This window comes from Pan paniscus, chromosome 16, assembly GCF_029289425.2.
Source record: "Pan paniscus chromosome 16, NHGRI_mPanPan1-v2.0_pri, whole genome shotgun sequence".
NCBI classification, from domain to species: Eukaryota; Metazoa; Chordata; class Mammalia; order Primates; family Hominidae; genus Pan; species Pan paniscus.
In genome coordinates, this window is record NC_073265.2 from 9,851,399 (window position 1) to 9,995,577 (window position 144,179).

Below are 144,179 nucleotides of genomic sequence, written 5' to 3' on the forward strand. Positions count from 1 at the left end.
CCTGAACCCTAGAGTGGGAGGTGAACATGCCCAGAGAGGAGGGCCCTGAATGCTACAAACTACAATCACTGCCCACAGTCAGAGAGCTTTATCCCTGTCCCCAGGAAGAACCACAATTGGTTTTCTTGTAATCTTTCTACAGATGTTTGTCTTTCTTTTCACTACTGTAGTTGTAATCCTTGCTTCTCCTTCCCGCCATTGTTTATTGATAGCTCTGCCACAGTGGGGTCCAAAGAATATCTGCATTAAAGTCTCCTTTGGGTGCTTATTAAAAATGCAGTTTCCTGGTCTCTACTTCAAGCCTATTAATCCAAGCTCTCTAAGTGGAGCCAGGGAAACTGAATGTTAACAAACTATCCAGGAGAGTCATATAGATATTAACAATTCAAAATTGTCATTAGTCCTTACTGTTATTTTTGCCCTTTAGCAGCCCTATTAAGGGAGTTGGAGAACTCCTAAAGTAGGACTAAACTTAAACTGTATGACTTAAACAAGATTTTAATGTATTACTGATACCATTGATTTATGCTATGCCTAGGCCCCATTAATATAAATAAGCAGGGATGAGTCTAGTGTACTTCTTGCAAGGGGCCAAATGACTTCAATAATCTTAAATTAAAAAAAAAGTCTTAAATCCCACTAGTCCTCATCACATGCCGTCTTAGCAAACACGTATTGATAGAAAAATAAGGAAAGTCCCTCTTCACATGTGCCCACTTCCCCTTTGACCTTTGTCATGTTTGAAACAGCACAAAAGCCCTCACCAGAAGCTGAGCAGATGTCAGTGCCTTGCTTCCTATACAGGCTGCAGAACCTTGAGTTAAATAGACCTTTCTCTATAAATTACCCAGTCTCAGGTATTTGTAGCAACACAAAATGGACTAAGATAGAAAGTGTGGATTATTTTGTGTTGATGAATCATACTGTCTAGTGAAAGAATATGGCCAATCAAACGCTATCAAAGGTTATAAAACTGAACTGTAATAAGGAAGCTTAGAGTACTAGGAAGCTGTTTCTGTGGCAGAAGAGTCCTTTGTTCATGATCCAGAAAGCAGCAGCTTATATTCATTTCAAGAATTTTTCCAGCAGCATTATTCATTATATTCAAAAATAGGAGAAAACTGAAACGCCCATCAGCAGTAGAAAGAATACGTTATAGTATATTAGCATTATATAGCAATGAGAATAAACTCACTGTAGCTCCATGCTACAACATGGATACATCTCAAAAACAATTTTGATGAAAGAAGGTGGACACAAAAGAATACATGCTATATGACTCCTTTTACATAATGTTCAAAAAACAAGAAAAACTAAACCATAGTGTTTAGCAATTCAAACTTAGATGGCAAAAGTATAAAGAAATGTAGGGAAATTATTTTCGTAAATGTCTCCTCTAGGGAAAAGAGAGGATTAAGTCAAGCTCATCCATCACTCCATACTGGCCCTTCCTCGCCAGTGATCTCACATGTTTATTCCAACAAGAGAGCTGGAGAAACTGTGTTTGTGCTATATCAACAATTCTCAGTGAATGTCTTGTTGACTGGGAAAGCAATGTGGGTCCCACTTTTCTTTCTTTCATTTTGTAAAACCATTTCTGATGAGCATGAATGAGTCCTCCATTTCTTAAGTAACTGACAGCACAGGTTTGATGTCAGCAATCAAAGATCTGCCAGGCCTTGTTTATCATGCCTCACCTCTGTTGCCACATTTCCCAGGGATCGATTGAATGTGACTATGAGTAGCTCTCCATGTACACCATCTAGTGTCACTTCTGGGACTTGGGGGTTTCTGATTTACAGTCCTCTTCCCTATCATTTATTTACATATTCAGTAAATAATCATGAACACCTACCTTATGCCAGACAGTGTTCTGGGTGCTAAATATATAGTAGTAGAAAAGATAAAGTTTATGTTTTCATAGAACTTTCAATTCAGTACATGAGATGGAAAGGTGGACGGTGCCTGTAGTCCCAGCTACCCGGGAGGCTGAAGTGAGAGGACTGCTTGAGCCCAGGAATTTGAGACCAGCCTGGACAACGTAGTGAGACCCTGTCTCTATTAAAGTTTTTTTAAATTACTGATATAATTTAAGGTAGTGGTGAGTACTGGAAAAAATGTACCAGGGGAAAAAAACAGAAGCAAAAGCACATGTGGCCAATACTATTTTGATATGTAGAGGCCAGGAAAAGCTTCTCTGAAGAGGTAAACACAAAGTTGAAGGATGTACCATCACAGAGAGATGGAAGTTTTCCATAATTTCCTTGCATATACTATGGTGTGACTTCATTTTTTCACCCACATCTGTTAGGCTGCTCAGATAAACTGCTTTTTTTTTTTAAACGAGATCTAAAGACCACGTACATTCTTCATAGTCCCTGAATTAAGTATTACCCAAACCATAGCTCATGGGCCACCTACCTGTTAATTTAATGTCTATGTATGCCTTCACTCTACAATGGCAGGCTTAAGTAGCTGGGACAGAGACCACATAACCCAGAAAGCCTAAAACTTTTATTCTCTAGCCCTTTACAGCAGCAGTCCCTAAACTTTTCGGCACCAGGGACTGGTTTCCCAGAAGACAATTTTTCCTCCTACTGGGGGTGAGGGATGGTTTCAGGATGATTCAAGTGCATTACTCTTACTGTGCACTTTATTTCTATTATTATTACATTGTAACATATAAGGAAATAATTATACAGTTCACCATAATGTAGAATCAGTGGGAGCCATGAGCTTGTTTTCCTGAAACTAGACAGTCCCATCTGGGGGTGATGGGAGACGTGACAGATCATCAGGCATTAGATTCTCATAAGGAGTGTGCAACCTAGATCCCTTGCATGTGCAGTTCACAATAGGGTTCGTGCTCCTATGAGAATCTAATGCTGCCACTGATCTGACAGGAGGTGGAGCTCAGTAATGTGAGTGATGGGCAGCAGCTGTAAATACAGATGAAACTTCCTTGACTTCCCTGCCCTCACCTCCTGCTGTGCAGCAATTTCCAACAGGCCACGACAGGGGTTGGGGACCCCTGCTTTACAGGAAATAATGTGCTGGTCCCTGGTTTAGATAATTGATTTTGAAATTTGATTCTATTTAAAACTATTAGTTTTCCTGTAAGCACTTCTTTAGCTGCATTTAACTGGTTTTAATATGATATACTGCATTATCATTCGATTCAAACTATTTTCTAAGATTCGAAGATTTGCTGTAACTTATCCTTTTACCAATGGGTTATTTAGAAGTGTGCTGCTTAATTGCTAAGCTATTGGAAATTTGTCTACTTACCTTTCTGTTCTTAATTGTCAGTTTAAATTCACTGTGATGTGGTCAGAGAACACAACCTAAATGTTATCAATCATTTGAAAAAATTTTAGGACTTAAATTAGGGGCCAGCATACAGTATACTTTGGTAACTGTTCCCTGTGTAAATAAAAAGAAAATCTGATCTAGAACTGTTAACTGTGGTATCTTACATAGTCAACTTGATTAATTTAATGAATCATGTTGTTCAAATATTTTATATTCCTGTTGATGCTTTGACAGCTGTTCTAATACTGAGAGGTGTGTGTGAAAATCTCCAACTATTATTATATGATTTTGATGTTTCCTCATCTAATTCTGTTACACTTTGAAATATAAATTTTGAAGCTATTAGATGCATATAGGTGAAATATTACATACAGAATATTTTATGATTTTTCTGTTTGACAGTTTTACTATTACAAAATGTTCTTCTGTTCTTCTAGTGATTTTTCTTGCTTTAAAGTCTATTAACCTGATATTATATAATAATCAACTTTCTTATAGCTATTGTTTGCATGTTATAACGTCTATCCTTTTACTCTCCATTTCACTGTGTTCTTATATTTAAACTGCCTTTCTTATCAATAGCACATACTTGAGTCTTGTTTTTGTATCCAGTGTGACAATCTGTCTTTAATTGAAATGTTTAGTTATACATATACAATATAACAAATAAAATAGATGGATTTATATCTGCAGTCTTGCTATTTATTTTCTATTAACTCCATCTATTTTTATTTCATATTTTTTCTCTTCTGCCTTCTTTTGAATATTCAGCTTTTTTGCTATTCTATTATTCTCCTCTATTAGCTATTCTTGAATATTTTAATAATTAGCTAGAGATTCAATACAAACTCCTTATGTTCTACAGTCTACCTTAAGCTAGTTTTTACCACCTCCTGAGGGTGCAAGAACTTTACAACACATGTAATCAATTCACTGTCCTCAGTCTTTGTGCTATTGCTGGCATATATTTTTACTTCTCCATGTTATATATTTCACAATACATCATAATTATTTTTAACAGTTATTTGTTTATATTTTTCAGATATATTTACCCAATCCAGTGCTCTTTATTTCTCTTTCTTGCAGTTTTATGCTTTCATCTGGGATAACTTTCTTTCAGCCTGAAGAGTCTATTTTAAAATTTTTTCTAGAAAAAAATCTGCTGGCCATGACTATTTTCAACTTATTTTTGTCTAAAACATTTTTATTTTACATTTATTTATGAAGAATATTTTCTCTGAGTATAAAATGTTAGGTTGGCTGCTTTTTTTTATTTCAGGTTTCAGAGATGCCTTTCTATTTTCTCCTGGCACCTATAATTTCTGATAAAAAGTCAGCTGTTACATTTTATTGTTGTTCCTTTAAAGGTTATGTGTCTCATTTCTCTGACCATATTTAGGGTCATCTCATTCTCTTTGGTTTTCAGCAGTCTGACTGTGGTGTGCTTCAGTGGGGTTTTCTTTTACTCTACGTAAGATTCACCAATCTGCAGTCTGTGAGTTGATAGCCATTCAACAAAAGAAAAGAACAGCAGCTACCATTGAAATCTCCACCTGATTAGACTTACAATAATCCACACTGTCATTCTCTAATATCCATCTGATTTTTTGCGCAAGCCAAACAACCAAGTTAAGTGGGAGAGGTAGTAGAAAGCAACACCCCTATGTCTTCCCAATTTTAGGTGGTGGCACTAAATCACTAATATTCTTCTTGAGGCATGGTATTGCTTTTGTTTTATTTTTTTCAAATAGAGGACTACGTTCATAGGTTTATATCATGAGAGTCCCTCATTCTATGGGTCAGTGGAACAACTGAGAATCTTGTCAGATAACAAGTATGTCTATTACAACTCACATTCAGTATCTGAAGAATTAACAGGATGGCTCATGGACCTACTGGACCCATTGAGAAATGATGTCAACTGATGTTCACAAGCCCTCATCAGGCTTGAAGGACCAGAGTGTCTTTATGGTCGCCAGGAATTATTACATGTTAGCTCAGTGACAGTGCCCCCAAATCCCTGAAAGATCTGGATATTTCCTTTCCCTTGGTGAACAGTTATTCTGCTAAACGATTGCGTAGCTCCTTCAGGAGGGCTAGAAGGAAAATATACAGCATGAACTTATTGGGTTATCCTCAGCTGTACCCAGACTCACCTTCACTCACATGACTCTGTGTCTATGAACTGACTGAGGTTTGGGATTTGGCAAGGGGCTGTGAATCTCTATTGAGGTGGCTTAAGTCAAGCTTTGGTTTACTCAGAACTAGAATTGTACTCATCATTTACTGGTGAATCAGTAAACTGATTACCTATTTCAGTCCTTGGGACTTCATGACCAATTCACCTGTCAAAGATCCCTGTAGGCTAAACTATTCAGATTGCTACTCTAGCTCTTTTGTGCAAAATTTACCTCCTAAATTAGACTGCACATGGCCTGCTTAATGACTTGAACCACAATCTCTTAAATCAAAGTCTTTCCTTCAAAAGCTACTTTAGTCCAGCTGACTACAAAAGATCATTTAACTGTTTGGTCACTGTGTGCCATGGACCACTGTCCCACTGCCAGCACTACTTAGATACTTACTGTTTTCAAATCCATTTCAGACACTAGTCCCAGATTTCTATTTCTTTAAGGATCTTTTGTCATCAATTCTGTGTCAATAATACTTGTTGGTTGGAGACAACAGAATCCATAGTAACTAGTCTAGGCAGGCATGTCAGATGATCCTAGATGACCCTTATGCTCAAGTATTTGCCGGAAGGACTCACAGGACTCAGAAAAGCTCTTACACTCATGGTTATAGTTCATTACAGCAAATGGATACAGATTAAAATCAGCAAAGGGAAAAGGTACATGGGATGAAATCCAGGAGAAACTAGGTCCAGGCTTCCAGATATCTTCTCTGCTGGAGTCACATGGAGATACACTTAATTGTCTCTGCAATAATGTGTAACACATATGAAGTAGCTTCCTGGTTGGCAAGACTTCATAAATTTTGCCATTATATGAAGATAACCCACACCTTGGTGTCCAGGGTTTTCACAGGTATTAGTGGTCAGTCACATAGGCATATAGTACCTGTATGACTTCTATTCCAGCCACTGCAAACTTCTCCTCTCCCTGCTGGCTCCTGAGCCAAAAACAGGCATTTACCATAAATCACTTTGTTAGGATGAACTTATCTGGCCAAACTGATACAGCATGACCCACAGCCTCAGGTATATAAAACACTCTCATCAGGCAGAATATTTCAGCGTCTCAGAGGTTAGTCAGGGGCTAGTCAAGGACCAATCCTGAAGGCAGGCCTTTTTTTTTTTTTTTTTTTTTTGAGACGGGGTCTTGCTCTGTCGCCCAGGCTGGAGTGCAGTGGCATGATCTCAGCTCACTGCAAGCTCCGCCTCCCAGGTTCACGCCATTCTCCTGCCTCAGCCTCCTGAGTAGCTGGGACTACAGGCGCCCGCCACCACGCCCAGCTAATTTTTTGTATTTTTAGTAGAGACTGGGTTTCACCGTGTTAGCCAGGATGGTCTCGATCTCCTGACCTGGTGTTCCGCCTGCCTCAGCCTCCCAAAGTGCTGGGATTACAGGCGTGAGCCACCATGCCCAGCCAAGGCAGGCCTTTTTTTGGAACCTACAGGGTTTGACCAACCCAGGACTGCTGAGTTAACCCTTTCCTGTGCAGCAAGAAAAGATTTATTTTTAAAAAAATGGAAAATCACAGTTTAATCAGAAGGGATGAAAAGACAGCTTCTAGCTTCTATTTCTGAGAACATTTCCCAGAACCATATCATAAAACTGGCCTGCTAAGGAAGATGTCTCTGCTAACCCAGAACAAGGTTAAATTGCATGTGGTTTATGGTTATATATGGGAATGCCCTGGTTCTTATGGAAAACATGCAGGGATAAAGTGTTACAAAGTCTGTAACTTATGACAAATGGGTCCATAGCTGGAGATAACAGATAAATGGATAGATAGAACAAATATGGCCAGATATAAACTACCAGGACATCTAGCTAAAGAAAATATGGTTATTGATTATACTATGCTCTGAACTTTTCTTTAGATTTAAAAAATGACCAAGAAATAAGGAAGTACAAAAAACTATGGCATGTTTCATATGAGAAGTGTTTGACATAAAAGGGAAATTGGGAGGCTGGGTGTGGGGCTCATGCCTGTAATCTTAGCACTTTGGGAGGCTGAAGTGGGAGGATCGCTTGAGCCCAGGAGTTCAAGACCAGTCTGGGTAACATAGTGAAACCTAATCTCTACTTAAATACACACACACACACACACACACACACACACACACACACACACACACACATATATATAATAAATTGAAAAAAGAGAGAAATAGGAGAAAAGCTACTGAGAGCTAGATAGTAGGTTTAGTAGGTTTGAAAGTCATGAAGAAGTTCACACTGAAGGACTTCTAGATGTGAGGAGATTACAATCAGGTAATAAAATATAGTACAGTTGACACTTGGCACACATAGTGAGAAATACCACAGAAATATGGAAAAAAAGGAAAATATGATTGCCTTTGGGTGTTAACCTGTTGGCTTATTCACATATGGACCAAAGCAGAGTTTGTTATAAGTCACTTAAAAAAAAGAGAAATGGCTTCCAGGCATGCAAGATATAATGGAAGCCTGACATTTCTAAAGAAAAGGGCTAGTCATCAATGAAAACACTGGATAAAATCAGACTAGGAAATGCTGGCTGTAACTTCCTAGGGGATATTTGCCCAAAAGCTTCAACATACTCTCATTCCCGTCAATGATGCTTCACGGAAGTTGAATGTATCAGGTATCAATTGTCCAGTTCTTTCAGTTCCTGTTCTGTCACTTCCCTTTGTCTAGATTTCAAGCTTCCTAAGAAGCTTCTGTTATGTGGGGACCCTGTGTGTCTTCTTACAGGGAAAAAATGCTCTGGTCACCTGCATACCAGTCCTTTCCAGCATTCCAGTCCCTCTGATGGGTACTTTTCAATTTAAATCAATAAACTGGCATTCCGATTTTATAATTCCATCTCTTGAGTTTGTTAAATGTGAATTTGATTGGTGGGCTGGCTTAAATCAGTTTCTAACCCTGCAATCATGAGGGCCAGACCTGAACTCTAGTCAACTCACCAAGTTTGGCTCGTTTGTTCATTTGTGTGGCAAATGCGATTGGTGCCCTGGATCTTCCTACTGTATTGTATGCCAGTCCTAGTTTCAATTGCCAGCTCCTGCATTTCTTGCTTGGGGCTCTCTCTGACCAGCTGGAGCTGCTGTGTCCCAACCACAGCAAGCCAGCCAGATGAGGATAACAACATTATACACTCACAGGATAATTGTGAAGTGTGTGTTCTACACTGGCTCCCAGAGTTCTTCAACATAAGCAAATTCCAGTTGCCCAAAGTGGACACTTGATTGATAATACACCCTTTTTGGTTTCCTCCCTTCCGTAACTCACTTACTTTCTTACCAGTGTTTCTAGGGATCACCTCCCAAATAAATTACTTGCACGGAAATCATTGTCTCAAGGTCTGTTTTCGTGAGAAACACAAACTAAGACAACTTCATCCATTCATTCATCATTTATTGAGCTTAATCAATTATTAATAAGTCCTTAAGGCACAAAATAAGTCCTTAGCAACATGTTATCTCTTTTCTCATCACAATATTATCCCCTTTACAAATGAAGAAATCGAGGTTGAAATAAATTAAGTAGCTGACTCAGTATCACATAATCAGGACAGAGTGCTGGAAAGGACTGATGGCAGATGAAGATGGCTGAGACTCCCAGATGCCCAGTCTTGAATGGACACCATAAAAAATGAGTTTTCTGCTGGGGTAATAATTTGAGAATATTATAAGATTGCTACGAAGCAATGAAAAAAGGGATTATTGAATGAGGAAACATTTCAATGAAATATATTTTTGAAATTTTTGTTTTCTAGGAAAGCAACATGCTACAATAAGAGCGCACACACATACACCTGTGGGTTTAAATCCTAGCACTACTAGTTTTTAGCTGTAAGACATGGGCAAGTTGCTTACTTACTCTAAGCTCAATTTTCTAATCCATAAAGTATATAATATCCAAGAATGTTGTATGAATTAATGAGATTTATTTAAACAACTGGCACCTAATGAGTGTACAAATTTAATTTGCAGAAATGTACTGTCCTTTCAGGAACTTTGTGGTAAGTACTGAAATATGGATGCAATCAGTACTATGCTTAGCAGTAACTTAAAAAAAGAAGCAATATAAAATTTGTATGTCATAAATGATATCTATATTACTATCTTTAAAAATCTTGGTCTTTCCATATGTAGTATGCTAATTTAATGTTACAAAATAAAAGTAAAATCAATAATTTTAAAAAGTCAGACTTTAAGTATAAAATTTTGTTTGAAGCAATGCCAAAGAATCCACATAGTAACATTTATCATTTTGATAACAGAATTTTGTGTTCTGTATGTGGGCCTCAAGCAGTACTAAAACAAAATAGTGTATCAATTATAAATGATACTCATGATTCTTCCCTAGTCAGATGTTTTTTTCAGTTGAGAGATTCTGAAGAAAAACAATAAGTGTAGAATGTGTGTACCATCTTTAATACTAAGATTTAATTGAATCAATGCATTTCCTTAGATTTAAAAATCATTTTGTTAGAGTCTGTGTTAGAATCAGTATGATACGTATTTAAAATGGAATCAGAGATATGGACTGTAGTAGGAATGACTTCAAATAACTCAAATGATGCGCATGTCAGAAAGAAACAATTTCTAAGGGCTGCTTCATTGATTCAAGTGGAACTGTTTTATTCAGAACAGCTCAGATTAGCAGCAGCAGCAGCTGGTGTTCAATGAAATGCTTCCCTTTTCCACCTACTCTCCAGCTGGGTTAAGACAGGCACAAAGAGATTGGGATGACCAAGGTCAAAGCATGATTTGATAGACTTCCAGGTTTTTGCTCCAGTAACTTCTTGTGTAGTCTTGGCTATAGAGGCAATTCGTGAAATTGGTGGTTGAAAAAGTCATAGCTTTAGAAGGACTTCATAGATCATCTTGTTCAATATCTTAATTTTATACTTCATATACCACGGTTCTAATTAAAATACTTTATTGTTGCATATTTATTGGAATTGACAAGAAGTTAAGATTTCTTACATTTATTTCATTTGCCTGATTTTTCTGTTCCCACTGAATTGTATAAGCAGGCACTACTGCACTTTGTATCTCTACTTGACATAGCTGAAAAATGAAACATTCAAAGATACACTACTTTATTACATGTTAGCTCAGTAAAGGGGCCCTCTATTAGACATGCTGGTCTCAGTTCTTAACTTTTACACTCACAAAGCCCGATTCACTCATTCAAACCTTTTTTGAGGAGTTACCAGGTTTTAGCCATTGAGATAGATACTGGGAACACAAGAAGTCAAGGGTGCTCTCCTCTCTCAAGAAGCTTAAGAGAAGACAGAAGTGCTAAGCACATACATCGAGTATGCGGAGGGCACACAGAGGTATAAGCAATGACCCTCCTTGAGTAGATCTGAAAGGCTTCTCAGAGGAGGAGCTTGAACTTGTCTAAAAGGTAGAATAAACTGCATGCAAAAGAGCTCCAAATGACTCTCAAGCTTAAGTATTGCCTAAGCAATACATTCATGTGGGAAGTGGGAGATGGGGCTGGAATGGAGGCAGAGGCCACATCCAATGGGCCGTTTTTGGAGTTTAGACATTATTCAGAAGGCCATGGTGAGCCACTGATAGAGTTAAGAGAGGCAGCAAGGTGATAACACGTTTCTTAAGAAAACATACTGTGATGAGGACATTTGGCAGGAAAGTAGTATAATATGAACCAGCATTCTCTGAATGTTGGGGTTAAAATAGTGACTGAGGTAATATGATCTTACCCTTCTGGAACTTACAGTCTAGTTCAGAAACACAACGGGTCTAAACACTAAGGGTCTAAATTAAGGTAGTAGCAGTGGAAATATACAGAAGGAAATGGATGTTATGATAATGATGATGATGATATTGCTTATTACCATTTATTGAACACCTCCCATGTGTCAGGCACTAAACACCTCATATGCACTATCTTTGTCCATTCTCCACACAGTAGCTAGAGTTATTCTATAGATCTTGTCATAACTCTCTCAAACCCTTCCAGAGGCTTCCCACCTCATTCAGCACAGATACCTAAGTTCTTAGGAAAAGCTACAAAGTCCTCCAGGCTGTGACCCACTGTGACTTCTCTGAGCTCATCTTCAACTCCTCCTTTCTCTCTCTAGCCACAACGCCTTGCTACTGTTCCTAGATGACTCTAGGCACCTTTCTGCTTCAGGGCCCCCTCTGTCTAGAAGGTTCTTTCCTTTGTATTTCCACAGTTCATTCCTCACTTCTGTCAAGCCTTGATTAAACGAATTCTTTTCAATAAGATCTTCCCTGGCCACTCGGCATGACGGAACTCCTGTAGCACTCCCTATTCCCTTTGCCTTGCTTTGTATTTCTCCTTAACATATCATATTCTGACATAACACATATGTGTTGGTTTTCTTCCTCCATGGATCACAAAATCCATGAAGGTAGACTGTTTTTGTTCATTGCTGTATTCTCAGCACTGATAACAGTGCTCACACATATCCATTCAATAAATATGTACTGAATAGATGAATGAAGGATTACAATGGTCCTATGAGGATGGTACTATTATTTTTTCCCACTTTCCTAAAGAGGAAACAGACACCAATTGAGGTACTCAAGGTTGTATTTCTGGTAACTGGCAGAACTGGGATTTGCATGGGGCGGGGGGAAGCCTGCCTTTGTTGAGTTGTACTATGTGCCCAGCATTATTCTAAGAACTTTATGTACATTAACACTTAATCCCTACACCTCCATTTTATAGATGAGGAAACTAAATCAGAAAGGGGTTTACAATCTTGCCTGGTATCTGTGCACTTGCCAGTAAGTTGGGGGCCTGTGCTCTCAGCCACTTTGCTACACTAATTCTAAAGCCAATTCTTTAGAGAGATACAACTTTGCCTCTTAATTGCCAGGAGAGTGAGGGAAAGGAAGAAATCCAGGATTGCTACCTTTATTATGACTGTGGACCGCCATAGATGGTAGAGTCACCAATCAAGTCAAAGAATGTAAGATGAGTTGGTTTCATTCTCCTCTTACTCTAGACTTCCACATCCAACTGCCTCCTGATATCTTTGCTTGGATATTAAGACACAAGGTCAGCTGCAGTTAAAGGGATTTAGAATAACCATGGCAGATCATAGAAGTTAGTAGATGTCTTACATCAGAGTTGACCTGGTACACAGGACCTGCCCAGTGAAGTCCTCAGGGCCCCAACTTGTTGCTCTGCAATCCCTAGAATGTTTCCCAGTGTCTTAGTCTGTTTATGCTGCTGTAACAAAATACCTGAAACTGGAAAATTTGTGAAGAACAGAAATATACTTTTTCACAGTTCTAAAGGCTGGGAAGTACAAGCTCAAGACCCCCAGCAGGTTTAGTGTCTGGTGAGGGCTGCAGTTTGCAAGGTGGGAACTTACTGCTATATCCTCTGGAGGGGGTGAATGCTGTGTCCTCGTGTGGCTAAAGGGATGGAAGGGCAAAAGAAGGCCTAAGCTAGTTCCCTCCAGTCCTTTTACAAGGTATTAATCCATCCATGAGGCAGGGCCCTCATGATTTCATCAGCTGTTAGTATCATCACAATGGGGATTAAGTTTCAACATGAATTTTGAAGGGGACACCATCATTGAAACCACAGCATCTTTCAACATGGTTTACTACCCCAACTATTTAATACATACATTCATCAGAAAAGGACAAAAGAAAGGGCAAGTGACACCCAATTTCTTTTAGAAAATGATCTGGAAGTTGCATACATAATTTCTGCTCACATCCTACTGGCCAGAACTTAAGAGATATGGCCACACTTAAGAGTGTATTATAGGCAACCATGTGTCTGGCTAGATGTTCTATTATCATGGATAAAGAGCAGAATGCATAAGAGTCAGCTAGGAAGCAGTTTGTACAACAGATATCCAACAGGTATCTCAAATTTAACATTACCAAAACTAAATTCCTGCTTGTTCTCCCAAAACCTGCTCCTTTGCACTGTTATCACATCTCAGTCCATGGTGGAAGACAGAACAAACTCAGGGGTTTGATGTTAAACATGTTGAACTTGAGGTGCCTGTAGAACACCCAGTACAGGTTTCCAATAAGGGGTTGAAGATACTGTGTCTGATGCTTCTGACTGAGATCTGTGTTCAAGATTCAGACTTGATTCCTGACTGAAATAAGTGATAGAAGAGTTTACGTAAATGGTACTGTCAAAGATTATAACATGGTAGGCAGAGAACCAAGAATGGGGAGGGAGGATTCTGCACAGGAGACCTGAGAAAGAGTGGCCTAAGACAAGGCAGAAGAGCAGAGAATGTAAGGTGACAGAACCAAGGGAGCAGTTTCCAGGAGGCAGTGGTCAGCAGTGTGGAAGGCTGCAGAGAGATCAGATGTTATGAAAACTGAGAAGCAACCTTTCAATTTGGCCATTATGCCACAGTGAAATTGATACAAGCAATGTATACAGTAAAATGGAGGGAGCTGCTAAATTTCTGTAGTTGAAGAGGAATTTGGAAGGTAATAGCAATCTAAGTATAGACAGCTTTTCTAAATAGAAGGGACAAAGTAGAGGGAGAATTTATGAACAGGAGCGGGAATATTTAAGGGAGTAAGAGTCTTGAGTCAATCTCTCTTCCCTCAAGAAATAAAAATTACCTGTAGAAAGGACAGAAGGATGGCTTCTACCTTAAGACTCGAGGTCAGAAAGAATGCAAATTTAGACAGGTCTGTAGGCATAAGGGTGGGGGTATGTAGGAGTTCATGCCTGATGTGTGCAGTACTAAACAATGATACATATACTACTACTACTACTACTACTAAGCACTAACATTTACTGAGCACTTATCATATGCCAGTGTTCTTCATGGAGCTAAGTTTGCTTAACAGTATTTCTTAAATAATGGGAGCTATTCATATATTGAAAGCTTAGTGTTTTTCAGAAGTTGAGTGTGTAACATTTGGATGTGGCCTAAAAATAGCAACCGTGACTTCTATCCCACCATATCTGAATTTTGTCTCTTCCATGCTCTTGACTTATTTCTGATCCTGGGGCATGCTGAGTAGTAAAAAAAGTTGTTCTTGCATTTTGATTCATCTGTTATGACTGGCATCAATAAGAAATCTTCAGCAATAAAACAGCTCTGTCAAAAAACAACTTCACCAGCAATTTAGGGCAAAATGTTTCCTTTAAAAAAAAGTTTGTTGGCTGGGCATGGTGGATCATGCCTGTAATCCCAGCACTTTGGGAGGCCGAGGTGGGCGGATCACGAGGTCAGGAGATCGAGCCCATCCTGGCTAACACGGTGAAACCCCATCTCTACTAAAAATACAAAAAATTAGCCAGGCTTGGTGGCAGGCACCTGTGGTCCCAGCTACTTGGGAGGCTGAGGCAGGAGAATGGCATGAACCTGGGAGGTGGAGCTTGCAATGAGCCGAGATTGCGCCACTGCACTCCGGCATGGGTGACAGAGCAAGACTCCGTCTCAAAAAAATAATAATAATAATAAAATAAAAAGTTTGTTAGTATTAGCAGATACATATTAGTAGGTACCCCCCATGCTCAATGAAGTGTTGGGTTACTCTGAAAAAGTGTCCAATCTTACAGGTGTGACTTCCTTTGGAACTGCAAGTTCTTGAGGGCAGGGATAGAGATTGTTCATCTTTTATTGTTTCCCAAGGTCTGGCACATAAATAGTAGTTCAAGTAGTCCAACATATGACACATAAATAGTTCTGGGTAAACATTAGCTCAAAGTTTGCTCAAGGCATTGATGCAGATGCTTATAAAATTAAATTGCTCTTTTTACTGTATACCTGAAATGAGAAAATTATTAGAAACTACTGGGTCTCATTTGGACTAGAAAAGTCTGAAGAAATCACTGTTCACTTAGTAGATACAAAGTTGTTTTTCTGGGAAAAACACACCTAAAAAAAAAAAAACACATGGGTCTGATATGGGAGAATTTTTTTTTTTTCATATAAACAGATGTATAGGGAAGTGGAACACTGCTAGTATCTTAAGGATTCCTGAAAGTATTTATGTTGGTAAGTTTGATAAGCAAACATTTCTAAATTTGAAAATGGATAAAGCAAAAAGCACAGTGAGATCTTGAAAGAAGTCTAATACTAATGTCACACATAAGAATACAGATTTAAAATTAATGAACTAAAACGGATATACGTAATTTCTCCTGGAGGAATTAAGATCCTCCTTGATGTCAGTAAAGCAATGAATAGTCATTCTGACATCTAGCTAAAAGCAGACTTATTTCCCTTCGGTCTTTAATCTTTTTGGAACTCAGGGATTTCCGCCACACTTTGATACACCAGGCCATTATAAAATTACACTTAATTTATTGTCAATTTCTACTTAAAAGGAAGAATACCTATAAGTATCTCCATATGCTAGATATAGTAGAAATGGTATGCTTTAATTAGTCCAACAATAAAGTCCTTAAAGATTTACATTCTTTGTTGCCTATTTTGAAAACTTATGAAGATAAATTTTTTTAAAGATTATAATTCTTACTAGTCCTTTCCATGAAATATAACAGCAAATAGTTTCCAAATGTGGATGTGTAATGAGAGGAAATGAAAAGTGAGTAAAGAGCTGAGTTAAAACATCTTAAAATCGAATATGGCTTAATACTATCATTATCATCAGTTGTCCTAGAATAACTTAAATTCTTCTAGCTTATTGTTGGTTTTTCAATGGTTGGTTATAGTTGTGAGGCGGATACACACACACACCCACACACTTGGCTATATAAAAAAGATGTTCCGAGACTGACAGTTAAAAATTACACTGCTGGCCGAGCACTGTGGCTCATGCCTGTAGTCCCAAAACTTTGGGAGGCCGAGGTGGGAGGATCACTTGAGGCCAGGAGCTCGAGACCAGCCTGGGCCTAACATAGCAAGACACCATTTCTAAGTTTAAAAATAAAAATAAATTAAAAAAAGATACACTGCTATGTACGACTGTTGATATAAAAAATCTGAATACTAGACAAGGGTACTCATCTAGTACTTCAAGGGCTTATCAACAAAGTTGCAAGTTGTAACACTATGAATTGTTAGTGATACTCTTTTGGCTTTGCTAGCAAGTGTTGTAAAGCTATACACACACACACCTTTTAAAATGGTGACCCTGGTACCAAATATGACTTTAAATGGATTTAATTTTAATGGCTTTATCTAGGTTCAGCTGTCATATGGATCAAAATTAGCCTCTATCCAGCTGGGGTCAACCAGGGAGCCACCTTTCTTAACCGACGACCTACTGAACGTCAACAACTGCAGGAGACGGGACTTTACCTTCGTCTCTGGTAAACTAGTTGACACATCCTGTGTTGGCAAGAGGCCTAAGTAGATGACCTTGGTCCTCTAAAATCTGGCCTGCACTCTCGGGGCACCCCTGCAACATCTACAAAGGCAGCTCCAGATAGAAAAGGGTTGGGGTCGAAAAGCTAATAACGGCAGGCACCTGCCCCGCCTCGGGGCTGGGGGGCTATTCCTGCGGCTTCAGCTAACTTTCAGAGCCATTCGTCTCCCAACAAAGTCGGAGGCGTTCCTCTGCTGGGTACACCAAGGGGCTCTGCAACCCTCCTGGGGGGGCGCCCAGCGGGCTTCCGGAAGTCCCAGGTTTATTCTTTCGGGTCACAGACAGCAGAAACTAAAAGGAGGGATTACCCTTTCTGTCCAGTCGCAAGATGGCGACCGAGCCTGGTGGGACTCCGAGGGGCCGCAGGCCACCTCCTCTTCCCAATGGCCCGTGCGCCGGCGGCGACGGCAAGCGGGAGGGAGGCGGGGCCGGCGAAGGAAGGAGGGGCGGAGCGCGGCGCCCTCCCGCGCGTCTTGGCCCCGCCCCACGTCCCCGCGTCCCGGCCTGGAGCCCTCGCCCGGCCGGGCGGCGCGCGCTGCCTGCCGGGATACTCGGCCCGCCCAGCCAGTCCTCCCGTCTTGCGCCGCGGCCGCGAGATCCGTGTGTCTCCCAAGATGGTGGCGCTGGGCTCGGGGTGACTACAGGAGACGACAGGGCCTTTTCCCTTCGCCAGGACCCGACACACCAGGCTTCGCTCGCTCGCGCACCCCTCCGCCGCGTAGCCATCCGCCAGCGCGGGCGCCCGCCATCCGCCGCCTACTTACGCTTCACCTCTGCCGACCCGGCGCGCTCGGCTGCGGGCGGCGGCGCCTCCTTCGGCTCCTCCTCGGAATAGCTCGCGGCCTGTAGCCCCTGGCAGGAGGGCCCCTCAGCCCCCCGGTGTGGACAGGCAGCGGCGGCTGGCGACGAACGCCGGGATTTCGGCGGCTCCGGCGCTCCCTTTCCCGGCCTCGTTTTCCGGATAAGGAAGCGCGGGTCCCGCATGAGCCCCGGCGGTGGCGGCAGCGAAAGAGAACGAGGCGGTGGCGGGCGGAGGCGGCGGGCGAGGGCGACTACGACCAGTGAGGCGGCCGCCGCAGCCCAGGCGCGGGGGCGACGACAGGTCAGTGTTGCCGCGGCCTGCGCCAGGCGGCGCTGGCTCCCCTCCGTCACTCGGCCGGCCTTCGGGGCCCGCTGTGGCGAGGTCGACACCCCCCTTCCCCGCCCCCCGCCGCCGAGGCGAGTGTTTGGGGGCGCGTGGTCCGAAGGGGCTGGTGCCAGAAGTAGGCCCCTGGTGGCCGCGGCTGCTGCAGCCGTAACTGTCAGTCCTGGCTGAGCGACGGCGGGAGGGTTTTGTCGCCCGAGGGGACGCGAGCGGGCCCGGGGCGGGGCGGGACGTGCGAGGCGTCGAGATTTGGGCCTCCTAGGAGCCAGGCTCTTCAAGCCAGCCGGGGCCCCAGACAGGGAAGGGCAGGCCCTTTCCTTCAAAGGGGAGCTCTTTCTCGGCGTTTTCAAGCTTTTTGGCTCTCTTGGGGAAGACATATTTAGCCGTGTGCTTGGTGGGTTGGGGTTTTGGGGGTGGATTGATGGGAAGGGAGGGCGGATGAAGTGGTATGTCAAGCCCAAGGGTTGTGCGCACAGGTTACTCTGTGTTACCGGCCACCAGGATTTCTGAAGTTGAACGTGAGTTATTGGCTTTGCCAGAGACTGCTGTGTTATATGCAGACCTGTATGCAAGCAGTTGGCCTTCCCCCCCCCCCCTTTTCAGTGTAGAAAATGAAAAGGATGCTTTCCTCATCTTGGTGGTAAAGGCTTTTGTTGGTAAAGGTAGACTTGAATGTACCAAATGCCTTAGTCCGTAAAATTTTAGAAATAATTTTAATACAGACACTGGTGAAGCTTGGCAACCTTGAAAGAGAATTTAGCGTCTACATTTTTTAAATGACTTTTTATGGATGTGCTAAATTAGTAACAGTACAAAATCTGTTTGAGATTATTAAGTGGCGAGGGTGCTGTTGAAAATGTAAACTAATAGCATATGGGGTTTACAGTGCACAGTTAACCTCAATCATGAAGAAATGTGGATATGACCCGTAATTTTGGATCATTTTACTGCCTGCAATATTGAGAGAAGCAGCAAATTATTACAGATTTTTTTGGGAGACGACCTAAAGTTTAAGAAATACAACTGTTGAAAGTTACCTGTCAGAGACACAAAGGTACCCAATCAATCTTGTTGAATAAATTGGACAAGTGGGATAAGGTGTTTGTCTCACACTTCTGATCAATAAGTACTCTTACTTAAGAAGTGATTTGGTAAATCATGTAAAATTTAGAATTTAGGAGAGATAAGAAAGTTTTAACTTGGTGTGTATAGTGGAAATAGCTTTGAAATTAGATCCTGTTTTTAAATCCAAGCTACTTACCACATTTTTAGTGAAATGAATACATTATTAATGATGCTACTGATAAGCCTTAAGGATGACCAGAAGCCCTTTTAAGAAACACTAATACAGTTGACCAAAAAATAAAAAAGGAAATAGCTTCAAGAAATAATTTTCAATCTTTGTGTATTTATAATATACACAGGAGAAATAAAAGAACAGAATATGAAGAGGTAACTTATAATCTTTACAAAATTAGAATGTAAACTATGCTAGTCTTACTGTGTCAATATTTATTAACCTGCATTAGTTTGCTAAGTAGTATGCTCACTATCCTCTGGACATTGCCCCTGTCCCTGAAGAGCTTAACTTTATACAGAGATACAAAATACTGTGTTTTGATTTCCTTTCAGAGGATTTATAAGCTACTTATGTTTTATCTGTCCTAAATTCTGCCCTTTTTTTTTTCCATGGCTGAAAAAATAACTTCCTAAGAAAGGTACATACTAGTCAGAGGTGTGGGGAAAACGTGTTCTCATCCCACTTGTGCAGTCCATTTAACAGGATTTATTGGGTACCTACAGTGTCTTTGACATGTGACATTTAATCAGTTGTATTTCTTAAACTTTAGATAATTTCTATTTCGATCATTTCTATTTCAATCTCCTCCCTCTCCCCTCCAAAAAAATTTACTGTGTAAACTGTGATAATACACTGTTTCTCTCAGTGTCAGTCAGTGGAATGATCCAGATTTATAGGTCATAGCAAAATTTTTCATCCCAAGCTCTTGAAATGATGTTTCCAAATGTCCGTTTTCTTAAATGACTGCTAGTTATGTTCTCCAATCATGTTACTCATATTTTGTTTAGACTTATAATTGTGTAGGTCTAAATGTAGAAACATTACATTATGTACATATGCAGCTGCTGAAAGAAAATTAGTTTTCTAATTTTTAGATCGGGGTGAAGACAAACTTTTAGAAGTGATCTTTCGGTAAAATACTGGATGAAGTCTTAGGTGCTCTTTTTATGTTGGTTCAGGACAAAAGTTTTTTGACTGCTTTTTGAGTTTTCCCCTCACTGCCAAATGTAAGGGAAAAATGTAGTAAAAGACATCTTGGTATGTATAGTGGTAATATCTTTGGAATTAGACCCTAATTTTAATTCTGGCCTTATAAATCTTGGTAAGCCACAGTTTTGTCATCTGTAAAATGGGTTGGTGAAACTTCCCCAGAGTTGTGAGGCTTAAAGTATGTAAAACGCCTAACACGTAGGCACTCAATAAGTATTACCTTAGAAATCTTCCTATCCAGTTTTTCTGAATGGTCTGGAAGCACCTTGTATGTAGTGGACTACAGCATGTTATCCTTTATGTTGTTTATTTCTTTTCTCATTAGCTATGAACTTTTTAAGGCCAGGAATTCCTAGTGTTTACCAGAGAATGTGTTACTAGATGTCTTAGTCTGTTCTGGCTGCTATTACAAAACACCACAGACAGCATGGCTTATAAACAACAGAAGTTTATTTCTCACGGTTCTGGGGGCTGAGAAGTCCAAGATCAAGGTACCAACAAATTTGACATCTTAGTGAGGGCCCTCTTCCCTTGTTCATAGATAGCTAGCTGTCTTTTCACCATTACCTCATGTAGTAGAAGAGTAGACGGGGCTCTATAGGGCCTCTTTTATAGAGGCATTAATTCCATTAATGATGGCAAAGCTTCCCAAAGGCCCCACCTCTTAATACTATCACCTTGGAGGTTAGGCTTTCAACATGAATTTTGGGGGGACACATTCAGACCACAGCACTAGAGCAGGCATGAATTAGTTATTGGTAAATCAGTAAATGATCAACTAAACATTTATTAGGTTCCTCCTGTGGCTTCTATGAGCTGAGCTAAGTACAGGACCCACAAAGACAAGAAAGATGTCTGTCTTTTTTGAATGCTTATAGTTGAGTGACTTTCTCACATTTGTGTGTGTGTGTGTGTGTGTGTGTGTGTGTAAAACCCTATCACATAATGAAACTTCATTTTCCCATGCCCTTCCAATCTAAGAGCAGTTCTGTGGACTCAATACCTCCTACCCACCAGCTGCTACTGTAAAGATTTACTTTTTTACTCCTTTTAAAAAGTTCAACCCTCTGGCACATGTATTACTTCATTCCTTGGTCCCAGCCCACCACCCCAGTATCTGGCATGTAGTGTATTAGTATTTGTGTGTGTGTGTGTGTGTGTGTATAGAATTTAAAATTTTTACTCCGGCAGTTGTCTTCAAATACTCTAATTTTGGGGGGCATGATTATCATTCTGTCTTCTGGCAGTACATGGATAGATGCTACCTGAGTAGGATTGTCTATGAGGTCAGCTGCTCCAGTCATTTTATACAAGAGGAAATTGGAGTGCAAAGCTTTAAAATGATTTTCTTAAAGTCACCCAGGTGTCAGAACCAGAACCAGAGTCCACGTCTCTAGTTCAGGACTCTGCACACATTGGCACATGTTCTGTCCTACCTTTTGGGATGAATAGTTATACTTGCTTTGTGATTACTCACCCACCTTTTTGGAGACATATGAGTGTTTTGTACACTATTAATAGAAGGCAGCCTTCACAAAATGCCATCTGCAGATCTGTTATTTCTTCTAATAAAGGAAATGATGTAAAATTACCTTAAATAGAAATAGTGTTAATTCTTCTAGAGACATATTCCATAATCCAAACATGAAATGTTTGAAATACTTAAAGATGCCATATAAATAAGTCCTTTGTAAAAAGATAATATTAAAAATTTTTGTTTTATAGAGATGGGGGTCTCACTGTGTTGCCCAGGCTGGTCTTGAACTCCTCGGCTTTTACTTTAGCTTCCCAGTGTGTTGGGATTACAGGCATGAGCCACAATACCTGGCCAAGTCCTTTTTTTTAATCAAATGACTTATTAATACACAGTTTCTTTGCCAGCTTTTGTTTTCATTTGCTATCAAAAATGTTGCTTAATAGTGCTTTGATCTGAGTTATCAATAACAGGTAAATGTCATTATGGATAATAATTCAAAAAGAAGCTTATTAATTATTAGGCCTATCTGAGAGTGAAGTAAAGTTAGCATTTTCTTTTTGTTTATTTTACTTATTGTTTATTTGTTTAGAGACAGGGTCTCGCTGTGTTGCCCAAGTTGGAGTGCAGTGGTGCTGTCATAACTCATTGCAGTCTCAGGCTTGAGTGATCCTCCCATCTCACCCTCCTGAGTAGGTGGGATTAGCATATGCCACCATGCCTGGCTAATTTTTTTATTTTTTAATTTTTTTGTGGAGATGGGGTCTTGCCGTGTTCAGGTTGGTTTCAAACTCCTGGTCTCAAGCGGCTTGGCCTCCCAAGGTGCTAGGATTACAGGTGTGAGCTACCATGCCCAGCTGAGCATTTTAAAAAAATACTGGTCTTTGTACATGAGTCGTTATTATTTGATTCTAAGCCTTATGACTGATATCCCTAAAAATTATTTATAAAATTTTAAGTGCGTCAGAGTCATTGAAATGGAATGAGCACTGTCTTTTGGTCTTGAGGTTGTTTTAACTAGCTTCGTAATGGTCATGAGCAGGTTATTTAGCTTTTGAAGCCTTCGTTCCTTCTTCTGTCAAATGAAAGTGATAGTTGCTTTGTTTTAAAAGAGTATGCTTTTCAAACGTGATCATTCTTGAAAATGTAGATTAAGAGCTTTTTAGAGGCCAAGTGCCGTGGCTCACGCCTGTCATCCCAGCACTTTGGGAAGCCGAGGCGGGCGGATCACGAGGTCAGGAGATCGAGACCATCCTGGCCAACACGGTGAAACCTCATCTCTACTAAAATACAAAAAAAAAATTAGCCGGACGTGGTGGCGCATGCCTGTAGTCCCAACTACTCAGGAGGCTGAGGCAGGGGAAACGCTTGAACCGGGGAGGCGGAGGTTGCAGTGAGCCAAGATCATGCTACTGCCTGGCGACAGAGTGAGACTGCCTCTCAAAAAAAAAAAAAAAAAAAAAAAACTTTTTAGAAACGTTGTTTTGGGGAATTTTTAGTGTGTGAATTCATTTTAAATATGTGAACTCCATTTGACATGGACAATGGATCTTAATAGTTGGTGATACATTATTCAGTGTATTAATCAAAAGTCAAATCTCTTTTGTAATTTGCTGTACCAGACCTGTTGTGTTAATCTGATCAATGGCAAGTGAATCATAAGATTGACCTGAAAGGAAAAGATATTTTTAGGGGACATAGAATCATATTGGATAAGATCATTCCTATAGTTCATTTTCAGGAAATCTGAACAGGAATCTCGTGTAAGGAATCACATGTGAATTATAGAAGAGAGTCTGATGTAAGACTATTTATTAAGGTCTGCATCTGTGTTTCAAGTAAGAGCATAGAGGTAGTATATGAGCCCTGAACACTCATACAAGTAGGATAAAATTTTTCTTAAAACTGTTGGCTGGACAGTGTAGAGTCTAATGCTGTGACTCTTAACAGTTTTGTGTGTTCCAAAAGTTCATCTCCTCAGGATCAATTGAGGTTAGTCTAGCACAGACTTTAGTTATAGAAACCAAACATGAGAAAAATTTTTTGACCCATGTCTTCGTAGCATGCAGGCTTGGTAGCTCTTTCCTAGTTCTGGATGTGTGCCCGTTGTATATACTTTCAGCAATTCAGGATGTTCCTTTTCATATTTAAGACAAGCACTCTTGCATACAAATTACATAGCTGTGGGCTGAATGAAGATGCTACCATTGCTGTACTTCCACACAGGTTCTTTTCATGTAATGAAATCAGAAGGGATGGCTTTTCCATTTCAAGCTTCTGTTAATAAGTAGTCTTAGAATTGCCTTTGTGTACTGTAGCCAACACCCCAACTCATATATTTTTATAATCTTTGTGATGCAGAAAAAATTCTGAAACTTTCCACCTCCTAATTAAATATAGAAATACTGAAAACAATAAAGCACCATGTATTCACTATGGACATATGTCACATTTTGTCACTTTCTTGCACTCTTGTAATCCCTCTCTAAAGCTCATGTTAAACTCATGTTCTTTATTTTCTTCTCAGATGATTCCTTTAGCACTGCACGTAACAGTACAGGAATTTCTTCCTTTCGTACTTCCAACAAATACTTTTTTGTCTTTTAACAGATGTGAACCATAATGCTGTTCTTTAGAAAGCAAAGGATGAAGTGCACAGCAGTGTTTTCTATATAAAGCTAATGGGTCATAAGGGGAAATATGGGTTATTTCCAGCTTGTTAATTGTCTTAATACATTTTTCCTAAGAATTCTATTGTGCCTCTGTGGTTATATGCACCAATATTGATAATCTTACAGCGTGCCATAAATAAGGATTTTTATATTATCTTTGCTAAATATTTTAAGTTTTTGTTTTGGGAATTGAAAAAATCTTTTGTGCATCTATGGTATGTGATACGTATACTAATGGATAAATCCTATTTCACACAAAGATTAATTGGGTAACATTTTTCTTTCCTAGTTTTCTGAAGTCAGTGGTCATGTTGTGTGTTGGTGATTGAAAATAGCTGTTTAGGCTGGGCACCTTGGCTCACTCCTGTAATCCCAGCACTTTGGGAGGCCGAGGCACACGGATCACCTGAGGTCAGGAGTTGGAGACCAGCCTGGCCAACATGGTGAAACCCTGTCTCTACTAAAAATACAAAAATTAGCTAGGCGTGGTGGCACACGTCTGTAATCCCAGCTACTTGGGAGGCTGAGGCACGAGAATCGCTTGAACCTGGGAGGCAGAGGTTGCAGTGAGCTGAGATCACACCATTGCACTCCAGCCTGGGCAAGCAAGATTTCATCTCAAAAAAGAAAAGAAAAGAAAAGAAAATATGCTGTTTAAGATCATCCAAATTCAGTTTCTAAGAAGTGTAAAGTTTTCCTAATTACTTAAGCTGCTTCATTCTCATTCCCTTTTGTAACACATTTTGCCATCTCTGTAACATGTTGAACATGTTTAAAGAACAGAGTGGGAGAATAGGAAGTTACGTGGATAAAGTTTGGTAATTAAGGTAGGAATACATCCTGCTTCACAGAATGGGAATATTTCTTAAAAGTTGACTGTAGTATTGAAGAACACTTAAATGTAGTGTATTAGACGAACTGAGCTAATTTTGGTCTTTTATACACATAAATCAAGATTTCTGCATTTCAAATCATGCATATTTCTTTAAATTTATTGCTCAGTGTACTGTATTTCAAATATTGTAAAAATGAAAAGATCTTGTGGTCTTATTTAACTCAGTATGGGATAAGTCCTTCCCACCTTCCCATTCTTATTCCCTCTTTTAGGCTGAATGAAAGGCTGGGGGAGTGAATTTAAAAATAGATGGATCTCAGCTGGAGAATGGTTGGTCACGTATCTCAACTGATATTAAATAATTTCTTAAATCCTGGATTGAAGATTATAAGAAAACAGTAAATGTTTGCTCTCAGTTCATTTCTTTGTTTTGTTTTTTCATGTACAGTTTTAGGCTTTTGTAACTGCTGGATGCATGAACTACTTTCTAGTTCTTTCAGACCTACTTTTAGATATCCGCTGTGGGGACAGTCCTCAACACTTAAAGTAATTTTAAATAGTGATAGGCAGAACTAGGGGTCAGTTTTACTGCCTATGCCTGTGCTGAATTTGACATGGCATTCCTAGGAGGGGAGGTGGAACGAGGGCGGTGCACACATTGTCCATATTGCTAGTCAGTGCCAGATTTTGAGAAATTGGGGCTAGTCTCTCTCTTAAATGGTCAAGATCTAATTCCCCAAAGTGCTGTTTCAGATAACCTAGTATTTGTCCAAAATTGCCCTGCTACAATAGTATTTATCTTATATATATGTATTATATATAATACATATATATAATCTTATATATATAATATATATAATACATGTATATAATACATATATATATATATATATGTAGTTTTTTTTTGTTTTTCCTCCTGAGATGTAGTCTCGCCCTGTTGCCCAGGCTGGTGTGCAATGGTGCAGTCTTAGCTCACTGCAGCCTCCGCCTCCTGGGTTCAAGTGATTCTCCTGCCTCAGCCTCCTGAGTAGCAGGGACTACAGGTGTGCACCACCATGCCCGGCTAATTTTTGTATTTTTAGTAGATACAGGGTTTCATCATGTTGGCCATGCTGGTTTCAAACTCCTAACCTCAGGTGATCTGCCCGCCTCAACCTCCGAAAGCACTGGGATTACAGGCATGAGCCACCACACCAATCCTATTACATTCTTAAAAAAATGTTTGTTTGTTTGTTTTTGTAGAGATGAAGTTTCACTATATTACCCAGCCTGGTCTTGACTCCTGGGCTCAAGTGGTCCTCCTGCCTTGGCGTCCCAAAGTGCTGGGATTATAGACATGAGCCACTGCGTCCAGCCTGTATCATATTTTTATTCTGATATCTTTTGTAATTTTTTTTTAGTGAAGTAGGGAGGTTTATATTAGATGATCTTCCAAGGTAATTATCAGCTTGGACGTTATATGCTAATATGTCTTTTGTTTGTTTTTAAAATAAGTGTATATGTTTTAATTGTAAAATTTTTAAAACATCCAGAAAATGACGTAGCAAGTGCCTATTTATCCACCACCTAGAAATATAAATTGTGTCCATTTTTATCCCTTGGGGGAAAGGATGCAGTTATATAATCACTTTTAACAACCCCAACTGTTCAAGTCCTGTTACCCGTCTCTACACAAAGTAACAACTGTCTTGAGATTCTTAAGTAAATTTCACATCCTTGTTTTATACTTTTACTATACATGTGTACATGTATCTGTAAGTGATATGTGGTGTTGGTTTTTGTATTAAATTTTTACAGATATGTATAATGCTGTCTTTCAATAGCTTGATTTTTTTAAACTCAGTATCAAGTTTTTGAGGTGTATATGTTGATGCATGTACATGTAGTTTATTCAGTTTCACTGCTGTATGGCACTTCATTTTATGCATAGATAAAATGTATGTATCCCACTATTGATGGATATTTTGAGTTGTTTTCTTTTTGTTATTATAAATAATGCTGCAGTGTTTATTTTTACATGAGTGTATGTGCAGGTGTTTTGGGAAAAACCGTAGAAGTGAAATTGCTGGTTACTAGATATTGGTAAATTCTTTTCCTAAATGGATATGCCCATGTATACTTTATCAGCATTATGTGGGCATTTCTAGCATCCTCACCCATACTTGGGATTGTCAGATTTTAAAATAGTTACTAATTTGAGGCATGTGAAATGTTATCTCATTTTAATTTACAGTTGCTTGATTATTCTGAATGGTAGGTAAAAGGATAGGAAATTTATTATTTTCATACAGTTTTAAATATCTCAAAAATAAATGTTTTTAAAGGAAAGGCACACTATCGTACAACATTTATGTTGAAAAGGACCATGAAGATCATTTCATCCAACCTTCTTACTTTACAGTGCAGCCAAAGAAAGTTACCAGAATAAGAGTAAAATATAAAATATTGCCCATTGTAGTATTCTCTGGTAGTATGAGCCTTAATTTTTGATGTAAAAATCATGTCTTTTTCTTTATGATTGTGCTTTTTGTTTAAGAAATCCTCTTTTTATATTGTCTGCTAATAGTTGAGGATTTTTTGTTACTCTTTGTTATTTGCATTTAGGTTCATCTGAAGGGAGTTAGGATTTTTTATTTTAAATATGAAAAGCTAGTTGTTCCAGCATTAAGTATTGAATTTTTAAAATTTTGTATTGAGGTTAAATATACATACATAATTTACCATCTTTTTTAAGTGTACAGTTCATTTTTAATGATTTTTTAAGTGTACAGTTTTTTAAGTGTACAGTTCAGCAATAATAAATACAATTATGTTCTTCTGCCTTTGTCCTCTCACTCCCCACTTCGGCTGCTAGTAACCACCAGTCTATGCTTATCTTCTTGAGATATACTTTTTTAGCCCATGTATGAGTGAGAACATGTGGTATTTGTCTTTCTGTGTTTGGCTTATTTCACTTAACATAATGGCTTCTTGTTCCATCCATGTTCCTGCAAATTACAGGGTTTTATTCTTATTTTTATAGCTGAGTAGTATTCCACTGTGTGTATAAACTACATTTTAAAGTCTATTCATCCTAATTATTGAATTCTCCCCACCCCACCCACCCACCTTTTTTTTTTTTTTTTTTTTGTCCAGGAGACAGGGTCTCCCTCTCTTCCCCAGGCTGGAGTGCAGTGCCATGATCATAGCTCCCTGCATCCTTGAACCCCCTGGCCTCAAGCGATAGTCTTGCCTCAGCCTCCCAAGTAGCTGGGACTGCAGGCAGGCACCTCCAGGCCCTGCTAAGTTTTGTGGGGTTTTTTTTTTTTTTTTTTGGTAGAGATGGGGTCTTCCTATGTTGCCCACTTTGGTTTGTTAGTTTTAGTAGTTTATAATTCCTTTGTATTATTGTGAACAAATAACAGTTATTTTGAAATAGAAGAGTGCTTTCTATTTAAAATTTTTCTTTGATAGGGTTCTGTCTACTTTCTGAGCCTTACCTTCCTGTGCATTCCCCTTTGGTCAGTACCATCTTACCACACAGGCTGCTTTTAGTTTCTTGAGTTATCCATCTTCCTTCTATCTTACAGGGCTCAACCTAAATATTACTCAGGGAAGCCTTCCTTGAGAGTCTTTCTTTTTGCACTCATTGGTTTGGGGCTTCTTTATATTTTACTGTTAATTGAATTCTGAGTCGTGTTTATCTAAACTGAGATTAGGTAATTTATTTTGAGAACAGTAAATGTTTATCATCTGTCATTCTTTTTTTCATGCCCACATTCAGTTATTTGTAAGTGCTGAATGTATAAGTGTTCATCTACAGATAAGGATCAGTTCTTTTTTCCCCAACTAGAAATGTTACTCCAGTTGATAATAACAGCTCAAACGGAAATATAAGGCAGAGGTGAGAGAGTCACTTGAGGCCACAAATTGGAGACCAGCCTGGGCAACAAAGTGAGACCTTATCCCTATGAAAAATAAAATTAGCCCAGCTTGGGAGGCTGAGGTGGGGGGATTGCTTGAACCCTGGAGTTCCAGGCTGCAGTGAGCTGTTATCACACCACTGCACTCCAGCCGCAGTGACAGACCCTGTCCCTTAAAAAAAAAAAAAAATTATAACCAGCCACATTGAAGTATTTTGTAAGACATCAATAGAAGACTAAATGTTCTCATATGTTTACTGTTTGTGTTAAGTACGTATGGTTTTTAGAACAACAGTTTTCTATCAAGTGTGGTCTGGTTCACTTAGAATTAGATGGGGTCGATTTTTTGAAAAGCGTTTTGAAGTTAAATTAGAAGCTAATGGTTTTTGGTCACTAAATCAAATTTTGTTTTATGCGTTTAAGTGCTACATTTATTTGATAGGCAGATGAATGTAACAGATTAAACTTGAAAATAATGTAGCTATGATTCCTTCAAGGAAAAACCCACCTACCTTTAGTTCTTTTAGTATATTGCATTATAAGTCTTTTGTGTGTGCATATATAGCAGGCATAAATTGGCATAATTCTAGGTTTAATTTTAGGCTAGGCGCTATGGAAGTTTGAACTCTAATTACAGTGTAAAAATAACCCAGAGGAAAATTTCAGAATAATAAATCATTGGGACTATATGGTACAGATGTCCCTGTTTTCAGATTGTAGAATTGTTGACCAGTAGGAATGCTTTATGATTAAAAGCCAGGAAATTAAAGTAATTCTGATGATTTGGTATTTCTAAAGATTTTCATAGATGACAGTTGAGAACTACTCTCAGATGAGATTCTTCCATTGCTGGTAAGTCATGTAATAAAACACTTAAGTAAATATTTTAATGAGGAATGATAACATTTTAATATTGGCACATTGTGAGTCTACCTTCTGTAGTTAGTAAGTAAATAAGAAATAAACATACCTTATTTAAAAAAAAAAATTTCAAAGAACCCAAGGGAGGGGAGAGCCAAGGTGCACATTAGGAGGAGATTACAGTACTCTTCCAGTGCACAGTGGATGTGTTGTGATTCCAGAGTTCTATGTATGTATGACTGTGTAGCCCAGATTTACCAGCATGGGCTCAGTTTTAAATGTTAGGTTAGGCTCATAAATCATGAAAAGTTCCTAGGAATTCTAACATTTTTACATTTCCAGAAGAGAGCCTCTTGTATTTTGTGGTAGTTGCCCCACCATCCCTCAGATATTGGTGTGTAGAATCTATTTTTGAGGATGAGGAAATACAGAAAAGAAAAGTAAAAAGCTATTTTTTTTTTAAGTAGAAGAAGAAATGAAAGGTTTCTCTTTGCTTCATAGCCAATTCTAAAACTTAACAGTTGTTAAGTGTGTTTAACTGTAGAGGGAAAAAAATGCCTGGAAGGAAATTACCAATCAAATATAAAATGTAAGATAGCTGTAAAAGTACTGATATACATACAGCTTTTTTCCTTTTGGGGAGGCAGTATTTAAAAAAAATCCTACCAAACATATTCTCTAACTTTCAAAACTGTTAATAGCTTTATTGAGATAATTCACATACTATAAAATTCACCCTTTTAAAGTTTTTAGTATATTCACAGTTCTGTAGCCATCACCACTATTGAATTTTAGAACATTTTCATCATCCCCAAAATAAATCCTAACCTGTTAGCAGCCATTCCCCATTCTTTCCTGGCCCCTGGAAACCACTAATCTGCTTTGTCTCTATGAATTTATTTATTCTGGATATTTCATATAAATGGGAATCATACAGTATGTGTCCTTTTGTGTGTGGGTTCTTTTACTTACCATGGTATTTTCAAGGTATGTTCATTGACATGTATGTCTGGTTTTTTTGGTAACACACACTCTTGATTACTGTAGCTTTGTAGTAAGTCTTGAAACCAGGAAATGTGAGTATTCTAACTTATTCTTTTTCAAAATTGTTTTGGGTCTCTGGGTTTCTCAAATTTCCATAGAATTCTAGGGTTAGCTTGCAAAAAAATGCAACTGGGATTTTAATAGGACTTGGATTTGTGTTGAATCTGTAGGTCTATTTGGGAAGTATTGCTACCTTAATACTGTCTTCTCATTCATGAGCATGGGATATCTTTCCATTTATTAAGGTGTTCTTTAATTTCTTTCATGTTTTGTAGTTTTCAGTATACAGGTCTTGTACTTATTACTTTAAAATTTTATTTCTAAGAATTTTATGTTTTGATGGTATTGCAAATTGAATTTTTTAAAATTTCATTTCAGGTTTTTAATTGCTTGTGCACAGATTTTTGTGTACTAAAACTTGTGTTTCATATAATTTTTTTTCCTCTTAACTGTGTTATAGGAATCTTTCAAATGGTTGGCTACATACACATCCATCTGATTCACTTAGTAAACATTTCTTGAACACCTACTGTGTAGTGGGCCTTTTTTTCTAGGTCCTGGTAGAGACAGCAGTGTATAAAACCCACTCAGTCTTTTGCTTTCATGGCACTTAAATCCTAAAAAGAGATCGTAAAGATAGGTAAAATATATGTTACATAGTGCTAAGGAGAAGAAACAAATAAGGGAAGTGTTTGCAGGTGAAAAGGATGATGGGAAATTTTAGATAGGGTAGGTAGAGAAAACTTCACTGAAATGGTAACTTGGGTGAAGAACTGAGGGAGATGAGAGAGCTAGCCATGTGGATATTTGGGGGAAGAGCATTTCAGGCAGAGTGTAGTGAATAGGGAAACCCCAAAGTGAGAGTGCCTGATGTGTTTGAAGAACTCGAGGTGTGGCCAGTGTAGCTTTAGAAAAGTAAATGATGGGAAATAGAGAGAATGGAGGGTACAGATATTTTGATCATAATAAGGTGTTTGATTTTTACCGGTAAGTGAGATGGGAAGCTATTGGAAGTCTTTGAGCAGAGTAGTGAAAAAGTATGACTTATGTTTAGCAAGGTCACTCTGGTTGCTGTGTTAAGCATAGACTGAAAAAGGGGACAAGGGCAGAAACAGACCAATTGGTAGACCATTAGTACAGATTAAGACGTGACTGAAATGGACAGAGTGGTCACAGTGAGGGTGGTGAGAAGTGGTTGAATTCTTGATACATGTTGAAATAGAGTCCATAGGATTTGGTAGTAGACCAGATGAAAGTGGGAAATAAAGGGAGGAGTAAAACATGATGCCAAAGTTTTTTGACCAGAGCAGCTGAGAGAATGGAGTTGGATAATTCTTATAAATTATTGCATTAAATCTGTGCATCATATCACATGCCCACTTAACTACAGGTAATTTTACCATATAAGCTTTTGGGGGGAAAAGAGGAAAAAGAGAAAAAAGGAAGGAAAAGCATGTTTTAAAATATAATAAATTAGGCCTTAATGAAAAATTGTCCTTGAGAAACCTGAGATGGAATACTCTAAATCTGATGTGTTCTCTCAATCTTTAGAACTGAACTAGGAATTAACTCTGAGAGTTCATGATATGTTATGAGACCCTTTGCCTGTTTTGGAAATTAGGTTGTTTTCAATATTTGCTTTTGCAATGATGGTACCTGTTATTTTTTCTGTAAGGTAGATTCCTACAAATAAGATGTCAGGCCATTAGATCATGTCAATCTAAATATTTGATAGGTTTTGCCAATTACCTTTTAAAAAATAATTTTAGCAAGTTTCATTCCTTAAAATATATTAGGGACTGCTCATTTACCTTGTTTTGATTCATGTATATATAAAATCTGTTTAAGTCTTTATAAATAACCTGGGAAATTGCCTGGTTTTTTGGTCCATTTCTATTGTGGTGTTTGTTTTTTAAATTTGTAAGCATTCTTTATATATCATTTAATTCTTTATTATAATTTGCAAATATTATCTCTACCTACCTTTAATTTTATAGTATCTAGTCATGTGAAATTTTAAAGTTTTTATGTAGGCAAATCTGTCCCATCTTTTATGGTTTCTGGGTTTCAGCATGCTAACAAAGATGATATAAATATGATCTCATATATATATTACAAAAACTTTTTAGAGATAGGATCTCACTCTGTCACCCGGGCTGGAGCAACCATAGCTCCCTGCAACCTCAAACTCCTGGGCTCAAGTGATCCTCCTGCCTCAGCTTCCCAAGTAGCTAAGATTATAGACATGTGCCACTATAGCTAGTTGGTTTTTTTTTTTTTTGGTTGGTTGGTTTTTTTTTTTTTTTTTTTTTTGTAGAGAATGTATCTCAGTGTGTTGCCCAGACTGGTCTCGAACTTCTGGCCTCAAGCTATCCTCCCACCTCAGCCTCCCAAAGTGCTGGGATTACAGGCATGAGCTACTATACCTGGCCAATCTCTTGTATTTTCTTCTGATACTTTTGTGATTTTACTTTATAGACTTTAATTTACAAAGTTAGATCTGAGCATTCAGCATATTTTTGGATATGGTATGATACGGTTTAGATCTGGATTGCATTTGTCATGGTTTAGGAATTATATCTACCTTTTATTTTCTTCCACTTGGGTAGCTGATTGTCTTGTAAGGCATCCTTTCCCCACTGATAATGCCACCTTTTTCTATATTAAGTTCTCACAAACTTTGAAAAAAATCAAGTTTATTGATGTATAATTGATAAACAATGAAATGCACCCATTTTAACTGTATAGTTTTATTGATTTTGATAAATATATACACTATCACTGCTACTACAATCAAGCTTTAGAACAATTGAATTACCTCCAAAAAGTTCCTTCCTGTCTGTAGTCATTTCTCCCTCTTGGCCCCAGGCAACCACTGATCTGTTTATTAGTTTTCCTACTCTAGAATTGCATATCCACGGAATCAAGTAACATATACTCTTCCATGTCTGGTTTCTTTCACTTGGCATGTTTTTGAGATTCATCCAATTTGTGTTTGTCACAGATTTTTGTTTGTTTCGTTTTTTTAAATACAATATGACTATACCACAGTTTGTTCATTCATTTTCTGGTGAACATTTAAATTGTTTTCAGTTTTAGGCTGTTGCGAATAAAGGTACTGTTTTGTGTGCATGTTTTTGTGTGAACATATGTTTTCATTTTTCTAGGGCAAATACCTTAAATTGGAATTACTGGGTCACATGGTAAGTTTATGTTTAAATGTATAAGGAACTGCCAAACTATTTTCCAGATGATTATACTACTTAACATTCCCATCATCAGTGTATGAGAGTTCCAGTTCTCCAAATGTCAGCATTTGATGTTCTCAGTCTTTAATTGCACATGTTCTGAGAGGTGTGTAGTGGTATCCCATTGCAGTGTTTTTTTTTTAAGTGGTACTAAAATACACAACATCAAATATACCATTTTAACTATTTTTAAGTGTACAGTTCAGTGACATAAAGTACATTCACATTATTCTGCAGCCATCACCGCTATCCATCTCTGAAACTTTTTCATCTTCTCAGTCTGAAACCCTATCCATTAAACAGTAACTCTTCATTGCCTACTCTCCCTATCTGCTGGTAATCACTATTCTACTTTATATGTGAATTTGACTCTTCCAGGTACTTCATATAAGTGGAATCATACGATTTTTGTCCTTTTGTGTCTGGCACATTTCATTTAATAATAATAATGTCCTTGCGTTAGGCCATTCTTGCGTTGCCTTAAATGAATATCTGAGACTGGGTAATTTAAAAAGAAAAGAAGTTTATTTGGCCCCTGGTGCTGCAGGCTGTACAAGCATGGCGCCACCATCTGCTCAGCTTCTGGGGAGCCCTCATGGTGAGTTTACTCATGGTGGAAGGCAAAGGGGGAGCAGGCGTGTCATATGGCGAGAGCAGGAGCAAGAGAGAGGGTGGGGAAGTGGCACACCCTTTTTAAATGACCACATCTCCTGCGAACTCACTCTGTATCCCAAGGAGAGCACCAAGCTATGAGGGATTGCTCCCATGACCCAGTTACCTCCCACCAGGCCCCACCCTCAACATTGGGGATTATATTTTAACATGAGATTTGGGCAGGACAAATATTCAAACCGTATCAGTCCTCAAAGTTCATTCATGTTGTAGCATGTATCCAAATTTGATTCTTTAAGGTTGAGTAATACTTCATTGTGTGCATATATCACTTTTTGTTTTATTTATTTATTTGTCAGTGGACATTTGGACTCTTTGTAACTTTTAACTATGTGAATGATGCTGCTATGAACATTGGTATATAAGTATCTGTTTGAGTCCCTTCTTTTAATTCTTTTGGTTATGTACTTAGGAGTGGAATTGCTGGGTCATATGGTAATTGTATGTTTAATTTTTTTAGAGACTGCCATACTGTTTTCCACAGTGACTGCACCATTTTACATTCCCACCAGCAGTGAATAAGGGTTCCAATTTCTCTGCATCTTTTCTAACACTTGGTAATTTCTGTTTTTTATTTAAAATAATTGCCGTTCTAATGGGTGTAAAAAGTCATTATGGTCTTAATTTACGTTTTCTTCATGACTGCTGTTGAGAAGTTTTCTTCTTTTGTGTGTCCGTTCAAATATGTTCACATTCTTTTCAGAACATATGTTCTTTGTCAGATAGATAAATGTATTTCTTCTGTATCCTTACTGGTTTTCTGTCCACTTACTAATTACCGAGAGAGGAATGTTGAAATCTTCAACTATAATTTTGAGTTTATCTTCCTTCTGCTCTGTTCATTTTTTCTTCATATGCTTTGAAGCAAAATCTTTAAAGTTGTGTCCTTAGGTGTGTTCACATTTAGGACTGTTAGATCTCCTTGATTAATTGATGTCTTTATCATTATGAAATGTCTCTGTTTATCGCTGGTAATGTTCCTTATCTAAAGTCTACTTTGATATTAGTGTATCCATTCCTTTCTTATGATTAATTTTTGCACATTATATCATTTTGCTGTGTTTTTATTTTCAACTTATTGGTCATTTAATGTCTTTCTTTTAGATAGCATATAGTTGCATCTTGCTTTCAGATTGACTTTTTACGATCGTTGCTTTTTAATTTGATTAAGTCCATTTACATTTATTGCAGTTGGCAATATAGTTGTGTTTAAGACACTATTTGTTTTCTATTTGTCTAATCTTTTCTTCCTTTTCTGCCTTCTTTTCGGTTAATGGAGCATTTTTGGAATTTTGTATTGTCTCCATTATTAGCTTGTCCCTCTGTTTTTTTTCCCCCCAGTGATACTTCTAGGATTTACAATATGCACCTTTAACTTACCTCAATCTACCTTCAAAAATATTATTCCTCTTAATGTATAATGTAAGAATTTTGGAATAGTATACATCCATTTACTCTCCCTCATTCTTTTTGGTATTATGATCTTAACATTTTACTTCTATATGTGTTACAGATTCCACAGCAGCGTTTGAAACTATTTCTTTCAAAGGCCAGTTGTCTTACGAAGAAACTTAAAAACTAATAATAACATTCCTTTATATTTACCTTCATATTTACCATTTTTATTTATTTTCCTTTGTGGAGATTCCTTTTTGTAGATCCAAGTTTGTTGCTGGTGTTATTTTCCTTTTACTTGAAAAAATTTCTTAAACATTTCTAAAGTAGAGGTCTACTGGCTACAACATCTTTCAGCTTTTGTTTGTATGGAAATGTCTTTATTTCACTCTTCATTTTATCGTACAATTTTTCAAACCACACAGACTTTAAAATAATTGTAGAATATAATTTCACAACATTTTGTTCTATTTTTGTCTTCTATCTTGTCCATCTATCCATCCTGTCTTCTTCTAGTGTCTTTTTTTATGCTTTTCAAAGTAAGTTGCAGTTGTTAGTATACCACACCCTTAACTTCAGCATGTATGTTAACTAAAACTTAGTAGTTTAGTATTTTTAACTAGAATTTACTATGCTGTTCCAGTTATTTATTGCTGTGTAATACATTGCCCCAAACTTAGTGCCTTAAATATCAGCAACTATTTATTTTGCTCATGAATCTCTCATTTGGTCAGGGATTGGCAAGGAGAGCTTGTCTTTGACAATACATTGTAACAACTGTTTACATAGCATTACATTGTATTTGGTATTATAAGTAATCTAGAGATGGTTTAACATATTTGAAGATGCATGTAGGTTATATGCAAATACCATGCCATTTTATATAAGGGATTCGAAGCATCCTTGGATTTTGGGATCCATGGGAGTCCTGGAACCAGTCCTCTGTAGATAGTTGAGGTACGACTGTAGTCTTTGGATTGAAAGACTCACTAATTTCACTCAGATTCAAGGAGAAGGGCCATAGACTCCACCACCTGATGAAAAAATGACAGTGTTACATTGTTAAGAGCATGTGGAATGGCTTCTATTGTGACCATCTTTGGAAAATACAGTTGACCACATAATACCATTTCATGAGCTGTGACAAATGTATACACCTTTGCCAGAAAGTTCTATCAGGGTATAGAACCTACACCTCTTCCTAGTTATTCCTTCCCCCCACACCACCCCTAGAACCTAACATTGTTCAGATTGTTTTCATCTTAGTTTAGCTTGCTCAGAACTTTATGTAAGTAGAGTCATACAATACTTATATGTTGTAAAAAGTTTCTTTTTGCTCAACATAATGTTTTTGAGATTCATCCATATTGTTGAATGTTTCGGTGGTTTGTGACTTCATCTATTAAGGGACACCTGGGCTGTTTTCAGTTCCCAGCTATTATAAATAAAGGTACAATGAACATTTGTGTAAAAAAAGAAGTCTCTGTGTGGACATATATGTTTCTTTTTTCTTGGTTAGTTGATGTGTTTTTCTTTCAGCATTTGTTTTTGATGAGAAGTCTGGTTATACAGTCATGTGCCGCATGCTGACATTTCAGTCAACAAGAGATCATAATTGACAATAGTCATTTAAGATTATACCACCATATTTTCACTGTACCTTTTCTAGGTTTAGATGTATAAATACTTACACTTTGTTACAGTTGCTTACAGTATTCATTCAGTACAGTAACATGCTGTACAGCTTTATAACCTAGGAGCACCCGGGCTATACCATGTATCCTAGTTCTGTAGTAAGCTATACCATCTAATCTAGATTTGTGTAAGTACGTTCTATGATATTTGCACAATGATTACCATGCTGAGAGTTGTTGGGGTTTTGTTTTTTTTTTTTCTTTTTGAATCTGTACATTTACGGTTTTCCTTAAATGTGGAAGATTGTTGCCATTGTTTCTTCTATATATATATATATATATTTTTACCACCTTTACTCCTCTTTCATCATTTCCTCTTTTTCTGGGACTCCAGTTACACATATGTTAGACTGTTTGGTATTATCCACAGGTCATTAACATCATATTCATTATTTTTCAGTCTTTTTATTTCCCTGTGCTTCAGTTTGCTTTGTCTTCTATTTTACTGTTTTTTCTCCTCCCTTGTTAAATAATTTCAGATATTTCGCTTTATATTTCAAGAAATTCCATTTGATTCATTTTATTCATGTATTTTTTTGAATTCTTGAGCATATTTGTAATAGCTGTTTGAAAATCAGGTTACTTATTGATTTCTTGAATTTTTTCACTCTGAATTTGTTGGTTGGTTTTTTTCTCTTGGTCATGGGTTGTATTTTCCTAGTATTTATTTTATTTTATTTTTTGTTTTTTACATATTTAATGATTTTTTAAGATTGGATGCTGGACATTGTAATATTTTGTTGTTGGGTGACTAGATTTTGTTTTCTTTTAGAGTGTTTTGTTTTGTAGCCACCTAAATAACTTGCTGGTCAGTTTTATCCCTTCAGGGCTACACTGGAGTTTGTCTAGAGAAGGCTTTGCTTTAATGGTAGTAGCTCCTACCTAAGGCATGATCCTTCTGAGTCTTTACTAAATGCTCCCAGTGTCACCGTGTTCTCTTCACTCAGGTTAGAGAGAATTTTAGGAGTCTCCCAGTCCTTTATAAGTACTGGGAATATTTCAGCTTACTGCCCCTCTTTCACTAGCTTCATGGAGTCACTTACCTTAATCGTGTACAGTTAGTACTCAGCAGTGGACTCTCAAATGGCAGATTTCTGAAGCCATTTCTCTGCCTTCTCAGACAAGCACTTGTCTGGCACTTGTCATCAATTTTACCCACTTCAGCTTTCTCAGCTCTGATCTCTTGATTCTGACTTTAGTAAAACTGCTGTCTTCTCATTGGATTTCCCCTCCGTTGACTGCAGGTTGGAAATTACCTCCAGGCAGACATCCAAGCAGTGGATGGCTCACCTCCTTTGTTTTTGTCCTTTCGTGCATTATAGTCCTGTGCTGCCTGTTATCCAAGGTCTGAAAATTCTCGTTTGAGAAGGAGCAACTGTCAGATACTTTCGGATCTTTCTCTGAAATTAACTTTCTGTTGTGCTTACCTCTTTGTCTAATGCTAATACCATATGAGGTTTTTTTTTTTTTTTTAGAATGTTTTAAGCTATACACTTCTAAGTGTATAGCTTGTTGCACTTTCACACACTGAGCACCCGTTTAGCTAGCATTCAGATCAAAAAACAGCAGCAGCTCCTGCGTAGCCCCTTGTGCTCTGTGTCACTACCCCTTTTCTTCTATGTGTAACCACTGTCCTCACTTCTCATAGCATAGATTAGATTTGCCTGTTTTCATCCTTTATCTAACTAGAATCAAGCACATTTAGTTGTGTCTGACTTCTTTCAATGTATTTGTGAGATTTATTCACATTGTTGGTTGTAGTAATTGTTTATGATAGTCACTGTATATTCCATTTTAAGAATGGAAGTGATATTCCATTTTAAGAATATGCCATAGTTTAATCTGCTGTTACAGACATTTAATCATTTTTGGTTTGGAACTGTTAAGAATATTGCTGCTGCTCTAAACATTTCAGTGATTGTCTTCTTGTGAATATGTTTACTTCTGTTTGGTATACTTAAGAGTGAAATTTTTAAGTCATAAGGTATGCATATATTTAGTGTATACTCAGTTTTTTAAAGGCGTGCTGATTTTAATTATACCATTTAAGTTAATATGTTTTAATATCTGGTAGAGAAAGGAACATTATTAGAAACAATTGTTTTGGTTATTCTTACATATTTAGTCTTTGAAAAAACGTTTCTTAAATTGGCATTTACTTATATTTGTGTTAATTTGGGAAGAAATGGTATCTTTGTTCATCTATGAGTCACATTTGGAACTAGCTCAAAGGCCATGGGTCCTGATTCCTTTTTTTTTTTTTTTTTTTTTTTTCTTGTAGAGGGGAGGTATGGTGTCAAGAAAACATAGTCACCATTATTACGAAAAGTAAAATATGGAAGAGATGATCCCTACCATCAATCAGCTTACAACTAGAGGCACTGACAAATGTATACAGATAGCTGTAATGTAAGGTATAACATAATAAATATAAGGAGAAATTAATAAATTATTTTATGGTATTAAGAATGTATAATAAGACATGAAGGAGATGGTGATTATGTATAAGAGTTTAGATAACCCTGTGAGATACAGTGTTTAGAATGAGGCCAGTTTTTAACATGGCATGATAGGTGGGTGGGGGATAGAGGTTAGTAATGGATAGAGGACCATTTCCGAGTGAAGTCTCCTCAGAAGCAAAAGTATTGAAGTCAGAAACACAAATATCCAGTACATTATAGCCAATAGTCAAATGATGGGACTAGATCTGGTAACTGGTGATGATGTCATATAGTGGGCAGTAGTGCTGGGATGGCTGGGGTCAGGGCCACATGGCAAGGGCCTCAAATAAAATGTGAAGGAGTTAGAAATTTATTCTGTTGGCATGAGAAAGTGTTAAGGCTTTTGAATATAGAATGATATGTGTAACTTTGAGTTTTTAGGAAGATAATTCTAGTGGCAAAGTTGAGGATAAAGGCAAAAGGGAAACCAGATGAAATAATGGGGCACTGTAGTAGGACAGTGTTGGGAAGTTTGAGGAAAAAAGGAGTAAGAGATATTTTTAAGGAAATTCATAGGGTTTGAGTATAAATTAGAAGGCAAGTACAAGGGAATAAGCATGGTCTTTAGAATCAGACAAATTAGGGTTTGAATCTTAACCTTGCATTTACTAAAGGACTGAAAACAAGTTCCCTAAGAGAAAAATTTTCTCTTTTGTAAGATGCTTATTCTATAAACATTTGCAAGCACTGGAAGTATAAAAGCAAATGATACACATGTTCTCTTGAAGTCTGGTCTAGTCTGTAAGAAGAGGCTGCACTGGCAGGTTTTGACCAAATTGTGTAGAATCTCATCTGACATGATTGGGAGCTTTGGCTTTATTCTGGAAGCAACTAAAAGCAATCAAAAAAGACTGGGGAATAGTGTGGGAATGTAGAAATGTAGGGGAATTTCTAAGGATGAATTGGTAGCAATTGGTAAACAATTTGATATACTGGGAAAGAGAGAGACTCTTTAGAATATGACTGAGAATCTTCCAATTTGAGCAGCTGGACTGATAGTGCTACCATCATTACCTCACAGGGTTTTTCTTAGTGTGTCTTGTAAATCTTGCTTGTCCCTCATAAAGAATGGTTTTCCTTTTCTTCAGACTAAGGACTTTTTATTACAGTACACAACTTAACACCCCCTGTATCTCTCCATCACAACACTTAACTCCGCATTGTTATTGCATAATTAATTGTGGTTTTTATTTGTGCCCATTTCCTTTACCACATGAGGACAAGAAATTATGTCTAGTTTTTCTACCTCTGCATCTTCATCCACCTAGTAGGCACTCAAAATCTAGTAGATAGTTTTTGAATTAATGATTATGAAGAATTTGAAGGCTGAACAAGTATCAACCTACACAGTGGTTAGGGCAAATAAAAATGAGGGGGAGAAAGTAATGAATGGCACCAATTTTTTTAGTTCTTAACCAGGACAGTGAGATTAGGCAGAGTGAGTTCTTTGGGAAAATAATTGAGTTTGATATTAGATACGTTGAATGTAGATGTTAATGAGACATCCAAATGGATGTGTACCGTTGGTAATATGTAGTTGCAGGCATACCATGCCAGACATAAGGACTTAAAGATACAGAGTTAGGGGTTCGTAAGCATAGAGGTGCTGTGGGAATGGATGACATTGCGCAGAAAATTGGTTTAGGTTAAGAAAAGTGGCTATTGACAGAAACTTGGAGAGAGGCCATGTATGAGGTAGGAAGATGAACTAGCAGAAGACCTTATTGCCTTTAGAGAGATGGAAGAAAATGAGTGGATACAACATTAGGGAAGCCAGAGGAGGTGAGGAGTCATTAGCAGTCTTAAAAGCTACAAAAATTAAGTAGGATTAAGGGGCCAAAGCACTGGGAATATACAGAAATGATGGAAACTTTACAAGAAAAATTTCAGTAGATAGAAAAATAGCAGCTGAGCTAGTGGTTTTCACGTCTTTTTGGCAGTAAAAGGAAAGAAGATAAAGAAATGGTACTCTGAGGAGCTAACGGAGTTGAGGGAATTATGTTGCAAGTATTATTTGAAAGCAGTATTTAAAACTTTTTAAGTCTTAACTGCAGAATGGACTGGAATGAGGAGAAACTAAAGCAGGAGGACTTAGGAAAATTGTTGGAGTAGTCCTTTAATTGTGAAATGTGTAAACGGACAAAACTTAGACAGTTTTAATAAGTAGCATTATCCATAAATATAAGACACCATAAACATGATGCAAAGGAGAACAGAAGTGTTGGGTGTTATAATAAAAAGTGATAGAAAAAAACAGTTTGTGAAATTAAGTTTTGAAACAGCTTTAGAAGGAGGTGAAGGAAAAATAGAAATGAATAAAATGAAAATTTTAGGGAGGTAGATATAGATCAACATAGGCATTTATTATTAGACTATACTTATTCATAAGATTATTAGACTGAGCCCTCTGTTGAAGAGAGAAAGTAAGAGAACTATGTCTGGTATTAGGATTCTTATGGTTAAATTGGCAAGTGAGTGTGCCTAATATTTGTAGTGCTTACAGTTTTTGTTATTCTGTATTTTTATAGATTTGGTATATTTCCTCCATGATTATGTGTTCCTAACTCATAATTTGGAAGGCAGGGCTTCTTAAAATGAGATCTGTGTGTCATGTGAAGTATATGTTAAAATGCAAATTCATTTCTGCGTTCTTGGGTTGGTCTGAAAAAAATTTTAAAAAAATTCATGAACCCCTACTTCATGCACTGAATGAAAATCTTTGCGAGTAGAGCCCAAGTAGTTGCATTTTTAGATTTCCCCAGGTAATTCTATTATAGACTGAAGTTTGAAAGTCAGTCTCTAAAACCTTAAAAGTTGGTTAATTTTATTTCAAATTGTTTTATATGCAGTGTATTCACTTTCTACCATCAACCTCTAGGACACTGGATAGGTTTCTTAACCTTTGAGATTTGCTTTCTTTATATGTAATGCAGTACATGAAAGGACTTTGTTTTTGTTCCATTGAGGAATGTTCTGATTGTATACAAACAAGTTAAGAATTTACAGTGATAATTTAGGGGCTTGCTTTAAGCTTCAGGATTTTTTTTTAAGAGTTAAGTTTTGATATATATTAAGTGGTTGATTTAATAAATTATAATTATCGTCGTATATTGAAGTCCTGTTTTGTGCCAGGTAGGCATTATACTATAACTTTTTAACGCGTTTTCTCTGCTACAATAACCTGACATTGGAGACTCAAGGGTCAGAGGGTCGGCCCAAGGCTGCTACTCTAGAAAGTGGTAGATGCCCAGATTTGTACCTAACATAGCCGATGCTTAGCATATAGAATTTAATTAAAAACAAAATTGCTATAGGTATTTGAAGGGATTAGAGGGATATAGTCAAATAGTTTTCATATGTGTTTAGCCCTTTTGGAGGGAGGATAGAGTAAATAAATAGAAGGCACTAAGCTTTATGGATGAATATGGGAAATATGGCTTTGCCTGCTGAAAGCACTCAGGCCACAGGGCCTGCCTACCTATGCTTTCCTCATCCCGGCAACAGCAGTAATTTGTTTCTTGATACGTTTTTGGATGTTCATAATTATAGAAAATAAATTTGCCTTTATGATGAAATTTAGTACCTTTTTTTTTTGAAAGTTTATCCAGTTGTTTATGTAAAAAGAATTGAGTGAGGTGTTTTATATTTTAGGTTAAAAATCTGTAAGAGCCTGATTTTAGAATTCACCAGCTCCTCAGAAGTTTGGCGAAATATGGTATGTTTTTGTTCTATTTTTTGGAATTCGTATTGCATGTGTATCTTAATGTCATAATAATGACAGATGTGTTCAGCAAATTTGGGCCCCTGCCATTTTTAAAGCATTGTGTCAGGTGCTCACTAACTACACTTCCAAGACTGTATGAGGGACCCAGGTAGGGTGCTGAAAAAATTTACAAGAGATTAGTGTGCTATGAGAGGTAAAATAATATGCATAAAAAGATTGAGAGGGCAGGTTTGGATTTTGGGCTATGAGTATTAATAATAGCTTTCATTTGTTGTTGTTGTTGCTGCTGCTGCTGCTGCTGCTGCTGTTGTTGTTTTTGAGACAGAGTCTTGCTCTGTTGCCCAGGCTGGAGTGCAGTGGCACCTTCTTGACTCACTGCAACGTCCATCTCCCAGGTTCAAGTGATTCTCATGCCTTGGCCTCCCAGGTAGCTGGGATTACAGGCGTGTGCCACCACACCTGGCTAAGTTTTGTATTTTTAGTAGAGACGGGGTTTCACCGTGTTGGCCAGGCTAGTCTCGAACTCCTGGCCTCAAGTGATCCACCCGCCTTGGCCTCCCAAAGTGCTGGGATTACAGGCGTTAGCCACCATGCCCAGCCATTTGTGAGCACATTATGTCAGGCACTGTTCTGAGATACTTAGATGTTAGCTTGTTTATCCATGACAGCTCTATGGAATAGGTACTATTATCCTAGTTCTACCTATAAGGAAACTGAGACTCGGAGAGGTTAAGTAACTTGCCCAAGATTTCTCAGCTAGTGAATGACCAAACAGAGACATAAGTCCAGCCTGGCCTTGGAGCCTTTTGAGCACCGGATCTCATAAAAGAGGGGACTGGAAGAGAGGACTTGACTCTAGTTTTCAAAATACATATAGCTCTTTAATTACTTTGAGGTCAATTAGTCAATTAAAAGATATTTTAACTTTATTATTTTTGTGTTTACAAGATGGAAAGTTAGACTTGTTTGAATCTTCTAATTCCACATACCATTAGTCTCTTGAGAACCCAAGGGGAAGCTGTATCATGACCACATTGTTTATTTTAGGGAAGATGGTATTTCCCATATGACCTCAGCAATGTCTAAGTTCTTATTAGGAAATGTATAGTTAGGATAGGAATATCTGGGAGATTGCGTTATTTCTTACAGATACTATAAATCCCATTTATTGGAATCCCCTGCAATTATTTTTATATATTCAGGCCAATCCTCACCTAATCTGGATTTTGAAGCCCTGCGTTCATAGCTGCATAGGTATGGGCTCAAACATTCATGTTTTAACCGTTGGTATTCGCAGATACCTTGCTGTTTTATATTGGGTTCTGAATCCACACTGGTAGCCACCTTTTACGCTTGACTATTGTTGCTTTGAGGATGTTAATTATGAAATGTTTCTTCCTCCTAATTTCCTCATCTTTCCGTAGTTGATGCCTCAGATTTGGCCTGGATAGGGGAATCGTGAGGGGAAAGAACTAGTTGCACAAAATGACCTTTTGATACTGGGATATTTCAGATGTATGGTATCTTTGCCAGAACTACAGTGTCAGTAAAGAGGCCTGCTAAATTTGAACTGTGACAATCAGAAAAGTTCAGCTAAGGCCATGTAAGGGGTTAAAAAGATATTTGGTTGAGGGAGGAGGATATGCTTTCATCTTTTGCCATACTTTTTCATGAAATTAAATCTTAGTAGATTTATGGCCAAGAAAGAGTAGAATATATTTTTATGCAGTACTTAAGGGGTTTTGACTGATGTTTTTTATTATTATTATTATACTTTAAGTTTTAGGGTACATGTGCACAATGTGCAGGTTAGTTACATATGTATATATGTGCCATGCTGGTGTGCTGCACCCATTAACTCGTCATTTAGCATTAGGTATATTTCCTAATGCTATCCCTCCCCCTCCCCCCACCCCACAACAGTCCCCAGAGTGTGATGTTCCCCTTCCTGTGTCCATGTGTTCTCATTGTTCAGTTCCCACCTGTGAGTGAGAACATGCGGTGACTGATGTTAAATGACTTTACGTACATACAGAATTAGTGGGACTAGACTTTGTGTTTATGTGTGTGTGTTTATGTGTATGTGTATAACTATTCCATTAAGCAGTTGCCCTCCTTGGTGACTGATTGCTCTATCAGCTTAGGAATCTTTTGACTGAATTTGTCCGTATTTGAAAGATCTCAATCTGTGTTCTGAATCTTTACTCATTTACATATACTTAAATCTTGAAACCCGGTATAGCAAAACTAAGCCAAAACAAACAAAAAAATCCATCCCTTGATAGGAAGTCAGTATATCTGGGTTTTAGTCAGTCCTTCAACACTAGTTCCAAAATCTTGGGCAAGTCAGTTAATCACTCGGAGGCTGCTTAATTTTTTTTTTTTTTAATTCTTAGTATATTATCTGTCTTGATTAGGTAAAGCCAAAGTTGTTATAAGACTCAAGGTACTATTGACCAAAATGCTTCAGAAACTATAACATTACATAAAAGTACAAGGAATTATTACATTTTCTCAAATGAAGAGATCATTTAAGAAAAACAAAATGCTGGAAAATAGTCCTTAAAACCTTTTCTATAATAATTACTCTTCTGATGAATTTTACGTTGACACCTAATTTGAAGCTTTGAATATTATTTTTTGAACAATGAATTGGGTTTATATATTAAAGTGTTCTAACCAAAGGTTTGTTTAATTTATTAGAGTTATTAAGCCTACGCTCAGATCAAGGTAGCAGCTAGACTGGTGTGACAACCTGTTTTTAATCAGTGACTCAAAGCTGTGATCACCCTGATGTCACCGAATGGCCACAGCTTGTAAAAGGTAATTTTGAATTATTTTACAGCCTTTAAAAGGCTGTCATTGTAAAGTGAAATACATACTGTAAAAATGAAGACAATGTATAGTTGGCAGGAATACTGCTAAGAATAGTGGGCCTGAGAGTTGACCTACTTCATTTAATCTCCTTAAAATATTTTAGTGTCTTTTTTTCTCATTAAAAGTATCAGTAGCCACTATCAAAGACCTATCTGTATGTATAAACAGGAAAGTATTTCTCAAAAAAACTTCAAGGTTTTAAACATTTTACTATAAACATTATAGAAAACATTAAAAATTTCTTAATATGCATTTTAAAGTATGCCTTTTATGTGGTGAACGTTTTAACTAAACATTTCTCTAGAAGTTTTTATAACATTAATAAAACTAGTATACTTTTCTCTCCTAGAGAGTTACAGTGGAGGTAAAAGGAGTGGCTTGCAGGATGGAGAAGCTGCACCAGTGTTATTGGAAGTGAGCCACCATTTGAATTTGCTAGCTCATGCTGCAGTATTCAGATTAGTGGGTGTTTTGTGATCATATTTTCTGCGATTCAAATCAAGACCTAAAATTGATTCTCATTCTGAGATTTACATTTTATTATCTAATGTTATTTGGTTATTGTTTCAGTTTTAAAATTTCTTTTCTGACTTGTTATTCTGACACACTTTAGGATAACCTAAGTCAATAGTTTAATACAAAAATTTCCCTTTGGTTATATGTTTTGAATTAGGTTATATGTTCTGCATTTACAAGCACATACAGGATTCTTATTTCCAGCAACTTGGCAGTAAAAGAATAAGTAGACTCTTTAGGAGCCAAAGTCAAGCTTGGGAACTGTTGCTAGGTGGTATATATTTCATAGTTTATGTTTGTTTGTTTCCAAGACAAGGTCTCACTCCATCGCCCAGGCTGGAGTGCAGTGGCACGATCACAGTTCACTGCAACTTTGACCTTCTGGGCTCAAGTGACCCTCCCACCTCAGCCTCCCAAGTTGCTGGGACTAAAGGCACCCACCACCACACCCGGCTAAGAGACGAGGTTTCATCATGTTGCCCAGGTTGACCTTGAACTCCTGAGCTCAAGTGGTCCTTATGTCTTGACCTCTCAAAGTGCTGAGATTACAGACATGAACTACCACACCTGGCATATGTCATAGTTTTGAGAGTTTGAATTCTAACCTCGGGACTTTTTTTGGTAACTTATTTATAATATTCTAGAAATATACTGTTATTAGGATGAGTAGAAATTCATTCAGACAGAAATTATTATAAATTACTGCAAGAAAAATGTCTGCTAGTTCTGCATATATTCATTTTTCTCTTGATTAAAAAACAATTTCCAATTTGAGTAGAACAACTTTGCTATGTTTAATAGACCCAGGACAGATTTATTTTAAGGTAATAATCTTTCAATCCTTCTTCTTCTATACTGGATTGGTTTAAATTACTTAGCTTGTCTTATCAGTGGTTTTTAATAGCCTACTTTAATATATGTAAAAAGTAGTAATTAATATGTTACAGTTTGGTGGCAAACATTTTGATGCCAAAGTTCACATATTCTCTTGCTTAGGGAACAGAAATTGGGAAGATAGATGTAGTTATCATTTGATAATGTATTTAAACTCTATCCCATTTCAGGATCTCAAAACTTTGTAACAGTTACATATTGTACTTCTAAGACTTAGATTTGTTTTTCTTCTTGTGTCTTACCTTTTTGCAGTAATATTTTTATTTTCCTATCATCATGTCCTCATTTTTTCCCTCTCTTCTCTTTCCCTGTTAATTTTGAAAGTTTTGCTGCCTACGTGTTTGAAAACTTCTAATCTGCCTCTCTTCCCTCAGTGCCAGCAGGTTTATTTTTTGTTTTGCAAGCCAGCTCTGCCTCCTTACAGTATGACATCTGATGCTGGAGGGTCGCACTTTCAAAAATGAGTCAGCTGGTACATGGGGTTATCATCAATTTTTAGCTCTTCTGTCTGGGAGATACAAGTTTGGAAGCAATCTTGGGGTACTTACCCACAAGGCTGGTGGAGACCAGGTGTGTCACATAGGTGATTTGCTTGCTCCCTGGGGGAGAGGGTGGAGTGAAATTTTTGCATTTGTGTCACAGCCAAGTCACTGCCACCTCCAGCATGCCCCAGTTTTTAGTTCTTATGTAATTTTGTGCAAAATTGAAAATTTAAATACATTGCAAAGAAGATCTAAAATAAATATTTGAGCTGCTGGAGTCTTTTTTTTTTTTTTTTTTTTCCTTTTCCATTCTTGTCCTTGGAATCTGAATGAATTGCAGTGAGGGTAATTTTGAGAGTCTGATAAAGAAGTGAGGGGTTGTTTTTTGTTTTTTGTTTTTTTAGCTAAGAAATTTAGAAAACAGGTTTGTGTGTGTGCGTGTGTGTGTGTGTGTGTGTGACTGATTTTAAGATTCTTGTTAGAGTTGCTTAAAGTTGGAAGCCTAAAGTCAGTGAGAAGTTCACAAATCAGGACTTTGTAATGCCAATTTGAAAATTTAGCTTTTGACCTCAAAAAATATTTTTTATCTAGTTTGGGAATTTATAAGTGTTAGAAATTAATATTATATTGACTCATTCATTGTTGCTGATGCTGTTTATAAAAGTGAATAGATAGGGAAATACTGATTCATATCTTGTGAAATGAAAATGAAAGGCTTTTTAGTGACTTAGAATTTTAAATATTTCTACATAAGAGAGCAGTAGTATATTTAGAAATAACAAAGTAACTGGCAACTGTTTAAAACTGAAGTTAATTCACAGCTATCCAGTGCAAAACTTCACCTCAGGTGATACACTTTTGACAGGTAATACATACAGTAAGTGTATTTTTAGGGAAACAGTTTCATTGTTGAACCAAGATAATCATCATTAGAATGTTGTATCTGATTTAAGTGTCTTTAAACTTACCAAGGTATTAGATTTTAGTTTGAATTGTCTGGAGTAGCGGTAGCGGTTGGCACATTTGTTCTTAAAGGGCCAGAAAATAAATATTTTAGGCTTTATGGGCCATGTGGTTTCTGCCACAAGTCCTCAGCTCTGTTCTTTTAGTGTGAAAGCAGCCATAGATGATACCTAAATGAATGAGTATGGCTGCATCCCAATAAAACTTCATTTACAAAACTACATGGCTGGCCTAAACTTTAGTCTGTCTGCCTAGGGAGTAGTTTACTGAGCCACTAATCTAAAGTTTAATACTGTGAGTGAATACCAGTGAGTACCTTTGTTAATGTGGATAACCAATACTTGGCTATAGGAAGTTTTTTAGTTGTGTGTTTTATTACACGTATTTGACTTTGTGAATAATTATGGCTTATAATGGCTTGTCTGTTGGTATCTATGTATAGCGTTGACAGTTTCCTTTAAAAAACATGCATTGAGTTTTTTAATAGTCCAACCCTTAAAATAAATGTGTTGTATGGCCACCTGATCTGACCACTTTCTTTCATGTTGACATCTTTAATTTTAAAACTGTTTTATTTAGTGCTTAAATCTTGTTTACAAATTTGTCTTCCTAAGTAATATGTCTACCTTTTTTTTTGGAATATGGAATATTTTGCTAACTGTTTCTCAATTGCATTTTACAGATCAGGAGAACCTCAGTCTGACGACATTGAAGCTAGCCGAATGTAAGTGTAACTTGGTTGAGACTGTGGTTCTTATTTTGAGTTGCCCTAGACTGCTTTAAATTACGTCACATTATTTGGAAATAATTTCTGGTTAAAAGAAAGGAATCATTTAGCAGTCAATGGGAGATAGGAACATACCTACTTTTTTTCCTATCAGGTAACTCTAAACCTCGGTAACAGTTTACTAGATTTCTACTACTAGATAGATAAATGCACACGCCTAAATTCTTAGTCTTTTTGCTTCCCTGGTAGCAGTTGTAGGGAAATAGGGAGGTTGAGGAAAGAGCTGAGTTTAACAATCTCAACACCTACCATATTTAAGGCATCAGGTACTATGTTATAGATACAGAGATGCGTAATAATTAGTTTTCACCCTACAGAAATTTATATTATACTCAAGAGTGAAAGATGCAGAAGCAAATAATTTCAGTCACTGAGGTAGAATGGTATCCAAAATACAATAGTAACATGAAGGAGTACTGGAGTACCCAGGTATGCAATAGGAATCTAGTGTAGATGGCAGGGAAGTAAGAGTGGCCAGGAAATGCTAAGTTCAGTCTTGAAATGTGACTGGGAATCAGGCAGCTAGAAGCATGAGCGGCTTATTCCAGGCAGAAGTATGAGCCAAAGTTAGAAGCAGCATAGGGAGTAGGGGACAATAGACAGTTGAGGACTTTTAGATCATAAACTAGCTGAGAGGTAGGAAAATGAAGAAGATAAGATGTGATAGAAGGTATTAGGGAGTCAGCAAAGAATTTGCTCAGTAGGTAGATAGTAAGTTTGTCAAACGTGTATTTTTAATAACCTTGCAAGAGAGAAAGGATTGAAGAGAAACGTGTGATGGTAAGGTAGTTCAGTCAGTGAGAGCCTTGACAATGACAGTGGTATAATAGGAATTCAAAGTAAATTTTTCTGGATTTAAGACAAATATTTAGGACATGAAGTAAGTAAGACTTTAGTGATTTATTGTGAAGACTAAAGATGTTTCAGATAATAGAGGTAGTAATTATCAAAGCAAAGTTTTTCGAGGTATTAAGGGTTGGAATGAAAAATACAGGTGTATCTCTCATACAGGTAATATAAAAAAAGAAAAATGCAGATATGGTGATTGACCTTGAATAAGAGGAAAGATGCCCATCTAATGAAATTAGAACAAGGAAGTAAAGATGGATGTGTGATATTAATTGTAATTGTGGGTGAGGATGGAAAAATCAAGATTTTTTTACTGAAAATATTGGAACCTTATTTAAATGCCGGTATATATTGTGAATCTGCAAGAAATGACTATAAAATGTATTTCTCAAATTTATGTGACCCAACCATGTGACTTGTCTTTTAAGCTTTAAAAAATTGTAGTAAAATACACATAATGTAAAATTTTCCATTTCACCATTTTTAAGTATTTGGCTCAATGGTATTAAGTATATTAATATTGTTGCACAGTCACGATCAGAACTCTCTGTCTTGCAGAACTGAAACTCTGTACCCATTAAACAATAATTCCTCATTTCCTTATCTTCACAGCCTCTGACAACCATTATTCTACTTTGTGTCTAATTTTGACTGCTCTAAGTACCTCCTATAAGTGCAATCATACAGTTTTTGCCCTTTTATGATTGGCTTATTTTACTTCGCAGTGTCATCAAGTTTCATCCATCTTTAGCATGTTTCAAAATTTGTATCCTTTTTCAGGCTGAATAATGTTTTATTGTATGTATATATCACATTTTGCTTATCCATTTACCTGTTGATGAGCGCTCAGGTTGCTTCCATGTTGTAGCTATTACAGATAATGTTGCTATGAACAGGAGTGTACAAATATCTTTTTGAGACCCTGCTTTGAATTGTTTTCCCAGAAGTGGAATTGTTGGATCATATGGTAATTTTATTTTTAAAATTTTGAGAAACTGCCATACTCTTCCAGAGCAACTGTACCTATTTGCATTTCTACCACTAGTGCACAAGGGGTCCAGTTTCTCTACATCCTTGCCATCACATATTGTGTGAGAGTGTGTGTGTGTGTGTACTTCAATAGTAGTCATTGTAGTGGATATAAGGTATCTTACTGTAGGTTAGTGACCACGAAACTTTTTATGAAACATTTTTTAATAATATTTTGTGGAATACAAGGTTTGTTTAGAGGTTTTGAGAAGACTGAAAACTTAGGAAGCTACTGAGGGGAATGGGTGAAGAAGTGGATCAGAAGTTGAGAGTCTTGACTGGCTGGCTACCTGAAATCAGAAACCGTATCAGAGTAGGAGAATCTCATTCCACTGAGTGACTAGTTAAGATTAAAGACTTTATCACATTTGAAATTTAAAGACTTTTCTCCAATAGCCAGAAGATTATGCATGGTATTTTAGGGTTGGATATTAGCAGAGCTGATGGAACAGAATCATTAGTGGCAAGTGCATAAGATGTTAACATTGGAGTATTTGAATTTATATGCTGTTGATGATGGCCATGATTGGAAAGGTTGGGATGCCAGACCAAAGTGTTGAGTTGTTTTAAGAAAAGCCTGAGGTCTAGATAACAGCAAGATGGCAGACTAGCACTTTGCAGCACTCATCTCATTGTAGAACCATCAATTTGAACAACTGTCTACACACAAAAATATAAGAGCTAAGAAACCAGACGAGAGATTACCTGAATGTGGCACACAGATAAGAAAAGACACATTGAAAAGGGTAAGAAGGACAGTTTTACATTACTTGTGTCACACCTCCCTCAGTCCCTGAGATCCCAGCATGGAGAGAGAGACTGTTCACCTGGGGGAAGGAGGGGAAGTGTACACCAGACTTAGACCCTAACATTGAGCTCGCCCCAGTAAAACTCAATGCTAGGCGGGCCCCCATGGCCCCAAACTTCAGGCCAATACCCACAAACCAAGCTTGCAGGCCCACCCCAGCACCAAGCTGGATCCCACAGCCCTAGGCTCCAAGCCTGTCTAGTGCTAGGGTGGTCCCTGCAGCCCTGCCCTCTAGATCGGCCCCTGTGGCCTCACATCACTGCAGAACAAGGGTCCAAACCCAGTACTTGGCCAGCCCCTTGTGATCCAAATTCTAGGCCAACACCCACCTACCCAGCCTTCACACTGGTCCTTGCAGATCCAAGGTTCAGGCTCACTCTAGTAGACCAGGATGCCAGGCCAGCAGCACCTGTGTACCAAGGCTCCAGGACCTACCCTGCTGACCCAGACTCCAGGCCAGCCCCTGTGGACTCAGGCTGCATAATCTCTGGACAGGCCGACTGGTAAAGGGCTTTACCCAATAAAGTCACTCTGCAAAGACTGGAACAAGTCTCAGCTTCTTCAAATGTGCAGGTGCCAACACATGACTACAGGGATCAAGAACAGTCAGGGAAACGTGACACCAGTCAAAGGAACACAATAAGACACCTGAACCAACCATAAAGAAATGGAGATATATGAACTGCCTGACAAAGAATTCAAAGTAATTGTTTAAGGAAGCTCAATGAATTTCAAGAAAACGCAGATAAACAATTCAACAAAATCAGGAAAACAACAATCAAAATGAGAAATTTTGAGATTGAAATTATTTTTTAACAAATTCTGAAGCTGAAAATGCAGTAAGTGGAATGAAAAATGCAAAAGAGCATTAAAAGCAGAATTGAGCAAGCAGACAAAAGAATCTGAACTCAAAAGACAGGTTACTTGGCTAGACTAAGGAAAAAAGAGATGACTCAAGATAAAAAAAATAAAGAGTTGTGTTTTTTGATGATAAAAGCAACAAGTCTTTAGCTAGACTAAGAAAAAAGATGACTCAAGTTAAATCAGAAATGAAAGAGGAACCATTGCAGCTGATACCAGAGAAGTACAAGAAATAAGAGGATCATAAGAGACTGAACAATTATATGCCAACAAATTGATTACCATAGAAGAAATGGATAAATTCCTAGACACATGCAACTTGTCCAAGCTTAATCATGAAATGAAAAATGTGAACAGTCCAGTGACAAGGATTGTATCAGTCATAAAAATATCTCCCACCAAAGGAAGCCCAAGACTTGGTGACTTTACTGCTGAATTCTAGCAGACATTTAAAGAAGAATAGTACAGATTGTTCTCATAATTTTATGAGAAATTTAAGAAGAGGGAGTAATTTCAAACTCATTTTGGGAGATGAGCATTACCTAGATACCAAAGCCAGACAAGAACTCTCCAGGAAAAGAAAATTACAGACCCGTATTCTTAATTTAGATGCAGAAATTCTGAAGAAAATAATAACTAAATTCAACAGTGTATTAGAAGGATCATTTACTGTGATCATATGGGATTTACCTCAAGGCTACAAGGATTATCCAACAGACCTGAATCCATAAAATGTGATATACAACATTAGGAGAACAAAGGCCAAAACCATGTTATCATTTCAATAGATAATTGAGATAATTGAGAAAAAGCATTTGACAGAATTCAGTATTCTCTTGTGCTAAAAACTCTCACAAATTAAGTATAGAAGGAATGTACCTCTATAAAATAAAGGCCATATTGACAAACACACTGCTAACGTTATACTGAATGTTGAAAAGTTAAAAGCTTTTCTTTTGAGATCAGGAAGAAAACGAGAATGCCCACTTTTGCCATTTCTATTCAGCACAGTACTGGAAGTCCTTGCAAGAGCAATTAGGCAAGAGAAAGAAAAGGCATCCCAGTAGGAAAGGAAGACATTGTTGTCCCTGTTTGAAGATGACATGATCTTGTATATAGAAAACCCTAAAGACTCCACCAGAGAATTGTTAGAACTGATAAATTCAGTAAAGTTGTAAGATATAAAATCAAGATACAAAAATCAGTAGAATTTCTGTACATTAATGACAAATTATCTAAAAGAAAAATCAAGAAGACAATTCCATTTATAATAGGTACCAAAAACAAAACATGCAGTGGCTCCCAGTATCAGTGGTTCTGCATTTGCAAATTGAACGAACATTTGGATGAAAATATTTGAGAAAAAAATACAACAATAAAAATACTGTTTTCTTATACAATAAGGAAACTACAGTATAGCAACTGTTTACATAGCATTTACGTTGTATTAGGTACTAAGTAATGATTTAAAGTATACACGAGGATGTGTGTAGGTTGTATGCAAATACTATACCATTTTATATAATGGACTTGAGCATCCATGGATTTTGGTATCTACAGGAGATCCTGGAACCAATATCCTGCAGATACTGAGGGATGATTGTACTTAGAAATAACTTTAACGAAAGAGTTGAAAACTATGTAACATTGATTAAAGAAATTGAAGATGATACCAATAAATGGAAAGTTATCTTGTGTTTATGGATTGGAAGAATTAATATTGTAAAATGTTTTTATTATCCAAAGCAATCTGCAGTTTTAATGCAATCCTGATCAAAATTCCAATGTTAAATTTCACATAACTAGAAAACAGTGCTAAAATTTATATGGAACCACATAAGATCCTAAATAGCCAAAGCTGTCATGAGTGAAAAGAACAAAGCTGGAGACATCACACTATCTGATTTCAAAATATAGTTCAAAGCTACAGTAATTATAACAGCATGATAGTCACATAGAAGTAGACAGGCCAGGCACAGTTGCTCACACGTGTATTCCCACACTCTGGGAGACTGAGGCAGAAGGATTACTTGAAACCAGGAGTTTGAGAGCAGCCTGGGCAACATAGTGAGACCCTGTCTCTAAAATTAAAAAAAAAAAAATTTTAAAGCCAGGCGCGGTGCTGTGTATCTGTAGTCCTAGCTACCCGAGAGGCTGAAGGAGGAGGATTGCTTGAGCTCAGGAGCTTAAGGTGGCAGTGAACTGTGATTGCATCACTGCACTCCAGCCTGGATGACAGCGTGAGACCCTGTCTTTTAAAAACAAAACAAAAGAAACAAAAAAACAGACACATCGACCCACAAAACAGAATGGAGAGCACAGAAATAAATTCGTGTACTATCAGTTGATTTTGGACAGGGTGCAAAGAACACAGCGGGGAAAGGGAAGTCTGTTCAATAGGTGGTGTTGGGAAAATGGAATATCTACATGCATGAGAATGAAATCAGACCTGTATCTCACATCATATACCAAATTCAAGTTAAAATGGATTAAGGTCTTAAATATAAGACCTGAAACTGTAGAACTACCAGAATAAAGTATAGGAGAAATGTACATGACATTGGTTTGGACAGTGATTTTTTTGGATATGACCCCCCCGAAGCACAGGCAACAAAAATAAAAATTGATGAATGAGATCACATCAAACTAAAAAGCTTCTGCATGGCAAAAAGAAAAAAATCTACAGAATGAAAAAACTCACAGAATGGAAGATAGTATTTCCAAACCATATATCTGGTAAGGGGTTAATATGCAAAATATATAAGGAACTCAGACATCTCAGTAGTAAGAAAGCACCTCACTTAAGAAATGGGCAAAGGACTTGAATAGACATTTCTCAAAATAAGACATACAAATGGCCATTAGAATGGCTGTTAAAGTTAGATGAGGATTTGCAGACAAGGTATATCTTGCGCGTGGCAGGAATGTAAATTAGTACAGCATTTATGGAAAATAGCATGAAGTTTGCTCAGAAATTAAAAAATAGAACTACCATATGATTCAGCAGTCACACTTGGATATATATGTATTTTATATATATATATAAAAGAATAAAATCAGTGTGCTGAAGAGATCTGTACTCCCATGTTCCTTTCGGTATCATTTGCGATACCCATGATACAGCATCAGCCTAAGTGTTCATGGATAAAGAAAATGTGGTATGTATACACAGTGGAATATACTTCAGCCATAAAAAGGAGGAAATGCTGTCATTTGTGACAGCAGGGGTGAACCTGGAGGGCATTGTTGAAAGTAAGCCAGCCACAGAAAGGCAAATACTACGTCTCTCTTAAATGTGGAATCTTAACTCAGGGATGTAAAATGGTGGTTACCAGGGGCTGGGGGTGGGTGGACTGGGTTGCAGAGGTGTTGGTCAGAGGACACAAAATTTCAATTAAGAGGAATTTGTTCAAGGTATCTATTGTACAACATGGAAACTAGTTAATAACAATGTATTTTTGGAAATCACTGAGAGTAGATTTTAAATGTTCTGCCATAAAATATAAGTATGTGAGGTATTGCATGTATTAATTAGCTTGATCTAGCCATTCCACAGTGTATACATATTTTGGAACATCATGTGAATACAATAAATATGTATCCTTTTTTTTGTTTTTTGTGTTTTTTTTTTTTTTGAGACAGAGTCTTGCTTTGTCACCTAGGCTGGAGTGTAGTAGCATGATCTTGGCCACTGCATCCTCTGCTTCCTGGGTTCAAATGATTCTCCTGCCTCAGCCTCCCAAATACGTATCATTTTTATTTGTCACCAAACCTGGTGTCTTGACAGGTGAAAGGAGATATGAGTATGAGTGAAACTCTTACAAAGATAGCTGAGATGATCATTGTCAGAGGTTTTAGTATGTCTAACAAAGACAAGGGAGTGATTTGCTGAAATGAGGAGGTGAAGATGTCTCAAATTTAGAAAGGCAAATATTTTGGGGGCCTAGAGTATTGGGATAGAACCATGTACAGGGACATTGAAGTCACTTTGCTGATGATGTAACTGGGGGCAAAGTGGAGGCTTAAATATGTGGGTTTAATTGACCAGAACAGAGAGGGAAAGAGAAGGCATTCGGTTAGATGACATGAGTTTCAAATTACAAGCTGTTTTTTTGTTGTTTTTAATACAGGGAATTTTGTACAGGGAATTAGAAGAATAATGGTGGACTTAGGAGTTTTAGGAGTCACATAAAAGGGTTGCATGATAGGCAGTGCCTTTGGGGAGGAGCCAGGCTTTCATGAAAGCTAAGAAGTTGAGGGGCCATTATGTAAAGTAGTTGAAGATGGGGGATAGCCTATGGGTCTTCAGAAAGCCTCTGGGTTTCTAGAGATCTTTCTGGAAGAGGTTAGGAGGATGAGTCAAGTTTAGAATGGAAGAGGATAGATGAAGCTTGCATTTGGTAGTAAAAACCAAGGATGAATGTGTGAGGCATGATTATTTGTCACAAGTTTCCAGGTGACACTCTGGCATTCAGTCCTTGTTGAATTAAGCAAGCTTTCTTACTGTTTTACTTGGCTGTGTTAAAGTAGAGTAACAGGAAATTAGACTTCCCATAATGTCTCAATAGAGCTGTTTAAGTTTCTAGCCATAATTGGTATGGGAATATAGCTCTAAACCTTCAAGGCTGCTACCATTTCTCACATTCCTATATCTAGAAACTGTAGCCAGGCAGCACTTTCAGTGAGGTGAGTAGGTCCAGGTTTGTTCAATTACTTTTGTACCAACCTAATACCTTAATAGTATTTGTCCTAATTTACAAAAATAGGTAATGAAGGATTCTTGGTTTTACCTCAGAGCTAACTGTCCATTAATGGCAACATCCCACATTTGTTGAAGCATGATTTTGTTGTTTGTACTTTGACATGCATTTGATATTTTAAGTAACGCCTTGAATGCATCTTAAATAATAATTTATATACAGTTAACACTCCTGTTTGTTTTTAGGAATTCTTAGTGTTGCCAATTTCCTAGGATGTAGAAGAGCATAGTAAAAAAAAAAATTATTAATACTCTTAAACAAGTGTTTTTAACAACTGGACACCATTTTGTAGTTAAGCCTAGAAACAGAACTAATGCAATAACCCAGATCTTTTCATTTATTTGTATGTTTATTTTACCTGGATTTACTTTAGTTTTTTGTTTTGTTTGCTTATTGTTTGAGATATTGTCTTGCTCTGTCATAAGTGATACAGCTAGAGTGCAGTGGTGTGATCAGAGCTCACTACAACTTTGAATTCCTGGGCTCAAGTGATCCTCATGCCTCAGCCTCCTGAGTAGCTGGGACTACAGGCACATGCCACCATGCCAGGCTAAAACAGTGTTTTTGTTTGTTTGTTTTTTGTAGAGACAGGGTCTCACTATGTTGCCCAGGCTGGTCTTGAACTCTTGGCCCCAAAGTAATCCTTCTGCCTTGGCCTCACAAAGTGCTGGGACTACAGACGTGAGCCACCGTGCCTGGCCGTGGATTTTGTTTAAATTTATAAATACTGTGTTGTAGAATCTCTTTGTATGTATTAATTTAGACACCTTAATTTTCTTAATGATTTCATACCAGTTTCTCAGTAACTTCAGATTTGTTTTTTGAGGTGGAATCTTGCTCTGTCACCCAGGCTGGAGTGCAGTGGCGCGATTTGGCTCACTGCAACCCCTGCCTCCCAGGTTGAAGCAATTCTCCTGCCTCAGCCACCCGAGTAGCTGAGATTACAGGCATGTGCCACCATGCCTGGCTAATTTTGTATTTTTAGTAGAGACAGAGTTTCACCATATTGGCCAGGCTGGTCTTGAACTCCTGACCTCGTGATCTGCCTGCCTCAGCCTTCCAGAGCGCTGGGATTACAGACTTGAGCCACCGCACCCAACCAGATCAGATTTTTTGTGTTTGGTATTTACTCTTTACCTCTAACACTAAGGCTATGTTTCCAGATGTATAACTATAAATGGAGCAGGGGTAAATACAACAAGTGATTTATGGTTCAGTAAAGCAAGTTAGTTTTAATAAATGCTCAGTTTACTGTAAATGTCAGAAATGCCCCAGGACTCTGTCTGTTGACAACTCTTCTATTTCCATCGTCAGCTCTTGCCCTCTGAACTGTAGACTGATTTATCTAGCAGTTAAGTCTGGTTCTCAAACTTAACCTGTCCTAAGTGGAGCTCCTGATTTTCATCATCCCAAACCTACGTCTCTCATAATATTTTGCCATCTCAGTCAATAACAGCTTTTTTTCCCTCCTGTGCAGCCAAAAGCCTTGGAAGCATCTTTTAATTTCTCTATGTCACATACTCAAATTATTGGTAAATCTTGTTGGCTACACCTTCAAAATACCCACAATTCATTTTATTTTTTTTAATCATTATACTTCTGTTTACTCTGTTTAAAGGCATCATCTTTTGGCAAAAGAAAGAAATTGTTTCCCAGGAGTCTTGTGCTTTACAGTGTATTCTCTAGTAGCAGCCAGAATGATCTTTTTAAAATCTGAGTTAAACCATGTTATTTACTATGCTCAGAACTTTTCAGAGGCTTCCCATCTTAAAAGTAAAATCTGGAGATTTACATGGCCCTGTATGAACTGGCTTCCTTTCATTTCTGTGATCTCTCTACCGCACTTGCTCATCTCTGTCTAAAATGGCTGTATCTTTGTCATCTTAAGGCTTGTAACTATTGTCTGTGACCCTGTGACCCTTCTCTGTGATAATCCATGTGGCTTCCTTCCTCACTTGATTCAGAGAGCTCTCTGCTCAAATGATGCTTTTCCTGACCGGCTGCATCAAAGAATGATCATGTTCTTCTGCATTCCCCTTACCTTGCTGCATTTTTCTTCATGGGATTTAATGTCATTTGACTTCTTGCATATTGATTTCTTTGTTGTTTTGCTTCTTTACCACTAGAATGGAAGCCTAATGACAGTGCCTGGCATACAGTAGGTAGTCAGTAACTACTTCCTACATGAAAGAATGAAGCTAGTAAATTTATGCAAAATGTTTGTTTCTGCCTTTTTAATTATCTTGCAGAAATGTAGGAAGAATTTTTTAGGATCAGTTTATGTATATATATAAACTGATAAGTATGTACACAGCCTGTAGAATGTGGGTAATACCACCTATCATCTTTTTGAGCATTTACCATGTAGCAAGTCACTGTGCTCCATAATCCACATGCATTATCTTGAATTTGATAGGAGAGCTGAGCTTTTTAATCAGAGTAGACCATAGAAATATAGCTTGGATGCTTTTATTTCCTATATGACTTCTTCGGTGTACTTACACATCTATAAGCATTTATGGGTCAAGTAACATACTGAAATATTTTCTGAAGTAAAAGAAATCTCTTTAATCAAATAAGTGGTTCTCCTATAGGTTCTCATATCATATTCTTGGTCTCCAGATTGAGAAGGTCCTTTTGTATGCTTCCAGTATACTCGAAACCAGGAGGTAGTCTGACATCTATTTCCCTTCAAGGTCAAATAATTAGAGAAAGGTAGGTTTAATTGACACTGTTATCGAGACAGTATCAGAAGAGAAATTGAAAAATCTCTGTTGAGACTCTGTAATTTGCTAGGTTCTGAGGATACGACAGTAAATAAGTTATTAGGTCATATACCTCAGCTTCCCATTTAATTAATAGGCAGTTATAATATATAATAGAATAGGTACTGGTTGGTATGAGACTTCAGAGGAAGAATACCTAATTATCTTAAAAGTGGTATGTAAGCTGAAACCTTGAGGATGCTTGGGAATAGCTAAGAATCATAGTGTTCTAGGCAGGAAGAATAACACCTGGAATCAGAGAAGACAGCAGAACAAGTCCACTGAGTAGTAAGAAGTTCCGTATTGCAGTAATGTAGAGTTAGCTGATGGGAGAAGGTGTGAAAAAATGCATTTGGATGTAGAAAGCCAGGAGCACGCTAAGGCCCTTTGCTTTCTTCTGACAGACACAGGAGCCCATGAAAGGCATCACGTGTGGAAGGAAGTGACACGAGTCATAGTCTGCCCTGCTTTTCTACCACCTGAAGCATCATATAAACCTATATCTTCTGTTTCAAATGTAAGGAAACATACTTCTAGTTCACAGTAGGGATAGTTGAATGGATGAACTGCTTCTGGCTGAATCTTCTCAAAGTAGAATGAGCAAAACATGGCTATATTATGAGATTATCTAAGGAAAGATTTTTATAATCATGTGAATTTTGAATTTCTTTATATCTTAATTATTCCAAGAGATTTTTGGAAACATTAATGAGAATAGTTTACCTTTAGTACATAGAACTTCTTGTCAGCTATAAATGAGGATCAAACCCAAAAGAGATTAACAAAAATAAAAGGGATGCTATTTCCCCAAATTAGCAGAACTTTTTGATTCACCGAGTTCTTTGTTTTTTAACTGCTGTCTGCCTCTTAACATAATTGAGTATTCAGTGATATAATATAAATAAATCACTTACTAAATGCTGATGAACGCTTGTTTTTATTAACATCTCAGCTTGTAGCATATCTTGTTGCCCATACCAGAAACCCCACCCATTACCTCTAGCTCTTCCAGCTTATTTACCTCTTACAAACTACTTATTTTAAATATTTCCTGGGTCAATTTCATCTTTTTTTTTCTTCCTACTGCTACATTCTTTGTCTGGACTATTACAGTAGTCATTACCTAACTGGATTGCTTGCCTCCAGTTTTGCCCACTTTGGTTTCAGTTGTTGAAAAGGCAAATTTTGTCAGTCACTTACCTGCTTAAAACCCTTCAGTGACTCCTTGTGTTTTAGTTCTTATCTAATGGTTTATGAATGTAGTGGGTTACGAATCTTCCGGAAGAGTGCATTTGCACTCCTGAAGTGTGCATGTATTTTTATGAGGAGAAGATCTTTAGCTTTTATTAGATTACTCCTCTTTTGGCTAAAAAAAGAATTACTTATCATGGCTATTGAGGTCTTCCATGATCTGGCTTTTCCCTGCCTCTCTATTTTCATATTTTTGAAACTTTTCTTGAACTTTAGGCTCTTGAAGTGCTTGGAATTGTCTTATAATATCATGTTTTCAGGCCCCTGTGCTTTTACTCATTTTCCTCTATCTGAAACATTCTTCCCCTATCTGAAACATTCTTCCCACCCATAGTGTCATCAGCTCCTAGTCATCTTTTGTGATTCACCTCTCCTAAGTTGCCTCTCTTTTTATTGCTATTCCTCTGTAGTCATCTCTGTGATATTGAAATCATGTGGCTTTCTCTTTCTTTAGACATCATAATTCCTTGAAGAGCCCTTTTTATGTAGCCTGACAAGCAGAATTTATACTGAAGTAGACATTTGGAAGTCATTTAGTTATTGCTCAATCCTTGAAAGATGAAACTGTCCAAAGGGAAATTTAAAAGGGAAAGTATCTAATAGCTGATCCCTGGAGAATACAAATGTCTCTAGATTTGGAAGGGAAGTCTCTGAAAAACAGCCAGAGAGAAGGGAGGAAACCAAGAAATAGTGTCCTAGACCCAAAAGTCAATAATTTCCAAAAGGTCTATATTTCTTAGGAAGGCCAAGTAAAATAAGTAGTGAAAAGTGATGACCTGACTAGAGCAGATTCTTCATTTCCAGTTACAGAAGCTAGGTTATAGGTGCAGTAAGCTCTGGACATGTTCTTTTCCCACATGGAATGTTATTCGTGTTCTCCACTGCTGCTTTGAACTATTCCTTTTACTCTCTCAGCATAAAAATCCCTGCTTCTTTGAAGCTTATGCCTTCTGGTTTTGTCTTCCTCTGTCTGCCTTCAGTGAGCTATCAGTTTCGTCTCGGTTTTTGAAGACTGCTACCTGAACTTATTCTTCTTCACTCTTTCCCAAATCTGCTGCCATCTTTATTTATATGATTAACCCCTCAGTCCCTAGCAAGTCAAATTCCCATCCGTTTTTATCTACAGTAACGTTCACCTCTGCATCACTGCTGCTTCCCATGTCTACAGGCATGCCAACTCAAAACTGTTTTACCCCAAAAGCTTCAGTGAAAACACCTTACCTCAGGTTGCAGTCTTTGAATGCTTTTCTACTATCTTAAACTTGTTTTCTTTCATTGCGCCTTTTCTTCCTTCTCTTAGAGACTTATCCTATGGCTCTCCTACTGTCTTCCAGCTACAATTCCCTCTTGTTCCTGACATGTACTGCTCAGAGCCAGGAGATGGATAAGTAGTAGTATTTCACATGTACTTTTTTCTCTGGGGAGCAGTAGTCATATAATAATTGATTAAGATAAAACAGGTTTTTATCAGTTTATGTAAGAGGTAAAGAAAACAATGGGGTAGAGTTTTAAAAATTGTCAAAAACAACAAATTTTACCATATTAATGATTTGAAGTGTACAGTACAATTGTGGTAACTGTGCACATTGTTGTGCAGCAGATCTCTAAAACTTTTTCATCTTGTAAAACAGAAACTCTACATTCATTGAACAACTCTTCTTTTCCCCCTTCTTCCTATTCCTTGGCAAATGCCATTCTACTTTTTGCCTCTAAAATTTGACTGTTTTGGCTACTTCATGTTAGTGGAATCATTAAGTATTTGTCTTTTGTTTACTGGCCTATTTCACATAGCAATGTCCTCAAGGTTCATTTGTGTTGTAGCATATTACAGAATTTCTTTCTTTTCTTTTAGGCTGAATAACATTTTGTTATATATGTATACCACATTTTCGTTAACCATTTGTTGATGGATGTTTAGGTTCCTTCCACTTCTTGAATATTGTAATGTTGAAATAAACATGGGTGTACAAATATTTTTTTGAGAACCTGTTTTTAATATATTTGGAAGTATACCCAGGTGTAGGATTACTGGATCATATGTATTCTATTTTTTTTTAGATTATTTTTTTTTTTACAGGAGTTCTAGGTTCACAGAATTGAGAGGAAGGTACAGAGATTTCCCCTGTACCTCCTTCCACACACATGTATAGATTCTCTCATAGCCAGTGTGCATCTCCCACCAGAATGGTACATGTCTTTCTGATGAACCTATATTGATACATCATAATTACCCAAAGTCTGTAGTTTATATTAGGGATCATTCTTAGTGCTGTACGTTCTGTGGCTTTGAACAAAGTACAATGACATGTATCTACCATTATATCATACAGAATGTTTTCACTGCCCCAAAATCCTCTGTGTTCTACCTATTTATCTTTCCTTCCCTCCCACTCCTTGGCAATCACCGATCCTTTTACTGTGTCTCTAACTTTGCCTTTTCCAGCATATTATATACTTGTAATCATACAGTATATAGCCTTTTCAGCTTGACTATTTTTACTTACTAATATGCATTAAAGTTTCTTCCATGTCTTTTCATAGGTTGTTAGTACCTCTCTTTGTCCATTTTCTGGACATATCACAGTTTGTGAATGAATATTCACCTAATGAAGGACATTGTGGTTGCTTCCACATTTTGCTAATTATGAATAAAACTGCTGTAGATATCGGTGTGTAGGTTTTTGTGTGGACTTAGGTTTTCAGCGACTTTCTGTAAATACTAGGGAGTGCAATTGCTGGATCTTATGGTAAAAGTGTTTAGTTTTGTAGGAAACATCCAAACTGTCTTCTAATATGACGCTATCCTTTTACATTTTTCACCAGCAATGAGTGAGTGTTTCTGTTGCTCTACATCTTCACCAGTATTTGGTGTTATCAGTGTTCTGAATTTTGTCCATTCTGATAGGTGTGTAGAGGTATCTTATAATTTTAATTTGTGTTTCTCTGATGCCATATGATGTGTGGGACATCTTTTCATATGCTGAATTGCCATCTGTATATCTTTGGTGAGGTGTCTGTTAAGGTTGTTGGCCAATTTTTTAATTGGGTTGTTTGTTTTCTTGTGGAATTTTAAGAGTTCCTTACACTGTCTCTGTCTGTCTTGTCTGTCTGTCTGTCTGTCTATTGAGACAGAGCCTCGCTCTGTCACCCAGGTTGCAGTACAGTGGCACAGTCTTGGCTCCCTGCAACCTCTGCCACCTGGGTTCAAGTGATTCTCCTGCGTCAGCCTCCCGAGTAGCTGGGATTATACGCGTGCGCCACCACACCTGGCTAATTTTTGTATTTTTAGTAGACACGAGGTTTCACTATGTTAGCCAGGCTGGTCTCGACCTCCTGACCTCAGGTGATCCACCCACCTTGGCCTCCCAAAGTGCTGGGATGTGAGCCACCACGCCCAGCCTCCTTACACGTTTTAGTTAATAGTTCTTTATCAGATGTGTCTTATGCAAATATTTCCTCCCTATCTGTGGCTTGTCTTTTCATACTCTTGACATTGTCTTTTTCAAAAGACAACAATTTTTAAGAAACAAGTAGACAATTTTAATGAAGTCTGGCTTATCAGTTCTTTTCTTCATGGTTGGTACCTTTGGTGCCGTATCTAAAAAGTCATCACCAAACCCAAGATCTAGATTTTTTCTTATGTTATCCTCTAGGAGTTTTATAGTTTTGAGTTTTACATTTAATTCTCTGGTTTATTTTGAGTTTATTTTTGTGAAGGGTGTAAGACCTGTGTCTAGACTCTTTTTTTTTTTTTGCATGTGGATGTTCAGTTATTACCACTGTTTATTGAAAAAGACTATTTTCTTCATTGTATTGCCTTTGCCTCTTTGTCAAATACTGCCATTGCTCCTTTGACTATGTGGGTCCATTTCTGGGCTCTCTGTTCTGTTTCGTTGATCTGTTTTGTCAGTTCTTTTGTCAGTACCACACCATCTTGACTACTGTAGCTTTACAGTAAATCTTGAAATCAGTAGTGTCCATCTGACTTTTTCTGTCAATATTGAGTTGTCTCTCACGGGTCATGGAATAGCTCTTCATTATTTAGTTATTTGATTTCTTTCATCAGAGTTCTAAAACATTTTTCTTCATATATCTTGTACTAATTTTGTTAGATCTGTACTTAAATATTTCATTTTGGGACACGCTAATGTAAAATGGTATTGTGTTTTTAATTTCAAATTCAACTTATGCATTGCTGGTTTACAGGAAAGCTATTAACTTTTTTATATGAGCCTTGTATCCTGCAGCTTTGCTATAATCACTTATTAGTTCTAGGAGGTTTTTGTTGTTTTTCTTTTTCTTTTTTTCAATTCCTGTCTATGTTCTACACATATAGTCATTTCATCTGCAAACAAAGGCAGTTGTATTTTTTTGTTCCCCGTTAGTATACCCTTTATTTCCTTTTCTTGTCTTAGCTAGGACTTCCAGTATGGAGTGGTGAGGTGGGGATATTCTTTTCTTGTTCCTGATCTTAGTAAGAAAGTTTCTAGTTTCTCATCATTAAGGATGGTGTTAGCTGTATGTTTTTTGTAAACGTTCTTTATCAAGTTGAAGGTGTTCCCTCTATTCCTAGTTTACTAGTTTCTATCATGAGTGGGTGTTAAATTTTGTCACATACTTCTCTCCATCTATGGTATGGTCATGTGATTTTTTTTCTTTAGTCTGTTGATATGGTGAATTGCATTAATTGATTTTCCAATATTGAACCAGTCTTGCATACCTGGGATAAATCCTACTTTGTGCTGGTGTATACTTCTTTTTATACATTGGAGTAAAATTTAGTTTGCTAATACTTTGCTAATACAAAGATTTTTGCATCTTTATTCATGACAAATATGGGTCTGTAGTTTTCTTTTCTGATAATGTCTTTGTCTGGTTTGGGTATTAGAGTAATGCTGACTTCATACAATGAGATAGGAGCATCTCCTTTGCTTCTATCTTCTGAAGGAGATTGTAGAGAACTGGTGTGGTTTCTTCCTTAAATGTTTAGTAGAATTCATCAGAGAATCCATCTGGGCCTGATGCCTTCTCTTTTAGAACATTATTAATTATGGATTTAATTTCTTTAATATATGCTTTTTAATCAAGATTATTTCTTCTTAGAGTTCTAATAGATTGTGTCTTTTAAGGAATTGATTCATTTCATCTAGGTTACCAAATTCGTGGCCGTAAAGTTGTTCATAATATCCCTTGATTATCCTTTTAATGTCCATGAGATCTGTAATGATGTCCACTCTTTTCATTCTGATATTAGTTATTTTGTCCTTTGTCTCTTTTTCTTAGCCTGGCTAGAGGCTTATTGATTTTATTGATCTTTTCAGAGAACTAGTTGATTTCTTTGATTTTTCTCTATTGATATCTTGTTTTCAATTTCATTGATTTCTGCTCTAATTTTTATTACTTCTATTTGGATTTAATTTGCTTTTTCTAGTTTCATAAGTTGGTAGCTCAGATAATTGATTTTTAGATCATTCTTTTCTTTTCTTTTCTTTTTGAGGTGGAGTCTCGCTTTGTCGCCCAGGCTGGAGTGCAGTGGCACGATCTCGGCTCACCGCAAGCTCCGCCTCCCGGGTTCACGCCATTCTCTTGCCTCAGCCTCCCGAGTAGCTGGGACTACAGGCGCCTGCCACCACGTGTGGCTAATTTTTTTGTATTTTTAGTAGAGACGGGGTTTCACTGTGTTAGCCAGGATGGTCTTGATCTCCTGACCATGTGATCCACCCGCCTCAGCCTCCCAAAGTGCTGGGATTACAGGCGTGAGCCACAGCGCCCGGCCTAGATAATTCTTTTCTAATAAATGCATCAGTGTTGTATGTTTCTTTCTAAGCGCTGCTTTCACTGTATCCCACAAATTTGGATAAGTTGTGTTTTCATGATATTTTCAATTTATAATGGTATTATTGGGACACAACCCAATAAGTAAGTTTAGGAGCATTTGTATGCATAAGCACAATTGTTGACATTATTTTGAACAAATTCTTATTTGTTAGATCAATTAAGTATAAGAAAAATAAAAGGTTTTATTTTACTTTCAGTGTTTCCTTCTTTTGATGCTCTATATATGTAGATTTCAGTTTCTGAACTTCCCAACACTTATTGCAAGGCAGGTGTACTGACAACAAATTTCCTTAATTTTTGTCTGAGAAAGTGTTTTTTTTAACTTTTGAATAATAATCTCACAAGGTAGAGTGCTAGGTTTATGGGTTTTTTTCTCTCAACACTATGACTATTTCACTCTTTTTCTTGTAGGAAGTCACATGTATTTTTTCTTTTTTTTCTTTTTTTCCTCTACAGGTAAGGTGATTTTTTCCCTCTGGCTTACTTCGGATTTTTTTCTTATCCTTGAATTTCTGTAATTACAACGTTTTATGCCCAGATGTAGTTTTTTGGCATATTTTCAAGCTCAGAGATTCTTCATCCATGCCCAGCCTACTAATAAGCCCATCAAAGGCATTCTTCATTTCTCTTACAGTGTTCTGTTTTTTGTTTTTGTTTGTGTTTTATCTCTAGCACTTCCTTTTGGTTCTTAGGATTTTCATCTCTACTTTTTTAACATGTTGTTTACTCAGTTCGTTAGGGCCCTTAGCATATTAATCATAGTTGTTTTAAATTCCAAGTTTGATAATTCCAAATCCCTGCTGTATCTGGTCCTGGTGCTTGTTTTTTACCTTTTATTATGCCCTGTAATTTTTTTCTTGATAGCTTGGACATGATGTACTAGGTAAAAGGAACTGTTGTAAATGAGCCTTTAGTAATGTGGTTGTAAGGTGTAGGGAGAGGAGAAGAGTTCTGTAGTCTTATGATTAGGTCAGTCTTTTTAGTGAGCTTATGCCTCTGGACTGTGAACTTCACAAGTGTTTCTCAATCCCAACCCTCCCTCATTCCCTTAGTTAGAACAAGATAGCCATAATGGCCTGAAGTTGGGTTATTTCTCTTCCCCCACATCATTTTGGCTTTGCTACAACCCCAGCAGGTTAGGCTCTGGTTAACTAGTTTCTCCTGAGGACAAACCTTGTTAAGACCAGAATAGTCTAGTGTACTTGTAAATCATTTCTCTTTGCCTCCCCTGCTGAGGGTTGAGGATTTTTCTCCTATATTTACTGTGAGAAGCCGGTCAATTGCCTGGATGTAAAACTTAGAAAATTGTAGGGCTCCCCCTATAATTGGGTAACTCTGGAGTTTTTAGCTTTCAGAGTTGTCCACACTGAGCCTTCATCAATTTGTCCATTACGCTTCAGGATTTCCTACCCCGTGGAGGTTTCTGCTTGTGTTTTTCATCTCAGATAAATGGTGATGCTATGTGTTCACCTGTCCTCTGCTCTCACAGGCAGTCATTTGCCCTGTGACCTCACTTATCCTATCTCAGATTTGTTTATTTTTAAGTTTGTCATTTTTTACTTGTTGTTAGGATGGAGTGGTGACTTCCAAGCTCTTCATATGTGGAACTGGAGGTAATTCTATTTCAAATTTTTTGAGGGACCTTCATGTTGTTTTCCATAGTGCCTGGCACCATTTTACATTTTCACCAGTGGTGCATAAGGGTTCCAGTTTCTCCATATCTTCACCAATACTTATTTTCTGTTTTTTTAATGGTGGCCATCCTAATGGTTTCAGATGATGTATCATTGCAGTTTTAATTGACATTTCTCCCTACTGATCAGTGATGGTGAGAATCTTTTCATGGGCTTATTGCCCATTTGTATATATTCTTTGGAAAAATGACTATTCAAGTCCTTTGTCCACTTTTTAACTAGATTTTTTGTTGTTGAATTGTAGGAGTTATTTATATATTCTGGATATTAACCAAATAACAGATACATGGTATGGAAATATTTTCTCCTGTTTTGTAGGTTGCCATTTTACTCCATTTACTGTTTGCTTTGTAGAAATTTTTGAGTTTATGTATCCCCAGTTTGTCTATTTTTGCTTTGGTTGCTTGTGCTTTTAGTGATCTATTCAAGAAATCATTGCCAAGTCCAATGTCATGAAGTTTTTCTCCATGTTTTCTTGTAGTAGTTTTATAATTCAATGTTTTAAGTTTAGGTCTGTAATCCAGCTTGAGCTCATCTTTGTATATGGTGTGAGATAAGGCTCCAACTTCATTCTTTTGCATGTTAGATTCCAGATTTCCCAATACAGTTTGTTGAAGAACCTCTTTTCCCTATTTCTGTGTTCTCTCTTCTGCTCACTTGGTCTGTATATCTGTCTTTATGCCAGCACCATAGTGTTTTGATTACTATAGCTTTGCAATATCTTTAGAAATCAGGGAATGTGAGGCCTCTAGCTTTGTTTTTTTGTCCAGATTGTTACGGCTATTCAGGGTCCTTCAAGATTCTGTATTAATTTTAAGATTTTTTTTTCTATTTCTGTAGAAAATGCCATTGGGATTTTGATAGGGATTGCTTTGAATTTGCAGATTGCTTTGGGTAGTATTGCCATCTTAACAGTACTAAATCTTCCAATTCATAAACTTGGATGTCTTTCCATTTATTTGTATTGTCTTTAATTTCTTTCAGCATTGTTGTATAATTTTCTTTTTTTTTTTTTTTTTTTTGAGACAGAGTCTCACTCTGTCACCAGGCTGGAGTAGAGTGGTGCAATCTTGGCTCACTGCACCTCTGCCTCCCAAATTCAAGTGACAACTCCTGCCTCAGCCTCCCGAGTGGCTGGGATTACAGGCATGCGCCACCAAGCCCAGCTAATTTATTTTGTATTTTTAGTAGAGACAGGATTTCACCATGTTGGCCAGGATGGTCTCAATCTCTTGACCTCATGATCAGCCCACCTTGGCCTCCCAAACTGCTGGGGTTACAGGCGTGAGCCACCACGTCCGGCCTATGTTGTTTAATTTTCAATGTACATGTCTTTCATTTGCTTGGTGAAAATATTCCCTAAGTATTTTTTACTCTTTGATTTCATTTTAAATGGGTTTAAAAAATTAATTTCCTTTTTGGATTCTTCATTTTTAGTATTTAGAAATGCAACTCTTTTCTTAATGTTGGTTTTTATATCCTGTAACTTTACTGAATTCCTTTATTCTAACGGTTTTCTTTTTGGTAGGCTAGAGTTTTCAACATAAAAGATCATGTCATTTGCTAACAGAAGTAATTTTACTTCTTACTTTTCTCATTTAATACCTTTCATTTCTTTTTCTTGCCCAATTGCTAACTCTGGCAGGACGTCTAATAGTATGTTGAATAGAAGTGGTGAATGTGTGCATTCTTGTTCCATTTGTGATCTTAGAGGGAAAACTTTCAGTTTTTCATCATTGAATAACATTAGCTGTGGTCTTTCTATATATGGCCTTCATTATGTTGAAGTAATTTCCATATCTTTCTAGCGAATTGAGTGTTTTTGTTTTTGTTTTTTTGAGACAGAATCTTGCTCTTGTCACCCAGGCTGGAGTGCAATGACGCTATCTTAGCTCACTGCCAGCTCCGCCTCCCGGGTTCTCAAGTGATTGTCCTGCCTCAGCCTCCCGAGTAGCTGGAATTACAGGCGCCCACCACCACGCCCGATTAGTTTTTGTATTTTTAGTAGAGACAGGGTTTCACTGTGTTGGCCAGGCTGGTCTCACACTCCTGACCTCAGGTGATCCACCCACCTTGCCCTTCTAAAGTGCTGGGATTACAGGCATGAGCCACCCTGTCCGGCCTTTTTTTAAATCCTAAAAGGGTGTTGATTTTTGTCAAATGCTTCTTCTGAGTCAGTTGAGATTATTGGTTTTTGTCCTAAGAATGCAGTGTATTAAAGTGATTTTTTTGTATGTTGAACCATCCTTGGATTTTATGAATAAATTCCAGTTGAGAATTTATGAAAAATATAATCTTTTTAATGCATTGTTGAATTCTGTTTCTTGGTATTTTGTTGATTTTTTTTGCATCAGTATTTATTAGGGATTCTTTTTTCTTGTAAATTTGTCTGATTTTGATATCTAAGTAATGCTTACCTCAGAAAATGATTTTGAAAGTGCTCTGTCCTCTAGTTTTTTCAAAGAGTTTGAGAAGGGTTGTTAGTTTTTAAATGTTTGGTAGAGTTTTCAGTGAAGCCCTGGCGTTGTTGGACAGTTACTGATTCAATCTCTAATAGTTATAGGTCCATTCAGAAGTTGTATGTATTTGTGGCTCAATCTTGGTGGGTTTGATGTGTCTATCCGTTCTCAAAGGTTATCAAATTTGTTGGGTCATAGTTGTTCATACTAGTCTTTTAAGGTCCTATTTATTTCTGTGGCAGCAGTTGTTGTATCGCCTTTCTAATTTCCAGTTGTTGCTGTTTGTGTCTATTCTCTTCATTTCTTAATCTAAGAATTTGCCAATTTTGTTGATCTTTTCAATGAAACAGCTACTCCTAATTTTGTTGATTTTTTTTCTATTGCAAAAATTTTCTATTTTTCTCTATTTTATTTTAGCTGTAATTTATTTTTATTTTTTTTATTTTTTGGTAAGTTTGAGTCTCATTTGTTCTTCATTTCCTAGTTCCATAAAATGTAAAGTTAATTTGTTGATTTAAGGTTTTTCTTCCTTTCTAACTGTGAAATATGACGCTGTAAAACAGATTTTCATTTTACAGATGAATTATGTAAATATTTAGTTCTACAATTTTACTTTTTTTTAATCATATATCACGCATTCTGGATATTGAGACTATAAAAATGAAAAAAACAGTTCTTTTCTTTTCTTTTTTTTTTTTTTTTTTGAGACAGAGTCTCGCTCTTTTGCCCAGGCCACAGTGCAGTGGCGCTGTCTCGGCTCACTGCAAGCTCCGCCTCCTGGGTTCATGCCATTCTTCTGCATCAGCCTCCCAAGTAGCTGGGACTATAGGCGCCCACCACGGCGCCCAGCTAATTTTTTTTTGTATTTTTAGTAGGGACGTAGTTTCACCATGTTAGCCAGGATGGTCTCGATCTCCTGACCTCATGATCTGCCTGCCTCGGCCTCCCAAAGTGCTGGGATTACAGGCGTGGCGTGAGCCACCGCACCCGGCCATAAAACAGTAATTGAAGGTTAACCTATATTTCAAACAATTGAAAATACTGATTTGTTCATATTTATTTTTTCATGAAAATCGTCTTGTTCTATATTTAATAGGGTTTTGTTCGGTTCATGGTACTAATGAGTTCACAATTGTAGGTTTAGTCTTGAAATAATCTAAATTCACTTCATCCCATTGTAACAGACCCTACATCATACTGAATATAGTTGTGTCACAGATGTCTCTTACAGTCTATTTCTACAAGGCCTAGAACTATTTAGGATACCGTTGCTCACTCTTACAAATTTTAACATTAAAAATAACTTTGAGATGGAATGGAGTTTTGCAACATCTCAGAACAAAGAGACTCCACTTACGAGAAATTACTAAGCAGTGGTTCCTAGCTTTATAGACTAATTATATAAGCCTTCAGTTGTTTCTATTTTATATCTGTTTTTTAGATTCCTCACATGTTCATTCTGCTTTACCTTCTGTATAATATAAAGGTCACTCTACTTACAGTCACATTTTCCTTTTAATCTTTCCGTTTTTATTTTTTATTCTTTGCTTTGTTCACCATTAGTTTTTATATTGCATCTCACAGTTCATATTTCTTTTTTGTCATTTCTGATTCTAATTGTAATTCTAATCTTACTTGTTTGATGTTCACTGTCACATCTTCACTTTCTGGCAGCTGTTTCTATGGCTTCATCTTCTTAGTGCTTGTATTCATTGCTTATATTCCAGTTGTCTTGTAAATTAATTTTTTTAGTGAACTAAGCCAGACACGGAAAGACAAATATCACATGTTCTCACTGATATGTGGGAACTAAAAAAATATTGAACACAAATTTTACAGCTGACACACATATGCCTGCCACCTAGATTCTGCCATTAATACTTACATTGCTTTATCGTATAACCATCCTTGTATCCATCAATCCATCTTAATTGTTATGCCTTTCAAAGTTAATTGCTAACATTAGTACACATCCCTGTAGGTGAAACCATTTTTAAACTGATTGCTGTCAAGTTGTCTAGAGTAAACTCTGATCTTCCAAGTATGACTTATTCCATAGGACTTCTGTTTGTAGCACTGTCCCATTAATTCAATCATAGAAATAAATAATTGGAAAGTATTGTCTGTTTTAAATGGATAAGTATTTTCATGTGTCTGACTTTAGAGGACTTTTACTAGAAGGTCTCACTTGACCTTCATTGCTGACTAAATAAGAAAAGTTTGTTTTATTTTAAAAATCAACACATTATAACATACTTTGTTTTTTGAGTAATAAGAAAAGTCAATGGAATGTGAAGAAATTATAGCAAGTAAGCTGTTGTTCCTCTTCTAGGAATTTTGATCATGAACAGCTGATAAGGTATTACTAAGGTATCTCATCAGGGAAATTCCTTTCTTTCCTTCTTTTTCTTTTGCATCCTCTCCCTTTCCTCACTTTCTTTTCCCCTTTTTCCCTTTTCCCCTCTCCTCTTCTTTTCTTTAATAGTACTTGGGGAAAGGTATACCTTTTATTTTACGTATTTGCTCAGGGTAAAGAGAGAGTTTAGAGGCCAAATGATTAGATGGCAGGGTCACTGGAGGGCAGAGATAAATAATAGATCCTAAATTAAGGGTTGGCAACCATTTTCTGTAAAGGGCAGGTGGTATTTGTTTTAGGTTTTGCAGGCCTAAAGTACTCAACTCTGCCATTGTAGTATGAAAACAGCCATAAACTATATAGTATATTGTATTAGTCCTTTTTCACGCTGCTGATAAAGACATACCTGAGACTGGGAAAAAAAAAAGAAGTTTAATTGGACTTACACTTCCACATGGCTGGGAAGGCTTCAGAATCATGGCGAAAGGTGAAAGGCACTTCTTGCATGGCAGTGACAAGAGAAAATGAGAAGGATGCAAAAGCGGAAACCCCTGATAAAACCATCAGATCTCGTGAGACTTACTACCACAAGAACAGCATGTGGGAAACTGCCCCCATGATTCAGATTATCTCCCAGGGGGTCACTCCTACAACACATGAGAATTATGGGAGTACAATTAAAGATGAGATTTGGGTGGGGACACAGAGCCAAAGCATTATCATATATAGTATATTTATAAATCAATGAACTTGGGTATGTTCCAGTACACTTGATGGATACTGAAACTTGAATTTCTTATAATTTTCACATCACAAACTATTATTCTTTTTCAAACTTTTTCCAGCCATTTAAAAATGTAAAATATTCTAAGCTTGAGAGACATAAACAGGTGGTGGACTCGATTTGACTTACGAGCTATGATTTGGTGACCCATATGGTACAAGGATTTCCCTTGCGCAGGAACTATACCAAAAAGTCGTTATTAGTGTATACTTTTCCAACGTAGAGGCCCTGTTACGTGCTCTAAATTTTGTATGCCTTTTACATACCCTAAATTAGATAGTGATACAGATGAGGTCAGATAAATTAAGGTGTCATTGGAGTGAGGAAAAAAGAAGAATGCTTAATATAGTTGATTCCACCATTAACTTGGAGGTTCTGGCATGGCTTCCTTTAGTCCTGTCTCATCAGTGTAGCTGCTATTTGTTAAACTTGGCACAGAAAGGCAGATCAAATATAGAGGGCTACTTTCAGATCCTCCTCTTAATAGTTATTAAAAGCTCAAGTTTAGTAGCTGAGTTCAAATCTCTTATTAGATGTATGACTTATGTAATTTCTCTGAGCATCAGCAGAATGAAGGTTTATAGTGCTAACTCATACACTTGTGAGGGTGATAATAACGATTACAACAATAATAGTAGTAGCTAACACTTTCATAGTGCTTAGTATGTGCCAGGCAATGTTCTAAGCACTTTATATATATTAACACATTTAATTTTCTCACAATTGGTAATGTGAAGAAGAATAATACTCTCACCATGATAATGCTCATAGATACTACCATTTAAATTACGAGGAAACTTACGTCCAGAAAGATCAAGTAATTCATTCAGGGTCACATAGTTAATTAAGAGGTAGAGCCATTATGTGAACTTGGGCATCTGGCCTCAGAATGCGAGCTCTTAACTGTTAAGGTTTATTCCCCTCTAAAGTGGGAATGTCTATAAAATGCATAGCACATAGGTCCTCAACAAATTAGAGAGAAATTAACTTTGCAGAATATAGTGGTTCCATTTCCTCAAGAAACTTGGTCTGCCTTTGTGGTACCAGATAGATGCATAAATGTGAGGTTCACGTTATGATTCTTCAGATTTTTTTCCCAGTTGCACATTAGTTATGAGATTTTTTTCCATAGAATTCTTCAGTATTACTCATGTTAAAAAAAATTATTATTTTGAAATGAATCACCTTCTGCAAAACAATATAGTCAAAATGACTTAGACTCTGAAGCTGAAAGACTCCTGGACTCCTATTCTTGTCTTGGTTCTGTACTTTCTTTGAGATCTTGGTTTCGTGATTTGACTCCAGTTCTATTTCTCTCTTTGGCTGTGGACTGAAGATAATCCTCAATGTCATGGTATTCAAATGAGATAACCCATGTCAAAGTGCCCCGCAGTGTGTGTAATATGTTATCAGGCATCCAGCAAATACTAGTTTCTTGCCCACCTCCCTATTACATAAAATAACTTTAAAATTAGAACTGAAGGGACTCATAAAGCTGGGAAAACTGAGGCCCAGACAATTGTTTCCCTAGGATCCTACAGCTGCTTAGGGATAGAAGGATGACACTTAATGCAGATCTTCTGATTTTTCAGTCTCGTTCTGTTTGTGCTGATCACTCTCCTCCTATGTAGTATATAAAGAAGTACTATGTATCTGACAAGTTTTGGGGAGGTTATTTTAGTATAAAAGCTCACATTAAAAATATCTATTTTGGTATTTTGACTTTTGTAATTTTTTTAAAAATCAGAGACAATTTAGTAAATCCTGGGGCCATTCAAATCATGTATATGAAGTTTTAAAACTGCTATTGTTTTCCCCTTATAGTTATTAATTTTTAATATGCAAGTAGCATCCTTACTATGGAAAGAATAAATAAGAAATCAAAAGATGGAAGAAGTTTTAAAACTCATTTAATCACATCATCCAGAGAAAATGCTATTAATGCTTTGAAATAACAATGGGTTCATCCTACACCTGCTACTTTTTAACTGACTTTTGTCAGTTAGTGATATATCAGGAAGACTAGGCAGTTCTTTGTCGAATTCAAATCTTGATAGTTTTTATTTTATTGTGTGACCTATTATCAGTTCATTTAAGTAATCTTTTATTAGACATGTTTTTTTCAGATATAGAAACAATGCATTTTTGTAAAATTGTCAAATTATTTTCCACAAGTAGGATCTCATTCACACGGTATTCGTGTTTTTAAGACTCGATACATGTTCACTGTTTTCCTCCAGAAAGGAAATACCTACTTACATTTTCACCAGGGAAGTCACTGTAGTTTGGGAGAACATGACATTATCTCCCTTTCTTTACTGAAGGGTAGCAATATATGTTTTAAATTTTCTAGATTCTGCATTTCCATTTTATTTTTACATGTTTTCACTTTCATATTTTGCATAGTGCTAAATCTGTGATAACAGTTTTTAATTTTCAGGTGGGGTTTATAGCTTCATAGATAGCAAAATGTCTTTAAGTCATGTTTATGCAATTTTTACATGTGCTTTGTGGGTTTTCTTTTTTCTCTGTTTGCATGCAGTGAGTGGTAAATTTGCATGGAACATTTGAAAAATAAGCACCAGAATGAATTGAATGTGTGTGAATTATCACTTTTTGTCACCTACCTGGACAGAGAGTGAAAGTTCTTCTGTTGAGACAAAATTGGATCTCGTGTGTTTCTTCACTTACTTGCTGCCTTGTTAATTGTTGAGTTTCTCATGATTAGCAAGATGTAAACTCTGCCATTGGTCATCTAGTCCTACATGTTAGATAATTCTGTGAATGTTTTGAAAATTAGCTGAACTATTTTTCTTATAATTTTGATTCTTTGTAGTTGTTATTTCCATGCTTGTGAATTTGGGACCAAAAGGAATGGCTATGACTTATGTTTCTTTGGATCCAGTAGTTTATTCTACTGAAATTATGGTAATTTTATCAGTTAGTAGAAGCATAGACTCTTTAGTGTTGAATATAGAGATAATGTCATCTAACTTCTTACATGGTCACATAATTCCTCCCTCAGTTTTGGTAGCTCTCCTGAAACAGCCATAATAGGACATTGATCTGTGTACTTTAAGTTGACAGAGTAAAAGGAATATAAGATTTCACGTGATGGAACTTAAAATATTCCATCTTGTGACGTGGAACTAATGAGGAGGTTTAGTGACAAGTTTTAGATTTAAGATTGTACACTTTGGAGCCTCTTTTTCTTTTTCTTTTTGGTTTTTGTTTGTTTGTTTTTGAGACAAAGTCTAGCTCTATTGCCCAGGCTGGAGTGCAGTGGTGCAATTTCAGCTTATGGCAGCCTTGACTCTCAGGCTCAAGTGATCCTCAGCCTCCCAAGTAGCTGGGACTACAGGTGCATGCCACCACACTTGGCTAATTTTTTTAAAAAAAGTTTGTAGAGAGTAGCCTCACTATGTTGCCCAGGCTGGTGTTGACCTCCTGGGCTCAAGTAGTCGGCCTGCCTCAGCCTCCCACAGTTATGGGATTGATTACAGTCATGATCTGCCTCACTCAGGCTGCAGCCACTTTCTTTCAGTGTAACACTATCTTTGGATATTCCACTTACAAATTTATTTTTAAGTCTCCCATGTTGTTGATAATTGGGAAAAATAGTTTTTATTCCAGATAGATATTCTGTGTTAACTGTAAGTCAAATGTTTACAAGCTGTTAAAAATGAAATACTGATTATGTAAAAGAAAACCGGATTGATGCTTTAAATAGACTCATTTTCCTAATGCTAACTTTTAAAATGATAGAATCCTACAACTCTTAGCTGTAAACCTTGTGATTTTTCAGCTGTTGTACTAAACAACTTAAGCACATATACCATCAGACAAGCCCCCCTCCCCCCTTTTAAACCAAAGGAATGTATACTCTGTTAATGCAGTCAGTAAGCATTGACATTCTTTATCATAATATCCTAGAAAATATTTATTAACTATTTCACTAGTCAGGAGTTGTGGTAAATAGTGCATCTCCATTTTCTACTTCTCATCTTCATACACAGGTTAATCACTTCAGTGCTTGACTAACTTTTGCCTTGATGATATGTTGAGCTTTGTACTTGAGAGCTGTACTAATCACTGTGCTTATTGTTTGAATGTTTGGTACAGGAAGCGAGCAGCTGCAAAGCATCTAATAGAACGCTACTACCACCAGTTAACTGAGGGCTGTGGAAATGAAGCCTGCACGAATGAGTTTTGTGCTTCCTGTCCAACTTTTCTTCGTATGGATAATAATGCAGCAGCTATTAAAGCCCTCGAGCTTTATAAGATTAATGCAAAACTCTGTGATCCTCATCCCTCCAAGAAAGGAGCAAGCTCAGCTTACCTTGAGAACTCGAAAGGTGCCCCCAACAACTCCTGCTCTGAGATAAAAATGAACAAGAAAGGCGCTAGAATTGATTTTAAAGGTAAGATGTTTTATTTTCAATTGAGAATTGTTGCCTGAAAACCATGTGGGAGATTTAAATGTATGAGTTTTTATTTGTTTTTTCTTCTGTGACATAAAGACATTTTGATATCGTAGAACCAATTTTTTATTGTGGTAACGGACAGGAATAATAACTACATTTTACAGGTCTAATCATTGCTAATTAGAAGCAGATCATATGCCAAAAGTTCATTTGTTAATAGATTGATTTGAACTTTTTAAAATTCTTAGGAAAAATGTATTAAGTGGTAGTTAATCTCCAAAACTAGGCCACAACATCTATTTAAGTTATAGAATAACTGGACTAAGTATCTGGCATGAGTTCTGGAACCTCAGGATGATGTGATGAAAGAAGCAGAAAGAGGAAACAGTGGGTTTTTTCCATTTTTGAAGGCAAGACAAAATTTTGTGATAGTTATGTGAGAATTCTACGTTTCCTTCAGATATATGCTTCTTACTCTCCTTCCGGACATTTGGTACAGTCATGCTGCCAAGGATCGTGACCTACCAATGACAGTCTTCACTCAGGTCTTTTGTTTTCTAAATGGTCCTATGTCCAAAATTCAGAATTCGATTACCTTGTCGCTAATACTAAAACTCCAAGTTATTTTCCTCAGTGAAGGTAATTAGTAACAAAGTAATCAAATTTTTGAATGACTACCAGGGCTTAGCGCCCCTCCACCCTCACCCCTACACACACCCAGAGGCAATTGTATTTTAAGAGAGAAAGCTTTTTTTCATGACATACAAGTCAGAGAATTTTAGAGGCATTTGCCTCTAAAACTTTCACTAACATCATTTGCATCAAGTTTGAAAGAATTAGTGAAGTGGCATTGTGTTATAACCTCTACTCTGTTTCCACAATAAAATTATTTTCGTCACTTTACACAACTTAGTTGCTTCAGAGTGTATAATTCTGTTTCATGAATTAGTTCACACACTATGGGAAAATAGGTAAATGTTGTCTATATATATAGTGTGTCAGTATAATGTGGAAGCTGCATTGACTTTATTGTACACAGTTCTCCAGTAAGTGTGCACCAGAGAGTACCAGTAACTGAATGTAGAGTGCTGGCACAGTGGAATGCAGCCAGCTGCGGGGGATGTGGTACATGAGGAATGTGCTCATCTGCTCTTTTGGCCACGTGCTCCATCTTAGAGGTGCTTATTGTGTGGCTTTATCCAGTCTTTATGCCCCCTCCTCTTTTTGCTCAAGTCTGCATTATAGCAGTTGTGACCTTTCCTTATCCCTGTTTTCTAATATGCTACTGTTACTGTTCCCTGTTCGTTACTGGTTTTTTTGTTTTTGTTTTTGCATTGTTCTATAGTTACTATTGTATATTGGAAATTAGAGATGCTTTCTGTACACTAGTACTCTTATTTTGATTATTAATTATGTTTGTTAACACTAATTACAAAGTTGCATAAGTATTAAGTAGTCTGCACCAAACTGTTTTTGCGTAGGAGGTTTTTAAGTGCAAAATTTAAAAGATTGAGTATTTTCAGGGACACATTTATCACAAGAAATCTTATAAAAATGTCTTTCTCAGTAGAACACCTCTATCAATAAACCAAACTTTATGAATGTTCATATCTAATTACAGTGTTTTTTGACTAATTTTTATCTATATACCTGAAAAATTCAGTTTAACATATTAAACACTACAGGCCAGGCACTGTAATCCCAGTGGCTCATGCCTGTAATCCCAGCACTTTGGGAGGCTGAGGCGGGCGAATCACGACGTCAAGAGATTGAGACCAACCTGGCCAACGTGGTGAAACCCCCTCTCTACTAAAAATACAAAAAAATTAGCCAGTTGTGGTGGCGTGCATCTGTAGTCCCAGCTACTTGGGAGGCTGAGGTAGGAGAATCGTTTGAACCCGGGAGGCAGAGGTTGCAGTGAACCGAGATGGTGCCACTGCATTCCAGCCTGGCAACAGAGTGAGACTCCATGTCAAAAAACAACAACAAAAAACACTCCTTGGAAAAAGTATAGGTACATTCTATATAGGATTAGTAGACTGTCAGAATCACTTGAAGATGTTCCGAAAGCATGACATATCAACAAAGGACATGTGAGTCTAGAATGGTGATCCCTAGGACAGGCCATATTACTGCATGCAAAGCAAGTCTTTGTTAACCTTATGACTTTCTCAGGAAGCAAAGTGTTTTATGTCCTAATAGGATAGTAGTATTTTCTGTTATGTTACATTTTAGGAAATTAGGAGTTTTGCATTGTCTTGTAAGAAGGTATTTTAAAAATTTTCAATGAAAATAATGAGAAATAGGTTTCCAGTGGTTTTATGCTTTTGGGGAAGAGGTTACTGATGTTTAGCAAAAGATGCTTATATATTCTTAATAGAACAAACCTGAGAATTAGTTCTTAAAGAGTTAAGGCCCATAAAAGAAACTGCAACTGTTGGTACTCTTGTAGCTGGGCCACAGATCAGATCCTTAGTATGATAAAATTTGGTATTTTTGTGCTTCAATTTTTGGAGACCATTCAATGATCACTTACATTTTATATTGTCTTTCATTGTGAAACATATATTATAGCAGAGGTGGGAGTCATTAAAAATTCTGCATGTTGTACACTACATGTATAAGGGTATATTTGGCACAATGGAGGTAGGATTGTCTGTGTGCCTCTAAAATTAACCTCTCAAGTAGTTAATCTGATGATGACAAGTATGTCACTTTATTGATAAAAGGGAGAATTAAGACTATTCTCAGTATTATGTTGGTCAGTACACAAAATATATCATTTGTTTTTACCTGTGAAATGAAATATCTTTCATCCTGTTAGCCAGAAGGGGGAAAGCCTTGGCCTGAAAATAACACTTATCTCAAAAAGTTGGGAAATGTGGTCCAACTCTGTGCCCAGGAAAAGAGGAAATAGATTTTGATGACTACATAGTCTCTGCACTGCTTGCCAGCTCATAAGTTGACTTCTTCGCACTGTTTGTTTTCATTGCTCAAAAACTATTTTCTGTCACTCTATGAGATTTAGTCTAACCTGATTCCTGGCTGTGGAAAGCAGTTCCTACTTAAGAGCCGATGAGAAATGGTATATTCTTCTCAATCACTCACAGAATGACTACCCTGGAACAAACTAGGAAGACCCAAAATGAACCAGTTTGATTTTAATACATACATAGATGCTGAAGGAGCCTTTTTTTAAGACCTTGCCTTCTTAGTCTTTGGAGAACAGAGTACTGAAACAAGAAAACTCACAGATTAGTAGTATTTCTGTGTGTTCTACAGTGAGGTTTTAAGAGCTGTATTATGATTAATCAGTACATGACATATTGGTTCATATTTATAATTAAAGCTATACATTAATAGATATCTTGATTATAAAGAAAGTTTAAACTCATGATCTTATTAAGAGTTATGCATTGTTGAAAGAATGTAAAAGCATGGGTGAGGTCATTGGTATAGGTAGTTCATTGAAAAAAATAGGTAAGCATTAAATTTTGTTGGCTGAATCTAAGTATTAGATACTTTAAGAGTTGTGTATCATAAATGATATTGAGCCTAGAATGTTTGGCTGTTTTACTTTTAGAACTTTTTGCAACAGAGTAAACATACATATGATGAAAATAAATGTTCTCTTTTTTCCTCTGATTTTCTAGATGTGACTTACTTAACAGAAGAGAAGGTATATGAAATTCTTGAATTATGTAGAGAAAGAGAGGATTATTCCCCTTTAATCCGTGTTATTGGAAGAGTTTTTTCTAGTGCTGAGGCATTGGTACAGAGCTTCCGGAAAGTTAAACAACACACCAAGGAAGAACTGAAATCTCTTCAAGCAAAAGATGAAGACAAAGATGAAGATGAAAAGGAAAAAGCTGCATGTTCTGCTGCTGCTATGGAAGAAGACTCAGAAGCATCTTCCTCAAGGATAGGTGATAGCTCACAGGGAGACAACAATTTGCAAAAATTAGGCCCTGATGATGTGTCTGTGGATATTGATGCCATTAGAAGGGTCTACACCAGATTGCTCTCTAATGAAAAAATTGAAACTGCCTTTCTCAATGCACTTGTATATTTGTCACCTAACGTGGAATGTGACTTGACGTATCACAATGTATACTCTCGAGATCCTAATTATCTGAATTTGTTCATTATCGTAATGGAGAATAGAAATCTCCACAGTCCTGAATATCTGGAAATGGCTTTGCCATTATTTTGCAAAGCGATGAGCAAGCTACCCCTTGCAGCCCAAGGAAAACTGATCAGACTGTGGTCTAAATACAATGCAGACCAGATTCGGAGAATGATGGAGACATTTCAGCAACTTATTACTTACAAAGTCATAAGCAATGAATTTAACAGTCGAAATCTAGTGAATGATGATGATGCCATTGTTGCTGCTTCGAAGTGCTTGAAAATGGTTTACTATGCAAATGTAGTGGGAGGGGAAGTGGACACAAATCACAATGAAGAAGATGATGAAGAGCCCATCCCTGAGTCCAGCGAGCTGACACTTCAGGAGCTTTTGGGAGAAGAAAGAAGAAACAAGAAAGGTCCTCGAGTGGACCCCCTGGAAACTGAACTTGGTGTTAAAACCCTGGATTGTCGAAAACCACTTATCCCTTTTGAAGAGTTTATTAATGAACCACTGAATGAGGTTCTAGAAATGGATAAAGATTATACTTTTTTCAAAGTAGAAACAGAGAACAAATTCTCTTTTATGACATGTCCCTTTATATTGAATGCTGTCACAAAGAATTTGGGATTATATTATGACAATAGAATTCGCATGTACAGTGAACGAAGAATCACTGTTCTCTACAGCTTAGTTCAAGGACAGCAGTTGAATCCATATTTGAGACTCAAAGTTAGACGTGACCATATCATAGATGATGCACTTGTCCGGGTAAGTTGGGCTGCTAGATTAAAAACCTAATAATGGGGATATCATGATACAGTTCAGTGAATTCATTTTAAAAGTGACTGAAAAAAATGATACCATATAGCATAGGAACACATGGACATTTCTGATCTTATATAAGTATTATACTTTTGTTGTTCCTGTGCAAGTTTATAGATGTGTTCTACAAAGTATTGGTTGTATTATATAATGGTCATGCTATCTTTGAAAAAGAATGGGTTTTCTAAATCTTGAAAACTAAATCCAAAGTTTCATTCAGAAGAGAATAGAGTGTTGGACAAAGACCAGAACAAGAGAAATGTGGAGATACCCAATAATACGTGTGGATGTGCAGTCTTGAACTGGGAGTAATGGTACAGTAAAACCATACCATAAAATTATAGGTAGTGTCCAAAAAATTCCATCGTGTAAAATTCAGAGTTGCATTATTGTGGACTTGATGAAGTGACCATGGCAGATCAGTGCCTGTTGCCAGTAAGAGTTGAGTCCTGCTGGGCCACTTAGAATATCCCTGTGTGGACGGCACTGCCTGGCTGTGGTAGTTTCTTCCCACTTAAAAATTCATAGAGACAACTCTGGGTCTTGGAACTTCTGGAAAACAGCAGCTATTCCAAAAATTTGGGGATTAGTGGTGCCTGTAACATCAAGTCCAGGGAGATTGAGCAGGGAAATACTGGAAACTCAGGTACTCATCCTAACTTCCTGGTTTTCCAGATGGGGTTGCCATTTGTTCCTTTTCTTTCCTCCACAAGATAATTTTAGTGTATCTGTTTAAGAATATAAGAGTGGCCAGAAGACAGAAAGCAGTTGTCAGTCACATTTTACCAAAATTTACATTTGTCTCAGGTGCATTATCGCAGAGTTTTATTGTATTTCTAGTATTAGCTATCCCTGTCATTGCTGCTACTTTTTTATCATCTTCAAGTAAAATTTAATGTCAACCAAAATTAAGGTAGTTAATAATACTATAGTATACTAGTAAAGTTGTCTGACACAGACAACTAGGAAATGTGATTTTTACTTTAAAATGTATTTTAGTTTTAGAATGTCTAAATTTTAGTTTTAGAATTGTCTAAATTCGAGAATTCATAACGCTGTAGCCCGGTGGAAAAAGTTATTTGACATCTCAGAAATTAAAAATTGCAGAGATTTTGTGTGGTTTTTTTTTGTTGTTACTGGTTTTTTTTTTTTTTTTTAATGTCAGATATGTTTATAGTGTTGGAGAAAGATTCTGCATTATTTAAGCAACTCAGGTGGTTTTCTAGCAGAGACAAAAGGGGGCTTTAACTGCCTGAAGTCATTATTATTGCTTGCTTTCTGGTACCCTTTTTATTTCCCTTACATAGTTTTGAGACACATGAATAATTAATACACTTAATGACTGATCATAAGGCAGCCAGCACCTTACTTTACATAGTTTAGCAGAATGATAGGGTATTTTATAAGAATGTGAGTGATGTTTTATGAAAGGTATGTTGAGGTCTGTCTATGACTATCCATTGTTGGAGCAGAACTGCAAATGCCGAAGCTACATACTTTATGTTTGGCTTCTTGAGGTGAGATCCCTTCAGCTGTCTTCATCAAAAGCTATGTCTAGCCTTTAAAAGGCAATGAAATTACACTGTAAGAATCATTCCAGGGTTCAAAAAATTGTCTACCTTCCTTATCTGTCTTTTGCTCAGAAGTCTACTCAGTCTTATTTTCCTCAGTCCCCCATTTTTTTCTCTAGTAAAGCAAGACTAACAACAAAAGTTTAAGTACTTGGTGTATACTTTATTCTATATTTTAAATTCTATTCTAGAATTTTAAGGAAACAACTGCTTTTAAAGCCTTAGGTGTTAGTGTAAAATTAACTGTGAGCTCTTTAATTATGGTAACTTGTTTTTAGCAAGTTCTGCTTAATTATATCAAAATTAGATAATATAGTGTGGCCTACCATAAATCAGGATTCACTAGATAGTATATGTACTTGAATATTGCCAGCCCACAAAAGCAGTTCACTTCAGAAATCATGTGTGTTAGGCAGTTTAATAAACTGTGAAAATAGAAAGAGATGATGCTTACAGAGAAGCTTCCTTAGGGGCTCTGAATGCTCACACTAAGCAGATTTTACTCTTAACTTTCTTTCTCCCTTACTTTTTCTTCCTTTTCTTTTTTTAAAAAAATAACAGAATGTGAAAAGACTAGAAAAACCAGCATCGAAATAGGTCTTATAAGTAAAATTGATAACCTGCGTAATTTTTTGAAGTAAGTATTCACAGCAGGTGATGATTATGATAAAGCCACATATTTTAGTAACACATAGTAGAAGTTCTATAATAGAAAGTGGTTTAAGATTATTCTCTCATATGAAAGCTCAAAAGTGATGAATTTTTCAAGATCTTATTTCCCAAGGATCTCTGCTTTTTAAGCCTCATTCTTATATATCACAGTGAACAAACTAGTGGCCACTTTTTTATGACTTGCTAATTTTGGAATTGTATAGCAGGGTTGGGTGGAAAAGAAGAAATGAGAAACTTTGTGGTAAGCTTAATATTGATAAATAAAATTATGGGATCCTAGGCTTTAAGAGCTAAAAGAAACCTTAGAGTTTATCCACTCCTTAGTTTAGAAATCAAGCCCAGAAAATAGTGACTTCATATATGAGACTCTTGTATGTTTTCTGTTGAGGAGTGGTAACTTGAATTAATAATTGTGGATTTTTTTTAAAAAGAAAAATATATTCATTGCTTTTATATATTGTGAAATTCAAACCAGACTAGCAGCTTTTTTCCTGAGGTTTTTAGAGAAATTGTCTTTGATGACAAGAGAAGAATTCATGTTGATAGTATTTTCACTAATCTCTGATTGTAGGAAACACTATCATTTTATTACTGCTAAGACAGAAAAATACCAGCAATTCATTGTAAGATGCTATCATTTGTATGGTGTAATCTGATTTCAGAGATAATGTGAAAAAAGAAAAGTGAATTTTAGAATCAATAGAATATAAGTTGTCTCTTCACAAATACCTTAGAACTGCTTAAGAACACCCCCACCCTACCCGTTTAACTTACTGCCATAGTTCCCCTAGGACTTATTTTCAGTATATTTTCGTTATTGTTCCTTAGAAAACAGTACAGTGATAAACATGAGCTTAGACTTCACCTTTCATTTGAATGAAGACATTCCTAATGTGATGAGGTTTTTACATATTTACCCATTTGTGTGTTCTTTTACAAGTAGATAATTTCTCATTTTTCTTAGACGAAGCACTTCCAATGATAGTCTGTATTAAGATTTTTTAAATTACTTCTTAAAGGAGAAGATAGAGGTTATAAGTTTATGGAAGAATATAGTATTGCCATCATGAGGTCCCTCAAACTGCCTTCACATCTGAATGGGAAAATTGTTTAAAATAAATAAATAAATAAATAAATAAATAAATAAATAAATAAATAAAATCCAGGGCCCTAACCTCTAGAGGTTTAGATTAGAAGCTGTATTGTAGAGCCTACGAATCTGAACTTCTGGTAATACTCCACAAATATTTTGATAAAGCCAGACTCCAATATTTGGGAAGATGGCCTTTGGTTCAGCTCGGGTGGGGGTGTGTGTGCATGTGTGTTTATGTGTGTATGTGTGCATATATAGAGAGAGGAAGGCCATTTTGATATACAAGTATGTTTATGTGTTTTGGAAACTCAGATTTTTAAGAGGATCATGGGGACAGCAAGCTTGGAATAGAGGATGATGATGATGTGAAACTTGGTTCCAATTAGTCAGGGAGTTCTAGAATTTCACATAAATATCTAAAAACCAAAAGGAATGGCTGAGATGTGGAATTGAATAGGGAAGTTCAAAAATAGGAATTAGCACAGATAAAGGTGATTGGCACAGATAAAAAGCCCCACTACCAGGAGGTTCTGCAAAATCCCCTCTAAAAGTCACTGGCCCTTTTTATCTGGTTTCTAATAGCCCAGTCTAACCCAGCTTCCAGCATTTTCAGCTCCCAGCTTCCAGCATTGGTGAACACTCTTACTAGTGAAACATGAACTTAATTCTTTTATTTATTCATTGACTCACAGAGCTTTAAAAATGAGATTATTCTGTGCTGCACTAGGTATGTTTAATTTTGTCTTACACATACACTATATTGTGGTTAACATGTAATTTCCATTGTTCTTTCTTGTGATTTATTCTAATTGAAATCAAAAATGAAACCAAGAAATATGCTTGGTTTATGCCCTCAAAGTAATTTCTCAGAAACTGAATGAGAGAATGAAGCCTATATATACATAGATCCTCAGCATTATATAATAATTTAAGACAATGAAACATCAAACTTAGTATTACATGTGAGGAAAATGAAATCTAAAAGAGATTCCAGCCTACATAAATTAATGGCAGAATTGGAAATAGAAGTCAGGATTCCAGGTCTCATGGACGTACGTGATTACGTGATTTGGTGTTACCCAAACATTTAAACTACATTTGAGATATAACAGACTTTTCTTCATGTGTTTATCGTGAACATGAAAAAATTAATTTGGATAACCTGGAAATCTCCAGCAATAGTTTAAGCCTCAAGTTGACTGAAGTAGTTGAAGCTAGCCTTTCTTTCTTTTTCCTCTTTTTTTTTTTTTAGACGGAGTCTTGCTCTGTCACCCAGGCTGGAGTGCAGTGGCGCAATCTTGGCTCACTGCAAGCCCCGCCTCCCAGGTTCATGCCATTCTCCTGCCTCAGCCTCCCAAGTAGGTGGGACTACAGGCGCCTGCCACCATGCCCAGCTAATTTTTTTGTATTTTTAGTAGAGATGGGGTTTCACCGTGTTAGCCAGGATGGTCTCAATCTCCTGACCTCGTGATCCGCCCGCCTCGGCCTCCCAGAGTGCCGGGATTACAGGCATGAGCCACCACGCCCGGCCTTGAAGCTAGCCTTTCTTAGAAATCCCAGGCATTCTTAAGTATTAGAGGTCTCTTTTATCTGATTATTGCTTCTACTTAAATATTCATGGTATTAAGGAATTTTTTAAAAAAATTATGAGTTGATTTGATGTAATAGCTCAGAAAACTATAAGATTTTAAGTGATAAGGTTTTCCTTTTGATTCCTGTAAGTCTAGTAATATCATATTTTGATATTAAGATGTCATCCTGCTAGGTATTCTGCAAATGCTTTGATATCAGGTCAGATTTTTTTTTTAAAAATGAACTCCCTAGGATTTCATCATCATGGCCAATTAAAAAGTTCAGAAATTAAAAATCATTTTATCCAGCAATTGATGAAATCAAGAGTCTTAAAGAAGAGGAAGTTACGCAGTGAAGAGGTAGATATGATCATATCCAGGATATTTTTGTTTATTTTTCCCCAGTAATCTCTGTCTGTTGCTAGTCTCCATGTTAAATAAATACAACATACACTGTACTTTTAAATATACCTAAAAATTGGCCTGGCGCGGTGGCTCACGCCTGTAATCCCAGCACTTTGGGAGGCCAAGGCGGGCAGATCACAAGGTCAGGAGACCGAAACCATCCTGGCTAACACAGTGAAACCCCATCTCTACTAAAAAATACAAAAAAAAAATAGCCAGGCGCGGTGGCAGGCGCCTGTAGTCCCAGCTACTCGGGAGGCTGAGGCAGGAGAATGGCATGAACCTGGGAGGCGGGGCTTGCAGTGAGCCAAGATTGCACCACTGCACTCCAGCCTGGGCGACAGAGCGAGACTCCGTCTCAAAAAAAAAAAAAAAAAACAACAAACCTAAAAATCCACGTCTGTATTGTAAATAAATTGAGGCATGCATGCACGTTCTCCTTTTCAGAATGTTTAGACATAGTCCTCCAAATTTCAAATATCCTAATGCATTTAAAACAACTTCTGACTTAAAAAATACAGTGTTATGGTGAGGTTTGGGTTTAAACAACAACATACAATTTTAAATAATATAGCTATTATGTAAAGAATACACCTTTACAGTTTATTTGTTAAATCTTTTTTAAATTGACTGAACAATTGATGGAGGTTATTTTTAAGAAAAAGAATTATCAGTACAGCTGTTTATGTAATAATGGCCTTTATCAAAATGGTTATTGCTAAATTTTATGTGTTAATAATTTAAAATAAAATAGTTTTAAAGGCTATTTATGTATTCTGTTTTTACTATTTTATTTATTTTAATTTTTGAGACAGGGTCTTAACTCTGTCACCCAGGCCTGGAGTACAGTGGCACGATCTCTACTGACTGCAGCCTTGACCTCCCACCTCAGCCTCCCAAGTAGCTGGGATGACAGGCGCATGCCACCACCCCCCACTATTATTTATTTATTTATTTATTTATTTATTTATTTATTTTTTAGTTTTTTGTAGAAACAAGGTTTCATCATGTTGCCCAGGCTGATCTCAAACTGCTGGGCTCAGGCAATCTGCCTGCATTGGCCTCCCAAAGTGGTGGGATTACAGGTGTGAGCCACGGCGCCCAGCCTTTATTCTTCAGTGGTACAGTATTTTATGAAATCACTTATGTGTACCAGAATGGTAATCTAAAATAGGTAATAACAAAATTTTTGCCTACAGAATTCAGTTACCGACTACTTTTCAAATTATTCTTTTTACATATTTACATTTGAACACATTCTGACTCTGAAAAATGTATTTGTTGTAAAAAATGGAAAAATATGGAAAAGAATAAGGAAAATAAAAATCACTCATAATCCTAAAAAAAAAATTTTTGGTCGTCATTGAAGAGAGTGAGTAAAGCATAGTAGTTAAGAGCTTGTTTCCTGGATTAGTATCTGTTCCACAACTTACTGTGACTTACTGTGACTTGAAGTTATTTCACCTTTCAGTATCTTGGGGTCCTTATCTGTAAAGTGGAGTTAATGTTTCCTTCCTCATAAGGGTGTTGTGAAGATTAAATTAGTTACTATGTGTGAAATGCTGCAAAAGTGCTATATATTATTGTTGCTGTATTCATGGAATATTTTTGTTCTATAATGCTATGGTGGGTTTTCAGAAAATATTTTAGAACCAATAAAATAACAGCAACAACAGCTAGTACTTTTAAGCACTAACTTTATGCAGGGAATTAATCTAAGCAGTTCATACATTAATTTATTACTATATTATTATGGTTATTTTACAGATGAAATAAGAGAGGTAAAGTTGTATGTTTGCATTTACAATAGAACATATTGCATTGCATTACATTCTTTTGGCACCAAGGTGGGGAGCATAGAATAGAGATCAGTGGAAGTGGACAGACATGTAATATCTTATGGAGAATAAAGATAAATTTGCTTCAGTTATCATTTGACATGTCTTAGGTAGAGCTAAGACTAGATAGAACACAGGGCCTCTCAATCCTGTAGAAATTCACCACCACATCCTTTAAAAGGTTTTACATTGATAAGGAGTCAGCTGTCATCTATGAATGTTAGTGGGGAAAAGCTGTAGAATGCACAGTCTAAATACCAGATAACCTTTTTTTCCCCCACTTTGGAATACACTATATTTGATAAAAGCAAGTATACCTTTGGATGTAAAGGTAAATATAAACACTGACTTACATCTTTAACACCTAGCCAGTTGGGAACTGGCATAAGGAAACTCAGAATGGATTACATGGCAATATGGAATGTTGGCCTGGTCCCACATTTGAGCTAAGATGTTAATTCTAATTTTAGTCTCCTCAGAATTCTGTATACTCCGTAGCTTGAAACAGGTTTCCAACTGAAACTATTTTTTTTCCCAAGGTTATTTTCACATCTACATTTGTTTGACTCTAGATCTTGGAACTAGTCTATATCAAGTTCCTTTGGGGACACAAAATTGCAAATCTTTTGTTCAGAGAGCAAAACTATTTTAAAAGGTAACACTCTTTCTCATATATTCTTAATAAGCCTTCACAACTTACAGTATGTTGAGGAAACTGAGGCTTAATTGAATCGTGTGCTAAAGTTTAAAGGTTAAAAGTTATGGTAAGTGAGAGTTGGGACTAGTAAGGTGAATTCTGACTGACTCTTGGTCTTTCCATAACAAAACATTGTCTAAAAGTAAACTGTGTGGCCTAAAAATGATTTTGTAAATATTAGAGATTGGTGTTGAACAACAGACATTATTTAAAGCTAAAGACTAAATTCACAGAATAGGACCCTAAAGTTGAAGATACCCAGAAGATAATTTCAGCTAGTTTTGTCAAACTCTTTGACTGCAATCCCTAGTATTTTACATAGCATCCCAGTACATGCTTATCCATCTGTACATCTAATTGAAACAAAAGTTTCACAAAACAGTAGGTTCCATTACTATGTGGAATGCATTCTGATTTTCCCATTGCTGATTGCAAACCACTAAATGGATTAGACTACCCACTAATGAGTTGCAGGTGACAAGTTTGAAAAAACAATGCTCTCGGGCAACCTGACCTGATGCGTTAATTTATGAGATTTTATTTTTTATAGACAGACTAGATTGTCCAAATGAGTATTATTACTTTAACTACTGTAGTGCTGTGTTACAGTTGTTTCAATGATTATTGCATTTTTCAAAACCATTTTTAAAATTCTGTTTGAAATAGTTGGAATAACCTGAAAACATTTAATATCCTGTTTTGGTAAATTTTCATCTCCAAGATTAAATTTTTTTAACCAGCCAACAGATGTTTGAAGGCAAGTTAGGAGATATGATGGATACTGGATACAGTATCCATCCATGTACTAGATACAGTATCCATCCATGTACTAGATACAGTCATACTGTTAGCAAATTTTAGATACATAAAGTAAAACAAACAAAATGCAGTATAAACAGTTAATATTGGAATCTAGTGTTGATTTTATGATTAATCTCAATGAGGTTACTGTATATTCATAATTCTATAGGTACACAAGAATATTTGGTAAAAGATTTATAGTTGAGAAAATGCTAGACACTAAAGTTTGTTAACTTACAATTTTAAGAGTAAGGGCTGGGTGCGGTGGCTCACGCCTGTAATCCCAGCACTTTGAGAGGCTGAGGTGGGCGGATCATGAGGTCAGGAGTTCAAGACCATCCTGGCAAACGTGGTGAAACCCCATCTCTACTAAAAATAAAAAATTTAGCCAGGCGTAGTGGCGCCTGCCTGTAATCCCAGCTACTCAGGAGGCTGAGGCAGGAGAATTGCTTGAACCCAGGAGGCGGAGGTTGCAGTGAGCTGAGATCGCGCCACTGCACTCCAGCCTAGGCGACAGAGTGAGACTTCATCTCAAAAAAAAAAAAAAAAAAAAAGAGTAAGGACATGAGTAAGGTTATGTCTCACCTGTTTTTAAGGAAATGTGGATATAAGATGGGTTCTAGTCCATTAAAAGGTGGTAATTTATACTAAGTCTTATTGTGAGAGACCATAAACTGCTTTAGTATTCAGTGTATTTTTCTTAATTGAAATATTTTATTTATGACTTAGTAGATATTAAGACTTAACCCTTGAGTTTCTATTCTAATAAAGGACTACTAATGAACAATTTTGAGGTCAGACCTCTACTCCATTGTTTTTGCTGAAATGATTTAGCTGCTTTTCCATGTCCTAACTGTGTAGTCCAGACTTAACACACAAGTAATAAAATCTTAATTAATTGTATGTTAATTTCATAACAAATCAGTAAAGTTAGCTTTTTACTATGCTAGTGTCTGTTTTGTGTCTGTCTTTTTGATTATCTTTAAGACTGAATCTTTGTCTTCACTGACTTTTTATCAGTTTGCTTTCTGTTTCCATTTACATACAAAAAGTCAAAAATTTGTATTTGTTTCCTAATCCTACTCCTTGTTTTTATTTTGTTTTTTTCCTGATACTAGCAATCATCTTCTTTTCATGTTTATCTTTTCAATCACTAGCTAGAGATGATCGCTATGGAAAATCCTGCAGACTTGAAGAAGCAGTTGTATGTGGAATTTGAAGGAGAACAAGGAGTTGATGAGGGAGGTGTTTCCAAAGAATTTTTTCAGCTGGTTGTGGAGGAAATCTTCAATCCAGATATTGGTAAATACATTAGTAATGTGATTATGGTGTCGTATCATCTTTTGAGTTAGTTATTTGTTTATCTTACTTTGTAAATATTTTCAGCTGTGAAGAGCAGTAAAAGAAGGATTTGGTATGGATTACCCAGAATCACACATCATGACTGAATTTGTAGGTTTTAGGAACTGATTTGTATCACTAATTTATTCAAATTCTTTTATTTCTTAGAAGGAATATTCTAATGAAGGAAATTATCTCTTTGGTAAACTGAATTGAAAGCACTTTAGAATGGTATATTGGAACAGTTGGAGGGATTTCTTTGCTTTTTGTTGTCTAAAACCATCATCAAACTCACGGTTTTCCTGACCTGTGAACTTCAAAGAACAATGGTTTGAAGAGTATTGAGAGACTGTCTCACAAGTATGTCATGCTCAAAGTTCAGAAACACTAGCTGATATCACATTAATTAGGTTTATTTGCTATAAGATTTCTTGGGGCTTAATATAGGTAGTGTTTCCCCCAAACTTTTTGAACTCCAGAACTCTTTTTCTGCCCTAACAGAAGAGTTGTTATTGAACACAGTTTGGGAAAGGCTGATGGGATTTGGCAATTTGAAAGTGAAGGATCAGAATTTTAGTTTTTTCCCTTTTGTGATAAAGTAGAACAGGGAAAAGATGCAGTCTTTTGGGTAGTCTACTTAACTGCATAATTCTGAACTGGTTCAGTTTCTACTGTAAATATAACCACTTAGTAACTGAGCTTGCTTATGTTTAAAATTGAGTACATGACAATTACAGGAAAAGGTTTCCACTGAAGGTACCATCAGAATTGTGAGGAGTGTGCATAGAATAATGTATGTCATTTCCCTTCAGCTTTGAGATTAGAACTGTTATAGCCTGTTGATTCTAATTGAGTTGACCTTTCTGTTACTGTTCTTAGTCACACACACACACACACACACACACACACACACACACACACACACGCATCCCTTATCTATAATCTGGCTAGGGTTTTATTAATAACTAAAAAGCTATGCCATTTCTATGTAGTTTGTTCTAAGTAAATCAGAGATCATAAGACGACGCCCTTTTTGAGATAGAAAATTATAAACTTCATAAAGTTCTTAAATTTGGTAAACCTTAGCTCTAGCTTTTGATGTATCTAGAAATGTTAAACCTTAGCTATAAAGCATACTTGCATTATATGCAGAAATACTTGTAAGAAAAAACATAGATTAAGCAGTTCCAGTAAGATAACTGAAGTGATGGCAGTAGAAGTATCAAAAAGGAATATTTTACCAGGAGGTTATGGTGCTTTTCTCCCTGGAACATGAGAAAATGTGCCTAAAATGGAACTTCAGAGTTATATTCTGATTAACTTATAGCTTATTGCTCTTGGTTCCAAGGAAGGGCATTTGTGACATTTTATTAAATTTATTAATTTTTTAGACACACCATTGTCAGCTTGAACAAATTTATTAATTGTAATTATTTGTCAGCTGTTCTTGATCCTGTTAATACCATACTTATAACTAAAAGCATTTCCATGGATGTTGTAACTTGGCCTGTAAAAAAAATGTTTAGATAGAAACCATGAAACTCAAATATGAATTGTTTAATTTTCAAACCATTTTGCATTCAGAAAATGTCCTAAGCTTAATTCATACTCCTAGTGATCAAGGAAACATGTTAAAGCTCCTTGTTTTTAAACTTAAAGTGACAATGACATTTTCAAAGATTTTAAAATTCTTATAAACAGGTTAAAATACTTATATACTGTATAATTTGATTTCTAATTTCTAAGCTCTACTTTTCTATTGGAAATTACAGATTTTTTTCAGACTTAATTCTTAAGATGTTTTCATTGTTTCACAATAGCAACTAAACGTAGTAAAATGATTTAAATTCAATTAAAATTTTTTTCCTTAGTCATTTAAAAGGGAAGAAATCAATTTTTAGTAGTACTCATTCCAAAGATTCCAGTTTTCCTTTTTTTTAATCTTTTATTTTTTGGTGGAGGGAGGCAGGATCTGGCTCTGAGGCCCAGGCTGGAGTGTAGTGGTTCTGTCTCGGCTCACTGCAGCCTCCACCTCCCAGGCTCAAGACTCAAACCATCCCCATGCATCAACCTCTCAAGTAGCTGAGACTATAGGCACATGCTACCACACCCAGCTTATTTTTTGTGTTTTTGTAGAGATGGGGTTTCTCCATCTTGCCCAGGCTGGTCTTGAACTCCTGAGCTCAAGTGATCTGCCTGCCTCAGCCTCCCCAAAGTGCTGGGATTACAGGTGTGAACTACCACACCGGGCCCCAATTTTCCAATGAGTGATATAAAAAAGGCCTCCACGCAGGCGCCTGTAGTCCCAACTACTCCGGAGGCTGAGGCCAGAGAATGGCATGAACCCAGGAGGCGGAGCTTGCACTAAGCCGAGTGCTGCTGCACTCCAGCTTGGGCGACAGAGCAAGACCGTCTCAAAAAAAAAAAACAAAAAAGCCTCCATGATTGGGGCTTGCATAGTGAAGACCATGTGAAATTGAAACACTATGAAACTACTTTTCTTTTACGTATTGGCCCATAATTAACGTGTATTGAATAGCTTTGTTTATCTAAGTTCATCAGATTTATCCAGGTTTATGTATTTCAGATCATCTGATTTTATTAGGAAAATGCTAGAAAAATTTCATGGCACCATTGTCTAATTTTGAAAAAACGAACCTTTCCTTACTGTGATTAAAAATTGTTTTTTAGGCCAGGCGTGGTGGCTCACGCCTGTAATCCCAGCACTTTGGGAGGCTGAGGCTGGCAGATCACGAGGTCAAGAGATTGAGACCATCCTGGCAAACATGGTGAAACCCCTTCTCTACTAAAAATACAAAAATTAGCTGGCATGGTGGTGCACACCTGTAGTCCTAGCTACTCAGGAGGCTGAGGCAGGAGAATTGTTTGAACCCAGGAGGCGGAGGTTGCAGTGAGATATCGTGCCACTCCAGTCCACCCTGGGTAACAGAGCGAGACTCCATCTCAAGGAAAAAAATGAAAAATTGTTTTCAAAAATAGTACGTGTGGTACAGATATAAGTAATTATATTTTTATAAATGAAACACTTTCGAAATGTAGCCATTTTTTGTTTTTTTATGTTTATTTTTCAGCTATGGGTGGATAAAACATGAATATAACTTTTCTTATGTGTTAGTAGAAAGTTAGAAAGCTTGAATTTAATTAACGTATTTTTCTACCCGATGCCACCAAATTACTTACTACTTTATTCCTTTGGCTTCATAAAATTACATATCACCATTCACCCCAATTTATAGCAGATATATGTGGACATTGTTTTCTCAAGTGCTAATATAATAGAAATCAATGTTGCATGCCTAATTACATATATTTTAAATGTTTTATATGCATAATTATTTTAAGTTTATATTTGTATTATTCATCAGTCCTTAATAAAATACAAAAGTAATGTATTTTTAAAAATCATTTCTTATAGGTATGTTCACATACGATGAATCTACAAAATTGTTTTGGTTTAATCCATCTTCTTTTGAAACTGAGGGTCAGTTTACTCTGATTGGCATAGTACTGGGTCTGGCTATTTACAATAACTGTATACTGGATGTACATTTTCCCATGGTTGTCTACAGGAAGCTAATGGGGAAAAAAGGAACTTTTCGTGACTTGGGAGACTCTCACCCAGTAAGTTCTTTGTCATTTTTTAAATTCAGTCTCTTAGATTTTATTTAAATGCAAAAATTTAATTTATATCAAAATTTTAAAGTTTTTGTTTAGAATCTTTGTTGATACTCTTATCAATAAGATAAAAATGTTTTAATCTGACCGAAGTACCAGAAACACTTAAAAACTCAAAGGGGGACATTTTTATATATTGCTGTCAGCACGAAGCTTTTGTAAGATTGATTCCATAGAGAAGTGTTTCTAAACATTTTGTTTGTGTTTTAGTGAAATCTTAAGAGATAGGTAAAAATCAGAGTAGCCCTGGCTAAGGGTCTTGGTAGTTACAATGAGTGTGCCTGCTCCTACCACCCCCACCCCCACCTTGAGACACCACAGAATTTCTCATAGAGCACAGTGTGAAATCTGTTGCTAAATTGGTGGTATGGGGTTTCTCAGCAGAGAATGGGACATCACAGTGACTGACAATCTTTCTTTTATAGGTTGGAAACTATTTGGGGGACTGGAGGGATACTGTCCACACTTTTTACAATTTTTATTGATAAGATTTTTGTTGTCTTCTAAGAAGAGTGATATAAATTATTTGTTGTATTTTGTAGTTCTATGGTGGCCTCAATTTACCATTTCTGGTTGCTAGGTTCTATATCAGAGTTTAAAAGATTTATTGGAGTATGAAGGGAATGTGGAAGATGACATGATGATCACTTTCCAGATATCACAGACAGATCTTTTTGGTAACCCAATGATGTATGATCTAAAGGAAAATGGTGATAAAATTCCAATTACAAATGAAAACAGGAAGGTAATAAATGTTTTTATGTCACATTTTGTCTCTTCATTAACAATTTCAAAGCATGTATGCTTATAATTTTTAAAGAAGTATCTAATATAGTCTGTACAAAAAAAAAACAAGTAACTAAGTTTATGTAAATGCTAGAGTCCACTTTTCTAAATCTTGGATATAAGTTGGTATGAAAGCACACAGTTGGGCACTAAAGCCCCTTTTAGAGAAAGAGGACATGAAGCAGGAGATAGTTAATAGCTAAGTGTGGTTGTAGTATAAAGCAAGAAGCAGGGTGTTTCTTGTATTAAGCTGTAAGCAGGAACCTCATGATTAAGGTCTTTATCACAGAACAAATAAAAATTACATTTAATTTACACATGTATATCCTGTTTGTGATAAAAATACATTTCTGAAAAGTATTCTTTACGTCAGATTTGGGTTTCTATTGACTAAAATGTGTTCATCGGGAATGGGAATAACCCAGAACATAACAAGCAAAAAATTATGACAAATATATAGTATACCTTTAAGAAACATGTTTATATTGATATAATTTTTTGATTAAATATTATACACACTAAGGGTACAAAGCACATTTTCCTTTTATGATTTGATACAGTAGTTTATGTGTCAGTCAGTACTTCCACATTTTTGCTGAACTGGATACAGTAGGCAGCTTACCAAATATTCTATGGTAGAAAACTTGGGACTTCCTGGTTTGCTTAAATCAAATACATTGTACTCTCTTAAAACGGTTGGCATTTATAAATAGATGGATACATGGTTTAAATGTGTCTGTTTGCATACCTAGTTGAGAGAACCTAAAGAATTTTCTGCGTCTCCAGCATTTATATTCAGTTCTGTTTAATACATTATCGAAATTGACATTTATATGTATGACAGTTTTGTGTATATGGCCTTTTCATAGCTTAATATTGGCTGTAACAGAGAATTGTGAAATTGTAAGAAGTAGTTTTGTTTGTAGGTGTAAAATTGAATTTTTAAGAATATTCTTGACAGTTTTATGTATATGGCCTTTTCATAGCTTAATATTGGCTATAACAGAGAATTGTGAAATTGTTAAGAAGTAGGTGTAAAATTGAATTTTTAAGAATATTCTTGAATTTTTTTTCTTGGAAAAATTAAAAAGCTATGCAGCCCAATTACTTGTGTTTTGTTTGCATAGCATATTATAAGAAGTTCTTGTGATTAATGTTTTCTACAGGAATTTGTCAATCTTTATTCTGACTACATTCTCAATAAATCAGTAGAAAAACAGTTCAAGGCTTTTCGGAGAGGTTTTCATATGGTGACCAATGAATCTCCCTTAAAGTACTTATTCAGACCAGAAGAAATTGAATTGCTTATATGTGGAAGCCGGGTAAGAAAGCAGGTGTCTGCAAAAAGTCATGTATCGATTTATTGTTTGTAATGATACAGTAGTATAGCAGATAACTAAGACATATTTTCTTGAATTTGCAGAATCTAGATTTCCAAGCACTAGAAGAAACTACAGAATATGACGGTGGCTATACCAGGGACTCTGTTCTGATTAGGTGAGGTACTTAGTTCTTCAAAGGAAGATTTGATTCACCAAAGGGGTGTGTGATTTTGCTTCAGACCTTTATCTCTAGGTACTAATTCCCAAACAAGCAAACTCACAAATTGTCATCTATATACTTAGATTTGTATTTGTAATATAATCACCATTTTTCAGAGCTAATCTTGTGATTTATTTCATGAATGAAGTGTTGTTATATATAAGTCTCATGTGATCTCCTGCATTTGGGGTATGGATTATCTAGTATTCCTCACTGGTTAGAGTATGCTTACTGCTGGTTAGAAGATAATTAAAATAAGGCTACCACGTCTGCAATTTTTCCTTTCTTTTGAACTCTGCATTTGTGAACTGTTACATGGCTTCCCAGGATCAAGCACTTTTTGAGTGAAATGGTAGTCTTTTATTTAATTCTTAAGATAATATGTCCAGATACATACTAGTATTTCCATTTTACACCTTAAAAAACTAAGCCCTGAATTCTCACAGAAAGATGTAGAGGTTCCCAGTTCTATCTGCTTTTAAGCAAATGCCCTTACTACTCTACTGTCTACTTCTGTGTACTACATCATCCAATTCTGAAAGACATAGGCTTCCCCATCCCCTGCTAAGACTGGTTCAAGTGGCAGCTGCTGATGGATTGCAGTGAGAAGGCATGCAAACAGGTACCTTCCTGGAAGTTGTCTCCAAAGGCTATTGCTCTAAGACTCAAGTATATAAACACTAGAATGAATATCAACTCTATCTAGCAATAAATGTTATTTTTATATTACAGTTGACCCTTGAACAACACAGCTGTGAACTTCATGGGCCCTCTGACATGCAGATTTTTTTTCTCAACTAAGAGCAGATTCAGTATTGGTGGGACTCAGAACCTGCATATACAGAGGGCTGACTTTCATACATGCCAGTTTCGCAGGGCCAACTGCAGAACTTGAGCGTGCATGGATTTTGGTATACACACGTGGTCCTGGAACCAATCCCTGTCACGTATACCAAGGGATGGCTGTATGTTACTTTATATTCATTTGTTCTGTTATTTTATAAGGTTGTTCGTCGTGGTATGTGGGAATTCACCAGTATTTCTTCTTTTTGGTGCACCGTTGGTCATTTCTGGCAGCAGTGGTGAATGTATTTACTCTTAGCAACCTCTGTGCTGCTACCTGTTCAGAGTTTCAAAGGTGATTCATTAAAGGGTTGGGATAACATGGTGATAGGAAAAACCCCCCTCATCAGTCACAAGGAGTATAACAGCAATATCTCTGTAATATGATTGATCATAGATACAATTTCTAGTAGGAAAAAAAGTCATATCTTGATGCATCTCTGAGAATAGTTGAACATATCTTGTGCTATTCTTTATAGAGAAATTATCTTTGAAATTAAAGTCTTAATTTTACTTCTAGCTTTTTATAACAACATAATCCCTACTTGGTATGTATCTTAAGATCATTTTTAAATGTATGATTTGAAGGGCAAACTAGTGTTATGTGAAAAATGACAGATAAAGTAGCTTCCAACTCATCCTCAAGAGTTGATGATATTCTAAACCTTTTCTAACTAAATTCAGCTTCTTAATTTTCTCAATATAAATATGATGAAAATATTAATTCATTAAATAGTCTACAAGTATTCGGTAGTTGAAGACTTAAAGTAGTGCTTGTAATAACAGAAGAGAAAAAAGACATTACAGGCATATCTCACTTTATTGCACTTTGCAGATACTGAGTTTTTTTGGTGGCAACCCTGCATCAAGCAGGTCTACCAGCACCATTTTTCCAACAAAATGTGCTCACTTCATTAGCATTTTTAGCAATGATTTTAAATTAAGATAATGTACTTATTTTTAGACAATGCTGTTACACACTTGACTACAGTATAATGTAAACGTAACTTTTATAAGCACTAGGAAACAAAAAAATTTGTGTGACTCACTTTACTGCCATAATCATTTTATTTGCCATGGTCTGAAGCTGAACCGGCAGTATCTCTGGGGTATGCCTGTATAGATATTTTGGTTGGTATTTATTTATTGTATGCAGAATTCATAAAAATAAAAACTGTGAGGCTGTTTAATACATTTCAACTAAAAGTTGCCAGCATCATTAATATGTAAACCACTAGAAATAAGATTTTGTTAATTTTTTGTTTGTTTGTTTAAACAGAGTCTTGCTCTGTCACTGAGGCTGGAGTGCAGTGGCGCAGTCTCAGTTCACTGCAACCTCCGCTTCCTGGGTTCAAGTGATTCTCCTGCCTTAGCCTCCTGAGTAGCTGGGGTTACAGGTGCACACCACTACACCTGGCTAATGTTTGTATTTTTAGTAGAGAAAAGGGTTTTGCCATGTTGGCCAGGCTGGTCTCAAACTCCTGACCTCTGGTGATCCGCCCGCCTCGGCCTCCCAAAGTGCTGGGATTACAGGCGTGAGCCACCATACCTAGCAAAATCAACTCTGAATCTGAATCAAACCTTTGAAACAAAAATTACCAATCAAAAAAACATGCAATCCCTGCCCCTAACTTTGAAAAAGTGACAAGGAAGGACATTTGGAAAGATGTCTCTAAGCAGTCAACAAGAAATGAAATCAGGGAGAGCTTTTTCAGCACCTGAAAAATACATGCAAAAACGCCCGAGGCGGGCAGATCACCGGAAGCCAGGAGTTTGAGACCAGCCTGGCCAACATGGGGGAAACCCCGTCTCTACTAAAAATACAAAAATTAGCTGGGTTTGGTGGCAGGCAGCTGTAATCCCAGCTCCTCGGGAGGCTGAGGCAGGAGACTCGCTTGAACCTGGGAGGCGGAGGTTGCAGTGAGCCTAGATCGTGCCACTGCACTCCAGCCTGGGCAACAGAGTGAGATTCCATCTCAAAAAAACGAAAAACAGATTCAGAGTTTATTTCCTTCCCAAATACTTCATAGATGTTGGTTTGTAGGAATAACTTAAAAGTCTCACTCGCTTTCTGTCTTTTCTAGTAATTTTTATCGTGGATTCTGATTGCCTAGATCTGCTAATTCATTGAGGGTTGCAAAATTGTGATACTCGAATTCTTTATTCCTCCTTCCTTTATTACCTGTAATACTTCTTAAGAAAAACTCTTTCTCATCAACTCTATGACTACCCTAAATTACAGATCCACATATAGGATCTGTATACATGTATATAAATATGTACATATCATATACGATAATGCTTAATTCTTTCCCATTACTTACTAATTTTCAAAATAATGTGATTCCCTAACTGCTCTCTGAATGTTATCAATGTGGTGGTAATAATGGTGGTGTCGATGTTGTGTGGGGTAAAATTTGAATACAGTGAAATACCCAGGGCTTAATTGGGTTAGTTTTTAAAAATTACATTTATGTAACCATATTTCAGTCAAGGTGTAGACTATGTCCATTAGCACAGAGTTCCCATGTTTTCCCTTCCAGTGAATCTCCATCCCCCATTAGAACAGACAATAACTGTCCTAATTACTGTCACTGTAGCTTACTTTTGTCTGCTCTAGAATTTCTTATGAATAGAATCTTATGTACTTGTACTGCATGAAGACTCTTTAGATTCATCCATGTTATTGCATTGATTTATAGTGCCTTTTAAAAAATTATAGAGTAGTGTTGCATTATATGAATATGCAAAGTGTGTTTTTTTTTTACCTGTTGGTGGACAGTTGGATTGTTTCCAGTTTGGAACTATTGTGAATAAAGCTGTATAGTCTTATTGTGGAAATGTTTTATTTCTCCTGGGCAAACATGTAGGAGTGGAGTTTCCAAAGCATATAGTAGGTGCATATTTAACTAAAAGTGTCTTTTCCTCATTTTTAATATTGGATTTTTGTATTTCTATTGACTATAGATATTTTCTTAAAATATAGCAGTATGCTTTATCCTTAGTTTTGCTTTTTTTTGGTTTCAGTTATCTTTGGTCAGCAGTGGTCCAAAAATATTTATTAAGTAGAAAATTCCATGAATAATTCAGGGTTTTTGATGTATGTGTGTGTTGGCGGGTGCAGGGCAGGGAGAGTTGGTTGGTTGGTTCGTTGGTTTTTTTTTTTTTTAAAGAGACAAAGTCTCTATCATCCAGGCTGGAGTGCAGTAGCATGACTACAGATTGTTATAAACTGAAACTCCTGGGCTCATGCAATCTTCTTACCTCAGCCCTCTGAGTATCTGGGCTCATGCAATCTTCTTACCTCAGCCCTCTGAGTATCTGGGCTCATGCAATCTTCTTACGTCAGCCCTCTGAGTAGCTGGTACTACAGGTGTGCAGCTAATTTTTAGTTGGTTATTTTTTGTAGAAACAGGGTCTCACTATGTTGCCCAGGCTGGTTTCAAACCCCTGGACTCTAGCAATTCTTCCACTTCAGCCTTCCAAAGTGCTGGGATTACAGGCGTGAGCCACTGCACCCAGCCAACAACTCTTAAGTTTTAAATTACATGCTATTCTGAGTAACATGGTGAAATCTCCCACCTTTCCACCCAGGGCATGAATTATCCCTTTTTCCACTATATCGTTGTTGTCTAGACTACCCACCACTTTTAGTCTACTGGTTATCAGATCGACTGTTGCAGTATCACATGCTTGTGTTCAAGTAACCCTTATTTTACTTAATAATGGCCCTAAAGCACAAGAGCAGTGATGTTGGAAATTCGAATATATATGCCAAAGAGAAGCTGGAAAGTGCTTCCTTTAAGGAAAGAATTTAAAAATCATATGTTGAGGTTGCTAAAATCTATGATAAAAATGAGTATTGTATCTATGAAATTGTGAAGAAGGAAAAATAAATCATGCATAGTATATACAGGGTTCAGTACTATTTGCAATTTCAGACATCACTGGAGGTCTTGGAACATATTCCCCATGGGTAAGTGGGGAATACTGTATATTCTATATAAAAGGCCCATTTCTGATAAGTAGTTTATGATTATTTTCTCCAAGTTTTCATTTTCTTAAGTGTCTTCTGGTGAGCAGAAATTATTCATTTTTTGAGGTCTAATTTATTTTTTCTTTTATGGTTTTTTATGTCCTTTTATATCTTTGCCTAGCCCAAAGCCACAAATATCTTCTTGTTTTCTTCTAATTGTGTAATATAGGTTTAACTTTTATGTGTAAATCTGTGATCCACCACCAATAAAATTTTGTGATGCTGTTAGACAGTGGATGTCATTCATTTTCTAAATAGTTTTATTTATTTGTTCCAGTACCATTTGTTAAAGAGACTTTTCTTTCCCCATTGAATTGCCTTTGCACCTTTGTTGAAAATCAATCTGTGTGTGAGCCGTGTTTCTGGATTCTCCATTCTGTTCTATTAATTTGTTTTATCCTTTTGCCAAAATGACACTGTTATGGTTACTGCAGCTTCAAATCAGATGCTGTGAGTCCCACAACTTTTTCATTAGGTTGCTTTGACTTTTATTTGCATATAAATATTAGAATCAGTTAATTTTTACAAACAAAAGGGCAAAGCCTGCAGAGATTTTGATTTGGGTTGCTTTGACTGGGGTAGGTCAATTTGGAGAGAATTCACATTTTAACAATATATTCTTCCAATCCTTGAACACCGTACGTCTCTCCATTTATTTAGATGTTTGTTAGTTTATCTCAGCACTGTTTTATAGTTTTTAATGTTGAAATCATGTACTCTTTGGTTAGGAATAAATTTAAAATATGTTTCTAATGCTATTAGTGGTATTTTTTAAATACTGCTTTTCACTTGTTTATTACTATCTTGAAATAAAATCGATTTTTATATATTGATCTTGTATCCTATAACCTTTCTAAATTGACTTATTCTAGTAGTTATTTAGTAGATTTCATAGGGTTTTCTAGTAAACAGCTATGTCATCTACAAATCAAGACAGGTTTCTTTCTTTCCAATGTTTATGTGATTTATTACTGTTCCTCTATTGCACTGGCTAGAACCTTTGGTAGAAGGTATTCTTACTTTATTCCTCATTTTATTGAGAGAGACTATAATATTTACCATTAACTGTGATGTTACTTGTAAACAAAAAGTTTGTATTTCTCTGGGATTAAAAACCAAGAGTCCATTTGGTTTTTTACTGTTGAGTTTTAAGGGTTCCTTATGTATTTTCTAGGTATGTTCTTCCTTCATTGAATTGTTTTTTTCACATACATATGTTAAAAATCACTTGAGAATATTTATATAGGTCTGCTTCTGAGATTTATCTGTTTATCAGGTTTTGTTTCATTTATTTTGAGGCTCTATCATTTGGTTCATACCCATTTAGAATTACTATGTCTTGGTGATTGGTCCTTTATCATTATATAAGTTTTTTCTCTTTTGCAATTTTCTTTGCTCTGAATCTGATATGAGTGTAACCATTTCTGTTTTTTTTTTAAATTAATGTTTGCATGATCTGTCTTTTACTATCATTTTACTTTCATCCTGTGTTGCTGAATTTGAAACGAATCTCTTGTAAACAGCATATAGTTGTCATTTTAATAAAAACTGTTAGTCTCTGCCTTTTAATTTTTTTATTTAGACCATTTATATTTAAGGTAATTATTGATATGTTAGGGAGAGGTCTGCCATTTTATTATTTGTTTTCTGTTTCTGTCTTCTGTTTATGGTTATTTATTTGTTGCCTTCCATGATTACTTGAACATTTTTTTAAGATTTTTAAGACCCTTGATTTATTTGGTGTTTGGGTTTTGTTTTGTTTTGTTTGTTTGTTTGTTTTTGTTTCGAGACGCAGTCTCGCTCTGTTGCCCAGGCTGGAGTGCAGTGGCACAATCTCAGCTCACTGCAACATCAGCCTCCCAGGTTCAAGCAATCCTCCTGCCTCAGCCTCCTGGGTAGCTGGGACTACAGGCACATGCCACCACACCTGGCTAATTTTTGTATTTTTATTAGAGATGAGGTTTCACCATATTGGCCAGGCTGGTCTCAAACTCTTGACCTTGTGATCTGTCCACCTCAGCCTCCCAAAGTGCTGGAATTACAGGCATGAGCCACCATGCCTGGCCTTCTATGTGTTTTTTATAGTTGTTTTCACGGTCATTGTGGGTATCACATTATAGATAATGTGACTTACCACCATTCACTGCCATCAATACCATTACATGGAATGAGATATGGAAACCTTAATTTCAGTTGGGTCTCTTTCCCCACTTTTAAATAGTATTGTTTTGAGGATTAATGCTATTACAGTTTTTGTATCAGTTATCCAATATGACTTACAGAACTTATCAAGGGAGTGATGCTCTGTTGTATGTACCCATGTTTCTGCTATTTCCATTATTTTTTCCAAGATTCCATCTTTTATTACTTCCATTAGCCAGTCTTCAAAGGCAGTTCTGCTAGTGAGAAATTCTTTTTGTTTTTCTCTTTCTGAAGATGACTTTATTTTCCCTTTATTCCCAACGAATAGTTTTATTTGTGCTATTTGGGGTTCGCTCAGCTTCTTGAAGCTGTAAGTTTGTGTCTTTTGCCAAACATGGAAAATTGTCAACCATTATTTCTTCAGGTGTTCTTTCAGTGTCACTCTTTTCTCCATTCTAGGCCTCTAATGATACAAATGTTGAGTCATTTGTTACTGTTCCACATGGACCTGAGGCATGGTTCATTTTTCAGTCTATTTTCTCTCTTTTGTTCAGATTTCTGTCCTTTGTCATCTTCACTCTACTGTTGAGCCCATCTAATGATTATTTTTCTCCTATTGTATTTTTTAGGTCTATAATTTCCATTTGCTTTTTTTTCCTTGTAACTTCTGTTTCTTTGCTGAGATTTTCTATTGTTTCGTTTTTGAAACAGTAGAACTTGTAATTGCTTGTCAAATCATTTCTCTGATGGCAGCATTAAGATCCTTGTCAGATAATTTCAGCATCTTACTCATCCCAGTGTTGGCGTTTTCTTTCCTTCATGTAATTTTCCTGGTTCTTGGTATGACAGATAATTTTTGGATTGTGTCTCGGACATTTTAGTTATTATATCAGGAGACTCTGTACTTTTTAAAAATTTTAACTTCAGTAGTAACCTGTTAAGGTATAGCATGTAGGTACTAGCATATATTTGTGAGCTGTGGTTCCAGTGACCATTTTTCAGAGGCTTTATGGTGCTGTTTTGGTTTGTTGCTTTTATCTCAGTCCACTGGGGCTCGCACTGGTTCCTAGTAGTGCTGCTTGAGGGGCCTTCTCCAGGCTGAGCTGCGCAGAGTGTGTTTGGGTGAGGGAAGAGGACCCCCACTAGATTTTCGTGGGCTGGAGAGTGCTTCCTGAGCCTTGTGCCTGTTGTGGCAGGCTCCCCCTTGCTGGTGTTCCTGGCAGTGCTCCTGACCACATTGTGTCCCTGGGCTGTGGAACACTTGCAGGAAAGGTGAACACTGCCAGGACCAATTATAGCAGAATTCCTCCTGCCAGTACACAGCAGCACTGTGGCTCTGGACCAGCAAGGAGAGTCTCAAGCATGGGTTTGTTTCTTTTTGATTTTAAGATTTTTCTTCTGCCTTCAGGTTCTGGTATTATTGTTCTGTTTTATTCACCTTTATGTTTCTTCTAGTTTAGTTTTAGTTTCTTTGTATTTGATGTGATTTTTTTCCTTGCATTTCTAATTACTCCTTAGTTGTGTCATGTCTTCCTTTTTTTCAGTTACCCTCATTCAGAAATTTCCCATTTCTAATGATTTGTTATTTTTTAAATTCTTTTTAGCTCAGTTTGAAATTTGTTTACAGTTTTCATGTTTTATTTGCATATTGTTTCATGTACTTTGATTTTCTGTAGGGACACCATTCTCATGTATATGCAAATACTTTTTGTCTAATAATTACACTGTTTCACTCTGTTCTGTTGGTTATTTATTTGTGTGTGTGTGTGTGTGTGTGTGTGTGTGTGTGTGTGTGTGTGTGTGTGTGTGTGTAATGAGTTTCTCATACTTGGACGAGGGAGAGATGGACCAGGATAACTTTTTTCGCTTTTTAGGGACGAGGAGAAGTCTGTGTTTTTGTAAAATGGTCAAAAATATGCCCTTGTGCTTTCTGAAACTGCCTTCTTTACTCCTCTACCCCACACATATATTTGAACTTTTTTTGGTTTTTATTACTGACCTGGTCCATTTGGAAGTTATTCCCAGAAGTTTTTCCTCGGTACAAGGTTTGTTTCTGGTGGGGGTTTGGTATTCGGGAGTTTTAAGGGCCCAGAGCTTACTACATCATGATCCCTTTGTAATCATCTGCAAATTAGATCCTGTAGAACTTTTTAAAACTTTAAGCCCTGTTTTCAGATTGGCCTGTGCTTTCCAGTGGGTTGGCAGTGTTCTCAGGGCTGTCAGATACCCAGTCAGTTACCTTGCGTCTGCTTCCTTACTAACCAGTCTTGTAGTTGTCAGAGCTTTGTTTCTGTCCAAATATATGCAATGGTTCATGGTTTTGTTGTAGATAATGTCTCTGGGTCTTTGGTTTTCTCATTCAGTTTGCTCTTTTTGTAGGGGAGGTTGGGAGGGAATAAAACAAAAAATAATAATAATAATAACTATGTCGTTGCCATCATCATCTTTCCAGAACCTGCTACCTGCCCTTCACCTGATTTTCGTATTTATCAGTATCATTACCTTAATCTGTTATCTCATTGGGGATTGCAAAATGGCTGTTTGGGGAAAAAAAATCTCCATCTGCTTGTCCTACATATATACCTGGCATTCTTTTTTCTCATCATTGGGTGCCATTTGATTACCTTGAAAAACAGTTCTACAGAAAAGGCATGATAAAATAGATTTAAGGTTTTTAGAGTAAGGAGTTAATGTAATAATTTTAATAGTGACAATTTAATTTTGTTTTTTGGTTGGTTTTTGCTGCCTTTTTGAATATTATGAACTAATGAATGTTTTTGTATTTAATACGTTTCACAGTCATTACTCTAAATGATATTCAAATTGCTTAGCTTTCGTGTGCTTTTAAAATGACCCTATTAGATTTTGAGATTTCTAACTAATCTCGAACATTCATTCTCAGGCCTGGAATAAGTTATTTTTCCAATAAATTGTTGGAGAATGGCATTTAGAAGTCAGATTTTAGATGCAAAGTATGGCCTTTGCTTTTGAACGTTACTGCTTGTAGGCCTTATCAGAGGACAGAACTAGGAAAATAATCTTCCTAGTGTATCCTGAGAATCATCCCACATTATTGCAGAGGTGTTTTCCATTTTGTTTTGTATGACTGAATACTGCTCCTTTGTGTGGATGCAGCATAGCTTATCAATATTTATGGGCATCGAGGTTATTTTTAACCTTTTGCTGTTAGTACTAATGTCACAGTGAATCCTCTTAATGTTCATGCATTATTCCGTACATATGTAAGGTATCATTAAGATAAATTGTTAGAAGTGGGATTGTTGCATCAAATGGTAGATGCATGTGTAATTTTGCTAGATACTGCCAAATCTTCCTTCACAGAAAAATAACATTTTGCATTCCCACCAGCAGTTTACAACAGTATCTCTTTTCTTAAAACTTTCCGAACAGAATGTGTTGTTAAATGTGGATGTTTACTTATTTGCCAATTGAGAAATGGTATTTTACTATAGTTACAATTTTTGAGCTTACCTCAGTTATGAATGATAATGGACATTTTTTCTTGTACTTAAGAGCTGTTTATAGTTTTATATAGTCTTTTGCTCATTTTGCTGCTCAGCTGGTCGTTTTCTTCATTTTTAGAAACTTTATATGTTAAGGAGATTAGTCCTTTAACGCTGGTAAATTTGCAAATATTTTTTCCCAGTTTGTCATTTGTCTTTTAACCTTGCTTATAGGATTTTTTTGCCAAATGAAAGCTTTTATGTTTGTGTAGTTAGCTATTAATCTTTTTCGTTATTATGCTTTGATATGCATTTCTTTAGTTATGTTTATTTTATTCATTTTCTTTGTTTTTTAATTTTCTAGAGTCTGTCCTCAGTAGAAATTTTAGTCATACTGCTGCTTCTTTGGTCACCTTATAATAAAATTAGCCTTTATTTCCAAAGTTACCTTGCATATTTCTTCAGTATTTTTTAGTATTCTTATTTGTATTTAAGATGTGCTCATTTCTTTCTGAATTTGTATTTCTCATCACTGGTGGTCTGTCTTGTCTGCTGCATTCTCCTTTTGTGTTGGAATGTGGTGTTACTAGTTTCCCGTTGTTTATGACTGAATTTTTCTGGTCTACTTTTGTCTACCGGAAAGTTTTGCTTCTCATTCGCCAGACTCTTCCCATAATAACTTTATTTAGACTTCCGAATTCTGTTTTTCTTGTTTATGTTTCTATAATAGATGTTACTTTTTTCTGGACCTGTTATTACTAGACCTCATGGTGGAGCAGGGAGGAATTTGTGTGGCTTTAGGGGTCTTGGTTGAAGGGATCCCTCTTCTGTTGCTTTAGTAAGGGCAGAATCACCACTTTCTGATTTTTCAGCTCCATGTAGCTTAATGAAGACTCTTTTTCATTAGCTGCTTCCACCCCTTTACAGCTGCTTAAGGGACACTTCTGCTTTTGAAGGTACCCCCCTTCCTTTCGTGCATGGTGCCTTCCTGAGCCTGCCATTGCTGGACCCAAGTACTTTTCTGTAGTCCTTCCTTTAACCATGTGTTGCCAATGCTCTAACCTACCCTCAGTAGTGCTCTGTTGAGGGGCAGGTGGTGGAGGGGGTGGGGTCTGGCCTTGGGTGATCCCTAATCAGTATGATTCCGCACAAGCCACTCTTTGATGTAGCTCCTGCTGGACCCTGCTCATTTCCCCACTTCTTTGGTATTTGGAGTTTATTGTTCTGTCTCCTAGTTTTACTCTAGACCTAAGTCATAGGTTTTTTTTTTTATTTCTCCCCTTTTTGATCCGGGTAGATTTTTAGAGATGTGAGTAGGATGTGATCGATACAGCCACCACTTTTATCTGGAAACCTGGAAGCTTCTTCGTGTTTTCTTCAGCTTTCTAAATATATGCATTCTTGTTTAATTCAAAATGTTAATGTAACACACATAACACTTATAGGAATAGAGACGCATTTTGTTCCTTGTTTTCATTGTATAAAATTTTTAAAGGTTTCGTTTAAAAGTCCAAAGAAACAGCTCCGTAATAATATAGCCAGACTGGTCATTGTGACCACTGCTGATCTGCCACTTCCTGCAGGGTCTGTCTCTGTTCTTCGGTGGTGCTCTTTGGTCTACCTCCTTAGGTGTAGCTGGTTCAGTTAAGCTTCAGAGCCCTCCTGCAGTGTGAGGAGGCTTTATTACCACCCACTGCAGGGCAGCTTTTCTGCTATGTTGGAGGGTTCTGTGCTACAGCAGACTTGTTTTCTCTTGTCAGCCTCCCCAAAAGGAGTATCATGAACTGGGGTCTGATTCCTCTCCTCCTTACCTGAGAGATGCTCCTGCAAGTTTCATGTCCAGTTTTCTGTTGTTGTGTGTTTCTTTTTTGTTTTCTCTTGCTGACTGGTGGATTTGTAAAGGGGCGGGGAAGGGAAGTGGCAAGAGATTGGAGAAAGCCAAGAATTCTAATAAAACTTTTAAGTTATTTCAGATAAATGGTGTTGCAGCAACAAAAATGCCAGCATTTTGGTAATAAAAATGGTATGTTGGGATATTAGAATATCAAAAGGTAGAAAATTGTAATTACTCGTTTGGGATGTGTGATGTTCTCTGCTAACATTCTGGAATTTTTTTTTTTTTGAGATGAAATTTTTTTTTTTTTTTGAGATGGCTCAAAATGTTTCCCAGGCTAGAGTGCAATGGTGTGATCTCAGCTCATTGCAGCCTCCGCCTCCCATGTTCAAGCAATTCTTCTGCCTTGGCCTCCCAAGTAGCTGAGATTACAGGCATCTGCCACCACGCCCGGCTAATTTTTGTATTTTAGTAGAGACAGGGTTTCACCACGTTGGTCAGGCTGATCTTGAACCCCTGACCTCAGGTGATCCACTGGCCTCAGCCTCCCAAAGTGCTGGGATTACAGGCATGAGCCACCACACCTGGCTGTGGAAAGAACTTTCTAAATAACTATTAAAATGCATTTTATATTATATAAGCAACTAAAAATACTTTAATTTTTTTTTTAATTTTTTAATCTTAACATTATTTAGCTATAGGCCAGGCGCGGTGGCTCATGCCTGCAATCCCAGCACTTTGGGACGCCAAGGTGGGCAGATCACGAGGTCAGGAGATCGAGACCCATCCTGGCTAACATGGTGAAACCCTGCCTCTACTAAACGTACAGAAAATTAGCCAGGCGTGGTGGCAGGCACCTATAGTCCCAGCCACTTGGGAGGCTGAGGCAGGAGAATGGCGCGAACCCAGGAGGCGGAGCTTGCAATGAGCCGAGATCGCGTCACTGCACTCCAGCCTGAGCGACAGAGCAAGACTCTGTCTCAAAAAAAAAAAATTTATTTAGCTATGAACTAGTGTATATATGTTTTATAGATGCCTGATTATTCAAATAAACTTCAAGATTGCACTTTATGAGCTTGTATTTCGTTTTTTAGAACTCAAACTAACATAAGTGTCATTAAAACATAGCTTTTATTACATGGATTTTAGGAATGCCACAGGATAAATCATTCTCTTAAAATAACTGCAGGTGGCAGAAATGTCAGAATAATTCTCCTCCTCCATACACAGCACATATTACTTGTTTAAAGTATTCTGGTTCATATAAAAATTGAACTTTTGTATTACTGCTATTAGGTATGTAGTTGTTTGCATTTGGGGCCAGTTGGTTGGGGCAGGGGGTCTTTTTTTCTTTTGTCCTTAATCTGTATCACTTTTTCCTCCCAAAGTTGAGTTAAAGGATGAGTAGACCAGGAGAATAAAGGAGAAAGGATAAATAAAATATATACCCAAAGGCACCTGGAGTTAATTTTTCCAAATATTCATTTCAGTCTTTTTCAATTCATAGGATTTTGTCTTTTGCTCATTACTGACTGCATAATGTGATTATACCATAGTTTAAATAGTCACTTCCTGTTACTACACACTTGGGTTTTCTCAATTTTTTACTATTGTAGTACTAATATTTTACTATACTGTAATCTAATCTAAATTTTTATGTATTCAGAGCTGTTCAGGATAAATTTGCTTGGAAATTTTTAAATCACCAGAAGTGATACTATCCTGATAATTAACTTCCAAGTTGTCTCTTAATATAGTTTTAATGCAAATCATAAGCTTATGTTAGTACCAGTCATAATGAATGCCAAACTGAAACCAGTATTGTATTTTTTCTCATTAGGGAGTTCTGGGAAATCGTTCATTCATTTACAGATGAACAGAAAAGACTCTTCTTGCAGTTTACAACGGGCACAGACAGAGCACCTGTGGGAGGACTAGGAAAATTAAAGATGATTATAGCCAAAAATGGCCCAGACACAGAAAGGTAGGTAATTATTAACTTGTGACTGTATACCTACCGAAAACCTTGCATTCCTCGTCACATACATATGAACTGTCTTTATAGTTTCTGAGCACATTCGTGATTTTATATACAAATCCCCAAATCATATTAGACAATTGAGAAAATACTTTGCTGTCATTGTGTGAGGAAACTTGTAAGAAATTGCCCTAGTTAAAAATTATTATGGGGCTCACATTGGTTTGGAATTTTTCAAATTAGTGTGATTCATTTACTTTTTTGATTCCCAGCTTGTTAATTGAAAGCCATATAACATGATCATCTATTTAGAATGGTTACATTGAGGCTCGGAAGATTATCATTTGATTATGCTAGAATCCCGTTATCAAATCATTTTCATAGTCATATTGCCAGCAGTGTTTCTAATAAGCATTTAAGAGCACACACTTTGCAGTCTTGTAAAACAGGTTTGAGTATTTTCTCCACCTTAGAGGAAGTTACTTGACTTCTCAGTGACCTAACCTCTAAAGTGCATTTACTGATGTCCTCTCTGTGGTTTTGTTGTGGAAAGATTTAGTTAAATGAACTGTAAGAATTCAGTACCTAAAATAGTATCTGTTATGTAGTAAAAACTCAATGGATACAGTATCTTATCATCGTCACTAGCTTTGAGTAATTTATAGGATAAAGGCAACTTGGTAGTTACACAACAAAAAGTTTATGATTTGCATTAATGTATAGTTTGCATTGCAGACCGTCTCAACTATATACAATCTAAAAATAGGAGCATTTAATTCTAAGTGTATTTCCCATGACTTACTGTTTTCCTGTTTTTTTCCCCTTTTCTCTATTTAGGTTACCTACATCTCATACTTGCTTTAATGTGCTTTTACTTCCGGAATACTCAAGCAAAGAAAAACTTAAAGAGAGATTGTTGAAGGCCATCACGTATGCCAAAGGATTTGGCATGCTGTAAAACAAAACAAAACAAAACAAAAAAAAGGAAGAAAAAAAAAGAAAAAAATTTTAAAAATTTTAAAAATATAACGAGGGATAAATTTTTGGTGGTGATAGTGTCCCAGTACAAAAAGGCTGTAAGATAGTCAACCACAGTAGTCACCTATGTCTGTGCCTCCCTTCTTTATTGGGGACATGTGGGCTGGAACAGCAGATTTCAGCTACATATATGAACAAATCCTTTATTATTATTATAATTATTTTTTTGCGTGAAAGTGTTACATATTCTTTCACTTGTATGTACAGAGAGGTTTTTCTGAATATTTATTTTAAGGGTTAAATCACTTTTGCTTGTGTTTATTACTGCTTGAGGTTGAGCCTTTTGAGTATTTAAAAATATACCAACAGAACTACTCTCCCAAGGAAAATATTGCCACCATTTGTAGACCACGTAACCTTCAAGTATGTGCTACTTTTTTGTCCCTGTATCTAACTCAAATCAGGAACTGTATTTTTTTTAATGATTTGCTTTTGAAACTTGAAGTCTTGAAAACAGTGTGATGCAATTACTGCTGTTCTAGCCCCCAAAGAAGAGTTTTCTGTGCAAAATCTTGAGAATCAATAAAGAAAGATGGAAGGGAGAAATTGGAATGTTTTAACTGCAGCCCTCAGAACTTTAGTAACAGCACAACAAATTAAAAACAAACAACTCATGCCACAGTATGTCGTCTTCATGTGTCTTGCAATGAACTGTTTCAGTAGCCAATCCTCTTTCTTAGTATATGAAAGGACAGGGATTTTTGTTCTTGTTGTTCTTGTTGTTGTTTTAAGTTTACTGGGGAAAGTGCATTTGGCCAAATGAAATGGTAGTCAAGCCTATTGCAACAAAGTTAGGAAGTTTGTTGTTTGTTTATTATAAACAAAAAGCATGTGAAAGTGCACTTAAGATAGAGTTTTTATTAATTACTTACTTATTACCTAGATTTTAAATAGACAATCCAAAGTCTCCCCTTCGTGTTGCCATCATCTTGTTGAATCAGCCATTTTATCGAGGCACGTGATCAGTGTTGCAACATAATGAAAAAGATGGCTACTGTGCCTTGTGTTACTTAATCATACAGTAAGCTGACCTGGAAATGAATGAAACTATTACTCCTAAGAATTACATTGTATAGCCCCACAGGTTAAATTTAATTAATTAATTCAAAACATGTTAAATGTTACTTTCATGTACTATGGAAAAGTACAAGTAGGTTTACATTACTGATTTCCAGAAGTAAGTAGTTTCCCCTTTCCTAGTCTTCTGTGTATGTGATGTTGTTAATTAATTTCTTTTATTGCATTATGAAATAAAAGGATTATGTATTTTTAACTAAGGTGAGACATTGATATATCCTTTTGCTACAAGCTATAGCTAATGTGCTGAGCTTGTGCCTTGGTGATTGATTGATTGATTGTTTTAACTGATTACTGTAGATCAACCTGATGATTTGTTTGTTTGTTTGAAATTGGCAGGAAAAATGCAGCTTTCAAATCATTGGGGGGAGAAAAAGGATGTCTTTCAGGATTATTTTAATTAATTTTTTTCATAATTGAGACAGAACTGTTTGTTATGTACCATAATGCTAAATAAAACTGTGGCACTTTTCACCATAATTTAATTTAGTGGAAAAAGAAGACAATGCTTTCCATATTGTGATAAGGTAACATGGGGTTTTTCTGGGCCAGCCTTTAGAACACTGTTAGGGTACATACGCTACCTTGATGAAAGGGACCTTCGTGCAACTGTAGTCATCTTAAAGGCTTCTCATCCACTGTGCTTCTTAATGTGTAATTAAAGTGAGGAGAAATTAAATACTCTGAGGGCGTTTTATATAATAAATTCGTGAAGAAATGTGTGCTCTTCAGTTCTCAAGTTTTATTATTATGGTATTTATTTATTAAAGTTCTACAATTGTAATAACGTATCCATATGACAAGTTTTAAAGTGGTAATTGAAATAGGTTATCAGATATAGAGTTGCTCACATCAAGTAGACTTTAAACAGAGTCAGAATGAACCTACCCTTAAAATTTTAGAGAAAAAAATCATCGGTTGCACAGAATAGCTGCTCTAGCTTGCTTAATTATGCCGGGCATGTTGTCACTCCTCTTACTTTTGCTGCCTTTTCATTACTATTTAATGGAATGTCCCTGAACAATAAGGAAGAGCAAAACATAGACATTTTGACTATAGTGGATACTTCCTCTACCCCAAATGTTATGTTATAAAAGTACTTTTTTTTGCCCAGGTACTCTATTATATATTTTGGTTTTCTTTGAATTAGACCTCAATCTCCAGGAAGCTCTGGAGGGAAAAAAAGGAACCATAAACTAAAGTAACTAACTGGTTTTCCAAATAAATGTAAACTTTTTTAACCTTTTATTATTATAGAACATTTCAAACATACATAAAACATGAAAACAGCCTGCAGCCAAACTTTTCTGGACCTTGGCAGCTCCAGCAAATGAGCTGGTCATCCTAACCCTGGTTTCCTGAGACAACTACTTTTGGGGATGCTTGCTTGTATAGGGAGATAGATAGATAGATACATATCAAAAAGAAACTTGAAAAAGGCTTCGAACAGAACTTGCTGATGTTACTCATCCCTCCTCGGTACAGACATTCTGTTAGAACAGATGGTTGTAATGGGGCAGCATCACTCCCTATTCCCATTAAAAACATGACCATTCTGAGATTTCAGGCCCCTTCGAGGAATTTTTCTCAAGAATTCCATACAAACTGTCAGAGGAAGAAATGTCGTCCCAAGACTAGTCCCTGTGTAGTCTTGATCCCTTTACCCCTTTACCTGCTTACTGTAATTTTTTTCTCCGCCAGTGTCTAAGCGCCATCTGTACCCCTCCCACCCTTCCATGAGCCACTGTATAATCCAAAAACACACCTTCCATTTGCTCCCTCACTTGTCTCCTTTTACCTCAACAGTGTTAGTGTGTAAAGAATTGCCTGGGGAGGGTAGAGGGTTTTACAAGTACAGAGTCCCAAGTCTTTTCTCCCCTCCCTGTTAGTGGGTTGGCATTTGTTAACAGGCACTGCAAGATTTTGATGCAGGTGTGGGGTAGATATCACTGTGAAAGGCTACTAATGCATGGTAGTTTCACCGAAAGTACAGTCTTCAAGGATCCTCATAATCTCCTCATTGCCAAAATCAGTAACATCTATAACCTTGACAACACCCTAGCTTGGGCTGTTGCTTCTCTGGCTACTTGTTTTTCCATCCCAGTTTACCCAGATTTTAGATGGATACTCCTCCAATTCTGCTTAAAGTCCTTACCTGTTCTTGCCCAGTTCCCTCTAGTCAACCTCAGTCACTCCCAAAGATTCTTCCCCAATCCCATATCTTCTGCTCAGACCTCTGTCTCTGGGATTTCTTTGTTACCTCAAAGTCAGTAGGCCTAAAAACAAAATTCTTCATCTTGCATCTCTATCTTTGTTTCTTTTTAAGAAATGTAACCTTCACCCCAATCATCAAAATCTCTCATTCCTCAATTGTCACAGGTTGTCACTTCTTTCCCCCTAAACCTCTCCCATCATTCCTTCCTTCTTTATACTGCCCTTACAGGTCCTGATCCTCTGACTCACCCGGACATTCTTAGCAGCTGCCTAATTTCACTCCCTGACTCTCATCTCCCTCTTCCAATCCTTTTCATTGTGCTAGAACACTATCTTGCTAATTTTAATATCCTCTGCATTCAGTGCCTCCACAGATTGCCCCCTCACTGACCTTTCCAATTTGGCCTTGTGTTACACACTTTTCTCCCTGCATTCCTACCCAGCATCTTCACTTGTCATATTTCTCAAATACTCTTCATGACCAGATATTTCAAGTACCTCATCCATGAAGACTTCATCAACCCCCAAAGTGCCTCCAATGCTTCCGTGGTAGCACAGCATAATGGGGTACATTTCTTAGTTGAACAGTGAGGAGTCACTGGGATTCTTACGGAGTGTCTTAGGGTCTCCTCTTGATACTCTTTCCACATTTCAGTTAAGGAATTTTCTTACATTTTTTTTTCTTCTAATAACCTTTGCCTGGAGTGTAAGTAAATTCATGATAGAGACTCATTTAAAAAAAAAACAAAAAAACCATTTTGCCTTTCACATGTTGTTGCCTCCATCTTTCTGTTATCTTGTCAGTGTTGCCACCTAAATGATTGAAAATGACCGAGCATGCAGTAGAATGTAGTGAAGTTTCCTATTTCATCCATTTTTTGCATAAGTGCATTGGTATCTGTATATCCATCTGCCCAAGCACCAGTTGTTGAAAAGACTATTATTTCCCCATGAATGGTCCTGGTACCCTTGTCAAAGAACAGTTGACCATAAATATAAGACTTTCTGGATTCTCAGTCTTACTCCATTGCCCTATATGTCTGTCGTTATACCAGCACCGCACTGTCTTGATTGCTGTAGCTTGGTAGTAAGTTTAGATTTGGGATGTGCAAGTCCTCCATTTTTTTTTTTTTTTCCAAAATCATTTTGTCTGTTTTGGGTCCCTTGCATTGCATATGAATTTTTATATGATCATTGTGTCAATTTCTGCAAAACAGCTGGGATCTTGATAGGGATTTAGTTGAATTGGTAGATAAATTTGAGAAATAACTGCTATTTTAATGGTGTTAGGTTTTCTGTTCCATGACTGTGGGATGTCTTTGCATTTGCTTAGGTCTTTATTTCAGTGATGTTTTAGAGATTTCAGTGTGCAAGTCTTGACGTCTTTAATTTTTTTGTAAGTATTTTACTCTTATTGATGCCACTTTAATTATATGATTATTTTCTAATTTTTATTTTTGTATTCATCACTGGTGTTAGAAATAAAATTAATTTTTGTATATTGATTTTGTATATTGTAGCTTTTCTAAAATTCTTTTTTTGTCACTTAGTATTTTTTGCATATGAGATCATGCATCTGTGAACAGAAATACTTTTACTTCTTCCTTTCCAGTCTAGATTCCTATTATTTCATTTTCTTGCCTTAGTGTGCTGGCTAGCACCTCCAGTACAATATTGGATAGAAGTGACAAGAGCAGACATCTTTTTCTTGTTCCTGATTTTAAGGGGAAAGCATTCAGTCTTTCACCATTGAGTATGATGTTAGCTAGCTGTGGGTTTGCTTCAAGTTGAGGAAATTCTTTTATTAAACCTAGTTTACTGAGTGTTTTTTAATCAAAAAAAAAAAAAGGAGGGGCTGTGGGTTTTGTTAAATGCTTCTTCTGTATCAAGATTTTCATGTTGTTTTGTCCTTTATTAATATGTTGTATTAATGGACTTTTGTATATTGAATTAACTTTGCATTCCTGGGATAATCTCAGTTGTCCATGCTACATAAACCTTGTTCTGTGCTGCTGGATTTGGTTTGCTAGTATTTTGTTTAGAATGTTTGCATCTATATTCATAAGGAATATTGGTCTCTAGTTTTCATATTATATATCTGTCCAGTTTGGGGATGAGAGTCATACTCCTGACAGAATGAATTGGGAGCTTTCCCTGTTCTTAAACCTACTGAGGTATTTTTTAAGTGAACTACTTGGAGACCTTCACCTGTGATCTTCAGATGCTGGGGGACACAGGGATGGTACCTGACTCTGAAAAGGGTCTCAGGGTAAGACGTGTCTGAACTGGCCTGTGGCAGTTAACTAAAGAGTACTCCTACCAATAATGGAGTCAAGATGTATGTTTCCCATAGGCCATGCTGGTCACTGAAAGAGATGGGCTATGAGCCATCTTGAAAACTACCCTGCACAAATGGACTGCCGGCCTGGAGCCAGGCACCCTGCAGCTGAGTGCCATATAATGTTGAAGCTGTTGAGGGAGGAGAGGTTGGAAGCTGCCAGCTTAGAGAATCTCAGCTGTGGTTTCCAGCAGGGTGTATTCCAGGAAAGAAAGTCATTCCCCACCCTGGCTCAAAGTAATAATTAACAGTGACTGGGTAAGGCAGGATCTTTTTTTCTAATTCCCTCCCCTCCAGAAAGGGCAGCAACAGCTCTTGAATGGGAAAGAAGGTGGAGGGAGGAAAAGAAAAACCAATTGCCCCAACACTGCTGTCTTTAAGCTTCCCACCCAAAGACCTCAGTAAGAGGCGGAATTATGTTTTCAATTAAGAGAGAGTTTGGCATCTTGGTGTTTCAAAGGTGTAGGCTTTTTAATACCTAGAGAAACTGATGATTTGTTGATTACCAAAAAGGGACCAGAAAAGCTACATAGCCTGAGATTTCATCCCCAGAAAAACGAATCCAGAGAGCAGACTTGCAAAAAAAAAAAAAAAAAAAAAAAAAAAAAAAAAAAAACCGTTCTGTCTCTGCCTCTCCCACTACACATACACACTGAGAAAGAGAGTCTTCATGATTTGGTAAATTAGACCCATGGAAAGACTCGGGACATTTAGGATGATGATATTTATGATGAGGAAGATTTCTATGGGAAACTTTTTTTAACTTGTCTCTAATCCTATTCCAGCTGAAGTTTGAATTTTTTTCCTTTCATTAACATTTACTGGGCAAATACCTATTGAATGTTTGCCATTTTGCAGTGTGCCATTTATTTTCAGGCTGATTCAGAGCTGCTTTGTTGAATCAAGAAGTCTGTTGCAGGGAGACAATCTAGTTAGACCAGGCATAAGTACAAACCACTAAGGGTAAAAGAAGTATGTGAAAGTACAATGTGGGCAGAGAATTCAGATCCAAAAATACTGCAGATAGGTGATGAAGGTCAAGCCGAATCTTGACATACAGGATAGGTGTATGTGAGTGAGTTAGGCGGAAAGTCTAGTATGTCTGAGTGTCAGGCTGTAAGGGATTAAGATGAGATTGGGAAGGCAGGCAGGTCAGATAATGAGGGCCTTATAGACCATACCAAGGACTTTGGACTTTTATTTTGCAGACGTTAAGAAGCAAAGACATAATCACTTTTCATTTTATGTTTATTACAAACTGAAAGAGCACAAGTGCACATGTGGTCTTTGCAGTTAAGTTATTGCCATAATTCTAAAAAGGCAGATAATCTGAAGATAGAAGGGAGGCCACAGTCCAAGACATGCTAGGGACCCAGTGATTGATTCAGTGCTCATGCATGGGAAAGATAAGAGTCAAAGACAACTCCCGCATTTCAGGTTTTGAGAGCTGGATGGACAGTGTTGCTGTTAGGTCTATAGAGAAGAGGAGTGGATTTTGAAGGGAAAATTATTAATAGTACAATTGAATGATGTTTTAGTTGTGTCTGAGGGATATCCAGGGAGAGCTGTCCTAAGGCAATTAAAAATATGGGTCTAGAGAAAAACGTACACAGAAGATAAAAATGTATGACTCCAGCACATAGACCATAGCTGATCCTGTGGCTAGGAAAATTATCCTGGAAAAGGCAGAGAGGAGAGAAGGACAAGGATGGAATCCATGGAAATGCTAGCATTTGAGAGTTATACACGGAACCCACAGTAGAGGCAAATGAGAAAAAGCAGGTTTGTTTTTGTCTGCTCCAGTAGACAGACACCAAGCTCCATGAGGGCAGAGACTTTGTCTTATTCGTGGCTGTACCTCCAGTGCATAGAGGAGACTGTACATGTGCTTTGTGGACCCACGCAGTTACTGGGGTGTCTCAGAAATTTCCCATCCTCCTCCCTACTGTGTCTTTGCATAACCCTGGCTGGGCCTCCCTTTTCTCAATGTCAACTCTCACTGTAACTTTTTTTTTTTTTTTTTTGAGACGGAGTCTCGCTCATTGCCCAGGCTGGAGTGCAGTGGCGGAATCTCAGCTCACTGCAAGCTCCGCCTCCCGGGTTCACGCCATTCTCCTGCCTCAGCTTCCTGAGTAGCTGGGACTACAGGCGCCCGCCACCACGCCCGGCTAATTTTTTTTGTATTTTTAGTAGCGACGGAGTTTCACCGTGTTAGCCAGAATGGTCTCAATCTCCTGACCTCATGATCCGCCCACCTCGGCCTTCCAAAGTGCTGGGATTATAGGCGTGAGCCGCCTCTTACTGTAACTTTTAAGAAGGGCATATATCTACTTACTGTCATCACCATAAAGATAAATCAACCAAGTGAAAATATTTTGAAACTTTGGAAATGTATAAACTCCAAAATCATCATCAGTTACATCATCAATTATGTCCCTAAAGATCCCATCACTCTGCCTCACACTGGGGTCTTGCCTACTTCTCTGTTCCAAAAGGGCACAGTAGTGGTATCAAATCTGTTTCTTGAGGCAAATGAAGTACCTTGCTCCAAAATAATCACCCACAGCAGGCAGATAACCTCCAAGTGCTTCAAGCTGAGATTGAGCAGGAGGATCCCAGCTCATCACAACTGGGTGGTAAATATACACTTGGGCCCAAATGGAAGGAAATGCATTACCCTACAATGCATACCCAACATGCTTGCATCCAGGCCCCAAATCCAGCAAAACAATGCTATTCCCCTTCAACATGTGTTAACGGAACTGAGATATTTTTCCAATTTAAATTGTGTTCCCCAAAGTCTTCATTATTCTCTAGTGCCTATTACAATCTGTGTTTTTATGTTTACTTCATGACTGCCTAATTCCCTCCTGAAATTTTAAGCCTCATGAGAGTAAGAACTATCTGTTTTCTTTACTCCACTGTCCTGTACATACATACTTGTTGTATGAATGCCACAGTGATTGCAAAGTCCAAGGGAAATGATGTTGATTCACTGCACACTGTACAGGAGGGTGTCAACCAGACTTCCAGATTTCTACAGAAATTATCAGTAAAGGGTAGTATAAGAATGGTTCCTGCATGTGAAAAATGATCTTGGATGGAGCTGTTGTGGCATTCACCTGCTCCTCATACTCTCCTGCCACTGTGCAGGGACAGCACAACCCCCGTGCTGCTTTCTTGAGTGTAGCTCATTTCAGAAAAGCAGTAAAAGGAAAACCCACTTGTTTGCTTTATGTTCCTAAGAAGGTGGTGAGTAAATCAATCACGTTATCCTAAGAAGTGACTTGAATTTTATGAAGGCTCCTTTGTTTCCATTGCACTCCTTTCTACCCATCTCTACTCCCACCTCCACCCCCACCCTCAAATCATGCTTATAATTTCCATTATTCACTTAAGGGTGGCTTTTTTCTCATCACAAACATCTGTGTGCTTTAAATAGCTTCTACATAACCGAAGTGGAAGTAGTCATGTAGAACAGCACATGGCCACTCCAGGGGACATGAGAAGCCTCTGCCTGAAGGTAGGCCTCCCTTCTGTCATCTGATCTCACACATGGCACTGCAAACCTGCAGTTATTTAGCCATGTGCTTTGTGACATTAATTTCACTTCCTTGGGTTATTCTTACCGTCTTTAGGAACTTAAATAAGAAATAAACAAATGCTATTCAAAGAGAGCTGTACCATTATTATATTCATTTAAGTGAAAAACTACCACTTCCCATATATATTTATCTCATGACCACCTAATTGATAAAAACATGTTAACTGTTATATTGCCTCAGGGAAAAAGTCTGAATGTTGATTGGAGGCACTGCAGGATAGCCATTCGATACCTGCTTTTGTGACAATAAGCTAAAGCATTGGATTTTGGTGGATTAGGGGTAAAAATGGCTTGACAGATCATCTTGTCCAGCCCTCAGTATATAGATGAGAAAACTTAGGTCTCAAGCTCTGAAGCGCTTTGCTCAGGATCGCTGGCTATTTCATATATGTAACAAGCTCCCACTTCATGCTCATTTCACAGTAGCGTGTCACTTTCAGGTCAGCTTCCTTCAGTGGGCGTTGTCTTTGCTTAATTAAATGTCAGGAGGTCCCCCCAGAAGGCTTGACTCAGGGAAGGAGGGCAGACCCTCCCAGTTCTCTCACTGACTAGCTTTCGTTTGTTGGATTGTTTTTACTGATAAAAAAGTTCAGAAATTAGAGCCAGGTTCCTGTTCACGTTCCCTACCCAAGCCCCTGAAGAAGCAAATTGGTGAATGTTCCCCAAATTCTTTTACTCTCTAGTATACAGTAAGCAGTACTGCCAGAAAGTTTCCCAAAGTCATGTTCCTCTTAGATATTTTTCCTTGAAAACTGTTGTCTGGCATGGAGATCCAACCTGTGTGGAAAGTTCCAGATGCCCTGGTCCTAGCCTCACCTGCCCTGCTTTTGCTTCCTGTTCTCACTGCTTGTCTCCAGGTTTCCATTTGAAGGCTTGCAGTGCTACTGTGCCCTTACTGTTAAATCCTGCCTTGCTTGCCATGTTTTATAGACAAGGAAAGCATTTTCTACCAGAGCTCAGGAGCAGCCTTGAGGTCAGGGGTAATGTTTTTCATTGGTAAGTATTCAGTAGTTGCTGAATGACAATTGGGTGGAAAGGGGAGGAGTGCCTTAGAAAAAATGTCTGTTCTTTGTGGTAATGAAATTGCTTCCAATTTATTTTCTGATCTCTTTGAGAACTATTTCCTGTTGTCTTCCCGCACCATGCATTCTGATTTCTGGGGCATCCCTCCCTTCCTTTATTCAAGGGGCTCTTGGAAAAGAAATCTCTGAAGAAAAAATGTGTGGGCAGTGGGAGACTTCTCATTCTCTCCACCAAATACTTAGCCCTTTCATTCATGAGAAACCCCTGCTTTAGGATGGTGTGGATCTGAGTCAGCAGGGCTGGGTTCATTTGTATATACTCCAGGTTGTGGAGGTTGTTCCTGGGTATTGGCCTTTCATTTTGGGGGTGCTCCACACTTCTGTCTCCATATACTATGTATTTAAGAAGCTTGCCTTTCGATTTCCTGCCAGTGACTGGATCTTGGGGATCACTGCACAATGCTTGTATGCCCCACTGGAGAAGTCTCTCATGGCACCTTTCCCCTCCCATGGTGGTGGAATGCTGTCCACAGAAAGCTTCTCTTCACTGTTCAGAGACTCTAAAAATAAGACCTGAACTGACTTGCTCTGCCTACTGAAAGGGGACCTCCTTATATTCACCATTGCCCTCACACCCTTTTCCTTGGAGTCTGTCTTTAGGGTCACCCTGGGAGCTGCCTGGGCCTCCACCTTCTTAAGGAGGCAACTCCTGAGAGCTGGGTAGGGACTGTCTTTGTCCAGACTGTCTGAAGAGCATCTTGTTCTTTACCTCCCTCTCCTGTTCTTGACTATTGCCTTCACTGCTGCCTCGCTCTCGTCTACCAGGGTGGTATTATAAAGTATGTCCTTGGAGGTGAGCTGTTTGACCAGCTCCTTGTTGCCTAGCAACCTAAGAAATTGTCAGAACAATCCGGCATGCATCAGCTCTGACCTTTGGAGCTTTGACTGGCATTATTTATAAAAGGCTTTCTGCTCTGTTAGCTGAGCACTGGCTTCATATTTCTCCATGGACTCCAGAAAACTGGGTTTCTTTCTTGCAAGTTCTCTTGTTTTTAGTTGAGAACGGTATTGAGAAGGACTTCTCTATTTCCTTGAGTTTTATGCTCTCTCCAAATATGGAATAGCACTTGCTTCCCTGGGTGCCAACGCTGGCCGACCAGCTCTGAAAGTTGCTCTGCTTGTGGTTCTTCCCTGAGATGCTAGTTGGGCCTGGGAATCTTCCATTTCTCTGCCCACCAGGGGACCTGGCAGTCAGTGTTCTGTCAAAGACCTGTGAGGGTGCTTAGTGAACTGTGGGCACTATGACCACAGGGTTCTATTCTGGGTCCCAGTGTTTGTTTTTAAGAACTCTGTAGGTTGACAGGACATGCTGTCTGGTGGCCAAGTGCTTCTGCCAAGAGTATGGGGCCTGGGAGACATGTTTCCTCGCCTGCTTATTGCAGGCCTAGCTTCCACCTAAGAGCTATCCGCTTCCCAAGGGGGGGACATCCACCATGTCTCTGTGATAGGAGCTGAATAGTAGGGGCAGGACTGAAAGGTCTGTATGTTTGCTTTTCAGTCAGGTACAGGTGTTGGGGGTTTCTTAAATTTGGTTTCTTTTGATCTCCCTGGCAGGCAGTGATGGGGAAGTTTTTAGTAAGGTTATTAACAGAGATAGAGGATTTAGAGTTAAAATTTAATAGGGAAATTTTTCTATAGGTTGGTTGAAAATGATGCTTTGTATAGTTTTATTGTATGAACTTTTCAGGGATGGAATTAGTCAATTTGTAGAAATTGGGCCGCCTCTGTTATTGTGATATATTAGAACTGTATTGAATGATGAGACTTCCCAAAAGTTTAAAACAAAAAAAGGAGGCAGAAGAGAACAAGGATATAAATGAGGACACTCTCGCTGAGGACACATCAGCTGTTAGCAGTCTGCCTCTGTGTACCGAGCTCAAGAACTGTGACTTTGATTGGAAGTTAGACCTTTTCTATCCAGCCTCAGACATGGTAACCTTCACATAAGCTGCTGGATTTGTTCTACCAGAAATTTAGTCTGTTGTGTGACTCCAGCCACTTTGCAACTCAAGATTATTACTTGTTCAGGTTTCTTTCATTAAATAGCTAACCATTTAACAACTATTATCTTCTTAGGGTCGATTGATGGTTACCCATACAGTATATACATCATCCATATCCTTTCCTCTCCTACTATATCTCACTCCTATTTTCCAGTCCATCCTCATCTCTCCTCAAGATCAACAGACCCCAACCTCTTTTACTTAAACATTGTATTCCTGAAGTAGTCCTGCCCTTTCCTTCAGCCTGCGAAGCCTTCTCAAAGACTTCTTTTCCATGCATCTAGACTCCGCCTGGTTATTCTCCTTCCTTCAGAGTTATTTCTTTGTCAAATGCTGCTAATGTATAAAAACACAAAGCTTTGATAGTTCCTTCTGTCCCAACGGAGCCTTACGCTTGGCTGACATTTAGGGTAAAGGTGGTATTTTTATTAGTAAAATTAAATGATACAGAAGTGAATTCTAAAAATAGTTACATAAATCTAAGAGAGTTTTCATGAATTCAGGTTGCCCCAAAGATTTAGGCCATACCTCTTCCATGGAATGGCTGTCATGCAGTTTGGATGGTTGACCTCAAAATTATTCCCAGCCCCAGAAGTGGAGTAGGTATATTAGTGTAAGGCAGTCAGGGTAATGCTATCTTCCATGCCACAGATTGGCTTGGAATGGGGATAACCAAAAGCACTTTGGGCCTGTGAGATTTGACAGAGTGTTTACTGTGAGCCTAGGGAAAGAACATGCCTGCTCTCATGTGAGAGTATGAAGAAACACTGCCTAAGCAAGGAATCATGTGGCTCCAGTTTTTACTGTCAGCCTTTCTACCACCAGGGAGACCAGCCTTGAGATGATGCAGGTGCATGGACAGCTGTGTGGAGGGATAGAAGAATCCAGTTTTTAAACCAGATGGCTGAGCTATTTCATTAAGTCACCCCAGAAGTCTTCAACTAACAGTATCTTAACTGGTGAACTCCTGTGACTGATACAGGAAAATTTTACTTCTTAACAAAGTATGATAATTCCTTTGTGCAGGAAGGAGGTTTTGTGGAAATGATGTTGATTCACTGCACACTGTACAGGAGGGTGTCTCTTTGACACCACCAACCTTAAATAGTAGGAAAGCCATCACAGTGGGTTGGGTGGTTGGATTGCTTTATTGCAACTAATAAAGGGTCAGTTGTGCAGTTGTTAACTATCTTTCACTTCCCTCAGAACTGTATCTCCTAGCCCAGTGCCCTATAGGTCAAAAATGCCAGTTTGTTGTACAGTCAGCAGAGCCCAGTACTATGCTTTAAAACATTCGGGGATAATCATCAAATATTTAATCAGAACAGATGCTGCCTGTAAACAACCACTGCAGCCAAGGACAGTCTGCATCTGAAACACTGCCTGCAACTATAAATATGCCCATATGCTTGAACAATTTTAGTGTTGTAAAAATCTTGTTTTTATAAGCAATTAGTTTCATCTCCTATTATATGAGGATTAACTTTGCAGTGATGTACTGATGTTAAAAGAGAAAAGAATCAAAAAAGCCTTGGTTGTGGTGAAACCCAGCAAAATGTGGGTCTGCACCAAGTTCCAGATGAATATCCAACAGCACTGTCCCAGTTTGATTAAGGTGATGACACCCCTACCATGGCTACAGTACCAGGTCATTTGATTTTCCCCAGGGTCATAGGAGTGTTAGCCCAGGTGATCAGCTCAACACCCCCTGAGATCCATGAGGTATATACTTTGAAATTTCAATTCCATGACTACTGACTGCATCTCAATCCTATGTTAATACTTTCTTGAGTAATATTCTGTTGACCTAGTTATCCACGTTGGAAACTTCAAAGACATCATCTTCAGCTCTTTGTTTCTGACTCCCTATCCAGTTCTCCAGTTCTGTATACACCATCCCAGAAATGGTCCTCGCATCCAGTTAATCTCTGACATGGACTAATAGGCCTTTCTACAGCTTCAGTATATTCTCTTCTCTGCTTCTGGAACCCAGGATGTAGGTGCTACAGTCATACTATCTTTGACATTCCATCTCCCTGGAGAATTTGGAAATGGGGAAATAACATTACTCTTAACAAAGCAAGATTAACAGTCCTGTAACCTGACCCAAGGCACTGACCCTTCTGTGAAAGCCTATATCCAACCAGCTACAGGAACCTCTACAGAGAGACTAAAAAAGGCCAGCCCTGGAGGAGCCAGTGGTCAGGAGAACATAGGCATAAAGCCTCCTAAGGATGTAGCCCATCAACCCTGGGAGTGGGTTCCTATAAGGAATAGGCACTTCGGGCAAATATGGCCCGATGACACCAGCCACTGGGATCTTCTGACTCTCTCCTTTATAATGTGAGTTCATTTGTTTATTGTGTTTAAAGTGAATTCTGCCTCCCTAAAGGCTGAGAACTTCCTTTGGCTCAGTGTTCACTTCGTTTGGCCTCTGACTTCCAACTGATGCACCAAGCCAATGCGCAAGAAAAGTTAATAAATAAAAATAAGATTTATTACAGAGCCAGCTGGGCACTCATACATACATGGAGGAGTCCCTGTGTCATTGGAACACTGTAGCTTTTCTCTACAACAGTCCCAGGCTAGGCAGCTCTTTGTAGGCCCAAGGGAATTGATGCATAAGTAAGGCATGGTCTTTCTTGACTACACATCTTGTATACAAGGTATTAAGGCCCTTGGCCACCTGACTTCGGCCCATTTTTTCAATCTCAACTCTACCCTAAATTCCCCACACAGGTCATTCATTCTCCAATGAGGTTATTCTCCTGATTTCTGTGTGGGTTCTTATACATAATGGAATTGTGTATTTTTCTCCTGTTTAAAGTTTGGAACATCATGTTAGCCATCATTTTATTCTCTTCGCTTTCACTGTATTGCACTCACATACTGTATGTGGAATCAGTGCTACCCATTAGACCCATGGCTCGTCAGTGGGAAATGGTGTCAGATCTCACAGAGGGCAGCTTCATGGGGCTCTAGGTTCTTCAGGCTTCCTTCACAGCCTAAGCTCCATATTTAAATCCAGCATTCAACCCTAATCACTGCTGTTCACTAGCATCTGCTACATATTCTTGCTGACAGACACTGTGTTTGCTCTTGAAAGATAACAAAATGCTTGAAGCTTCCCTCCAACAAGTGATAATTCACTGAAGCTCAGAGGCAGCAGGAGCTCCAGTCTGCTCTTCTGCTCTGAAATTGTGGAAAGTAGGAAAGGTGTCCAGAGGTCATATGGCCCAAGTGATGACATATCTGAAGCACAGAGAGGGGATGGGCTAAGAGTCACCTGTATCCAAAATTCAAGTAACACCTATCAAGTTGTGAAAAGTTACTTTGGGACATCCCAAAGTTACACAGAGAGCTAGAGCTAGGACTCAGACCTGGAACACCAGACTTCAGTCTCTCTGAACTGCACTGGGTTGTCTCTGCTCAAGCCTTATTGGAGAGAGAACTGACAAAAGGCAAGGCTAAGGAGTGCTCTTTGTGGATGCAGCAGGAGAAGAAACACCCTTCCAATGAGGGGTCTACACAGAGTTCAAATGTCCCCTTTGTTCATACTGAACATGGGTATGGTTTTCCTCTTTTGCTGTCTGCACAGGTGGCATAGAAGGCAGCATCTGATCCTTCAGGTCTGGGGGAGGAGTCCCCAGATAATGCATAGATCTTTTAAACTCTTCACGTCAAACTGACATCTGCTTATGTAGCTCAGCTCAATGTGTTAGTCATTTGTCAGTCTGTCGTTTAACTCTATTATCAAACACATCTTCTGAAAAATGAGAAGAGGAAGGGAAAAAGGAGTCTGGGAAAGGACCACACTTTCTACCACCCCTGTAAACAGTGAGCTTTACTCTGCAATACACCAAGTGGAAGGAGACAGGCTATGAGATGGGCACAGTAAAGAGCCACCTAAGGGAAGTGGGCAGAACTCCAGAAGACTTCCTGAGGAGGCATTTATTCTTTATGAATCTTTGAAATGTTTTTTTAAATCATCTTTGATTTGACTTTTGCTCTAAAAGTATCACAAGGTAAGACTCAGCTGTGAAACTAAGCACATCCGATAGTCAAACTATGAAAACTTTTACACACGCTAGTGGGGCACTGTGACACCACTGATTTCCTTAAACTGAGCTCCTTTCAAGGTGTTTTGACCTAACTGGCCTTTGGGTCGGATATAGCTTTTACATACTTTTGGTAGGTAACTACGGGTTCCTATTTGTCAGGGAAAGTGGGTAAGAGTTAGCTATTCCCCACAACCTTGATAGCAGCTTATAAAGAGAGCCAGTGTCAAATCAATTTGTGCCACAGGCATTATTTTAAAAGCATTTCTTAGCACACACAGGAGTGTTCAGGCAAGAGGTACTGTAAGCCCTTTGCTTTTTCGGGGCTTACAACCTCTCAATTTAAATGAAAGGTTTATTACACAAGGTATTGGTAACAGTGACCAGCAATAGGCTCTGCTGTGTTACTACTGGCATCAGTCAAAACATGTTCTGACCTCGTTTCTGTATATGTTTATATGTTTAGAGGTCAAGCCCTGTGTGTCCTTTCTGAGGGCCATGTTAAAGGCCTCCTCAGATTCCTATACTCTATTCTTGCAAGCTGGAGAGGTTCTCTAGAAGTATTTTAGCCAGGATACGTATATCGAATACCCTCAACTTCACCAATGCAAGCCAGCTTCTAACATACTAATTAGCAAGCCACTGATTTTATCAATAAAAACCCATTTCTAACATTTACTGTGGAATTAGCAAAGTTTCTGGTGTACATTGGATATCAAAGCTCCAGTAACAGACTCAGAAGAAATGGAGACCTGTGAAATGACAAATAATTTAGACTAATCCTCTTAAAGAAGTTCAACAAAGTACAAGAAAATATGGATAGAAAAATGAAATTTGGAAAACAACATATGAACAGAATGAGAAGTTTAACAAATATAAACAAAAACAATAGAAATTCTAAAGATAAAGAATACAGTAACTGAACTGAAAATCTAAGTAGAACGCTTCAACAGCAGACTTGATCAAGCAGAAGAATCAATGAGCTCAAAGGTAAGACATTTGAAATTATCCAATGAGAAACAAAAACAAAAAAGAATGCCTATAAGAATTACAGGACACATCAAGCTAGCTAACTTTTGCATAATAGGAGGTCCTTAAGGAGAAAAGAAAGAAAAAGGCCTAGAAAGCATATTTAAGGAAGTAATAGCTGAAAAATTCCCAAATCTGAGAAAAGATGACAAAATTCAGGAACAGGAAGCTGAGGTCACCGATCAGATTCAACCTAAAGAGTTCACCAAGACACATCACAACCAAGTTATCAAAAATCAAAGACAAAGAATACTGAAAGCAGCAAAGATAAGAAACATCACATTCAAGGTAGCCCCAATACAGATTCAGTGGCTTTATCAGCAAAAGCCTTACAGGCCAGTAGAGAGTGGGATGGTATATTCAAAGTGCTGAAGGAAACAAAGCTGTTAATTAAGAATACTTTACTTGGCAAAGGGAGAAATAAACACTTTTCCAGATAAACAATGCCTAAGGGAGTTTGTCACTACTAGGCCTGCTCTACTGGAATTACTAAAAGGGAGTTCTTTAGGCTTAAATAAAAGACTGCTAGTTAATGAGAAACATAAAAGTAAAAAACTAAATGGTATAAGTAATTCATAGTCAGAATTCTCTAGTATTGTAAAAGTGGCAGGTAAAGCAATGTTATTCCTATTAGGAGGTTTAAAAGATGAAACTTAAAAACAACTGTAGCTACAATAAGTTGTAGCTACAAGAAGTAATTGTAACTGTAGCTACAATAAGAGATACAAATTTAAAAAAATAAGTGTAAACTTCGACATCAAAATCACGAAAGGCGGGGAGGGGGGGGTTGTGAAAGCGTAGAGTTTTTGTATGCAACTAAAGGCAAGTTTTTATCGCTTAAAGTAGCCTAAGGATAAAATGTTTTAAGTTAGCCTTACAGCAAATACAATGGTAATCGCATATACTATAAAAGAAAGGATTCAAAGCACACCACCACAGAAAACCACCAAACCACAAAGGAAGGTAGCAATAGGGAAAAAAGAAACAAGGGACCTACAAAACAATCAGAAAACAAATTACAAAATGACACTAGCAGTTTCTTACCAATAGTTACCTTGAATGTAAACGGATTAGATTCTCCAACAAAAAGACATAGAATGACAGAATGGATTTTTTTTTTAAGTCACAACCACATACTGCCTATAAGAGACACTTTTTTTTCTTTTTCTTTTTCTTTTTTTGAGACGGAGTTTTGCTCTTGTTGTCAAGGCTGGAGTGCAATGGCATGATCTCAGCTCACTGCAACCTCCACCTCCCGGGTTTAAGCAATTCTCCTGCCTCAGCCTCTCGAGTAGCTGGGATTACAAGGGCCCACAACCACGCCTGGCTAATTTTGTATTTTTAATAGAGACAGGTTTTCTCCATGTTGGTCAGGCTGGTCTCTAACTCCCGACCTCTGGTGATCCCACCGCCTTGGCCTCCCAAAGTGCTGGGATTACAGGAGTGAGCCACTGCGCCCGGCAAGAGATTCACTTTTCTACTAAACATACACATAGACTGAAAGTGAAGGGATGGAAAAAGATATTCTATGTAAATGGAAATTGAGAGCAGGGGTAGCTATACTTCTATCAGACAAAATAGACTTTAAGTCAATACTATAAAAAGAAACAAAGAAGTTTGTTATATAATGATAAAGGGATTCACCAAGAAGACATAACAATTGTAAAAGTATATGCACCCAACATTGACCCACCTAAATACATAAAGCAATTTTTAAATGATGTGAAGAGGGAGATAGGCTGCAATACTATAATACGGGACCTCAATACTCTACTTTTCACCGTGGGCAGATTGATCACCTAGACAGAAAATCAATAAACAATGGATTTCAATTACAATTTAGACCAAACGGACTTAACAGGCATATATGAAACATTCCATCCAGAAGCAGCAAAATACATTTTGTTCTCAAATGCCCATGGAACATTCTCCAGGATATATGTTAGTCCACAAAACTAATCTTAAGTTTAAGTGGACAGAAATCATATCAAATCCCTTTTCTGATTACAATGGCGTGAAACTAGAAATCAAGAACAAGAATCAATTCTGGTGGAAAATACAGCAATATGTGGAAATTAAACAATATGCTCCCAAACAACTAATAGTTCACAGAAGAAGTCAAAAAGTAAATAAAAAATTACCTTGAGACAAATGAAAATGGAAACAAAACTTATGTGATGCAGCAAAATCAGTCCTAATGGAAATTTATAGCGATACACACCTACGCCAACAAAGAAGAAGGATCACAATCTCACTTTTCACCTAAAGGAACTAGGAAACGAACAGACTAAGCCCGAAAGTTAGCATAAAGAAGTAAATAACAAAGATCACAGTTGAAATAAAGACTGGAAAAAAATGAATAAAACTAAGAGTTGCTAAGAGTTGTTTTTTTTTTTTGAAAGATAAAATCAACAAATTCTTACCTAGACTAGGAGAAAAAAAGAGTACTCAAATAAGATCAGAAATGAAAGAGGAGACATTTACTACTGATATCACCAAAATACAAAGGATTATAAGAAACTACTATGAAGTTATGCACCATCAAATTGGATGACCTAAAGAAATGAATAAATTCCTAGACATATACAACCTACAAAAAGTGAATCATGAAGAAACAAATCTGAATAAGCCAATAACAAGAAAAGAGATTGAGCCAGTAATAAAAAGTATCCCACCAAAGGAAAGCCCAGGATTAGGCAGCTTCACTACTAATTTTACCAGACATTTAAAGAACTAATAAAAATTCTCAAACTTTTCCAAAACAATGAAGCAGAGGGAATACTTCTAAATTCATTTTACAAGGGTAGTGTTACACAGTTATTAAAGCCAGAGAAAGACACTTTAAGGACAGAAACTTACAAAGTAATATCCCTGATGAACATGGATGCAAAAATCCTCAACAATATATTAGCAAACTGGATTCACAAATACAAAGAATGATTCACCATGATGAAGTGGGATTTATCCTTAGGATGCAAGGGTGGTTCAACATATGCACATCAAAAAATGTGATATACCACATAACAAAATGAAGGGTGTAAATCAAATCATATGATCATCTCAATGGATGCAGAAAAAGCATTTGACAAAATTCAACCTGGTTTCATGGTAAAAACTCTCAACAGATTAGGTATGGAGGCCATGTATGACCCTCATCACTTTTTGACATAGTACTAGAAGTCCTAACCAGAGCAGTTGGACAAGAGAAAGAAAAAAAAGGCATCCTAATAGGAAAGGAATAAGTTAAGTCATCTGTAATTGCTGATGACATAACCATATACAAAAAACTGTAATGTCTCCACCAGAACAAAACTAAAACCTGGTAGAACTGATACACAAACTCAGTAAAGTTCTGTAATACAAAATCATCTTACAGAAATCAGTAGTGTTTCCATCTACTATTAATGAGCTATCTGAAAAGGAAATTATGAAAATCTCACAATAGCAACAAATATTAAATACTGAGGTGTAAATTTAAGGAGGTAAAAGATCTGCATACTGAAAAGTATAAAAGGACAGGGTCTTCAATAAATGATGTTGGGAAAACTGGATATCCACATGCAAAAGAATTAAATTAGACCCTTATTTACACCATATAAAAAATAGATTTAAAACTTAACATATAAGGCCTAAAACTGTACACCTACTGAAGAAAACATAGGGGGAAATCTCCACAGCATTGGTCTTGGGAATGATTTTTTTGGATATGACTGCAAAAGCATGGCAAAAATAGACAAATGGGGTGGCATCAAAATAAAAGACCTGCACAGCAATGGAAACAACACAGTGAAGAGGGAACTCAAAGAATAGGAAAAAATATAAATGATATATCTGGAAATGGGTAAATATCTAAAATACATAAGGAACTCAAACAACTCAAGAGCAAGAAAACCACCTGATTTTAAAATGGGCAAAGGAATGAAGAGACCTTTCTCAAAAGACATTCAAATGGATAATAGGTACATGAAAAAAAAAAATGCTCACACTAATTATTAGAGTAATGCAAATCAAAACCACAGTGAGATGTCACTTCACACCTATTATATAATGGCTTTTATGAAAAAGATGAAAGATAACAAGTGTTGGGGAGGATGTCCAGAAAAGTGAACTCGTGCATTGTTAGTGGGAATGTAAATTAGTACAGCCGTTATGAAAAACAGTATGGAGGTTTCTGAAAAAAATAGAACCATATGATCCAGTAATCTCACTTCTGAGTATTATCCAAAAGAACAGAAATCAATATGTTGAAGGGATATCTTCATTCCCATGTTTATTGAAGCATTACTTACAGTAGCCAAGACATTGAAACAATTTAAGTGCCCATCAACAGATAAGTGGATAAAGAAAATGTGATACATATACACAATGAAGTACTAGTCAGCCTTTAAAGGAAGGTAAATCCTGTCATTTGAGACAACATGTATGAATCTGGAGGACATTATGCTAAGAGAAATAAGCCAGGCACAGAAAGACAAATATTGTATGATCTCACTTATATGTGGAATCTTAAAAAAGTTGAATTCATGAAAGTAGAGAGTAAGTTACTAGAGGCTGTGGGGCATGTTGGTAAAGGAGGGAATCGGGAGTTGTTAGTCCAAGTGTACAAAGTTTTATTCTTTTCCAGTGGAGAAAACAGGACCAAGGCAGGAGGAATGCTTAATTCCAGGAGTTCCAGACTAGCCTGTGCAACACAGTGAGACCCTGTCTCTATTTTAAATAAAAATAATGTAAAAAATTTTAAACCCCTATGAATAATGTTGCTATGAAAATTAATGTTCAAGTTCTGGTGTGGATATGTTTTTATTTCTCTGGAGTATATACCTAGATGAATGATTGCTGTCATATGGGAACTACGTTTAGCCTTTTGAGAAACTGCCAGACTGCTTTCCAAATCGCCTTGACCATTTTACATTCCCATCATCAGTGTGTGCAGATTCTGATTTCTCCATATCTTTGCCAACATTTGTTTTTATCTGCCTTTTTCATCAAGTAAGACTTCAATGGAATTTCTAGAGATTAAAACAGCAATACCTGAGATGAAGAATCCACTACATGGGATTAACAGCAGATTAAACATTGCAAAAGAAAATATTAATGTACTTGAAGATGTACAAATACAGATTATCCAAATGATAAAAGATTTTTCAGAGATTTTCAAAAGAGACGTGGAACAACTTCAATCAGAGTAATATAGGTGGAAATCAGAGATCCCTAAGGAAAGGGAAAGCAGGGGCGGCAGAAAAAAATATTTGAGGAAATAATAGCCAAATAATTTCAAATTTGTTTTTAAAAACTATAAACTCACAGACTTAAGATTGATGAGCTAAAAGTACATAAGAAAAATAGACAAATGCACATAACCAAATTGCTCAAAATAGTCATAAAAGAAATCATACATATATTTCAGACAGAAGCAAAAGATAGCAGCTGGAAATACGGATCTACACAAAGGGATGAATTGAGTGTATGTGTGTGCAATAGCCTAAATGCCAGAGAGGAAAAATGGAAATGCACTACTGTAAGGGTCATGTACTATACATAAAGGGATATATCACTTGGAGCTAGACTGTGATAAAGATGTATACTATAAACCCTAAAACATCCACTGAATTAAAAAAAAATTATAAAGCCAGGCGTGGTGGCTCTCGCCTGTAATCCCAGCACTTTGGGAGGCCGAGGTGGGTGGATCACCTGAGGTCAGGAATTTGAGACCCACCCTAGCCAACATGGTGAAACCCTGTTTCTACTAAAAATACAAAAATTGGCCAGGCACGGTGGCACATGCCTGTAATCCCAGCTACTCAGGAGGCTGAGGCAGGACAATCACATGAACCCGGGAGGCAGAGGTTTCAGTGAGCCAAAATCGCGCCATTGCACTCCAGCCTGGGCTACAAGAGCAAAACTCCATCTCAAAAAAAAGAAAAAAAAATTGTAGTTAATAACCTAAAAAGGAGATAAAATGGAATCATATAAAATACTTTTTATGGGTAAGAGGTCGGTCCCCACCAAAGGATATATTGAGGTTCTAACTCTCAGTACCTGTAAAAGCTGTAAAAGTGATCTTATTTGGAAGAAGAATCTTTGGCAGATGTAACCTATTCAAGATGAGATTAGGCCTAATCTATGCTGGGCCCCAATTCAGTAATTAATGTTCTTATGAGAAGAACAGACAGATAAAGGGAGAAGATGGCTATGTTATGATAGAGGCAGAGATTGGAGGGATACATCTACAAGCAAAGGAATGCCAAGAATTGCTGGAAAATGCTAGAAGCTAGAACAGGCAGGAAAGAATTCTTCCCTACAGGTTTCAGAGAGAATACGGCCCTGATGACACCTTGGTTTCAGATGACTAGCCTCCAAACTGAAACAATAAATTTCTGTTGTTTTAAGCCATCCACTTTATGTCACTTTCTTACAGCAACCCTAGAAAACTAATACAATGTTCAATCTCAAGGAAAGCAAAAAAAGAGGGGGAAAAAATGGGATAAATAGAAACCAAATAGCAAGATGACAGATTTCAATTTAGCTGTAATAATAATCATATTTATGCAAATCATAAAAATGACATTTAAAAGGCAGATAATTGGATTTTAAGAAACCAATTATACTTAAAAGAAATGCACTTTAAATATAAAGACAATAGGTTAAAAGTAAAAGAATGGAAACAGATATACCCTGCAAACATGAATCAAAGAAAGAAGGAATGACTATATTAATATCAGCAAAACATGCTTCAGAGCAAAGATCATTAGCAAGGGTAAAGAAGTTTACTTCAGGCCAGGTCCAGGCGCAGTGGCTCACACCTGTAATCCCAGCACCTTGGGAGGCCAAGATGGGTGGATCAAGAGTTCAGGAGTTCAAGACCAGCTTGGCCAAGATGGTGAAACCCCATCTCTACTAAAAATACAAAAAAATTAGCCGGGCATGGTGGCAGGTACCTGTAACCCCAGCTACTCAGGAGGCTGAGGCAAAGAAATGCTTGAACCCAGGAGGCAGAGGTTGCATTGAGCCGAGATTGTGCCACTGCACTCCAGCCTGGGCGACAGAGCAAAACTGCATCTCAAGAAAAAAAAATTAACTTCATAATTATAAGGAGGTTAATTTAAGAATATGACATAACAATCTTGTTTATGCACCTGATAACAGACCCTCAAAATACCTGAAGCAAAACCTGAGGGAACAGATTTTATTGATACACCTGTTTTAGCCACTGGTGGAATAAATGTACAGTAAATAGGAAAAGAGAGAATCCTCCCTAACTCATTTTATGAGGCCAGCATCATCCTGATACCAAAGCCTGGCAGAGACACAACAAAAAAAGAGAATTTTAGATCAATATCCCTGATGAACATCGATGCAAAAATCCTCAGTAAAATACTGACAAACAAAATCCAGCAGCACATCAAAAAGCTTATCCACCATGATCAAGTGGGCTTCATCCCTGGGTTGCAAGGCTGGTTCAACATACACAAATCAATAAACATAATCCATCATATAAACAGAACCAAAGACAAAAACCATATGTTTATCTCAATAGATGCAGAAAAGGCCTTTGACAAAATTCAGCAGCCCTTCATGGTAAAAACTCTCAATAAATTAGGTATTGATGGGACATATCTCAAAATAATAAGAGCTATTTATGACAAACCCACAGCCAATATCATACTGAATGGGCAAAAACTGGAAGCATTCCCTTTGAAAACTGGCACAAGACAGGAATGCCCTCTCTCACCACTCCTATTCAACATAGTGTTGGAAGTTCTGGCCAGGGCAATCAGGCAGGAGAAAGAAATAAAGGGTATTCAATTAGGAAAAGAGGAAGTCAAATTGTCCCTGTTTGCAGATGACATGATTGTATATTTAGAAAACCCCATCGTCTCAGCCCAAAATCTCCTTAAGCTGATAAGCAACTTCAGCAAAGTCTCAGGATACAAAATCAATGTGCAAAAATCACAAGCATTCTTATACACCAGTAACAGACTAACAGAGAGCCAAATCATGAGTGAACTCCCATTCACAATTGCTTCAAAGAGAACAAAATACCTAGGAATCCAACTTACAAGGGATGTGAAGGACCTCTTCAAGCAGAAATACAAACCACTGCTCAACGAAATAGAAGAGGACACAAACAAATGGAAGAACATTCCATGCTCATGGATAGGAAGAATCAGTATCGTGAAAATGGCCATACTGCCCAAGGTAATTTATAGATTCAATGCCATCCCCATTAAGTTACCAATGACTTCCTTCACAGAATTGGAAAAAACTACTTCAAAATTCATATGGAACCAAAAAAGAGCCTGTATTGCCAAGACAATCCTAAGCCAAAAGGACAAATCTGGAGGCATCATACTACCTGACTTCAAACTATACTACAAGGCTACAGTAACCAAAACAGCATGGTACTGGTACCAAAACAGATATAAACCAATGGAACAGAACAGAGCCCTCAGAAATAATACCACACATCTACAACCATCTGATCTTTGACAAACCTGACAAAAACAAGAAATGGGGAAAGGATTCCCTATTTAATAAATGGTGCTGGGAAAACTGGCTAGCCACACATAGAAAGCTGAAACTGGATCCCTTCCTTACACCTTATACAAAAATTAATTCAAGATGGATTAAAGACTTAAATGTTAGACCTAAAACCATAAAAACTCTAGAAGAAAACCTAGGCAATACCATTCAGGACATAGGCGTGGGCAAGGACTTCATGCCTAAAACACCAAAAGCAATGGCAACAAAAGCCAAAATTGACAAATGGGATCTCAGTAAACTAAAGAGCTTCTGCACAGCAAAAGAAACTACCATCAGAGTGAACAGGCAACCTACAGAATGGGAGAAAATTTTTGCAATCTCCTCATCTGACAAAGGGCTAATATCCAGAATCTACAAGAACTCAAACAAATATACAAGAATAAAACAACCCCATCAAAAAGTGGGCAAAGGATATGAACAGACACTTCTCAAAAGAAGACATTTATGCAGCCAAAGACACATGAAAAAATGCTCATCATCACTGGCCATCAGAAAAATGCAAATCAAAACCACAATGAGATACCATCTCACACCAGTTAGAATGGCGATCATTAAAAAGTCAGGAAACAACAGGTGCTGGAGAGGATGTGAAGAAATAGGAACACTTTTACACTGTTGGTGGGACTGTAAACTAGTTCAGCCATTGTGGAAGACAGTGTGGTGATTCCTCAAGATCTAGAACTAGAAATACCATTTGGCCCACCCATCCCATTACTGAGTATATACCCAAAGGATTATAAATCATGCTGCTATAAAGACACATGCACACGTATGTTCATTGCAGCACTATTCACAATAGCAAAGACTTGGAACCAACCCAAATGTCCAACAATGATAGACTGGATTAAGAAAATGTAGCACATATACACCATGGAATACTATGCAGTCATAAAAAAGGATGAGTTCACGTCCTTTGTAGGGACATGGATGAAGCTGGAAACCATCATTCTCAGCAAACTATCACAAGGACAAAAAACCAAACACCGCAAGTTCTCACTCATAGGTGGGAATTGAACAGTGAGAACACTTGGACACAGGAAGGGGAACATCACACACTGGGGCCTGTTGTGGGGTGGGGGGAGGGGGGAGGGATAGCATTAGGAGATATACCTAATGTAAATGATGAGTTAATGGATGCAGCACACCAACATGGCACATGTATACATATATAACAAACCTGCATGTTGTGCACATGTACCCTAGAACTTAAAGTATAATAAAAAATAAATAAATAAATAAAAGAAAATCAGCAA

General features: G+C 37.3%; 1 protein-coding gene and 1 long non-coding RNA gene across 13 annotated transcripts; both read left to right on the forward strand.

Annotated features, from left to right (window-relative positions):
- The first annotated feature begins 17,310 nt into the window (after positions 1-17,310).
- On the forward strand, positions 17,311-118,774 carry UBE3A (ubiquitin protein ligase E3A). Of its 12 annotated transcripts, XM_008953387.6 has the most exons (15): positions 17,788-17,924; positions 44,206-44,269; positions 46,982-47,101; positions 47,505-47,569; positions 48,940-49,135; positions 50,693-50,734; positions 80,374-80,672; positions 84,329-85,575; positions 95,435-95,579; positions 99,055-99,260; positions 99,895-100,059; positions 101,267-101,422; positions 101,524-101,597; positions 115,802-115,945; positions 116,777-118,774. In XM_008953387.6, coding segments are annotated over exons 6-15 (2,559 nt in total). In that variant the 5' UTR covers positions 17,788-17,924; positions 44,206-44,269; positions 46,982-47,101; positions 47,505-47,569; positions 48,940-49,135; positions 50,693-50,732; the 3' UTR covers positions 116,898-118,774. The 12 variants fall into 12 exon arrangements, with proteins under 12 accessions (XP_003828110.2, XP_014203221.2, XP_008951635.2 ...); XM_057299897.2 differs by lacking the exon at positions 48,940-49,135; XM_008953388.6 differs by lacking the exon at positions 47,505-47,569.
- LOC129394001 (uncharacterized) lies at positions 50,741-73,103 on the forward strand. The gene is made up of 2 exons (XR_008621165.2): positions 50,741-53,421; positions 53,842-73,103. It is a non-coding gene; the product is annotated as an uncharacterized LOC129394001 (long non-coding RNA).
- Positions 118,775-144,179: the final 25,405 nt, after the last annotated feature.

What these genes read in the sequence shown, in the direction of transcription:
- UBE3A (XM_057299897.2), top strand. Translation starts at nt 47,541, where the DNA reads ATGGAGAAGCTGCACCAGTGTTATTGGAA. An exon ending in TAGATGATGCACTTGTCCGG is followed by an intron (nt 85,576 to 95,434) that starts GTAAGTTGGGCT and finishes TTCAATCACTAG; the next exon opens with CTAGAGATGATCGCTATGGA. An exon ending in AGGGACTCTGTTCTGATTAG is followed by an intron (nt 101,598 to 115,801) that starts GTGAGGTACTTA and finishes TTTTCTCATTAG; the next exon opens with GGAGTTCTGGGAAATCGTTC.